Genomic DNA, 102,116 nt, shown 5'->3' with positions numbered 1-102,116 from the left:
TTTACATTTAATTACATATCCCCCTTCCATAGAAAGCTTAGTGTGAATTAAATAACACTTTGTACTGGCCTTTTTTGGCTGCAGCTGGACATCCATTCATTTGTATATAATCCTATCAAAAGACATCACTTTCCCCATTAAAATCACATGCCATACAGCTCCATCTTTATATGATGTACTCTTACATTATCTCTAATTTGATACACAATATATAGTACATAAATATATCATACAAAGTTGGTTAAGGCTTTTCAGGATTTGATGTTATTCTCGGGTCTATATGGCAGTGCTGTAGTGTATAATAAAAATAATCAAGCGGCAGTTGTATCATACCACTTCACACATCGTAACCGTGATATCCAAACCCTTTTAATTCAAGCCGTTTCCATTTTTAAACTGAGCCCCAGATCAAAACCCCCGCACTCTAGGAAAATACCAGACACTGAATCAAAATCAAAGTAGATACAATACATACTAGTTAATTGATTAGAAACGTTTTGGTTTGATTCTTAACTGGCTAGATCTTAAGCTTTGCAGTGTTTTTATATTTGACAAACCTTGAACAATAGATGGCACATGAAATTCCGACGGCAGTACATAATCTTAACCAATTACAGAATACTAAACTATCCGACGTTCGTAAATCGCGATATTCTGCGGACCTTAATACGGTATTTCACTGACTTGATATACTTTAAACTAACTCATAGACAATATATTTACCTCATTCTTTTGTTCCTGCTTTTCTACCTTTCCACAAAATTACTTATTTTCTTCTCTTAACTTCTCAACTAACTCTTATAATTTCTACTTCAAGACAAAGGAAAGAGCACATGGTTCCTTCCAAGGTTTAAATCCTTTCTTAACATTAAAACATTAAAGAAAAAAACAACTAAACATCCACGCAGCCACTTTGTTTAAACACACACAGACACACATGGAAGCTTCCAACAGTCATTCCACAGCACATCCTTTTTCATTCAAACTGGGATGTAAGTAAAACATTTAAAGAGAAAACAGAACGTTGATTAAGACAGTCGCTTTTATTCTTCTTTCTTCCAAACTGTAATTAAGCTCAAAACAGAAGTAACTTCAAGAAATCTTATCACTTTAATCTTTAACAGTTTTGACACTCCCCCAGCCCCCCTGAGGCTAAACCAAGGTGCAACGCACTGCACCCACTGCCTGCAACAAACACTCCACAGGAACAGTCTTCAGCTCCTGCTCTCAATCTAATACAACAACAACCACCTACATTCAACAAGCTTCCAGATCACACAAACACACTGAAATACAAAAACTAAGATCTCTCCTATCCACCTCCAGATATGCCACTAGCCCATTCTACCAATTCATTATAATCTTGGGACATAATCACTCCCATTTTTAGGATGACCTGGTGAGCGCTGGAGAGTCCATCCTTAAAAGCCTGGATGAACGCTCAATCCCCTCGACCTGGGTTCCCTTGTCCTGAGCACTCTTGATATACCTGGAACAACCGTTCCCTGTATTCAGAAGCTCCTTCCCCTTTTAACTGTTTTGTTGTGGTAATTCTGCCCCAGTTAGTGGGAGCATTCCCTAATACCCTCTGAATCTCTGCTTTAAACTGGGTGAAGGGTGCCTGTTGGGCATCTATCTCTGATGTTAGGGTGACTGCATGTGTCCACTGTCCCCCACTATAATCCTGTGCTGGAGGAGCGGCGGGTCCACCTGCTACCTGCCTCTACTTACCCGCTGGACAGGCTGCCCTGACCAGCTGGTGTACGTCTCTCAGGTGTAATTGGTGTCCTACCCAGATTGTGTCTAATTCTTCCCAGAATTTAGTGTTTGCACTTCAAGGTTGTAATTTACCCAGGGAAGCCATTATCTGCTGTCTCTCACCTGGGGTGAAGGGTTGATAAGTTGCCTTTGGTCGCGCATTTGTTCCCCCTCGGGTTACTGGTGCTAAGTTGTGTTCTAGCGCTTCCCACTCCTCTGAAGGAGCTGTTGGTCCCTGCTGTGTGGACTCATAAGGAGGTAGAGGAACAGTTTCCCCTCTCCATTGCTTTTCTTCTAAAACCTGGTTTTGCTTCTCCAGTTCCCTCACTCAGGATTCTAATTCTCTAATCCTTTCTTTATCTTCACTCCACTTCTTAGTAGAGGTGACTACTTGCTCAATTAGACCAGCTAACTGATGTATTAACAATACTTCTATCTTCTTTGTCTTGTTTCTCTTTTCCTTATCTATCCACTTTCTCTGCTGCTCTACGGTCTGAGAAGTTTCCCAGCCATCCTTTTGCATTCTCTTTATTAACTCTTTCCTGTCTGTCATGTAAATTTCAATGAGGGATCCTGCAGGTCCCCTTTTAACTTCATTATCTGCCATTTCGCAGACTTCACTAACCCCGGCCACGATTACTCCCTAGTAAAGTGTGCTCTCTACCGTAGGGACGTCACTACCCCCGGCCACTATTACTACTCTAGCACCATGTTTCAGTACCATTACAGGGTTTCAAGTTATACTCACGGCTTCCACTATTACCACCTCGGCAATGTGCTTCTCCATCGGAGTCCAGTTTAGGTCAGAGTTGATCAAGCTCCTTTTCCGCCCCGCTTTTCACAACATTGACAGTACAGTTCCCAACTTTTCAAACTTTCATGCAATCAGATGGCGACTCTGCGTTTGTTCACCGCTACAGAGTTTGATGTTAACCGACCTCTGCCACTTGTGCTTCACAATCCTAAGTGCCCTTGGTGTCTCTTTACCCACTTCAATCTCCTGGCCTTCGCGTGGGAGGTTTCTCCTCTTAACAGCCGGTCTAAGGCAGGGTTTTGAGACAGGCAGTACCTTGTCCTCTTGTCAGTCAGCACAAGCAACAGTTACTTATCACTATCAGCAGTTGGTATTCATCACTATATCACAAACAACAATACTTATTACTACAAATACCCCTTCGGTTTAACCCCTTGCAAAGTGTATCCTTGACCTTGTCTGACTCTCACAGATTCAGTGATCTCTACCCCGGCTCCGATCGTGGCCAATCGATCTCACCAGTAATAGGATCCGTGCCGACTACGCCAATTGTTGTGGGAAATGTACCACTGAGTCAGGCTTGAAGGTTTCAAGAATACAGTTTTATTTTAACGAATCTTCATGGAGACAAGGCACTAACAAGCAGCAAACCTTCTCTCAATGAGACAATAGGAGCGGTCCATCTTTATACCCTTTACACAATAGATGGACCGGACATCTAGCCATTATCACATCTTTGTAATCAAGTCGGTGATCGATCGTTAACACATCGTTATAGACAAATATAGACAGATACAGACATAAGCATGTTAACATCGCATTGTTTCATAGGATGGGTACATTTTCCCTTTGGAAGAAGGTGTAACTGGTGTTATCAGCAAGTTTGCGGATGACACAAAGATGGCTGGACTTGCGGATAGTGATGAGCATTGTCGGGCAATACAGCAGGATATGGATAGGCTGGAAAATTGGGCGGAGAGGTGGCAGATGGAATTTAATCCAGATGAATGCGAAGTGATGCATTTTGGAAGAAATAATGTAGGGAGGAGTTATACAATAAATGGCAGAGCCATCAAGAGTATAGAAACACAGAGGGACCTAGGTGTGCAAGTCCACAAATCCTTGAAGGTGGCAACACAGGTAGAGAAGGTGGTGAAGAAGGCATATGGTATGCTTGCCTTTATAGGACAGGGTATAGAGTATAAAAGCTGGAGTCTGATGTTGCAGCTGTATAGAATGCTGGTTAGGCCACATTTGGAGTACTGTGTCCAGTTCTGGTCACCACACTATCAGAAGGACGTGGAGGCGTTGGAGAGAGTGCAGAGAAGGTTTACCAGGATGTTGCCTGGTATGGAGGGTCTTAGCTATGAGGAGAGATTGGGTAAACTGGGGTTGTTCTCCCTGAAAAGACGGAGAATGAGGGGAGATCTAATAGAGGTGTACAAGATTATGAAGGGGATAGATAGGGTGAACAGTGGGAAGCTTTTTCCCAGATCAGAAGTGACGATCACACGGGGTCATGGGCTCAAGGTGAGAGGGGGCGAAGTATAACTCAGATATTAGAGGGATGTTTTTTACACAGAGGGTGGTGGTGGCCTGGAATGCGCTGCCAAGTAGGGTGGTGAAGGCAGACACGCTGACATTGTTTAAGACTTACCTGGATAGTCACATGAGCAGCCTGGGAATGGAGAGATACAAACGATTGGTCTAGTTTCACCAAGGAGCGGCACAGGCTTGGAGGGCCGAAGGGCCTGTTTCCTGTGCTGTACTGTTCTTTGTTCTCTTTGTTCTTTGTAATGACTTCAGTTTCGGTTCATTCATATAATAATTGGCTTTCCTGCATTTATGTATTCCCGACCCCATCTGTAGCTAATCTCTTTACCCAACCCTATTGTCCCTTTCCTCAAGAGTGCCTCAAGCCCTGGCTGGCTTCCTGCAGGATCTGATTTCTTCATGTTTAACTTTAAATAGCTGTCTGTCCTTTATGTTTTAATCTCAGGTGGCTGTCTGTACTAAAAGTCAGTGCCTGTTTAATGTCTCTTTCCCAGGTGACTGTTTATGTGCCAGGCAGTCATTTTTTAAAGTGTACTCATCTGTATATTTTTCCCACTTCACAAGTTTTGACATAGGGTTATGTTGAATTGTGTTTGAACACTTGTCTCCACATGGGCCAGTTGACTGAACTGATTTACCAAAAGCCTGGAATACAGAATTTTGTAAGGCTCTTTTTTAAGACGTCAGTTTATCATTCTTACTGACCATCTTGATGAGATTTCCCCTGAGGTAGTTCCCTGTAGAAGATCAGCTTAGGGTTTTTGTGGTAATCATCCATGTGGTGACGCCTGCCCAGTTAAGTTGAATTTTCTGGAGGGTGGTTTGATATGATTTGATTTATTATTGTCACATGTATTAGTATACAGTGAAAAGTATTGTTTCTTATGCGCAATACAGCCAAAACATACCGTACAAAGGGGAGGAAAGAAAAGAGTGCAGAATGTAGTGTTGCAGTCATAGCTAGGGTATAGAGAAAGATTAAAATGCTAGGTAGGTCCATTTAAAAGTCTGATGGCAGCAGGCAAGAAGCTGTTTTTGAGTTGGTTGGTACATGATCTCAGTCTTCCTGCTGTTGAACCCCATATGATGAAGGACCTGATTATTTGTGATTTTACCCTGCCATCAAATCCATAGAATCGCTACAGTACAGAAAGAAGCCATTCAGCCCATCAAGTTTGCATTGACTCTGAAAGAGCATCTCACCCACACCCACCCCTTCCCTATCCTCATAACTCCGCGCATTTATTATGGCTAATTCACCAACCCTCACATCTTTGGACACTTAAGGGGCAATTTAGCATGGCCAATCCACCTAACCCGCACATCTTTGGACTGTGGGAGGAAACCAGACCACCCAGAGGACCCCACGCAGACACGGGGAGAATGTGAAAACTCCACAGTCACCCAATGCCAGAATTGAACCAGGTCCCTGTTGCTGTGAAGCAGCAGTGCTAACCACTGTGACACCATGCCGCCTGATGATGTATCTCAGTGTTTGATGGAAATAATCTGGAACTTTGATGTGGCATCTATAGCAGATCCAGGATTGTGCACAATGCAGCAGGGTAGTAAGGACCGGCAAAGTTTGATTTTAGTTTTGAGCTTAATACCTTGCTATTTCCAAACATGGTCATGGAGTAGGAGAACTTGCGTTCTTGCACGGATATCTTTGTTAATAATCTCACAACACCAGGTTAAAGTCCAACAGGTTTATTTGGTAGCACGAGCTTTCGGAGTGCCGCTCCTTCATCAGGTGAGGCATGGTGTCACAGCGGTTAGGCACTCTCCTGATGAAAGAGCAGCGCTCTGAAAGCTCGTGCTATCAAATAAACCTGTTGGACTTTAACATGGTGTTGTGAGACTACTTACTGTGCTTACCACAGACCAACGTCAGCAACTCCACATCTTTGTTAATAATGGCAATTGTAGAGAGCAATCTACCAAGGTATGAGAATGTTTCTGTACAATCTTGAGAGACTGGTAGCATCAATGGTTATGTTAGGTGATTCATAGCATGTGCCTAGTGCTTATATTTAACCTCAGTCTCGGAGGCATTGATTTACAGACCAAAGTTTTTGGAAACTCAAAAGTTTGTTTACTATAGTCTTGTACATTTTCAAGGTTTGAAAACCACAGACAGTCAAGAATTTGTAAGTCATTTTAAGGTAGTTTATCAAGAAACCACAGTTGACATATGATGCATTAGCTAAATAGATAGGGAAGGCTTATGGCCTGTGACAGATGAAAGCAGCTCACTGATGCCAGAGGATGAATGGATGGTTGGCACAGAGTGCATTGATCTCAAAGGCTTGTGGTAGCATTCTGCTCTCTTAGAAACTCTTGCCAGCCTTAAGCCCCTGGATGGACTTAAAATATTCTCCAGCTCTCTCTTGTATCCATCTTTTGGATAATTGTTATTAAGTAATATTTCTCCCTAGCCTTCCATTGTACCAACCCAAAATCCCTGCCTTCACAATGATTTGATGGTGTATGAATATATGGTATTCTTTCAGCTGGGTAAGGGATTTCTGCTTTATGGGGCTGGGGTAAGGTTCGTGGATGATAGTGGTGGAGTCAATATTAATGGTTGAGGGCTTCCATTATCAACAGTGCAGTCTGCCAGTCTCCCACCTCCATTGTATCAAAGAGGAGAAACCACTTCTCTGCGGGAGGTGTGGTAGAGTCACTTGTCTGGATATCAGCTACCCAGGCAAAGTCAAACTTAGTTACTAATTCGCATAGTCTGAGTTTGAGTTCCACCAGGGTCACTCAGCTCCTGACCTCATTACTTTTCATCTCAGCTCCAGGACATGGAGAGTAGTGACCTAGGCACAACCGTTCTTCAACTGCTTCATCAGTGACCTTCTTTCCATAAGCTCAAAAGTGGGGAAGTTTGCTGAAGACTGCACAATGTTCAGAACCATTCTCGACTCCTCAGATACTGAAGCAGTCCATGCAAGGTCTGTACAATATCCAGGCTTAAGCTGACAAGTGCTAAATAACATTTGTGCCACACAAGTACCAAGCAATGTCCAGCTTCAACAAGAGAGAATCTAACCATTGTCCCTTAGCATTCAACGGTATTACCATCACTGCAGTCCCCACTATCAACATCCTGGGATTATCTCTGAACAGGCTAGCCTTATAGGTACTGTGGCTACCAGAGCAGGTCAAAGGCTAGGAATCCTATAGCGAGTAATTTGCCTCCTGACTCCCCCAAAGCCAATCCACCATCTATAAGGCACAAGTCAGAAGTGTGATGGAATACTCTCCACTTTCCTGGATGAGTGCAGCTCCAACAACACTCAAGAAGCTTGGCATACTCCACAACAAAGCATCCTTGCGTAATTGTTATCCTCCTCACAAACATTCAATCCTTTCACCACCGATGAACAGTGGCAGCAGTGTATATCACCTACAAAATGTATTGTAGAAAGGCTCCTTAGGCAGCACCTGCCAAACCCATCGCTGCGACCAGTTAGATGGACAAGGGCAGCAGACACCTGGGAACCATCACCTGGAGTCACTCACCATCCTGAGTTGGAAATATATGGCCATTCCTCACTGTTGCTGGATCATTATCCTGGAATTCCATCCTTAACACTGTGGGTGTACCTATACCTCAGGGACTGCAGCAGTTCAAGGCTTCACCACTACCTTCTCAAGGGCAACCAGGGATGGGCCATTGATGCTGGTCAAGGCAGCAATGCTCACATCCCCTAAATGATTTAAAAAACACACAAGATCCCACATTAGGCATCAAATCTCGAACTCAAACTGTCCAACAAGAGATGGTAAATCAATATTTTGTTCCGTTTGGTTTAGATTTTCGTCCTTCTATAACGTGTTCTATCATGTAACTTCTGTTCCCAGCATAATTGATTGTGCAAAACAGCATTGCCAACTATTACTTTCCTTTTGCAACATATATACCCATTCCCGTAACTCCTTGTATTTTGAGTCAGCTTTAAGGCACACCCATGCATCATAAGCCAACTTGTTCCAAATCTTGTTTTAACTTAATCTTACCCTTCTGAACCTCTGTAGAAAATCTATCAAGAATATACTTGTAATCTCTGTCATACTCTTCTACAGGATCTCCCAGGATATCTTCCACACCAGACACACTTCTCAATTAGACTCTATGGCCGGAATTCTACCACTTCGCCCGCCATGGAATTGGAGTTGGGGAGGGCAAACAACGAAAATCTCCATCGACCTCGGGTGGGAATTTCCAGTCTCGCCTGAGCAAGGCCATAAAATCCCACCCAAATGTCATATGCCAATGAGACTTCTGGCTTCACTTATGAACTACTCCACGTGTGTTTAACTACAGCCAAAGGCTATTGCTTCTCAAATTTCAAGCCAATGATACTTCAACCTGCGAATCCCACTGCTGATTCGTTTGTAAATTTTTAAAGTTTGGGGATGGGATTTTCCAGCTGACCCACTCAACCCAAAACCAGAAAATCCTGCACAAGGTCAATGAACCTTTGGATGGGAGTCTGTGTCCTGCCTGCTACAATTCCCGTGGTGGGCGGGAGTTGCAGATTACCAGTCTAGAATTCTTAAGGTATTTTAAGGTAGTTTATCAAGAAGCAACAGTTTAGATACGAATCATTAACTAGACAGGAAAGGTATATCATTCATGACACTTGTGTGTGGTTCACTGATCCCAGAAGATAAATGTTGACACAAAGTATGTTAATCTCAGTAGTTTGTGGCAGCAGCATTCTGCTCTCTAGACAAAGTGTTAGAAAACTCTTCCTCTATCATTCCTCCATATTCACTGATTCATCTTCCATCTGAGGTCACTGTTTAGTTTACCTCTTGTTGAGGGCCATTTGTTAGCCTATGCCAGACATTTCAATAGATAAGAGGTACTAGAAGTGATCCTACTGACTTAAAGAAGCCCGAATCAGGACACATTTACACTTTTGGGAATGTTTGTGTTTTTCCAAAGAAGAGTTTCTCTGCCAAGGTGGCCTTAGATTATGTCCATCAATTCCTTATGAATTCTATCCTTATTCTGAAAAGTATCATTTATTAAGTCCCAATTCTTACAATCTCATTGTCTTCTTTATGAGCAACTGGGGCACAATCATCTGGATACAGAAGCTTTTTGTTAGTGCCTCTGTGACGTTGGTGGAGACATGCAGTCTGGAGATATTGAAGAGCATGTGTGCACACAATCAAATGTTGCAAACATGTTTCTGGTGACTTTCTTGAGCATTGCTGCAAAGAAGTGATTGAAAGGGTGGGGAGTCACGATGCCTCCTTGCTTTACTGGCTAGTTACTGCAAAGACATTGAATATCTTACTACAGGCTCAAACATATAATGCAGTAGCTGCAGGATTTTGACTTGTTTGGACATCATAGCTTTGGAGAGCAAGTGCCATTGATTAGACTGACTTATTGTCAAAACTTTTAAAGATAGCAGATAGGCTTCCAACAAGTCTGAACAGGGACCAACAGATTTTTGGGACAGTATTCCCAAGCTCAGTTGTTTCCATTATGAATTTCAGGCAGTCGCTCTTAAAAACAAATTTAATGCTCCTGATCTGATTTCAGCTGTGGGCTGGTGTGCAGTTTTCTGATTTGGAGTGGCAGAAGGAGGTCATAACCAAGCTTTGAGGGAAGATTGAGGGTCTGGATTTGGAATGCAAGGATGATTAAGGGCTGGCACTGTGGGAAGACCAGAAAAGTCAAGGGGAATAGGAAGGGATGGTCAGGGTTGTGAAATCCCAGGGTGGGTGGGGTTGGTGGAGGGGGGGAATGTATAAAACGAAGGCGGTCTATTCATCAGGTAAGTGGAAAGATTTGTGCCTTCTTGATCTGGGAATCATAATCTCCCTTTGAAGCTTCCAGACTTCCCCAAACCCAGCTGACCATTTAAAATAATTTTAAAGTCACACCGCAGTGTTATATTTAAATAACCAACTTTGTGCCTCCATTAAAATTGTAAGTGGGAGAGTTGGAGATGAGTGCCAGATTTTTAACATATTTTCATCCACCCAACCCAAATCCACTCATTTTTGGAAATTAAAGATTTCTCATGCCCCTCGTACACCTCAAAATAGGTAGCATTTAATTCAGAGGAAAATCAAGCCCACGATCTCTCAATATTTTAATTTTAAGTGTAGGCACTCAGTGACTATGTCAATGATTTAGTTGATAGTTATGGACATAAGATTAGTTTTGAAGAATGGGATTAACTGAGAAATATGGAATAAACACGAGGACATGAAAGTAATTGGTGGAGTTGAAAAGGTACTTAACAATTATGATGCCCAATTTCTATCACCATTTTATCGTAAAGAACACATTAATTTAAGTGAGTAATGGTTTTACATACATTGGTTAGTTTATTACAGCACTGATTACTGCTTTAAATGAATATGTCTTTGATCAAATAAATGCATTAATTCCTCCGCAGAGCCAGAATCTGGTTCTATTCAGCTTTTTATTGGAGTGGAGCTTCCTTTCACTGTTTTCTTCAGATGATGATAATTAGGCAAGATCTTCATCAGAAAGTCTAGCTGCAGAGTTTGTGGCTGCAAATAAAAAGATTAGGTACTAACTGAATAAGGTATTTAAACACAGAATAATAGTTTTCTAAGTTTCAGACCATTGCATCTCATTATATGGATAAACAGTTGTGACGATACTGTGCCTTTAAGAAATATATTGATATCATGTTTCTTTTAAGGGGTATGTTTAAAATTCAGCTGTTTTACAAGGTGTCAATTTGTCTCGACCACAGACGGCTCAAATGTTGAAAATGTAGGAGAATGATTTTAAGCTAATGCAAATGTCTAAACAGAGTTAATGCTTTTGTGTTTACTTAGGTTTCCCTTGGGGTCAGAGTAGAGTTTTGATTAGGTTCATTGACAGAGACAGAGTCATATGCTAATGGGAGGAGCTACATTTGCAGGGAAACATACGTTAGGAACAAGAGGGTTGTTAGGGAAAGAATTGGACCTCTCAGGGACACAAAAGGGGAATTATGCTTAGAACCAAAGGAAGTAGGTGAGATCCTAAATGAATACTTTGCATCAGTATTCACAAAGGAGAGGGACATGTTGACTGGTATTGTCTCAGAGAGATGTGTTGACCCGTTAGAAAAAATCTCAATTACAAGTGAGGAAGTGTTAGGTTTTTTAGGAAACATTAAGACAGACAAATCCCAGGGCTGGATGGCATCTATCCTAGACTCCTCAGGGAGGCAAGAGATGAAATTGCTGGGCCTCTAACAGAAATATTTGCCTCTTCACTGGACACAGGTGAGGTCCCAGAGGATTGGAGGATAGCAAATTAAGAAGGGTAGCAAGGAAAACCCGGGTAATTATAGGCGGTGAGCTTGTAGGGAAATTGTTGGAGAAGATTCTTAGAGATAGGATATATGCGCATTTAGAACTGAATAATCTCATTCGCGATAGACAGCATGGTTTTGTACGAGAGGGGTCATGCCTCACAAATTTGGTTGAGTTTTTTGAGGTGATGGCAAAAACGATTGACGAGGGGAGGGCCGTGGATGTCATCTATATGGATTTTAGTAAAGCGTTTGACAAGGTCCCTCATGGCAGGCTGGTGCAAAAGGTTAAATCTTGCGGGATAAAAGGTGAGCTAGCTAGATGGGTGGAGAACTGGCTTAGCCATAGAAGACAGTGGATAGCAGTGGAGGGGTCTTTTTCCGGATGGAGGTCTGTGACTAGTGGAGTTCCGCAGGGCTCTGTACTGGGACCTCTGCTGTTTGTGATATATATATATAAATGTTTTGGAGGAAGATGTAGCTGGTGTGATCAGTAAGTTTGCGGACGACACGAAGATTGCTGGAGTTGCGGATAGTGATGAACATTGTCAGAGAATACAGCAGGAAATAGATAGGCTGGAACATTGGGCGGAGAAATGGCAGATGGAATTTAATCCAGATAAATGCAAAGTGATGCATTTCGGTAGATCTAATGTAAGGGGGAGCTATACAATAAATGGCAGAACCATCAGGAGTATAGACACACAGAGGGACCTGGGTGTACAAGTCCACAGATCCTTAAAGGTGGCAGCACAGGTGGAGAGGGTGGTGAAGAAGGCATATGGCATGCTTGCCTTTATTGGACGGGGCATAGAATATAAAAGTTGGCATATGATGTTGCGGCTGTATAGAACGTTGGTTAGGCCACATTTGGAATACTGCATCCAGTTCTGGTCGCCACACTACCAGAAGGACATGGAGGCTTTGGAGAGAGTACAGAAAAGGTTTACCAGGATGTTGCCTGGTATGGAGGGTCTTAGCTATGAGGAGAGATTGGGTAAACTGGGGTTGTTCTCCCTGGAAAGACGGAGGATGAGGGGCGACTTAATAGAGGTGTATAAAATTATGAAGGGCATAGATAGGGTGAACAGTGGGAAGCTTTTTCCCAGGTCGGAGGTGACGAACACAAGGGTCACAGGTTCAAGGTGAGGGGGGCAAGGTTCAACACAGATGTCAGGGGGACGTATTTTACACAGAGGGTGGTGGGGGCCTGGAATGCACTCCCAAGCAAGGTGATTGAGGTGGACACGCTGGGATCGTTTAAGACTTATCTAGATAGCCACATGAGCAGACTGGGAATAGAGGGATACAAATGAATGGTCTAGTTGGGCACATGATTTCTATGATTTCTATGATGAGCGGCGCAGGCTTGGAGGGCCGAAGGGCCTGTTCTTTGCTGTATTGTTCTTTGGAAGATACAGTTTTTTTAAAGTCAGTTTCTGCCTGATTCTAAAAGAAGCAAGACATATCTCTCTCTTTCTCTCTCTCTGAGAACTCTAGGACTGGCAATCTAATTAAAAGCATACAAGCCTGTGTTTGCTAACTGATTTTGAAGAGGGGTTTAAGTCTGTAAGGGGAATATTACTGGAATTGGAACTTATATGGATAACTTAGGAGTTCAGAATTGTACCTTGTTCAAATGTTAAACATTAAGCTAATTCATTTGTTATAGTTAAACTGTGTTGTTAAATAAAGTTTGTTTTGATAAATGCTTCCCAATTTGTCAGTACAATCGTGTCTACTGTGAAACATCATATCCACACATTAGTGCCGAAAATAGTTAGGGTCTAGTCTAACTTCATAATATACCTTGGGGTTTCTGATCCATAGCCTATCACAGCTAAATTAAATTTCAACAAGAACAAAATTCATTAAGTTGTCACTGGATGTGAATACACATTTCTTTTTGGTGCTGTGGAATTGAGTAATGGAACACTGTTCCACATTTCACCCAGAGTCAATATTAACCTGTTATACAATATGAGTCAAATGTAAAATAAGTTAATTTAAACTGCCTTAACATTGGTGTAGATTCACAAGTGGATTTTGCTCTTGTATAATTTCAGCTTCCATTTTAACTACTTAACACAACACCAAGCAGTGTGGAAACCATCTACACTTATATCAAACTTTTCATCAGTGTCAAAGTTTTAATTTGAGCAAGTGTTTCATAAGAATGAAAGCAGGAAGCCATATGGCTTTGTGAACCCGCTATAACTAAGATCATGGCTAATCTTCAACATCAATTCCACTTTCCTGCTCTATCCACATATGCTTTCTGCACTGGAGCTGATGCTGAATTTCACTGCTCGACTGACAGCAAATTTCACTGTCTGACTGACACTTCTGGTTTTAGAATTTGCACTGTTCATTATCAGTTGTTTGACTTGTTTGCACAGCTCCTGGATGCTGTGCATATTTTATGGATCTTTGTTTAACAGGAATTTGCTATGTAAAAGCCAAAAACTTTCTTTCACTAAATTTATTTATTCAAGGGACATAAGGCGTCACTGGCTGGCCAGCATTTATTGCCTTTCCCTAATTGTCCTTGGAGGGCAGTTGAGAGTCAACCACATTACTGAGGCTCTGTAGTCACATGTAGGCCAGACCAGGTAAGGACAGCAGATTTCCTTCTCTAAACGACATTAGTGAACCAGATGGGTTTTTCTGACAATCTACAATGGTTTCATGGTCATCAGTAGATTCTTAATTCCAGATATTTTTTACTGAATTAATTTCCACCATCTGCTGTGGCGGGATTCGAACCTGGGTCCCTTGAACATGAGCTGTGTTTCTGGATTAATAGTCTCGCGATAATACCACATGGCCATCGCTTTCCCTTCAAATAAATATCCTTTTATCTGAGAATAAGTTAGGCCTTTAAAAGTAAAGACTGCATGATTTTTTCTTTATATAAGACATCTTCAATTATTAAGTGAAATATTCTGTACAATGTAGAAAACTTTAAGGATTCAGAAGCAAAAAAATCATATGAACTGAAAAGGACTTTTACATTCACAGAGGACTTAAGGAGAGCACTGATCTTTCAAAGGTTACAAAAGTACAGATTAAGATTTAAGTTAGAGATAGATTAAGATAAAATGGATGCCACAGATGTTAGGGGATAAAAGTCTTTATGATGGTGATATGAAATTGAAGACTGAACTAGGGGATGAATTGGATTCTGAGATAAATAACAGTCTGGTTCAACCTGAGACCATGACTGGGGAAAGAGTTACTGGCAGGGATTCTCCAAATTGTAGTTCATCCAAGCCTGGATGTTGGACTAGCAGTTTAAGGTAGAAAGCTGGTGCAGATAATTTATGGGTACGATAGTAAAAGGCAGAGGACAAAGTAAAAAGATTATTGAAAGTTGACAAGTCATCTGGTTGAGAAATAATGCTTCTTCAAGGAACCTGGGATGCAAAGGTAGAAAAACAGAGGCATTTGTTACAATCTTCCAGTTCGAATTGGATACAGTAGTGCTGGAAGACTGCAGGTTTGCTAATGTTACATCACTGTTTACAAAAGGGGAGGGGGAGAAACCAGGAAACAACAGGTAGTCTTGATGATGGGGAAGTTATTAGGAAAAAATATTGGAGAAAATAAATTTTCATTTGGAAAGGCATGAGTTAACCAAAGAGCCAGCATGGATTTGCTAAAGGTAAGTCGTGTCTAACTTGATTGAATATTTTGATGAGTAACAGACAAGACTGATCAAAATACTGCAGCAGGTGTTGTATTTATCAGCTTTTGACAAAGTGCAACACAGTCGGCTTGCTAAGCAGGTGGCAGTCTGTGGAACTGAGGAGAAAACAGTGATAAGGATACAAAATTGACCTAGTGACAGGAAATGAAGGGTGATGGCTGACATATTTTTCAGACCAAGAGGTGGTTTGCACTGGTGGTCTCCAAGGGTTAGTTTTGGATACATTACCTTTTTCAATTTCTATAAATGACTTACACTCAGGGGTAGGGAGTAGCATTATAAAATTTGCAGTTGACACAAAACTTGGCAAAGTTTGTGAAAGTGATTAGGTTACATAATCCAAGATGATAGTCAAAGCGGTGAAATGGGCAGAAACTTGGTAGATGGAGTCAATATGGAGAAGTGTGAAGGAGGGTTAATATGGAAAGGTAGTATGGTGTGAATGACATAATTCTGCCAAGTGTAGATGAACCAAGAAATCTTGGTGTCCATTTGCACAAATTCGTAATAGTGGCAGGGCAAGCTGATTTGGTAGTTAAAAAGAATACAGATTTACAAATAGAGGGACTGATTATAAAAGCAAAGCAATCATGCTTGAACTTTATAAGCCAGTAGTTTGGCCTCAGCCTGATTATTTTTGACAATTCAGGGCACAGCCCTTCAGGAACGATGTGAAGGTACGTACATACATACCAGGATGTTACCAGGGACGAGGAACTTCAATTATAGGGAGAGGTTATAAAAGTTAGGACTGTTCTTAGAGCAGCCAAGGAACACATGTAGCCTAATAATAGTTTTCAAGATGATGAGAGGCTTTCACAGAGTAAAGAAAAACTATTTCCTCAGGTGAGTGGGTCAATAACCAGAGCTTATAGTTTCAAAATCATGAGCAAAATATTAAGAGGGAAGACGAGGAGAAATTTCTTCACTCAGTTGTTGAGATCTGGAATGTTCTATCTGAAGAAGTGGTGGACATTGATTTGTTAAATAATTTTAAACAGGGAATTGAACAGCCACTTGAGGATGAAGAGGTTTTAGGCTACGAACAAAACAGGGATGTGGCACTAAGAACGACTGCCTGTCAAAGAGCCAACATAGACACAGCAGGCTGAATGTCCACCTTCTGAACCACAGCTCTCTATGATTTCACTTCCCTAGCACCATCGTAAGGTAAACAGTATACATGCAATGCAAAAGACACATTTTCCATTGTTCAGTAGAAGTACCTTATATATTATTCACCTAATTACTTTGTCTCTAGCAAACCCATGGTATCTGAACAAGTACTTAGACCAAGTAGCATGGGTACGATGGACTAATGGCTCTAGTACTGGCATAGAAACTCAAGAGGCCAAGTCTACCTTGGCAAATTGTGAAACTGAATTCTACACGGTAATTGGTGAGTATGCAACAAAAGATTACAACAAAAGCTGTTAAATTGTTATAATAATCCAATTTAATTTACATGTCCTTCTGGGAAGAGAACTTGCTATCCTTACTCTGTCTGATCTAGAGATTACTCCAATCTCAGATCATGGTCAATTTAATGCCCTCAGGATAGTTCAGGTGAGTAATAAGTACAGCCCTGCCAGTGCTGCTGACATTCCAACAAAACAAAAAAAAAGTGCACTGTTTGTCTATATCCCCTCATGATTTTGTCCACTCCTTATTTCTTTAAATTCCCCTGGGATCTCTGCACTCTTGGCCCTCTTATGCCTCTCCATTTCCAGCACTCCATCTTTGGCTGCTATTCTTTCAATTGCCTAGGCCTCAAGCTGTGGAATTTTCTCCCTGAACAATTCTATATCTCTTCTGCTCTCTCTCTTCCTTTAAGATGCTCCGTAGGCCATCTGTCCTAATATTGCTTTGTGTTTGGTGCCAAAATTTGTTTATGTTCCTGAAGTGTCTTGGCAAGTTCGACTATGTTCGACATTGCTGTTGTAAACTATTAAAACATCTCTCATTGGACTGCCATTCCTCAGCCCGCAGATGTTACCTGTGGCCGTTCCGACTGCACTCTTCGCATACAGTCTATCCCATAGATAACAGTGTTCTCAGGAACAACTTCACAGGAGTTTACTTGACAACAGGCTCCAATAATGCAGCCACTGGTTAGGATCACATTTCTACCTATAAATGCTGAGACAAAAAAAATTACAGAAGTTAAACAAATAATAAATGGCGATTCAAACTAAAGCGTTCAAAATAAATCTCAAAATATGCAATGTAATTCATGTCAATTTACTCAGGAAAAATATAATTGAGACAACAACATCCATCTATGATGGATGAAACACTGTTAAAAATTAAAAAGAAGTTGTTGCTTAAAGTTATTACCTTCAGTGAGAAATTAGGATTGTTTGAGCCTGTTTTTCAGGCTCAGTGAGTGCCCTTAGAGCTCTCTAGTGGCACCTACAATGTATTGCAAGTAGCACATGAGGTACGAGGAGGAGGGAGTAAGGAAAACTCAAAGCTAAAATTCAAACCCATTTTTATTGGTCTGCACTGCACAAAGATGTAGTTTAATTTTGTCAGTCATGTCACATATGTCAAGTGATCGGGAAAACTCAAGCAGTGATAAAACCAGCACCCTTAATACCCATTCCAACATTTGAGGAACCTTTTACACGGGTCTTAATTGATTGCGAAGGACCCCCTTCCTAAAACATGGGAATCAATATCCATTGACCATAATGGATGTGTCTACTTGGTTTCCAGAGGCCATTCCATTATGCAATGTTACAGCCAGAAAGATTGTAGAGAAGTTACTTCAATTTTTTTACTAAATATGGACTACCCACAGAAATACAATCAGATCAAGGATCAAATTTTAGCTCAAAGTTGTTCAAGGAGGTTACGGATAGCTTAGGAATAAAACAATTTAAATCCACTGCGTACCATCCAGAATCACAGGGAGCGTTAGAGCAGTGGCATCAAACTTTAAAGACAATGTTGAGGGCTTATTGTCAAGATTATCCAGAGGATTGGGATAAAAGGAATTCCATTTGTACTCTTTGCAATTAGGGATGCGCCTAATGAATCAACCAAATTCAGTCCATTTGAATTGATTTTTGGTCATGAAGTCAGAGGAACGTTTAAATTGATTAAGGCGAAATTCGTGAGAGAGTGTTCTGAGACTACATTATTAGACTATGTCAAATTTTTGGGAAAGGTTGAATAGAGGTCAATTGGCGAGACTACATTTAAAAGTGGCACAGCATGTGATGAAACAGGAAGCAGATAAGAAATCAAAAATTTGTAGTTTTTCTAGTGGGGACAAAGTCTTAGTATTGCTACCAATGGTAGGTGAACCTTTAAAAACAATGTTTAGAGGGCCTTATCAAATTGAAAGGAAATTGAGTGAGGTCAATTATTTGATAAGAACACCAGATAGAACGAAAACTCACAATGTGTGTCACGTGAATATGCTTAAAAGGTATTTTGATAGGGAAGGAGAGCAGGAGGAGGTTTTAATGGGGGTTATAACTCGGAGGGAAGAACTGAATCCAGATGACTCTGAATGACATTCCTCAAATTAAATTGGATAACGAGGATGTTATTACAAATTGGGATAGATTACTGAGTTGCCTTCTGGAGGAAAATCAAACTGACCTGAAAGAGTTACTAATATCACATGGACAGGTATGTGGGAATACACTGGGAAGTACTAAGATAATTGGGAATGATATAGTTGTAGTAAGTGCTGTTCTGATTAAACACCTTTCTTGCAAACATGACCTTTTCTAGTTGGCACAGGTTAGGTGGAAAAGCTGATGTTTACTCAGTCTGAGATGCAGCAGCCTAGTCTCAATCAATCACACAAAACTGGTGGAGGTAGAGAAGGAGAACCAGTAAACGGACAATGATGCGAACAAAGAAAGTGAGCAGGTGTGACAAGCGATACCTGCCAAATTGACTGTTTTGGAACATGTTCCTGAGTTCAAATTGCCTGAACATAAATTGCAGAACTGTCAAAGACAGCACATCACCAATGCAAAGTGTGGATACATCAACAGTTGTGTGATCTCAAAAAGGAGATAGAGGAACTGAAGTATTGTACTGTGGATGAAAGGAAAGGACAATAACGTGAGATCAGACTGTTCGCTAAAATTGTATCATCATCTAAAATGAATCACTGGCTTAATGATTCTGTACAGTGTGCAGAGATGTGGATGCCCAATGACACAACTGGTGTTCGAATACCTTATGGTAGTTTTCGTAGCAGCATAACTGCCAAAGTGATCTTTGGAACCATGGTTGAAATGGGTCCTGACACCAAAAAAAACAACCTGCCATGTGTCTTTGCCAAAGAGTGTGCAGAATGTGATGGCGCAGATCCAGAGCAAACAAAGTCGTCGAATTACTTGGCAGAGGAGGAGCTAAGGCCAATGAACAAGGAAGGGTACAGAGATCAAAAGATCTTTCGGAATGGCCCAGACTACACACGTGTAATATGTTATCCTGCCGAGTTCTGTGAGGACATTACCAGAACTAATTTATCATTGCAACAACAAACTGAGGCTTGGATTTGGAATCAAAGCAAAATTAAGGACTGAAGGAGAATTTTGAAGATGAAGCAGTTTGTCACTGAAGGCGATTATTTTAGATTTCTCTTATTTTAGAAGGAATACAGACACCGACAGAGCTAACAGTAGGGAGGGGAATGATAACTTACCCACACATTAATGCAGTAAGAGATTTAAAACAAGTAACTATGATTTTAAGACATATAAGTTGATATTTTAAATGCATTTTAAATTATTTTGACAGTAATATTTCGGTCAATGCAAGGTGTCAAAAGGCATAATGGGAAAGTTCAATAGTTTAAAGCCAAAGGTATGTGAGGCCTTAGTTAGCAGATTCATATCTGGGAGATAATTATGAGGGAACACATTTTGCAATTTTATGAATAGTTGGTTCGCAGCCCAGACTTAGATTAGGCATGACCCTGGACGCAGGAACACATGCCTACTCAACTTGATGGTGAGCCGGTGGGAACCTCAACTTCAAGCTTTACAATGGTGTTTACAGTATCCAGGTAATGGGGAAGTATCTTTAGTCAAGGGGTGTAACGTCCGGTTAGTAATGGACAAATGAGAAACCATTATGCTGGGAAGTACTAGGCAATTGACTGAAATAACTGAAAGATTTATTCTGACGTATGGACATTAAATGAAATTACTTTTAAACTAATGAAAGGCGGAGAATCAGATTAAGAAAATGTATAACTGCCCTGTTTTTTTACTGATAACATTAGAACTTATTCGAGTGGCCCAGGTATTCTGTATCTGAGACCATCGATATAACTTCTCCCAAGGAGGAGTGTACGATGGTGGAAGACAAGGACTGAAATGAACTATATTACTGTTATGTTTGCATGTTTTGATTTTGTAAAAATGCATGTTTATTTATCATAGAGTACTAGTACTGTGAAACTGAAAGGGTTTGAAAAATGAAACCATGTTTGAAGGTTGATGGTTCAATTTTTTTCTTAAGAGGGGAGGTTTGATGTTAGTGTACCTTTAAGAAGTTTTTAAAAAATCATGATCTTTGCAGCTCTCAGTCAGTGTCTCACGTGCTCACAACCTTAGGTGATGTCATTGTTGGGAGGAGGTCAGGTGACAGGAGTTCTTTTTCAGTTTTAGAAGTGACAGCAAGCTAAAAAGAAGTGTTTTCCCTCTCTCCCTGTTGTTTATATATATTCATTAAGGGTTATACATTATTGTGGTTGTTTTATTTTTGTTTGTAATTGTTAGAAGTCATTGTTAATTTTCTTTCCATACATTAACTATATTCTTAAATAAACTTTGTTTGATAAAAGCTCCCTAGTGGGTCTTTTCAATCACACCTGAAGTGAAACATCTCATGCTTATCCTAGCTAAATTCAAGATGCAAAACTTATGATTCAGACGGGCTTCATAAAACAGTTTGGAGTTTCTAACCTGAATCAAAACAAATGTATAATCACACTTGAGGCAAATCACGTTGAATGCCATATTCAACATGGTTACAGCAGTGAAAGACCACTGGACATGCAGAACAAGCAGACCAGGGTGACAATCACCATGCAACGTTTTACTCTCCATAGATGCTGCTAGACGCAGTATTTCTAGCATTTTCTGTTTTTATTTCAAATTTCCAGCATCCACAATATTTTGCTTTTGTGTCATGACAACAATCTGTGCAATGCTAATTAGACGCCAACAGTGGCATTTTGGTCCTCACTTTCCAACTAATACCTCTTCTTCTGAATACACGTTCAGCAGTAGGTAATAGAAACATAGAAAATAAGAGCAAGAGGAGGCCATTTGATCCTTTGAGCCTGCTCTGCCATCCATCATGCAACCAACAGCCTGACCCCACCTCCGCCCCCCCCCCAACCATCCGTTGATCCCCTTACCCCAAGTACTATATCTAACTGTTTCTTGAAAACTTACAATTTTTTGGCATCAACTACTTTCGGTGGTAGTGAATTCCATAGGCTGACCACTGTCTGCATGAAGAAATTGCTCATCTCTGTCCTAAATGATCTAGCCTATATCCTGGTTCTGGACACCTCCACCATCAGGAACATCCTTCTTGCATCTACCCTGTCTAGTCTTGTTAGAATTTTATGGATTTCAATGAGATTCCCCTCATTCTTCAGAACTCCAAGGAATACAATTTTAAATGACTCAATCTCTCCCCATACATCAGTCCTGCCATCCAAGGAATCAGGGGAGGGCCAGAGGACATCAGAGATGGAGACCCTGTCTACACAGAACCCACATGTCTTTTGATGGGCCGCCGCAGGCTCCTCAGTAAGGAGACAGTACAGCACCTATGCCAGGTCCTCACGAACCTTGCATCTCTTGGAGCAGGAGGACACCTGCTTCCGGTGGCAGTGAAGATCACAGCAGCCTTCAACTTCTACACCAGAGTCCTTCCAGGCCTCCACCAGTGGCCTCTCTAGCATCTCCTAGTCCGCTGTGCACAAGTACATCCATGAGGTGACAGCGGTCCGAGTAGGCAATTACATCAATCTCGTCGTGGGCCAGGCCCAAAAGGAATCCTGGTCTGTGACTTCACCACCATTGCCAAGATGTCCCATGTGCAGGAGCCTATAGTTAACACATACATCGCCCTGCGGGCCCTACACGATCAAGGGGTTCCCTTTATAAACAGGAAGAGGTTCAACTGCTTGAACATGCAGATAGTCTGTGACCACCTGCTGAACATCATGCAGATGTGTGCATGCACCCACGGAACGTGTACGTTAGCTACATTTTGCAGGGCTCTTCAAGGACCAGACCAGGCTGCCAGGATGGCTTGTGGGGGACAAGGATTGCCCGCTGTGGTCATGGTTGACGGCAGTGCGGAGGCCCGAGACCCATTACGAGGCCCACACTGCCACCCGGCCTATCGTCAAGCAATGCATCAGGCTACTGAAGATTGGTTCCATTGCAAAAACTGCTCTGGTGGTGGCCTCCAGTACAGCCCCCTGAGGGAGTTCCCGCATCAGTGAGCTGCTGTGTGCTCCACAACCAGGCATAGCTGTAGGGAGACATCCTGGAGGAGGATCTGGCGGACGACACTGCGGAGGAGGATGATGATGATGTGGAGGACAAGGCCAAGAAAGAGCTGGAGGACGGAGGACAGGTGGCGGCAAGGGTCCAGCTGGACAAAGCGGCGAGGGAGGCCATTATCAGCACAAGCTTCTCCCAGTAGAAGGCGTGGGGTCAACCAGCTCCAAACCCCACCGGCCAAACACCCCCTTCCCCACACCACCAGCCATGGGTCCCATTGACATCACACAAAGTGAGGGGCCTGGGTTAGTGAGTTACTGATCCAGGCAGCAGGGTGATGACATGCGGCACACTGTAATGCTGCCCTGGTGCCACACAAGTCTGACTCCTACCCGTCCTCTGGCTGCACACTGGTGCCTGGAACCACGTCTTGAATGAGGGTTGGGGGCACCATCATCTGGTCCAATGCATTGGGGACGGGGCGGTGGCATTGGGGATGGGGGGGTGGCATTGGGGATGGGGGACAGTCCTACTGTCTGGTGAACGGTGGTGGTGCCATGCCAGTCTGTCACTGTGTGCCTACAGGGCCCCGACTACTGGGACTGCTTGGGCTGAGTGCTTGGAGTACCACTGCAGCCAGGGATCTGGCACAGGTGCTGGGGACTGGGGAATCGCATAGTCAGTGGGCCGAAGGGCCTCTCTTGCGCAGAATGACGCTCTGAGCCTCAATGCGGATGGTTGGGTGCCATAATCCCTGTGGGAGTGGATCACAGACAGATTAGTCACAGCTTTGAGATGCAATTACATTTAATTGTGATTTTCTAAGTAACAATTAACAGAAACCTAACTTGCGCGTGCCTTCACTCGTGCCCTCTTGGTGACCCTGCTTAACCTTATATGTCCTACTGCTACATCTAGGTGCCCCCGGAATGCACATAGAAGATCGGCTGGCTACAGGGTCTTTTACTGCTTGGTAGGATGCAACTAATGATGTGCCACAGGGATCTGTGCTGGGGCCTCAACCTTTTACAATATATATAATGACTTGGATGAAGGGACCAAAGGCATGATTGTTAAATTTTCTAGAGATACCAAGAAAGGTAGGAATGCAAATTGTGAAGAGAACATAAAGAGGTTACGAAGAGACATGGATAGGTTAAGCGAGTGGGCAAAGATCTGGTAAATGATGTATAATGTTGACAAATGTGAAATTGTCCATTTTGACAGGAAGTAAAAAAAATGAAGTATGTTATCTAAATGGTGAGAGATTGTAGAATGGAGATTCAGAGGGATCTGGATGTCCTAGTGCATGAATCACAAAAGGCTAATATGCAGGTACAGCAAGTAATTAGGAAAGCTAATAGAATGTTACTCTGTATTGTGAGGGAAATTGAATACAAAAGGAGGTTATGCTTCAGTTGTAGAGGCCACTGGTTATACCACATTTGGAGTGCTGTGTACAGTATTGGTCTCCCTATTCAAGGAAGAATGTAAATGTGTTAGCAGTTCAGAGAATGTTTAATGGGCTAATACCAGAAACGGGTGGGTTGTATTATGAGAAAAAGTTGAACCAGCTAGGCTCATATCCACTGAACTTTAGAAGGGTAAGAGGCAACTTGACTGAAACTTTTAAGATCCTGCGGGCTCTTGACAGGAAGGACATGGAGAGGATATTTCCTCCTAAGTTTATTTATTAGTCACAAATAGGCTTATATTAACACTGCAATGAATTTACTGTGAAAATCCCTTAGCCGCCACACTTTGGTGAAGAATCTAAAACTAGAGGCTACTGTTTTTTAAAAAAAGGAGTTGCTCATTTAAGACAGAAATGAGTAGAATGTTTTTATCTTGGGGTCTTTAGAACTCTCTTCCTCAAAAGGCAATGGAAGTTGAGTCTCTGAATATTTTTAAGGCAAAGCTTGATGGATTCTTGATAAGCAAGAGTGTGAAAGGTTATCGGAGGGTAAACGGAATCAGATCAGCCATTAATGGCATTGTAGACTTGAGGGATTGAGTGGCCCACTCCTGCCCCTCAATTTTCCCTCAATACCCACCTGGAATGAAACCATACACAGGGAACCATGCAGTTCAATTCCTGTTATCTTGGGATATCTTGCTCTTCCTCCTTTTTCTTCTCCACACTTAAGCCACCAACTGGGCAAAAAGAGCTATCTGCTAAATTCATGGTTCATGACCCATTGCTTAACCCATGCCCGCATGAACAGCATGCATAAATGGAAAGCAATGCTGCAACATGAAATGACAGCAGAGCACTGGCATGCTGAAGCATCAATTCTGCTGCCTGGAATATATTTGAGGTGCCTTGTAGAGTGGGTATCAAGATTATAGTGGTTGCTGCATGCTGCACAACTACTCCATCAACTGACTGCTCGTCATCGGCAAGCTATACTGCAAGCAACTGTGGAGAAGAAGAAGTGAGGAGAAGAAAAATGAAGAAGAGTAAGAGATGAGGCAATCTTTCTCGTTGGGTTGTTCATAAATAACTCATCCAACCGCGATACCAGTAATAGCAACTCCAATTCTTCTTTCACCAAAAGTCCACCTCTTACCTATGATGTCACTGGCCATAGCCACCACAAAATAAACATGCCAAAATAATTGTACTGTGGGAGAGAGGGAAGCGTGTCAGTGAATGTCATACAATCTGTTTCGTGAGGGGCTATCATGATGGGCTGTGATCTTATGAACTGAAGGATTAGAATAAGAGTGAAAAAGTCTTAATGCAATTGTTTAGAGTATTGGTGTGATCACAATTGCTGCATTGTGTACAATTTTCATCTCCCTACCTAAGGAAGGATGTACTAGCCTTGGAGAAAGTTCAGTGAAGGTTCACTAGACTGGTCCTGGGATGAGGGGATTGTCTTGGGAAGAAAGACAAGTGTTATATTCCTTGGAACTTAGGTGATTTTACTGAAACATATATAATTCTTAAAGGGATTAATGGGGTAGAAGCAGGAAGGATGTTTTCCCTGGCTGGGGAATCTAGTAAGAGTTTTAACACCACCAGGTTAAAGTCCAACAGGTTTATTTGGTAGCAAATGCCATTAGCTTTCGGAGCGCTGCTCCTTCGTCAGATGGAGCAGCGCTCCAAAGGCTAATGGCATTTGCCACCAAATAAACCTGTTGGACTTTAACCTGGTGCTGTTAAAACTCTTACTGTGTTTACCCCAGTCTAACGCCGGCATCTCCACATCATGGGGAATCTAGAACTGGGGGGGTCACAATCTCAGAATCACAGATCAGCTATTTAGGACTGAGATGAGTAATTTCTTCACTTAAAGGGCTATAGACCTATGAAATTCTCTACCTCAAAGGAGTGTGCATGTTCAAGTATCTGGGGATCGTGCAGGAGGTGAAACTGAGGTGGAAAATCAATCACAATTGTATTCAATGATGCAGCAAGCTTGAGGGGCTGAATGGCCAGCTCCTATTTCTTATGTTCTTACTTTTCTTCTATATTTCAGCCCCGTTGAGGTAAAGTCCACAAAATATTAGTCTTTTACATTACCTTTTCTACCCATTCACAACCTTTTAATGATTTGTATAAATCACTTTGCTCCTCCATAGTTCCTAGCCTCTTGTCATGAAGAAAATATTTAAATTTGTCTTCCTTGGATCCAAAGTAATGACCTCCTACTTTAAAATGCATCATTTTTGCTACACTAAGTCTCCTTACAAATTCCTTATGTATCCACATAACTTACTGTATATAGCAACTTATCTGTACATGACTTGCATCTTGAATCTGTACATTACTTCCATGCAAGTATGTGTGTTTCTTAAAAAAAAACTGACACCAAGTATTAGATTTTGGAAAATATCACATTTTATGTCCCGCCAGAGTACATTTCCTTTATCCTTACTGCGACTCCCAGCTCTAACTGGGAGCTTATGCCATAAGTTTATCTTCAATTTGGTGTGGTTTTTAATGAATTACAGAATCATAATGGTGGCTCTTTGAATGAGTCCCACTCCTCTGGTTTTTTCCATATAGCCTTACAATGTTTTTCTTTGGCAATTATTTTGGAAATTACTATTTTAACTTCCTTTCACCACTTTTAACCAATATGTTCATGATCATAACAATCCATCAAATAAAGATGTTTCTTCTCATCTCTCTTCAGATTTATTTGCCAAATATCTGAGATTAGTGTCCTCTAGTCACCAACTCACCTGCCAATGGAAACAGTTCCTGTTATTTACTGTATCAAAAGTCCTCATCATTTGAGTATCTCTACAGTATTAAATTTCTGTTTAGCCTCCTCTTCTCCAAGGAGAACAATCACAACTTCTGTAGGCTCTCCACATTACTTAAACTCTATCACTGACATCCTTCCTAAAGTATAATACTCTAATTGAGTATTGAAATATAAAGAATTACCACGATTTCCTTGTTTTCCTAAGATATGCCTTTATGTAAAAATGATGTGGAGAGACCACTCCATCTGACGAAGGAGCAGCAAGCTCCGAAAGCTTATGGTATTTGCTACCAAATAAACCTGTTGGACTTTAACCTGGTGTTGTGAGACTTCTTACTTTATGTAAAAAGCCAATGATGGAATGCATTTTTTCAATCAAGGCACACAACTCCCGTATCAAGAGTTCTTTGAAAAATGACGACTAACATACCTACAATTTATGAAAGCATTTATTTTTAATATCCTGGAGTGGCAAACCATCAGGTCTTATGTCCCATTATCTTCTCCAACATTTTTTTTGTTAAAAAAGACTAGAATAAAGTCAAATATATTATCCATTCTTTGACTTGTTGTGGTTTACTTCATGCTACAGATCACCACTTCTACCTTTTCCTCTAATGTGAAATACATGCAAGTATTCAAAGTCAGCATTTATCTTATTATCCATAATAGTCTCACCTGTCCAGCTTAATGGGCACACATTTACCCATACCACTTTTCTTTTTATATATTTATGTAAACTTTCATTGTTAGCTCTTCAAGGTTTCCAAGTTGTTTGACATTTCTTTTTGGAATTAATACTTCCTTTATATCCCTTTGTTGTTTTTTTGTAGCTGTCCCAGTCCTTAACTTCCATGTTTCTTCATAATTTTTCTGTCCTTCCTAAAGATATATAGTTCCCATTAACACCCAGCTTATAGCCAGGTTCTCACGATAATTGTTACATCATATTCTTTAAGCTAAATTTATGCTTCCTTTTTGTTTGTTCATGAGATATTAGAATTGCTGGCTAAGTCAGCATTTATTACCCACCCCTAATTGCCCTTGAAAATGTGGTGAAGAGCCACATTCCTGAACTGCTGCAATCCATGTGGTATAGGTACATCCACAGTGCTGTTATGTGGCACACATACATGAGTTCTTATTTGGATCACTGTCCCTGCCCTACCGTTACGTCCTGATGGTGTTGTGGTGATATAAACAGGGCCTAGTTTTAAGGCTGATAAAATTGGATATCCTAAATTAAAGAATTAGGCACATTGAAATCAAACACAGTCACACCTCAGGCAGGCCAATTGTACAATACACAAATGTGTCTGGGCCTGACCCATCAACCACCCATCAAAGGTTGTTACACTCTACTTGAGACTTAGCAGGAGATCATGGCACCTCATTGAAATGCATCGGTCTATTGTTAGAAGCCCAGATCGGGCCAGACTTTCTGTCACCAAGAGATCCTGTAGAAACCTTACCTGATAACAAGTTTAACAACATGGAGATGGACACCTGGGGGGCGGACCCTGGTGTCCTGTCAGGCAGACATCAAGAAACCCACTGGGTATTGGAACCCCCTCCTGGGACCTCATTGGCCAGAAGCCAGAGAAGTTTCTGGAAAGGCAAGCAGGCTGGGGATAAAGGGACACACTCAGAGGCACAAGGAGCGAAGACTCGACAGGGGAGACAGCCGTGACCATTCGGAAGACTGACCAGACAAGGAAGGAAGGAAGAAGCGGCCATCGAGACTCACCTTCGTGACAACAGACCAGAGGGACTCAGAGAATCGGGCCTGCAGTTTAACCAAGCCATCTTTACGGGTAGTATACTTGAATCTGCTGGGGTATCCTCTTGTTTTATGTGGGTAATTTAAGGGTTAATAGTGTTATTTAATAAACTTGTTGAATCTTTACTTGTGTTTGTCCTTTGTCCACCTTGCAAATAAGGGCACCGGGGTAACACCTTGGAGTAAGTAAACTGGTTGAAAGTATCTGAGAATTAACAGGTACAACAGTGTTTTTTTCAGACTTCTAGATTTGTCACACTTTTATAAATGACAAGTCCATTCCAGTTCTCGATTATACTTTTCAGCAAAGACACTTGTCTCATGATTTAATATTTACTTATCTGCACTCCACATTTTCTTCTTATATTTCATAGTTTGTAAGCTCAAAACATTACAATGCTCCCTAAACATTCAATTTTCAAGATTCTGTTTCTGAGAAGATTTTTCTTAATTTAAATTTTTGAGACTCAGACTTCATCTTACATTCAGCTGCTTGATATAAATCAAGAGAATTTCAATGGGATTATGCAAGTTAGGAGCATTTGTACTGAAGGAACATTTTAATTCCCTTGGTCAGGCCTCTAGCACCAGTGTATGTGTATGCAAGCATGTGAGGCGTCTGATGTGGCAAATCAGTGGACTAATCAGTTGCATAGCATCAACCATTCTCAACAGCAGGACAACATTCTTATCAATCCAGATTTCCACTGATTCTTATTTACATGTAAAGATTTTTGTGGAGTGAGAGAGAATTTGAACAACACGAATTCGTGTATTCAAAATGCCGTTGTGATTTATTTTTCTGCCACTTCAAAATGATCAGAAATCACAGTGACAAGGACATTTCTGTAATTACTGAGTTTTAAAAAATTCATTCATGGTACACTTATTGTCCATCCCAAGTTGCCCTTGGAGAGCAGTTGAGAGTCAACCACATTGCTGTGGCTCTGGAGTCACGTGTAGCCCACACCAGGTAACAGTGGCAGATTTCCTTCCCTAAAGGACATTAGTGAACCAGATGAGCTTTTTCGACAATTGACAATCGTTTCATGGTCATCAGTAGATTCTTAATTCCAGATTTTAAAAAAAATTGAATTCAAATTCCACCATCGGCCATGGCGGGATTCAAACCCAGGTCCCCAGAACATTGGCTGAGTTTCTGGATTAATAGTCTAGTGATAATACCACTAGGCTATTGCCTTCCTCAAAGAAATCTTACTACAAACGTTTTGATCAGCCAGTTTCAGGAAAAAAATTATAGATCTTTTTAAAAAAAAACTTACCTTTAGATTCAATTACATTGTTATCTCCAATCTTCAAAGCTTCAAAACCTGACAAGAACAGTTAAAGAAAACCAACTTTTCATTGATTGCATTATTGTGATCTTTTTTTCTTCCTCAGATGACGAATCAAGGAAAAGTCCTCAGCATCTTACAAGTTTTTCCTCACAGTTCACTTTCTCCTTCTCCTACCAGCTCTGAGACATAGGTGAAATTGTAGTACCTACGTGCTGCCCTAGTTGAAACGAACTGACTTGGTATAGACCAAGCATCAAAATTTGAACTCTCCTAGTCTGTACTGTTACCACACTGAGCTACCAGGAAGTCCAAGAACACAACATATCTGAAGCTAAACGGAAATGAAATATTACCTCTACAGCCATTTTTCTCCATGCAGGAATTACTAAATATGAGTACTTCAGACATATGTTTTAAACAAAAAACTAATAAACCTTGTCCCTACTATATAAAAATATCTTAGTTAACGCATGAACAAAATGAAAAAAATCAAGGACTCAAGTACTGAAATTGTTGAAGTCAGAAATCAAAAGAATATTTGGTCAAGAAAACAAGGACTAATTTTTTGGGATTTATGAACCAAATAACTCTGCATAGCACTTTTGCATCCAAAGCGCCTCATTGAAAATATGTGGATTGTACTGGTACGTAATTTTCAACATTTACTTATTTCTTTCTAGTTAGCTCCATTTTAAAAATCAAAGCTTTAAAGCAATACAACCATCTCAATTTTAGTATGAAAGGATTTTTTTCCTGCAAATACTGGATTAGTTAGCATAGAAGGCTAAAGTGTAGAAATTGCAGGGATACACGTTTGAAATGATTTGGTAGCAGGTATAGATTCGTCTGGTGAGAAATTAGAGAAAATAACAACACAGAAGTCAGTATCAACCTGCATTATGAGCTTACCCAGATACAAGCTAACCATCATTTCAATTATGTTGCTAGTATTACGTGAGCTAAGTGCGACACAATGTGTTTTACAGTTTAGGGCAATTTAAGAAGAAATGCTTTGTTAGTCCTCCCAAATTGCATTACCTCACATTTTTCAGGGTTAAATTCCATTTGCCTTTTTATGTCATCTGCGAACTTACTTATCGTACTTCCTATTTACAGGTCCAGATAATTAATGTACACTACAAAAAACAAGGGACCAAGCATCGATCCCTGTTGAACACCACTGGACACAGGCTTCCAGTCATAACAAAAACTTTTGACTATCACTCGTTGCCTCCTGCTACTAAGCAAATTTTGGACAAAGGCAAAATACTGCGGATGCTGGACTCAAACAAAAACAGAAAATGCTGGAAAATCTCAGCAGCTCTGACAGCATCTGTGGAGAGAGAATGGAGTCACATTTTGAATAGAGAGAATCATAGAATAGAATAGAATCATAGAATCCCTACAGCGTAGAAGGAGGGCATTCGGCTCATCGAGTCTGCACCGACTCTCTGACAGAGTATTTTAGTTAGGCCTTCTCTTCCACTCTATCCCCTATCCCAATGGACAAATTTTAGAAAGATACATTTTGGCACAACTGTAAACATGATTTTTTAAAAATACTGAGATATAAAAAGAAGCAACTTAATAAATAAAGCAAAGGGTTGGAGTGTAATAGGATGGCTGTGTGCATTTCTGGCTCACTCCCTGGCTCAAGGTGCTCACTGAGAGTGGATGAAATTGTATGATGGCGTGTGTGTGGATGAGGTGAATAATAATGCTGATACTGGGAGTTAGTCAGACTTATGGACACATTCTGCACCCACACTTCCTCTTCACCCCTCTCACCCCATCTTGCGCGCTAACCTACACACTCTCTTCTCACTTACGTACTGTCTCTCTCGCCTATCACACACTCGCTCTAAGTTTCCAGGCACTCACTTAATCAGAAGCTAGTGGGCCCTGCACCAGACACCCGAGCCTTGCTCCCTAGCACCTCTGTTCCCCATGACCTTTGCACCCTGGTCTCACCTCCCTGGGCGCAACGCCTTTGCTCCCTGACCCCATAATTCTCTGCTCCATGGGCCTCTTGATTCACTGGCCCTTGGCTCCTGGCCCCTGCTCTTCATAAATTCCTACAGTGCAGGAGGAGGCTGTTTGGCCCATTGAGTCTGCACCCACTCTCTGACAATATCTTGTCCAGGCCCTCTTCCCCCTCCCTATCCCCATAATCCCACACATTCACCATGGCTAATCCACCTAACCTACACATCTTTGGACTGTGGGAGGAAACTAGAGCACGCAGAGGAAACCCACACAAACACAGGGAGAACATGCAAACTCCATACACAGTCACCCCAGGCAGGAATCAAACCCGGGTTCTTGGCGTTGTGAGGCAGCAATGTAAACCACTGTGCTGCCCTGGCCCCTGCTCTTCTTCTCCCTGACCTTTGGCTCCTGGCCCCTGCTCTTCTTCACTCCAGCCTTCTGCCCCAGCTTTCTGACTACTGATCCCTTCTTCTCCCTGGCCCTTGGCTCCTGCTCCTCTTCTCCCTTGCCCTTGGCTTCTGGCCCCTGCTCCTCTTCTCCTCAGCTCCTTGGGCCCTGCTCTTCTCCCCGGCTCTCAGTTCCTCAGGCCCTGGACTCCCTCAGGCCCTGGACTCTCCCAGGCCCCGGCACTCGGAACACCGCCGGTGGTCGTTGGTCCTCCAATCACAGATTACCTCTCTCCCACGCAAGTGAGCCTATCAGCAGCAAACATGGAAGAGAAACAGCCTGGGAGCAGGTTCTTCTATTCAAACTTAGCTGTTTGACTGATATTTTGAAAACTGGCTCCAAGGGCTGCATTGAGGGGCTTCAAGGGCCCCATCCAGCCCTCAGACCGTGTGTTGGACAAGTCTGATTTAAGTCCTTGATATATTTGTAAATAGCTGAGGCCCCTGAACTGATTTTTGCATCACTCCCCTAGTCACAACCTGCCAACTTTAAAATGTCCAGTTTATCCCTACTCTTTGCTTCCTGTCTTTAACCATTCCTCCGTCCATGCAAACATATATTGCCCCAAACTCAATGAGCCTTTATCAATTGATACTTGTCGTCTCCAGATTCAACTATTCCAATGCTTTCCTGGCCAGCCTCTGATTTTCCATCCTCTGTAAACTAGCATATCCAAACTTCTGCTGCCAGTATCCTATCTTGCAACAATTACCCCTCCTATCACCTACTTTATCTTGGTGTACATACGTTCCTTTTGATTCACAGAAATAAGTTTGGAATAAGACCCAATTGTTACTAAGCCATAGAAGGAAATACAAGGGGGGGTGAGTAAAAGCTTAATCAAAAAGTTAGTTTGAAGAGGCGTATGGAGGAATGTTTGAAGCTTGAGCCTAGCTGGCTGAAAAGCATAGATACCAATAATGAAGCAAAGTGATTTCCGGATCCGCATTTGGTCAGTAATTGATGAACATGTACAGTTCTTGGAGGGTTGCAGGGTTGCAAAAGATTGCAGAAGAGAAGCAAGTGGAAATGGGATTTGAAAGTGAAGATGAGAACTTTAAATTAGAAGTTTTAGAAAATATGATGAAACAAAAGAAGTGGACGTATGATGCATGCCAGGTGATTTCCTCAAGTGAGGACTGGACCAAAAATAACATGCCGAGAGGAGAAGGGAAAAGGAAGTTAAGATCGGTAAAGAGAGGACATGAGAAGAGAATGAAAGTCAACGTAAAAGGCAATCCAAATATCTTCTAAAGCATGAAATAATAAGCAGGTAGTAAGAGGTAGGGTTGCAAGGAATCCTATTCAGGGAAAAAGAGAGTGATATATTTTTGGAAGCTAGAATACCATAATACTTGGTGAGTATTTCAAATCAATATTTACTAAGGTATATAATTAGAAGCAGAGGTGGGGTGAAAATTGATAGGACGTAATGGAAAAGCTGGCTATGCTTAGAGTATATAAATTGGCATCCAGATGGCTTGGATGACAGGTTGGATGGAGATTGCAGAAGGACTTGCCATAATCTTTTAATCTTCAAGAAAAGGCACAATGCTAATCCACTATCAACATCCTGGGGAGTTACGCTTGACTAAAAACTGAACTGGACTAGCCATGTATACAGCATGGATAGAAGAGCAGGTCAGAGGCAAGGAATCCTGCAGCACGTATCTCATCTCCTGACTGCTCAAAGCCTGTCAGGGGTGTGATGGTATACTCTCCACTTGTCTGGATGAGTGCACTCCAACAACGCTCAAGTAGCTTGACACCATCCAGGACAAAGAACACGCTTGATTGCTACCCGTTCCACAAACATTCACTCCGTCCACCACCAACGCACAGTCGCAGCAGTGTGTATAATCTAGAAAATGCACTGCAGGTACTCACCAAGGCTCCTTGGACAGCACTTTCCAACCCTTCCAAAGCACAAAGACAGCAGACACATGGGAACACCACCACCTGAAAGTTCCTCTCTAAGCCACCTGCCATCCTGACTTGGAAATATATCACTGGTCCTTCACTGCCGTTGGGTTAAAATCTCAGAATTCTTTCCCTAACAGCACTTAGGTGTACCTACACCACATGGATTGCAGCGATTCAAGAAGGCAGATCACCACCACCTTCTCAAGGGCTATTAGGGATGGGCAATAAATGCTGGTCTAGCCAGCGACACCCACATGCCAAGAATGAATTAAAAATAAGTTCCTTATGTTCTAAAGTTCATCCAAGAATCAAGAGTTCTGGCTGCTTAGCAGAATCTACAAAATCTGCTGCTTACAAATATACCCAATTGGAAGTTAATTTTTGTTTAAGATCCCAAAATAGGTGCAGTATGATTTTAATTAACTGTGCATTGCTGAACCTTAACTCATTTTAATCACTGAAATTTTACTAATTCTAATGAAAAGGATGCACTCAGTGGGTTGGGTTTTCAGCCCTGCCTACCACTAGGATCACTTAGCCCCACCGTAAGTCAATGGGCTTTTGCCTGACTCCCTGCATCTCCTGCGCTGGGTCCTGCCATAGCGGGGCTGGAGAATCCTGACCAGTATCTGACTAGTGTATAAAAGCAACATGACAATAACCAAGCTGAAGGCAAAAAGAACTTTGAAAACTTGCTGGAAATAACATGGCTATTAAATAAAGTAGATTATTTTTAACGAGATTACAGAAATCAAATATCTTAAAACTAATACAACTACAGTATATATGGAAACAGATGTCACATCACAAACAATTCCTGATTTTGCTTCTGTTCCAAGATTATGAACACAGAATCGTCTGGGGAAATGTGACTGTACAAGATGTTAATTAAATGTTGGTGGTTGGGATTATCTGGGGATTTATTTGTGGCCCTATAAATTGACACAAACCGAAATTATGGTGGTTGGGTTAGCATGTGTATGATTGTAACATATGACTCTGTTAACAAATTATTATAAAAGCGTGTAAAGATTTGCCTCAGTTCTATCCTTCGCAACTTACTTTCTGGAATATTGACACTAGACATTCCAATAGCAAATTCTGTTGATAATTATTTACAAGAAAGGATACGACATCCAACTTCAAATACATTGTTTGTTCCAATAGTCATAACTTTAGGTTCAATATCTTCCTTTTGAGGCATGAGATTTTCTGGATAGCTGGAAGATACAGTAATATTTTTTTATTAAAACTAGAAAGTATAGGATAATTTACTGCTCAAAAGAAAATTCCAATCTTCATTTCATTCATGCAACATTAACACAGAAACTGTTCTGAGGTATTTTATGGGGGGCGGGGTGAAGAGGAAAGCTAAATGAAAAAATGGAGGCGATGGTGATTTGAGCAACACATGACATGATAGCGGTACCACAATAATTAATTATGTACTGCATAACATTTTATGCTCTATTAAAAGTGTGGCACATAAATCCAAATCATATTTACTTCCTGTCACATTTTGTTGGTAACATTCCACTGTTAAACACTAACCACAAAGTGAGTATATATGCATTTACCATAAAGTCCAAGGGACAGCTAACTAGATTTCAGGTAGAACGGACCATAATGGTATTCTCATAAAAAAGGCATAAATGAGCAAAATTTTGTACTTATTCATTGGAGCACTGAAAGAAGGCACAGTGGTTAGTATGCAACCTCATAGCACCAGGAACCCAGGTTCAATTCCGGCCTCAGGTCACTGTCTGTGGAGTTTGCACATTCTCCCCGTGTCGTTTGGGTCTTCTTCAGGTGCTCCGGTTTCCTCCCACACTCCAAAGATGTGCCGGTTAGGTTGATTGGCCATGCTAAATTGAAGCTTAGTGTCAGGGGGACTAGCAGGGTAAATACGTGGGGTTACGGGGCTAAGGCCGGGGTGGGATTGTTGCTGGTGCAGGCTCAACAGGCCAACAGGCCTCCTTCTGCACTGTAGGGATTTTATAATTCTATGAAGTCATATTAAATTTGTGCAAAACACTCGTTAGGTCAAAGTACTGTGTGAAACTCTGTACACCTTTCTATGAAGTTGATATTATAGTTATGAAAAGGGTACAGCAAGAGGAGAGTTAAAGTCAGAATTGAGAATTTATAAGATTTATTTTGGTATCCACCCTATAGAAAAGATTGGGCCTGAAATTTCTGAGACTAGCAATCAGCATTGGATTGCTACTCTGTGCCCAATTAATTACCTCAATGTTTTTTTTAGTGCTGTCTCATCTTACCTTCTGACTCAGACAGGGCAAGATCCAGATAGTGCAGTGTACCCCCAGAGGCCAGCATTGAAGTGCGGGAGAAGTGACAAAGGCCATGCCCTCTTTTTTTTTTTACGGAAGTCGCTGCCGTAAATCTGGGAGATAACTTGGACTCTCTGTTTCAGATCCTGCGCTGTTCTTTCAACAAAGCTTCAAACTGAATGCTTGAGACACACAGTTGCTTGCCCAATTCATACATGTCCCAGATGAGCTGGAGAGAGCACACTGCTGCATCTAACAATGATGTGGAGATGTCGGCGTTGGATTGGGGTAAGCACAGTAAGAAGTCTCACAACACCAGGTTAAAGTCCAACAGGTTTATTTGGCAGCACAAGCTTTTGGAGCAGTGCCCCTTCATTAGCTGAGTGGGAGTTGTGTGCACAAACAGGGCATATATAGACAGAAACTCAATTTACAAGATAATGGTTGGAATGTGAGTCTTTACAGGTAATCAAGTTTTAAAGGTACACACAATATGAGTGGAGAGAGGGCCAAGCATAAGTTAATCAGGTGTGTATTGTCTCCAGCCAGGGCAGTTGCTGATTTGATTACCTATAAAGATTCACATTCCAAACATTATCTTGTAAATTGAGTTTGTGTAAAGAACTCCCACTCACCTGATGAAGGGGCAGTGCTCCGAAAGCTTGTGCTGCCAAATAAACCCATTGGACTTTAACTTGGTGTTGTGAGACTTCTTATTGCATCTAACAACAGCAACTTGTAGGGAAAAAATTCAAAGGGCGATGCTAACCCACGCCAGCCAGTGTTCATTCACCAGCTACAGTAAATTCTTCATGTAATGTGACTCACTGAGCATCACCATAAAATAATTGCCTGTTCACCAGAATAGCCTCTTTGTCTGCCACTCTATTATTAAGCAATTAAACAATCATCTAAGAAATGCTCCCTCTAAAATTTAGTGGTTTTCTTTCCCAGTACCTGGTCCTTTCAAATATCTTTGCACAGCCATGTACATGGATTATTTATTACAAAGGCCGGCGTGGGTATTGCTGGACCTAAAGCCAATGTAGGTCTGCACTGCCTCACAGCACCAGGGACCTGGGTTCGATTCCCAGCTTGGGTACTGTTTGTGTGGAGTCTGCACGTTTTCCCCACGTCTGCGTGGGTTTCCTAGGGGTGCTCCGGTTTCCTCCCACAGTCCGAAAGATGCTGGTTAGGTTCATTGGCCATGCTAAATTCTTCCTCAATGTACCTGAACAGGCACTGGAGAGTGGCGACTAGGTGATTTTTCACAGTAACTTCATTGCAGTGTTAATGTGTAAGGCTACTTGTGACACTAATAAAATTTTTAAAAATTAAAAAGTAAACAGAGAGGATGAGTGAGTGGGACTTGGTAGAAGTAAGGACAGTGGCAGCAGAGTTTTTGGTTAGCTCAAATGTATTTGGAAGATAGAAGATGAGGGGTTGGCTGAAGAGCATTGGAACAGAAGAGTCTAGAGTCAACAATGGCATGGATGAGTACTTTGGCAGCAGGTGAGCTGAGGCAGGAACGGGAAGGGTGACCTCTCAGAAGGGAATGTGCAGTGGGCAGGAGACACTGGTGACAGCTTAACCTAGCTGTGTCTTCTGGCATCACCTGTCTGTCTGTGTGGAGTCTGCACATTCTCCTCGTGTCTGCGTTGGTTTCCTCCCACAGTCCAAAAGATGCTGGTTAGGTGTATTGCCCATGCGAAATTCTCCCTCAGTGTACCCGAACAGGCGTCAGAGTGTGGCGACTAAGAGATTTTCACAGTAACTTCATTACAGTGTTAATGTAAGCCTGCTTGTGACACTAATAAAATAAACTTTAAACATTACTTTTATTTTGATTAGGGAATCTTGGTTATGACATGAAGATGTGATTGGAAGTTCATCCCAGATGTCAAACAGGAATTCAAGGTTGCCTGTGATCTGCTTCAGGTTTAGACAATTGTAAGGAAGAGGAAAGAAGTCGGCGGTTCGGAAACGGAATTTGTGGCAGGGACCAAAGACAATGGTTTCAATCTTCCCAATGTTTAGTTTGAGGAAATTTCTGCTCTTGGGAACATAGGACTTAGGAGAAGGAGTAGACAATTCAACCCTTCAAGCCTGCCCCATCATTAAATAAGATCATGGCTGATCTGGTTGTGGTCTCCACTCCACTTTGCCGTCTGCCCCCATAACCCTGAACTCTCTTATCAGTCAAAAATCTAACTTTGCCTTGAATAAATTCAATTACCCCAATCCCCACTGCTTTCTGGGGATGAGAAATCCACATACTAATAATTCTTCGAGAGAAAATATTTCTCCTCATTTCCATCTTAAATGATAGACCTCCTAATCTTAAACTATATTCCCTAGATCAGTCTCTCCAACAAATGGACCATATTAAATCCCTTCAGGATCTTGCACGTTTCAATAAGCTAATCTTTCATTCTTCTAAACTCTAATGAATATAGGCCCAACATGTTCAACCTGTCTTCAGAAAATAAGTCCCTCATCCCAGGTATCAGTCCAGTGAACTTTCTCTGAACTGCATCTAATTCAATTATATATATTTTAAATAAGGAGACCAAAATTGTATATAGTATTCCAGATTTCTCACCAAGCCTTTGATCCCCACTGTCCTCATCACTGCTCCCAGATTTTATCTGTACCTCTGCTATTTTAAGTTAACGTTCACTTTTCAGTTCCACTTTCCAAAGTTCAAAAACTCTCTCCCTTTCCCCTTCCTTTCTCTCATTTTCTTTTTGTTCTGCCATTGCTATTCTTTCTTTTCCCTCTGCTGACAAAAACGGTTGATGAAGGAAGGGCCGTGGATGTCGTCTATATGGATTTCAGTAAGGCATTTGACAAAGTCCCACATGGCAGGTTGGTTAAGAAGGTTAAGGCTCATGGGATACAAGGAGAAGTGGCTAGATGGGTGGAGAACTGGCTTGGATGGCAGAGCCATCAAGAGTATAGAAACACAAAGGGACCTAGGTGTGCAAGTCCACAAATCCTTGAAGGTAGCAACACAGGTGGAGAAGGTGGTGAAGAAGGCATATGGTATGCTTGCCTTTATAGGACGGGGTATAGAGTATAAAAGCTGGAGTCTGATGATGCAGCTGTATAGAACGCTGGCCATAGGAGACAGAGGGTAGCGGTCAAAGGGTCTTTTTCCGGCTGGAGGTCTGTGACCAGTGGTGTTCCGCAGGACTCTGTACTGGGATCTCTGCTATTTGTGATATATATATATATAAATGATTTGGAAGAAGGTGTAACTGGTGTAATCAGCAAGTTTGCGGATGACATGAAGATGGCTGGACTTGCGGAAAGCGATGAGCATTGTCGGGCAATACAGCAGGATAGAGATAGGCTGGAAAATTGGGCGGAGAGGTGGCAGATGGAATTTAATCCAGATAAATGCAAAGTGATGCATTTTGGAAGAAATAATGTAGGCAGGAGTTATACAATAAATGGCAGAGCCATCAAGAGTATAGAAACACAAAGGGACCTAGGTGTGCAAGTCCACAAATCCTTGAAGGTGGTAACACAGGTGGAGAAGGTGGTAAAGAAGGCATATGGTATGCTTGCCTTTATAGGACGGGGTATAGAGTATAAAAGCTGGAGTCTGATGATGCAGCTGTATAGAACGCTGGTTAGGCCACATTTGGAGTACTGTGTCCAGTTCTGGTTGCCGCACTACCAGAAGGACATGGAGGCTGTAGAGAGAGTGCAGAGAAGGTTTACCAGGATGTTGCCTGGTATGGAGGGTCTTAGCTATGAGGAGAGATTGGGTAAACTGGGGTTGTTCTCCCTGGAAAGACGGAGAATGAGGGGAGATCTAATAGAGGTGTACAAGATTATGAAGGGGATAGATAGGGTGAACGGTGGGAAGCTTTTTCCCAGATCAAAGGGAAGTGACAATCACGAGGGGTCACAGGCTCAAGGTGAGAGGGGCGAAGTATAACTCAGATATTAGAGGGATGTTTTTTTTACATAGAGGGTGGTGGGGGCCTGGAATGCGCTGCCAAGTAGGGTGGTGGAGGCAGACACGCTGACATCGTTTAAGACTTACCTGGATAGTCACATGAGCAGCCTGGGAATGGAGGGATACAAACGATTGGTCCAGTTGGACCAAGGAGCGGCACAGGCTTGGAGGGCCGAAGGGCCTGTTTCCTGTGCTGTACTGTTCTTTGTGCTCTTAAATCTCAATTCAAATTGTTTAATTTCCTTTTCATGTTTAAGCAATATTAATTCTCTTTTCCTTTGTTCCTCTCTTTCTCTTGCTATTGCCTCTAATTCAAGCTACTTCAATTGTAATTGAATTCTAGTCATTTCCAATGATTCTGACTGTGTTTCTGGCAATTTTAAAGACTGAGCCAACTGCAATTATCTCCACCTTCCTCGGCCCTTCAGGTAATGTCAATTGCAGCTTGTTTGCCAACTGTTAAAGCTTTGCTTTAACCACCAATTGTAAACCACCCCAAGTGACTTCTTCCACACCCAGGAAATGTTTAGCCACTGAAAGAGCCATCATTCCACAAGGTATTCCCCATTTAAACTAACTGAAAAACAACATCTGGAAAGAAAACACAAATACTTAACATTCAATGGCTTTGAGTTCAATAACCCTAGACCAAACAAGGAATTATAGATTTAAATTCCACAAGAGCCCCAAATTTATTAGGGACCAGATCCGAAACTCCAAAGCATATTATGAAGTGAGCCTAGAGGGTTTTGGCATTAGTGCGAGTTTAAGATGTTGTTCCAGGTGTGATTCAGTTGTCCCACTAGGAAGTTTTTATTAAAAAAACTTTATTTAACAACACAGTTAAAATATAACAAAATGAATTAACATATTTTTTACCAATTGAAATACTTAAACATAGCAAGGTATAATTCTTAACTGCTAGCTATCTCTGTAGTTTTTGTTCAAGCAATATCCCCACAGACATAAATCCTTCTTCAGAATCAGTTAGCACAAAACATATAGGCTTGCGTGGGTGCTAGGATTCCAGCCTTTTAACCCCTCTGGACAGAGATCGAGAAGGATAACTGTCTTCTGACTCCCAGACAGCAGCCTCCATAGAAAGATCTATCTTCAAACAGCAACTTCAGAAGAAGAGACCTATTATCTAGCAGGTCCCGGACTCCAATCTACAGAGTCAGATCGCTACTTCTCTCTAAAGATCCCAAGCAGCAATTGTGTTGGTTTCTCTCTATGAGCCTAGCCCTGCCCAGTCGCATAATTGTTCCTGTCATTCAACCTAATCAAACCCCACTCTGAAAAGCCCCAGGGGAAAACACTAAATTAACAACACTGCATTAGCCCAGATTAAAACAAACACTCCAGCAATTAGGATCAATTCTGCTTTTGCTATATCAACATGTAGGCTGCAGGTTATGGACAAAGCGGCACCGGGTAAATAGAACTGACTTCTCAAAAAAATCTTGTACTAGAAACATGACAAATACATTTCTCAAAGGCGCAGTATCACAAGGGGAATTGAAGAAAAATCTTTTCACCCAGAGAAGGGTGGGAATCTGGAATTTACTGCCTGAAAGTGTGGTAAGAGGCAGGAACCCTCACAACATTCAAGAAGCATTTAAATGAGAAGTTGAAACGACATAGCATACAAGGCTACAGATCAAGTGATAGAAAATGGGATTAGAATAGATTGGTGTTTGATGGCCAGCGCAGACACGATGGGTTGATTAACCACTTTTGCATTGGAAAATTCTTATGAATCTAATTCTTTAAGTCCTTGGGAAGCAGACCATCTGGTCCTCAGAGCTTGTCAGTATTACCAGTATTCATCCAGTATTGTATGTCAGACAAGCAGTATTTCAGGCATACTGTTTTCAAGTATTTGTTTATTCCAAGTAATAAAAAGGCACTAAAAGAACAGAACTATCATAATTATTTTCTGTTACATTTCAAATACCTTTATTTGGGAATGTTCATTAAACTTTAGTCATATGCCTACCTGTTCGTAATAAGGGCTTGTTCTTCAATCAAGTTTCCTTCACCAATGATGATTGGTCCTGCCTCTGCAATAATACGAGCCTTGGGGTGTACGACTGTTCTTGGGCCTTTATATAAAAAAAACTGCATTAATACTGTTTTCACCCTGACCTAGCACACCAACATCAACAGTGTACTGATGTCAATGGATTTGCCAAAATCATATAGTGCGTGAGAATTTAGGATTACTAAAAAAAAATCATCCTGCATTACCAATTTAAGTCATTAGCACAGTGGTTAGCACTGCTGCTTCACAGCTCCAGGGACCTGGGTTCGATTCCCGGCTCGGGTCACTGTCTGTGTGGAGTTTGCACATTCTCCTCGTGTCTGCGTGGGTTTCCTCTGGGTGCTCCGGTTTCCTCCCACAGATGTGCGGGTTAGGTTGATTGGCCGTGCTAAAATTGCCCCTTAGTGTCCTGAGATGCGCAGGTTAGAGGGATTAGTGGGTGAATATGGGGTAGGGCCTGGGTGGGATTATGGTCGGTACAGACTCGATGGGCCAAATGGCCTCTTTCTGCACTGTAGGGTTTCTATGATTCTATGATTAAGCCATTCGAAGAAAAAATAAACTGGGTTTACCAATTAATTTATGCTCAAAAGTTAAAAGTATACAGTTAACAGACCATAGCACAAGATTTGAATTATTAGTCTAATTTACTAGGTCTAGTCATCATCTGAAAGCACACATTAATTGTCACAACAACCAGCTCTACCTCATCAACATCTTTCTCAAAACCTCCACAGTTGTCAAATTAGCAGACTGTTTATCCAACATCCAGTACTGGATGAGCAGAAATTTCTTCCTATTAAATATTGGGAAAATTGATGCCTGAGGTTTTTGGTTCTCATTCGGAATTTGGTCCTACCTACTAACTTCATCTTTCTTCCTGGGAACAGCCTGAGATTAGCATGGTCTATACACAATCTTGGTGTCATGTTTGACCCTGAGACGAGCTTCCGCTCACATATTCACACTGTCACTAAGGCCGTCTATTTCTACCACTGGGTATGTCTCAGTTCATTTGTTGTTGAAACCCTCATTTATACTTTTTTACCTTTAGACATGACTATTCCAACACATTTCCCACATTCTACTCTAACTTGAAGACAACCAAAATTCTACTACCTGTGCCTTGGCTCACACCAAATCCCGTTCCCTTTTCACCCCATGTTTGCTGATTTATACTGGTTGCTGGTTAAGAAACATCTTGATTTAAAATTTCCATCCTTGCTTTCAACTCGATCCATGTTCTCACTCTTCCCTCTACAATCTCCTCAGCCCCATAACCGTGAGTTATCTGCCCTCATCCAATTCTTGCCCTTGAGCATCCCAGATTTGAAATACTCCGCCATTGGTGGTTGTACCTTCAGTCACCTTGGCACTAAGCTCTGGAATTTCCTCCCTATATCTCTCCAACACTCTGTCCTGCCTTTTCCCATTGAGGTCCTCCTTAAACCATTTTGACCAAGTTTTCAGTCATCTGACTCAATATTCCCTTTTGTGGCTCAGTGTCATATTTTGTTTTACACTGTTCCTGTGAAGAACCTGGGATGTTTTATTACGCTATGGATGCTACACAAGTTAATTTGGTCATAAATTGTTTGATGGAACCAGTCAGGAGGTCTGTGAACAGAACAGAGGAATTAATGGTTTGGACGCTGCCTGGCATACTATTTCCAGCATTTTTGTTTAATTTCAGATTTTCAGCACTTGCACATTTTTGCTTTCTATTAAAATTGTTTGTTTCCCTGAATTTGCACAAACATTCCTTTGATTTGAAAGATATATTTTTTCTACTGTATAGGTTTTTGAATACAAGACCAAATTGCTTGGGAAATGCTCCATAAAAACACTTGAATTTCAGATGAGCGTGACATCCTTGTAATCATGGAAGACAATAATAATCTTGCAGAATGGGCATGCAATTGGCAAATTATCTTTAATATAGATAGATTTGGTGAAGGAACATAGTGCCATAACATATAATTTGTCTTGCCGGTGACAGAATTCCTGTTTCCCCCATTTCCCATTGGCAGGTCCCACCTATGCACCTCAGTTCACATATTGCATTGACATACAATTAATTTAGCTAGCCTTTTAGTTATATAATGATTGGAAAGCAAGTGTCTGAATGAAATAGAGGGGGAGGAATAGATAGAAATGCATTTCAATTCATTAAAAGCATTAATGAACATTCATAAAGCTGTAAAAAAACACAAACAAAGCACTGGGGTTCATCTTTGGAGGGAAAAGACTGAAAATAATGTTTAGCTTGTCTACAGCCTTGATTTGTCCACATCTGTGAACAATTCTGGTCTTTAGCTTCTTAAAAAGGATGGAGAGATAAGGGGCAAGATACAAAAAAAAATTAGGATGACATCAGAACTGAGAGGTTATACCCATCAAGAAATATTGTATAAGTTGCACATTTAAACTAATTTTTCAGGGCCAGAGAGGTTGCTCACCATTAATAACCATTCCGTCAAAAACTCTGTTATTCCTGATTAGACAAGACCTTGTTGTGATGGGTAATTAGCTTAAATTCACACCACAACAGTGATCTTATTGCCAAGCCAATTTCACTGGCGAAGAAAGTAACATTGGAGACTGTGGGGGAGCAGTGCATCAGCAACAACTTCCAGATTTCTACATTTAGGTGCACAAGTCTGGACACCAGAAGTTGCTGCCAGTTTTACCCAGTGATAACTGAGAACACTGATAGCCTCACCATTTTCAACACAACAATATCTGGTCCAACAGGTTTATAAATTCTTTTAGGGTTCAATTTAAAGCTGCCGACTATTAGGTTTGCATACCTTTCCTTGCTTCTATTAACTTTTCACAATTCCTTCTTATACTTTCCATAATTTTCCTGGTTATTAACTGAATCTTGCTCCTGATATTTGTCAGAAGCTTCTTTTTCTGCTTTATTCTTACTTTTATTTCCTTTGTCACGGAGGACAGATTGGTTTTAAATGTTCTATCTTTCTGTTCAATGTATTATGCCAAGTTTGTATCTGAACTCTCTCTTCTCTGAATGCCCTCAATTATGCCAGTACTGTTTTCTTCATAAAACCTTTTCTGACCTAACTTTGCAAGGTTCCTTCTTAAAACACTGAAATTAGTTCTTCCCAGTTGTGCATTTTTAGCAATATTATTTTCTGGTCGTTTTCCATAATTACTTTAAATTAATGTTGCATTCAGTTAGTAAGAAGTCTCACAACACCAGGTTAAAGTCCAATAGATTTATTTGGTAGCACAAACAGGACAGTTGTATCTTTCAGTCTCGGTACATCTCCTGTTTTTTCAGTTTCTGTTTTAGAAACATATGACTTAGGGGCAGAGTAGGCCATTCAGCCCTGTGCGCCTGTTCCGCCATCCAATAAGATCATAGCTAATTTGGTTGTGGTACCAACTCCACTTTGCCATCTGATCCCCTATGATCCTTGAGTTCCTTGTCTATCAAAGATCTGTCTAACTCTGTCTTGGACAAATTCAATGATCCAGCCTTCACTGCTTTCCGGGAAGAGAATTCCACAGGCTAATGACCTTTGATGAACATACAAGCATACACATCAGGAGTAGGCCACTCGACCTGTCCAGCCTGCTCCGTCATTCAATAAGATCATTGCTGATCTGATTTTAACCTCAACTCCACATTCCTGCCTGCCCTGACAACCTTTCATCACCTCTTTGAGAATCTACATCTGTCTTAAAAATATTCAGATTTTTGCTTCTGCCTGCTTTTAAAGAAGAGCCCCAAAGATTCATGACCCTCTGAGAGAAAACAGTTCTCCTTATCTCTGTCTTAACAGTGACCCCTAGTTCTAGATTCCCCGACAAGAGGAAGCATCCTTTTCACAGCCACTCTGTCAAAACCCCTCAAGATCTTTTATGTTTCAATCAAGTCACCTCTTACTTCCCTTGCAATAAATGATAATATTCTGTTAGTTTTCCTAATTAGTTGCTGTCCCTGCATACTGACCTGAAGTTTTAGATCCATCTACATAACCGTGCAACACCTCCCTAACATTGCCCCATTCTGCCCTGCCTCTGCTGCTGAAAACCTCATCAATGCCTTTGCTATGGCCAGACTTGATTATTCCAATAAATTCTTACAAGCTTTCCCCATCTTACCCTCTGTTAGCAAGGCGTTTGGCAGAGCTAAGAGCAAAGAAAATATTTATACTATGAGGGTGGGGTGGGGTGCTGAAATAAGACAAAGGGAATGTAAATGAGAATGAAGAAGGCTGAGAGAGGTGCTAAGAGTGTCTAATTTCCAACCCTTATCACCGTCACATGGTCCATTTGTGACACTTCTCTTCCCTTCCTTGACCTCTGTCCCCATTTCTGATAACAAACTGTCCACCAGTATCCATTACAAGCCCACCGACTCCCACAACTTCCTTGACTACACCCCACATCCTGTAATTCTCTCAGTTCCTTTGTCTCCGCTGCATTTGTTCTGATGAGGCCACTTTCCAAAGTAGCGCTGCCGATATATCTTCTTTCTTCCTCAATCGTGGTTTTCCACCCACTGTGGTTGAAAGGGCTCTCAACTGCATCTGACCCACTCCCCGGGTCACTGCAATCACCTCCTCCTAGAACCAAGATAGGGTCTCCCTTGTCCTCATGTTTTACCCCACCAGCCTCCGCATTCAAAGGATCATCCTCTGCCATTTCTGCCAACTCCAGCATGATGCCACTACTCAACACATCTTCCCCTCACTCCTCGTCAGCATTCTTCAGGAATTGTTCTCACCGGGACACAATGGTCCACTCCTCCATTACACCCAACACCTCACCTTCCCAAGCAAATGTAGAAGGTTCAACACCTGCTCCTTAACCTCCTCCCTGCTCACCATCCCAGGTCCTAAACACCCCTTTCAGGTGAAGCAGTGCTTCACATGCATCTCCTTTAATCTGGTCTATTGCATTCGCTGCTCCCAATGCACTCTACTTTACTTTGGAGAGACTAAATGCAGACTGGGTGACCACTTTGCTGAACACTTTCCTGTTGCTTTCCACTTCAACACACCACCCTGCTCTTCTGTCCACATGTCCATCCTTGGCCTTTTGCAAAGTTCTAGTATACCCCAACGCAAATTGGAGGAACAGTATGTCATCTCCCGATTGGGCACTTTACAGCCTTCCAGACTTAACATTTGAGCTCAACAACGTCAGAGCATGAACTCTTCTCCCCTCAACCTCCACCCCATTCTTATTTATTTCATTGTTTCTTCTTTTCATCTCATTCATCCTTTTTTAATATCCTTCTTTCTCACTTCCATTTTTCCATTCCCACTCTCCTTGCTGCCTCCTACCCCCCCTCCCCCCAGGCCAACTGCCTTAACCATCTGTACCCCTGTTCTGCCATTCACACATTCTGATCACTTAAATGGACACTTTTAGCACCTATCTCAGCCTTCTTCATCCTCATTTACATTCCCTTTGTCCTATTACAGCCTCCCCCCCATAGTATAAACTTTTCTAATTTTCTTGGCTCTTAGCTCTGAGGAAGGGTCATCCAGACTTGAGACGTTGGCCTTATTCTCTCTCAACAGATGCTGTCAGAGCTGCTGAGATTTTTCAGCATTTTTTGTTTTTGTTTCAGATTCCAGCATTCGCTGTATTTTACTTTTATTACAGATAGCTCATTATGATTTACACATTTACCTGCATGTACAGTCACTGGAAGTTGCTGTCTGTCAATTTTGTGAGAATGTATGGTATTAACCTCAGTTATTTTTATAGTGTATTAATGCGCTTAGGAACAAAGTACTATGCATTCATATTTATGTACCATTACTGATATATTAGTTCAATATGCTGTTAGTTTTATTTCATTCTGGGTTCTTTTTTATCCAATGATCTATGAAAAGGGGTTGGCCTTTTGTGCCAAACCGTCTATTCAGTTAATTTGAGTTGACAGCTTCTAACTATTATTTGTTAAACTCAATTTACCAGAAGCAACCAGTAAATGATCCCTAAAATCAATAATCATATATTAGGGCATTACTTACCAATTGTTACATCACCCTTGATTTCACTTTCAACACAGATAACAGCTCCAGCTGCAATTTTAACACTGGACAAGAAACATTCTATTAGTAAAGAATATATTGTGTGATTGAAAAAGATAAATACAAGTTTCACATCATCTGGATAATTAGGGAACTATACCAACTATGAAACTGCAGAAAAGTATTGGCTGTTAAATATTCGCTAGCAAAGAGCAAATGTTAAATCTTTTTTCACTTATTTTGTCCAGAAGAAAATTCTGCGATTATAGGTTAATATTAATATAGTGTGCGAAAGAGATGAATGGCAGATGTTGCCGCTTCTGCAACACCCATGGAACTGTGCTCGTGGAAGGAGAACAAACCCCAGGAATTATGAAAAAGGGGACCAGGGTGTAACAGAGGGAATGCTGAAGGGAAAATGGTTAATTCTCAGTTTTCATTTCAAGCTACTAAACAATTAAAAACAAAACAGAGATGGAGATTTGGAGACAGTTGTGAGTTACACAAGAACACAGATAACAGTATTAAACAATTTTAAATATCCTGAGAAGATTAGAATAAAGTTACTCCTATGTGGTCAAAGCGAGAAACACTTCCTAGATCAGTATATTTCTAGTCCAACAAGGTAAAAGGCATTGCTTGATTTCATTGTGGAATTAATTGAGGCAAACAAACCAAATAATTTAAAAGTAGAACAGTTGCAAAATAATGATCACAACATAGTTAGGTTCAATGTAAAAGCAGAGAAGCATAATGAAAAGTCATAAATAAGGATACCAGAAAAAAGCAATGCTTAACAAGATAAGATCTGGCCCAAAAAATAGAGATCAGTTAACAAACAGATCAACATGTTAGCAGTGAGAAATCTTAAAATACTGTAATTAGATATAGTACGTAAAAATATATTCCTTGAAGATGAATAAAGTGGCTTTCATCAAAGAATGAAATTTGTGGATGAAGAGATTAAACATAAACTGAAATGCAAAACAGAACTTCTATAAAAGCCATTCCATTATAAAAACGTTAGAGGAAATAAGCATAAATTCATCACCAGTTATGAGAGAGATTTAAGATGATAGAGCTAGTTAGCTTGCAGAAGAGAAGGGCAAGGGAACTTTTTTTTTAATTCTAAAGATTTTGAGTACGAGTAGGGAAAGACAAACTGTTGTAAGAGAATAGGATACTTGTCATGGTGGGTAACCGAGACAGGGACTATTGCATCTTTTAGCGGAAGAACAGATCAATATTTGAAGTAGAGGGACATATAGGAAGAGAGCAAAGCAAAGGAATTAGTTTTAAAAATGGGAAATTCCTGTCTGACAAACCTCATTTTTGACAGCATTACAAATAAATACTTGTGGAAATCTTTTGTCAAAAAGCTTACACGTAAATTAGTGAGGTATTACAAAGATCAGCAGTACTTGGGCCCCAGCTGTTCACATTATTGATTTGGATATGAGGACCAAATGTAATATTTCCAAGTTTGCAGATGATACAAAGCTAGGTGTGAATGTGTGTTGTGAGGAAGATGCAAAGTAGCTACAGGAGGATATAGACAGATGTAGTGAGTGAGCAAGAATATGGCAAATGGAATATAATGTGGAAAAACATGAGGTAATCCATTTTGGTAGAAGGAACATACATGCAGAGTATTTCCTAAATGGTAAATTAGGAAGTGTAGGTGTACAAAAAGACTTGGATGACATTGTCCATAAGTCACTGAAAGCTAGAATGCAGATGTAGCAAGCTATTAGGAAGGCTAATGGAATGTTAGCCTTTATCACAAGAGAATTTGAATACAGATGTAGTGAGGTCTTGCTTCAATTGTATAGGAACTTGGTTAGACTGCACCTGGAGTATTGTGTGCAGTTTTAGTCCCCTTGCCTCAAAAAGGATATTTTGCCATAGTTTTAAGTTTATTTATTGTCACAGGTAGGCTTACATTAACACCACAATGAAGTTACTGTGAAAATTCCCTAGTCGCTACACTCTGGCACCTGTTCAGGTACACTGGGGGAGAATTTAGCATGGCCAATGTACCTAACCAGCACGCCTTTCAAATGTCTCCCTCATTCGGAGGGAGTGCAACAAAGGTTGACCAGACTTGTTCTGGGGATGGTGCGACTGTCTTATGCAGAGAGATTGGGCAAACTGGGCCTGTATTCTCTGGTGTATTGAAGAATGAGGGGTGATCTACAAAGTACTTAAAGGATGGTGGCACAGTGGTTAGCACTGCTGCCTCACAATACCAGGGATCCGGGTTCAATTCCGGCCTCAGGTCACTGTTTGTGTGGAGTTTGCACATTCTCCCCATGTCTGCATGGGTTTCCTCTGGGTGCTTCGGTTTCCCCTCTGTCTGAAAGACGTGGTTAGTTGTATTGGCCATGCTAGATTCTCCCTCACTGTACCCAAACAGTATGCTGGCACGTACCGACTTGGGGATTTTCACAGTAACTTCATTGTAGTGTTAACGTAAGCCTTCTTGTGACAATAAAAAATAAAAAAGTCTTGTTAAAACTGTACAATGCCACACCTGGAATACTGTGAACAGTTTTGGGCCCCTAAGGACATACATACTGGCATTAGAAGTTAGATATTACTGGCCTGTTAAGACTTGCATTCCAACCATTACCTTGTATTTGAGTTTGTGTCTATATATGCCCTGTTTGTGAACTGAACTCTTCACTCACCTGATGAAGGGGCAAAGCTTGTGCTACCAAATAAACACTTTAACTTGGTGTTGTGAGACTACTTACTGGCATTAGAGGCAATCCAGAGAAGGATCATTTGGTTGATCCCAGATATGGAATGTTTTTCATATGAGGAGAGGTTGGGCCTGTACTCATTGGAATTTAGAAGAATGAGAAGCATCTTACTGAGACATATAGGATTCTCGGGGGGCTTCACAGAGTAGATGCTGAGAGGATATTTCCTCTTATGGGAGTCCAGGACCAGAGGGTATAATATCAGAATAAGGGATTGCCAATTTAAAACAGGGATGAGGTGCAATTTCTTCTTTCAGTGGGTAGTGAATTTGTAGTGTTCTTTACCGCAGAGAACTGTGGAAACTGGGTCATTATGATTAAGGCTGTGACTTTTAATTAATAGAGAATCAAGGGTTATAGAGAAAAGGGAGGGAAGCGGATCAGCCATGATCTCATTGAATGACAGAGCAGATTTGATGGGCCAAATGGCCTACTTATGTTCCTACATCTGATGGTCTTAGCCAAGTTTTAAGGAGTGCCTTAAATGAGAGGTTTAGGGAGGGCATTTCAAAGCATAGGGCACTGGTTGCTGAATACCAATAGTGAAGTCAGTTTAGACTCGAATGTTAACTCTGTTTCTCCCTACAAATGCTGCTAATCTACTGAGCTTTCCCAGAACTCTGTTTTCGAAATTGCCCATGAAGCGTTGTTATCCTGGGAACATATTGAGGTGCTATGTAAATGTCTCAGGCGACATTTCGTACTTAAAATAGGGGCTTCTCCCTATTCAGATGAGAAGTGTTGGGACATTCGTACTCCGATAACTTCTGGCTGATAAAACCCTCTTCCACAATTAGAGCTGATCCTCTTCCATCCCTCACCCTTCCTCACATCCCAGCCCCTCTGATGCAAACTATTTATTTACAACAATGACATTAAAACACAGCAATACGAGTCTTCCTAATGTTCCCTGGAAACAGTTTTTCATTCAATTTGCATACTTCTCTCGGGATTTAGGCCTGAGTCCCTTTTGTTTTTACCTTTTCTGGGTTGGTTTTCCCGTCACAATCTCCATCTTGTCACTCGGCAGTGTCAGCGCGCATGCGTACCAACCGGCATCGCAGCCTGCCGGGAAGGGTCTCTGAACTGACGCGCATGCGTACCAACCGGCATCGCAGCCTGCCGGGAGTCCGAACCGACGCGCATGCGTACCAACCGACATCGCAGCCTGCCGGGAAGTGTCCGAACTGACGCGCATGCGTACCAACCGACATCGCAGCCTGCCGGGAAGTGTCCGAACTGACGCGCGTGCGTACCAACCGGCATCGCAACCGGTTGGGGTGTCCGAACTGACGCGCATGCGTACCAACCGGCATCGCAGCTTGCCGGGAAGAATCCGAACTGACGCGCATGCGTACCAACCGACACCACAGTCTGCCGGGAGGAATTGGGACTGATGCGCTTGCGCACTGACCGGCATCACAGTCTGCTGGGAGGATTCAATCCGCATCCTTAATACTGATTCGGTCGAAACATGGAGTTGAAAACCGAGAAAGGTTCTGTGATTATAAGATAATTATAGGAAAGACAATTTGGCTCATGTTTAATATACAAATTCAACAAAAGCCTACATCTCTCTTGTCGCAGGTTTTAATCGTTTCCGAACAAATGTGAGGTGGGCAGGCCGTTAGCAAGGTGTTGAGTAGCGCCGGTTCAGTTAGAAGTCTCACAACACTAGTTAAAGTCCGACAGCTTTATTTGGTAACACAAGCTTTTGGAGTGTCACTCCTTCTTGAGGGGAGTGAAGAATTGTATTCACAAACAGGGCATATGTAGACACAGACTCAATTTGCAAGATAATGATTGGAATGCGAGTCTTTACAGGTAATCAAGTCTTAAAGGTACAGACAATGAGAGTGGAGAGAGGGGTAAGCGCAGGTTAAAGAGATGTGTATTATCTCCAGCCAGGACAGTTGGTGAGATTTTGCAAGTCCAGGCAAGTCATGGGGGTTACAGATAGTGTGACATGAACCCAAGATCCCGGTTGAGGCCGTCCTCATGTGTGCGGAACTTGGCTATCAGTCTCTGCTCAGTGATTCTGCATTGTCGTGTGTCGTGAAGGCCGCCTTGGAGAACGCTTACCCGAAGATCAGAGGCTGAATGCCCGTGACTGCTGAAGTGTTCCCCGACAGGAAGAGAACACTCCTGCCTGGTGATTGTCGAGTGGTGTTCATTCATCCATTGTCGTAGCGTCTGCATGGTCTCGCCAATGTACCATGCCTCGGGACATCCTTTCCTGCAGCGCATCAGTAGACAACGTTGGCCGAGTCGCACGAGTATGTACTGTGTACCTGGTGGATGGTGTTCTCACGTGAGATGATGGCATCCGTGTCATTGATCCGGCACATCTTACAGAGGTTGCTGTGGCAGGGTTGTATGGTGTCGTGCATGTCATGGATCTTCTTGAGCCGCCTTTAACTATGAGGGCTTCTCCTAAGCATACTTTACTTAAAGTCTGCTTTTGTGTAAAGTAGCCAAATTTTGAGATTGAAGATGCTTACTAAGTAAATCCACAGACTCCACAGGTTTTAAACAAACAAAAATAAACTACTACACAAGGTCTGATAGATAAAGCAATCTTATACTCTAACATTCAGGATAAGTATGAGGTCATTGTGAATTAACAAGCCAACTGTGCTTGAACAGACCACATTGCACAGTAAATGACAGATAGGACCAAAATGAATTCCATGGATTTCTCACCAACCCACCCAGATGTTAGTCACACTGTGAGTCAATCAATCTCACTAAAACTTTGTCTCTCACATGGGTTTCCTATCTTCAAAAATCTCACCTTGAAAGTTTCCTCACAAGCCACTCTAATGCAGATGCCTTCAACAATGGCCCACATTGCAGAGTTTCAAACTTGCTTTCTGAGATTCATTTTCCCTGGATTCCTGAGTACACTCAAGCATCAACTTACAAGCACAATCTCAGATCTTCAGCTGTGTCAAGCAGAACACTACTGCTCCAAATGAGTACCTTAAGTCTCAATGCTTACAACATGGAGTCCCTGAGATTTGACTACCTTGGATCTTCACGGCTCCTCTTGAGCCGTCTTTGACTATGTGGACTTCTCAAGCCCACTTCACTTAAGTTTGCTTTCCTTAACTCATAATTGGAGACCGTTTCCCCTTAACTCAACTGGGAGCTATTCCTCTCCCCTGTTTCTTGTCCCTGCTTCTGAGATTTTTATTGAGACCTTCTTTGTGTCCCCTTCCCTCCTTGGGAGCTCCTTGTCCATTTCCCTCATCCCTCTGCTTATACTTGACTATAGTGATCTGTGCCCAGTCACCTAACGACCGTTTTTCTCCAGGCACAGATGCCTGTCCTGGCCTGAAGAATGTGAAATATCCAACCCATTCATGTGTAGCCAGTTCCCGGTTGGTGCATGTGTGGGAGGCCCACACATACACCAATCGGGAATTGTAATTCCAAGGCAAATTTAGGTTTCTTGACTATATAAATAACATTTTTACAAAGTACTTTAAAAAAAATTGAATTTCATATTTATATAATGCATTATTACATGTTTATCTATAATGTGCAAGCTTTAATAATTATATGTTGGAAGTTACTATGTTGCTTTATTGCTGTTTTCCTTTTGCTGGAGTCTGGAGGCATGATTCCTTCATGTGATGTGGGCATTGCTGGCAAGGCCAGCACTTGTTTCCCATCCCAGACTGCGTCTTGAGAAGTTGGTGATGAGTTCACATTGGGTCGCATGGGAAAATAGTTTATGAAGCACTAACATGCTTCATTCGAAGCTTACTTCGAATGTACACAATCCAACAAAGAACAAAGAAAATTACAGCACAGGAACAGGCCCTTCGGCCCTCCAAGCCTGCACCGACCATGCTGCCCGACTGAACTAAAACCCCCTACCCTTCCGGGGACCATATCCCTCTATTCCCATCCTAATCATGTATTTGTCAAGACGCCCCTTAAAAGTCACCACTGTATCCGCTTCCACTACCCCGGCAACGAGTTCCAGCACCCACCACCCTCTGTAAAAAAATCTGTCTCGTACATCTCCTTTAAACCTTGCCCCTCGCACCTTAAAAAACAAGGTCATGTTCTGTTGTTAGTATGGACTTCATCCTGTATTACATGCAGTGACTGCATTGAATGCTGAAGTTGCTTTAATTTGATACAGTCTTGATGGTAATAGAAGGTAAACAGAGGGAAAACTAATATTTCTACCCATATGAAGTCGAATAATTCCATCCATTTTAAATGTTTTGAAGCATTTACATTCACTACATCAAGTGTTAACATGATTCCTAGATAGAAAATCTTTCAAAGCTTTTTGGATTTGACCATCAATTTTTAGACCTTTGTAACTTCAGCCACTCTCATCCCTGATAACTGCAAGTTATTGTTGTTACAGGCATCGGATAGTCTGTTTAAGAAATATTCCACCCAAGAACTTGCAATGAAGAATGAGAAACAGAGGATGTAAAATTCCAGGCAGTTCAAGTATGCTTCATTGAAGCAATGTTGTGTGCACCATGGTCAGCTGTCGGTCCATTTCACTCGGGTGAGACTAATCACTAATAGGTGTTGCAGTTAGGACACTTGTAATAGTGCAGGCTGTGACATAGCTATCACTATGCTTTGATGTAGTAATGGACAGTTAGCTGTGACATGTTACCTATATAATGCACATTGGGGTTCTGTCATGCTGCATATTTACAAGAGGTTAGTAACTACATTGGGATCCAAAATTGCAGCACTGCCATGAAAGTAACATTAGACGATGATGGATTTGATGATTTGTCTACTTTCCAGCACATACAGCACCCTCATGAAGATGGTGTTCTACACTGGCCACACCAGAAGTGGCACGGACACCATTTTGCTTCTAAACTGGTACCCATAATGTTGAAGCTACTGGTGCTATGGAGTTGAATTTCACACCGTTTTAGTGTTGAGCAGAGGATAATCTTAATAGGATCACAGTCAATTTTGCTGTCTTGCCATAAATCTGAGTCTGAAATGCCCTCCCCCAACATTCCAGGGTCTGGCCAAGGATTATAACAAGCTTCAATCTCAAAACCTTAACTTGTGAGAGGAGCACCTGTAAATCTCAACATGATTATTCAGCAGCCATTAATCACGGGAGGAGCAACAAGGAGTCACCATAAATCATGAGAGGAGCTGTGAGGATTAGTCTCTCTGTGATGTAGGGTACAAATTATAAAATTTGTGAAAAAGTATAGTTGAATTATTAATTTATCTTAGAACTTAGTCATGTGTCTAATTTATTGCATAATTAAGCTTATTAATTAAATAATTGGGGATAAATTTAAAATGAACAAAACAGAGAGCATCGCAATGAAAGGATTCTGAGTGTATCAAAAATTCAGATCTGACAGATATCACAATAAGTAAGGATATGTAAAGTGTGAGATAAAAGATCTGATAAATGAGGAATAGGGTAAAATAAAGAACAAAGAAAATTACAGCATAGGAACAGGCCCTTCGGCCCTCCAAGCCTGCACCGACCATGCTGCCCGACTCAACTAAAACCCCCTATCTTTTTGGGGACCGTAGCCCTCTATTCCCATCCTATCCATGTATTTGTCAAGATGCCCCTTAAAACTCACTACCGTATCTGCTTCCACTACCTCCCCCGGCAACGAGTTCCAGGCACCCACCACCGTCTGTGTAAAAAATCTGCCTCATACATCTCCTTTAAACCTTGCCCCTCGCACCTTAAACCTGTGCCCCCTAGTAATTGACTCTTCCACCCTGAGAAAAAGCTTCTGACTATCCACTCTGTCCATGCCTCTCATAATCTTGTAGACTTCTATCAGGTCGCCCCTCATCCTCCGTCGTTCCAGTGAGAACAAACAAAGTTTCTCCAACCTCTCCTCATAGCTGATGCCCTCCATATCAGGCAACATCCTGGTAAATCTTTTCTGTACCCTCTCCAAAGCCTCCACATGCTTCTGGTAGTGTGGCGACCAGAATTCCAAGTGCGGTCTAACTAAGGTTCTATAAAGCTGCAACATGACTTGCCAATTTCTAATCTCAATGCCCCAGCCAATGAAGGCAAGCATGCCGTATGCCTTCTTGACTACCTTCTCCACCTGCATTGCCACTTTCAGTGACCTGTGTACCTGTACACCCAGATCCCTTTGCCTATCAATACTCGTTAAGGGTTCTGCCATTTACTGTATATTTCCTATCTGTATTAGACCTTCCAAAATGCATTACCTCACATTTGTAATTAGACCTTCTAAAATGCATTACCTTACATTTGTAGGAATGCGACCACATTTGAGGTAAAGGAACACAAAACTGGAGAAGTTCATGAAGAATTCCTAACTTTAATTCAATTTTAGTTAAATAAGTAAACAAATTCAAAAAGTGATAGATAGGGATGGCAATGCAGATAGCATGCTGTAACTGCAGCGTTTGTGGAGAGCATCATGATGCAGAGCAAACTCACCTGCAGTACATGCCTCCTTTCATGTTGAGGAACTCAGCTCACACTATTGTCTGACACTACAGGGAATTAGGGATTTACCTACACACTTTGATCCAGGAAGCAGTCACAGAAATCAGGTTAGGCATTTGTACAGGTCTGGTTTGTGATCATGGACATGAAAGTGTGCCTGTAAGCCAGGCATTAAGGGGACATGAGTGCAGTATTGGAAAGCCTTTTCCTTTGTCTACCTGTACAAGATTCTTGCTGTTTTATGGAGCAAAGTCGTATGGGTGGATGAGCAAACATATTGTGGCACCTTTGACGAAGGGTCATCTAGACTCGAAACGTTGGCTCTATTCTCTCCTCACAGATGCTGTCAGACCTGGTGAGATTTTCCAGCATTTTCTGTTTTTGTGGTACCTCATTTGTTGTTGGTGCAGACTCAATAGGCTCAATGCCTCCTTCTTTTTCCCAGGGTGGAAGAGTCAATTACTAGGGGGCATAGGTTTAAGGTGCGAGGGGCAAATTTTAAAAGAGATGTACGAGGCAGATTATTTACACAGAGAGTGGTGGGTGCCTGGAACTCGTTGCCGGGGGAGGTAGTGGAAGCGGATACGGTAGTGACTTTTAAGGGGCGTCTTGACAAGTAAATGAATGAGATGGGAATAGAGGGATATGGTCCCCGGAAGCGTAGGGGGTTTTAGTTAAGTCGGGCAGCATGGTCGGTGCGGGCTTGGAGGGCCGAAGGGCCTGTTCCTGTGCTGTAATTTTCTTTGTTCTTTGTTCTGCACTGTAGGGTTTCTATGGTTTCATGCTGCCTATACCACATTCCTGCAAGAAGCCTTTTTTAAGCTTATTACAGAATCCGTGCCCAATCTGCATTCATTCTATGCAGGGTTCACCATTTTCATTGTGAAGTTAATGCATGAAAATCATAGTTATCTCCATTGCACGAGTGTGCAAAGGCTTCTGGGCTTGTCACTGGAGCAACTTGTCCCTAACAGCCATTGGTGAACTGCAAGACTCCACTTCTAGAGTTAAGTTTGTAACCTGTATTCAAAATACATGGGTAATTACACAGGACACTTCAGTTCCGTCTGTAGGATTTTACTATGTATGCAAAATAGATTCAAAACAAGTGCTTACACATAATCTAAAGTTATGCATCAAAACCCGCAATGAAAACAGTCCACCAATAATATACAAGAGACAAATTTACCAGCAACTAGTAACGAATGATAAGCTGTTGGTTGTAGATCTGAGATGACTAAGTCACTCCTTTCAGCTAAAGCAAAAAGTGCTCTTTTGCAATATCTTTTGCAGCCTTTTTCAGGGTGAATCTGAGCTGTCACGTTGACAGTGCCTTATGTGTGGGTTTCCTCCGGGTGCTCCGGTTTCTACCCACAGTCCAAAGATGTGCGGGTTAGGTTGATTGGCCATGGTAAAATTGCCCCTTAGTGCCCTGAGATGCGTACGTTAGAGGGATTAGCGCGTAAATATGCAGAGATAAAGGGGTAGGGCCTGGGTGGGATTGTGGTCAGTGCAGACTCGATGGGCCAAATGGCCTCTTTCTGCACTGTAGGGATTCTTCTATTAAATCACTTTAGATGTAAGATTCACAAAAGAGGTGGAATGTCTTGTGAAAAGGAAGAGGGAAGCTTATGTAGGGATGAGGAAACAAGGTTCAGATGGCTCGATTGAGGGTTACAAGTTAGCAAGGAATGAGCTGAAAAAGGGGCTTAGGAGAGCTAGGAGGGGACACGAGAAGTCCTTGGCGGGTCGGATCAAGGAAAACCCCAAGGCTTTTTACTCTTATGTGAGGAATAAAAGAATGACCGGGGTGAGGTTAGGGCCGGTCAAGGACAGTAGTGGGAACTTGTGTATGGAGTCAGTAAAGATAGGCGAGGTGATGAATGAATACTTTTCTTCAGTGTTCACCAAGGAGAGGAGCAATGTTTTTGAGGAAGAGAAGATGTTACAGGCTAATAGGCTGGAAGAAATAGATGTTCGGAGGGAGGATGTCCTGGCAGTTTTGAATAAACTGAAGGTCGATAAGTCCCCTGGGCCTGATGAAATGTATCCTAGGATTCTTTGGGAGGCAAGGGATGAGATTGCAGAGCCTTTGGCTTTGATCTTTGGGTCCTCGTTGTCCACGGGGATGGTGCCAGAGGACTGGAGAATGGCGAATGTTGTTCCTCTGTTTAAGAAAGGGAATATAAATGACCCTGGTAATTATAGACCGGTTAGTCTTACTTCGGTGGTTGGTAAATTGATGGAAAAGGTCCTTAGAGATGGGATTTACGACCATTTAGAAAAATGCGGATTAACCCGGATAGTCAGCACGGATTCGTGAAGGGCAAGTCGTGCCTCACAAATTTGATAGAATTTTTTGAGGAGGTAACTAAGTGTGTTGATGAAGGTAGGGCAGTTGATGTCATATACATGGATTTTAGTAAGGCGTTTGATAAGGTCCCCCATGGTCGGCTTATGATGAAAGTGAGGAAGTGTGGGATAGAGGGAAAGTTGGCCGATTGGATAGGTAACTGGCTGTCTGATCGAAGACAGAGGGTGGTGGTCGATGGAAAATTTTCGGATTGGAGGCAGGTTGCTAGCAGAGTGCCGCAGGGATCAGTGCTTGGTCCTCTGCTCTTTGTGATTTTTATTAATGACTTAGAGGAGGGGGCTGAAGGGTGGATCAGTAAATTTGCTGATGACACCGAGATTGGTGGAGTAGTGGATGAGGTGGAGGGCTGTTGTAGGCTGCAAAGAGACATAGATAGGATGCAAAGCTGGGCTGAAAAATGGCAAATGGAGTTTAACCCTGATAAATGTGAGGTGATTCATTTTGGTAGGACTAATTTAAATGTGGATTACAGGGTCAAAGGTAGGGTTCTGAAGACTGTGGAGGAACAGAGAGATCTTGGGGTTCATATCCACAGATCTCTAAAGGTTGCCACTCAAGTGGATAGAGTTGTGAAGAAGGCCTATAGTGTGTTAGCTTTTATTAACAGGGGGTTGGAGTTTAAGAGCCGTGGGGTTATGCTGCAACTGTACAGGACCTTGGTGAGACCACATTTGGAATATTGTGTGCAGTTCTGGTCACCTCACTATAAGAAGGATGTGGAAGCGCTGGAAAGAGTGCAGAGGAGATTTACCAGGATGCTGCCTGGTTTGGAGGGTAGGTCTTATGAGGAAAGGTTGAGGGAGCTAGGGCTGTTCTCTCTGGAGCGGAGGAGGCTGAGGGGAGACTTAATAGAGGTTTATAAAATGATGAAGGGGATAGATAGAGTGAACATTCAAAGACTATTTCCTCGGCTGGATGGAGCTATTACAAGGGGGCATAACTATAGGGTTCGTGGTGGGAGATATAGGAAGGATATCAGAGGTAGGTTCTTTACGCAGAGAGTGGTTGGGGTGTGGAATGGACTGCCTGCAGTGATAGTGGAGTCAGACACTTTAGGAACATTTAAGCGGTTATTGGATAGGCACATGGAGCACACCAGGATGATAGGGAGTGGGATGGCTTGATCTTGGTTTCAGATAAAGCTCGGCACAACATCGTGGGCCGAAGGGCCTGTTCTGTGCTGTACTGTTCTATGTTCTATGTCTGGGGCGATCTTCCCAAAAAGATTCTAAGCGCCAAATGAGCATGAAAATGGGAGAGAATTACACCCATTTTTTGGGCGAGCTTGGGCGAATTTCAGGCAAGGCAGGGAGTGATTGAGTTAGGGCAGCCTCCTTTCTTAATTTATTCCCCAAACACACACGGATTTCAAAAACAACAGGTCCAAAATTTAATGCTTTTCTCTGTCATGTGATTTCCAGTAAGTCACTAGTCTTTGCCAGTTTTTTTCCTCTTTAGAATGATTACCATTCAAAACAAACAGCTCTTCCCTCTCATGTACCATGCTGGTCAGGTGATTTCTTAGAAAAAGGCTGGCTTGCTTCCAATGGGAAGGTGAACTTGTGACCCTTTTTATAAAAAGACTATAGGTCAGCATCGAAGTGTCTATATAATGCCATGTCTTTATATATTTTAAAAGAAAAATATAGGTTTGAAAGATAAGATTTTCGTAACACAATAAATTGGGGGCATGGTAAATTATGAAAAAGGATGCAAGAAATTGCTTTCTTTACAGATCTTTTGGAATGGAAAATGCAGTTTGAACAGAAAAATATGAAGTAATACAATTCAGGAAATAAAAATGAAAGCAGATATATCCCCAATAGTAAGACTTACAACATGAAGGAAAACACAGATTTATGGGTGCAGATATATGGATCTGCAAAGATGGCAAAAGATGATAAAGAATTAAATGTGGTTCTAAACTATAGAAGATCTTTTTGGATTTACTGAGGCTGAATTTGTCGGAAGATTGTTCAAGTCTACAGTTAGAATAAAGTTTGCACCCTTTATAGAAAGCATATTAGATCAAAGGAAGAATAGAATTAATTCAATACAGAAAGGATTTCTGGCCTCCCAGACTGCCAGAATTTACTAGGGCCAGTCCGGTCCACAGGCCAAAGCAAAGAGACTGGGAGGGGGGTGGGGGGGGGGGGCACAATTTGGAGTCTGGAAGTGGGGGACCAAGCAGGGGTAATCATTGTTGAGGGGGCCTCTGAAAATCAAAGTCCATAAACAGGTCCTCTCCCCTCCCTCAGGTCCACAGTCAGCTACTAGGGTTGACTTGGTGACCTTGCCATGTAGCCTCGGCAACGCCTTGGTCAATTAAGGTCCTTAATTGGTCCAATGCTTTACCTGCTGCTGGTAAAATTCCAGCAGAGGAGGTAGGCAATGAGGACGGATTCCTTCATCATTCCACTTGATTATATACAACCGTTGTATGCCAGCAAATTTCCAGAGGGTTTCCAGCCCATGACTGTGTTAACTCGGTGGCATACTTCTGAATGAAAAAAATCCACTGAACCATCTTAACATTGCTAGTACCATATTCTACCAGAGAAAGATCTCGGCCATTCATTAATTATTAAGGCTTGCTAACTTATGGAATAGTCTGAGTATTTTCTGTTGTCATAGTGTAACCTTATTGCCATTTACACAGTATTTATTAAAACAATTTTGAAACTGTCATTTTTAATGCAATTCACAGCAAAAACATCCACTTGCAAGATTTTTGTGGAAATATGCTGTTTCGAGTCTTGTCCAGTATTTTCTTCAGTTTGCTTTGTCCTTTCACTTTCTTAGCTTTCTCACGTGCTTTGTCTAATCCAATCACCTGTTCAACATCTACAACAGTGTTAGGGATGGAGTAATGACTGCCTTCCTTATCACTAGTTTTGGATAAATCTGGAGCAACATTTCTTTTCTCTTTAGAAGTAGACAATAGTTCTTTAAATACTGTGAGAGGGCTATAAATTTGAATTAGCCAAGAAAGTGTTTTGGTCACTAATCATCTATTTGACTTTATAACCAGAAGCTTTTGCTACAACATAGATTTCAGAGTGATCAGATCTGATCAATGTTCTATTCTATATCTATATGATGATCTCATATCAAGAAACATAAATTTATAAAGATTTAGGTGACCAGCATTACTGCATATCATGGTCATTTGAATCAAAAAATTCCAAAATTCAATTTAAATTTAAAGCTCTAATGCAAAGCACATTTTACTTACTGAATGGAACACCAAGTATGAGTTAGGTGGTTTCACTTGCTGCATTCAACAACTTATTAATTATCCTTCAGTAATGAGTCAAACTCTTTAAATAACGAAGCAAAATGTTCCTACATGCAGCATGACCTGCACGTACCTGGGATGATAAGTGGTAAGTAACATTCATGCCACACAAATGCCAGGCAATGACCACCTCTCTTTGACATTCAATGACATTATCATCACAGAATCCACCACCATTAGCAGCTTGGGTCTGACCAGAAACTTAACTGGACCAGCCACATAAACACTGTCACTACAAGAGCAGGTCAGAGGCTAAGTGTTCTGTGGAGAGTGACTCAACTCTACCACCTTAACCAATCATTCCTTCTAACCTTGTTGCAACATTTTTGTAGCACGTATGACCTATAAGATGCACTGCAAAAACTTGACAAGGCTTCTTTGACAACATCTCCCAAAGCTGTATCTTCCACCAACTAGAAGGACAAGGACAGTAGGTGCTTGAGAACACCAGTACCTGCACGTTACCCTCCAAATCGCATATCCTTCTGACTTGGAAATATATTGCCATTGCTTTATTGTCACTGGTTCAAAAACTGAGAGCTCCCGAGCTAATAGCACTGTGAGAGTACCTTCACTGCACAGTTTGCAGCAATCTAGGAAGGTACCACCATCTTTTCCGAGCAATTGGGGATGGGAAATAAATGCCAGTTTTTCCAGTGGCGTACAAATCCTTACAATGTATGAATAAAATAAGCAAAAGGATGTGAATAATGGGCAATTCTGGTGGAGAATTAGTGTGAACTGAATCAACATGGCCTAAGTTTATTTTATGTAGGCTTCTTACATTAAGCAGTCAAGTCTATCAGTCCAATGTGGTTTTAAAACCAAGTGCTAGAAGTGAAGGTGGACTCTGACATATAGAGTAGAAAAGAGGAATACAATACATAAAAGGATGAGAGATGCTGGGTAGAGCTAGAGCAGGAGGTTGTACCATATCAGATAGCAGCTGCCTAAGATCAAGAGGAATCCAGTGATAGGTTTAGAATGCATATATGTAAACGGACAAAGTGTGTTGAATAAGGTAAGTTACAAGTTCAAATAGTTGTATGGGAATATGACATAGCGGCAACAACGGAAACATGGCTTAAAATGATAAGGATTGGATGCTTAATATGCACAAATTAAAAGTATTCAGAAAATACAGAGAAGGAGAAAATGGAGGTGGGGTTGTAGTACTGATTAGGAAATTGTTGCAGTGCTGGAAAGAGGCCAGAATTCATTTTGTTAAAGATGAGAAGTAAAAAGGGTATGATCATACTACTGGGAGTAATCTATAGACATCAAAATATTGAGAGCGATGGAAGGGCAAAGTTGCAGGGAACTCACAGAGCTGTGCAAAAACTGGAGAGTGAATATTTGGGGCTTTTACTTACCCAAATATCTATTGGTTAAAGTAATGTTAAAGTAAAGATGAAGGAGGGAGAGGAATTTCTGTGTGGATTTAGGGGAATATCCTTGGCCATTATCTTCTCAATCCAACTGGGCAGAAGGCCTTGCTGGAGCTGTTCCTGCGGAATGAGGTGAATCAGTTGACCAAGTGCCTTGGGGAACACTTGGGTAAGTGTGATCATTGTATTATTAGGTTAATATTAGTAATGCAAAAGAGCAAGAAACAATCTAAATTTTCAATTTCTAAATTGAAAGAAGGCTAACTTCATTGGGATGAGAATTGATCTGGTGTGTTGCAGTTCACTCAAAGTGCACAAATTATTGTGACAGCATGCACTTTCACATGCGTGCTGTAGTCTGGAACTGTAGATAGTGACAGTAGAGGCTTCAAGTTCCTTTCTATCACATGGCTGACCAGAAATCTCTCCTGTTCTTACCGTCTATCATTGGCATGTGTTGGAAGGATTTGCAAGTTGATACTCAACATGTTTGGCCATGTTGTTAACACACCTTTCTTGACCATCAAGTCTTGGGGTAGAACTTGAACCTGGAGATTCTGTCTCAGAGGTAGGGATGCTACCTGTTGCTCCACAAGACCTTCTCCAGGGGAGATCTAGTCAGGATAAAACAAAACAAAGTTTGACGGAATAAACTTATGGAACAAGGAATGATCTTCAAAGGGGAGATATTTCAGGTACAGGTTAAATACATTCCAACAAGAAGAAAAGGCAAGGGCCTAAAGGCAGAGAGGTGATGAGAGGTAGAGAATAAGATGAAAGAAAAAAAGGACAATGTAAGTTGCATGCAAGAACTAGGCCAGATATAAGTCGAGAGAGGAATTGAAGAGGAAAATAAGATAGGAAAAGAAAGGCTACAAGAAGAGAATGGTAGTTAATATAAATGTTCTACAGTGTTGTAGGGAAATATCCCTTACCAGTGCAGAATAGAAGTTGAGTCGCAAATCAAGGTTCAAAGCGTGTCTTTATTGTACAATTACTGGGATCCCAGGGAGACCCCCGTAGCCAGCTCAGAAACAGTGGCTTGGCCACGTTGATCTCAATTAAATCACATCAGCTCTGGATCTTTATAGGGATCCAAAATTCGCGCGGGAACATTTGATTATGCCTTTTTTTACACAATGTATAAAGTGGTCTGTCAGTTTCAAAAGTCCCTAGGAAGTTTCATGGATTAGCATTTGTATGGTGTGTGTTCGTGTTAATGGGATTACTTGGTCCTGCCCCGGTGTCTAAATGCATTTCCCATTACTATCTCTATGTGTCCTCTTATTTAAATTGGTCCTATTGTTCCGTGTCTGTGTTTCCTGCTTGTGAGATTGAGTGTTAATGTCATCCTGTCCTGTTGGGTGTCTGGGGTATTTCATTCTTAACCTTTTATCCTTATCTCTTAGTTTATCAGATTTTTATGTCTGCCTTGGCCGAATTGGTAATATTTCAGTGATAGCTTGGTTTTGATAACCCACTCTCTGTCTCGTTTCATAGGGATCTTGATCTTCCTTGGCCAGTTTAAAATGCAGCTATGCGCTGTTGCTAGGCAGATTAGGGATCTTCCGTAGTTTCTGAAATTCGTGAGTCTCTCAGCTGTGCAGGGGGAGACCCGATCGAATATCCATCCGGGGGTGCCCCTCTGCATTGTTGGCCCGTTATGAGTGGTGCCAATTAGTCCAATAAAAATATGTTTGATGATACAAATATGGTTTTCTGGAAAATTTCCTCCTTCAGTCCCTCCTCTCGTCCAGGGGGTGCCATTCATGGCTGACCCCCCATGGACGACCTTCAGAGGAACAGTGATTTGTACAGCTGTTGTCCTTGCCGTTGTTCCTCCTCTTCTGGGTCGTTGTTAAGTTCTTGCATCTGGATACTGGCAGTGGGTAGCATTCTTGATGTAATATTTGCACATATCACTTTAATACAGGTTAGGCCAAGGCAGAGTGTGAACAGGATGGCTACTACTAGGATCAATCCCTTCATAATATATGCTCCCCAAACTGTGTTAAACAGCCATCCTAACCACCCATCAGTCCCTGTTAACCCCTGTTTAAAGTTATCCAATTGCTTTTGTATCCCGGACATGGCTGCTGTTATGTTTAGTGTCTCGTCGTGTACGTATGTGATGCATTTTTCCTTGATGATGGTGCATACCCCCCCTTGTCTGGCTAGCTGATAGTCCACCGCATATCTCGTTTGTTGTGTGTATAGTCTGAGTTCTGCGAGTTCTTGGTCAATTGCGCCTAATGCTTGTAGGGTGTTGTTTCCTAAAATGGTCAGTCCACATATGAAGAAGTTCCTATTACTGGCACTGATCACCCCTGCGGCGCCTCCCAGGGATAGTGTCCCCAGAAATCCATATCCTAAAGAAGACCCTAGTGTGACAGGGGCCTGCCAGTCGGAGCAAAATTCTGCGCTGATGGCCCTGGTCACTATGCGTTTCTGGACATGCCCTTCACTTGGGCATGGAACCGTGAGAGGTCTGATTGTCCCTACGGAAAAGAACCTTGGAGGCCTGTCTGTGGCCGTCATATATACATTTTTAAATAAAAACACGTACCCGTCTTTAACCCGATAACATGCATTACCCCGGGGTCGTTTGACCGCATGGCCCCATCTTGTGGAACCTTCCCTCCCCCTGGACTGTCCACTTGATTGTACCTCTTGGTGAGAATCAAATGGATATGTCCCTGAGGCTGAGCTTACGTGGGTGCTGTTGCACTTGCCACACATAAGCTGCCTACCCGCGGTGACTGCAATGCATTTTTGTTGCTTGCAGTCACAAGTGAAGTGTCCTTCCCGGACCCGGCACTCCTGGAGAGCACAATGTGCCTCAGCGCATGAATCATTTTTAGGGACAAAGGCATGCACGCACCCCCATCCCTCTCCCTTAAAACATTGTGGGTAGTTCCCATGTGTCTCCTCCGGTTGGGGTCCCGTCCCCCTTAGAATTCCCGGCTCAGTGAGCTCTACACACCTTCCTTGTATCCCTTGCTTAAAGTACCCAATATGTTCTTTGCAGGGTGCCCCCGATGTGTCAATAGTGAATAACTCTTGTGGGAGCCACCCTGGTGTTGCGATGAATAGGGAGTTTACTGATCGCGCTGAGGGGTAACAAGCGGTCCTATTCCCATAAATCTGGATGTGTGTTTTCAGGAATAGGTTTCCTTCCATGATTGGTGGTTCTGCTCCCCTAACCCCCATATGTTGGAGTGTATTTACAATGGTCAGGGTTATTATCAGATATGTCCCTGTTCCCATATCGCTCTTTTTTTTTTCAACAGTATTTTACAATTACAGTATATACAGAAAATAAACAGGCAATTAAATTAAAAGTAGTTGGTTCCGACGTCTTGATAGTAGATCTGGTCCTGGTTCCTGTGGAAGTTGAATGAGCAAAACGGTATTTTTTAGTTCATTTGTCCTCATATAGTTTTAATTGGGTCCAGTGTTTCCAGACCCCCTGTCCCCTTATATCTATACAGGCACAGGTATCTCCGCTAATAATGACCTCGTAAGGTCCGTGCCATCTTGGGGCAAATCCTGGTTTTGCAGGAAGCACTTTTGTTAATACCCGGCTCCCGGCTTTTGGGACTTCTGGTAATATTTCTGAGTCCCCCTCTGCGTCGACCTGTGCCTGATTAGAAATTACGGACCGGCGCATCCCCTTCAATTGGGTGCTAAGGTCTCGGATGTATTGTCGGATACATCCATTCATTTGTATGTAGTCTTATCAAAAGACATCGCTTTCCCCATTAAAATCACATGCCATACAGTTCCGATCTTTATATGAGTACTCTTACACTATCTCTAATTTGATCATTTGTTTGCGTGCAAGCGCTACACCACAGTACTTCACAAAATAATTATGTCTTTATCAATGCCCAATATAGTATATGAATATATCATACAAAGTTGGTTAAGGCTTTTCAGGATTTGATGTTATTCTTGTGTCTATATGGCAGTGCTATACTGTATAATAAAAATAATCAAGCGGCAGTTGTATCATACCACTTTACACATCGTACCCGTGATATCCAAACCCTTTTAATTTAAGCCGTTTCTTTTTTTTAAACTGAGCTCCAGATCGAAACCCCCGCACTCTAGGAAAAGTAACAGGCGCCGAATCAAAATCAAAGCAGGTACAATACATACCAGTTATTTGATTAGGAACATTTTGGTTTCTTAACTGGCTAGGTTTTAAGCTTTGCAGTGCTTTTATATTTGGCAAACCTTGAACCTTGATGGCTCATGAAATTCCGACGGCAGTACATAATTTTAACTAGTTCAGAATACTAAACTATCTGACGTTCGCAAATCGCGATATTCTGCGATTAATACTGTATTTCACTGACTTGATACACTTTAAACTAATTCATAGACCTCAGTCTTTTGTTCCTGCTTTTCTACCTTTCCACAAAATAACTTATTTTCTTCTCTTAACTCCTCAACTAACTCTTATAATTTCTACTTCAAGACAAAGGAAAGAGCACATGCTTCCTTCCAAGGTTTAAATCCTTTCTTAACATTAAAACAAACAACAACAAAGCATTCACGCAACCACTTTGTTTAAACACACACACACACACATGGAAGCTTCCAAAAGTCATTCCACAGTACATCCTTTTTCATTCAAACTTATCATTTCAGACTGGGATGAGTGTAAAACATTCAAAGAGAATACAGAACATTGATTAAGACAATCGCTTTTATTCTTCTTTCTTCCAAACTGTAATTAACTCAAAGCAGAAGTAAATTCAAGAAATCCTATCACTTTAATCTTTAACAGTTTTAACACTCTCCCAGCCCCCTGAGGCTAAACCAAGGTGCAATGTACTGCACCCACTGCCTGTAGCAAACATTCCACAGGAACAAAGAGCTCCCTGCTCTCAATCTAATTACAACAACAACCACCTACATTCGACAAGCTACCAGATCTCACAAACACACTGAAATACAAAAACTAAGATCTCTCCTATCCATCTGCTGCCTTTCCCCTGGCGTAAAAGGCTTATAGGTTGCCTTTGGTTGTGCTAACGTCCCTCCTCTCGTGACTGGCGCTAGATTATAATTGTCTATGTTTTCTTTTGATGCTGGAGTGGCTGTATGTTTCTGCACTGACTCGTATGGGCGCCGAGGGTCCGTTTCCTCTGATCTCTGCGTTATCTCCGCAGTGTGGTTTCTGTATTCTAATTCCCTCACTCTCTCCTGTAATACTTTAATTTGCTCTGTCTCTTTGTGTCTCTCCTCCATAGAGGCATTTACTTCCTCAATTAGTCCAGCTAACTGGGTCACTAATATTACTCCCATTACTTTTGTTTTGTCCCGTTTAACTCCGTCTACCCACTTTCTTTGATCTTCTAAAGTTTGTGATGCGTTCCACCCATTCCGTTTCATCTTTGCAACAATCGCTTCTCTGGCTAACAGATACTTCAAAATGAGAGCTACTGCAGTTTCTCCCTTAACAACGTGGTCTGCCATTTTTCTGTCTAGCAGTCCTGCAACCCCCGTATGCTGGCTGCTACAGTAAAAGTGCCTCAACTCTCTCCCTTATCTCCTGTCACTGATACTGCCCCAGCACCGTCTGTATTGCTGTAGGTTCTCGTAGTGAGGTTCCAGTGGGTCTCTTTCCCCTGGGCTCCCCCAACTATTCCTGACACCTCACGCTTGGACTATTTTGTGTTGTCTTATTGGGATGTGTGCTGGTTGTTTAGTGGGTTTGTCCGCCCCTGTTCCCAGCCCCTCTAAGTACAACGCCTCCCGCTCGGCCACCACCCCCACTAGCAGGGTTGATCCGTTACCCCAAAACCGGGTATCCTGCTATGGGCTGTGGTGTTCCCTACAGACGAACAAGGTTATCAAACTCCGCCCGGGTCCCTAATGGATCCTCCGTCGTCGTGTCTCTTGGTCAGGATGGATCGGGTCCCCTTTTCCTCAACACTTACACACATGTATTCTGTTATCAAAGCCCCTGTTATAGTTAGTAACTGTATCGACTCTGAGGTTGTTCGTCCCTTCAGAGTCAGTGTTGTTACCCGATTTACACTGTCCGTGCCTTGCACCCTGAGTGCCTGTGCCTCTTAGCGCCCGCTTCAAAACCCAACCTTAGCGTGGGAGATTTCTCCTCTTAACGTCCAGTTTAGGGTAGGGCACCTTGAGTCAAGCACTCCCTTGTCCTATTGCCTTGGCACAGACAGCGGTTTCATTTACAATCCTGGGTTAGTTACACCAATTAGTTCTGCATGCGGTACTTATCTTTATATTAGTCTTAATTCCTGTTATCAAATAGCCCAAAACCTGTTATCTTTACCTCTGGTCCTTTACTCCTATTAAAGTTAAAAGTTACTTACCTTTTTCCACGCGGTCGTTCTGACCTGTACCTCTTTAGTGCGGACTTCTGTTTCAATTTAAAAACTTAGGCAAGATTATACAGTTCTACAAGACAACAATACTTAAAACAGACAAACCCTAACCCTTAAAGGTACCTCACTTTGAACGGAGACCTGCACTCGCCTTTGACTGCTCTGGATTTGTATCAGATTCGTTTAAATTTGATCCCGACTTTCAAACTGTGGCCATCAGTCAGAAGTCAGATATCAAATCCTGCCGTGACTACGCCATTTTGTTGTAGGGAAATATCCCTTACCAGTGCAGAATAGAAGTTGAGTCGCAAATCAAGGTTCAAAGCGTGTCTTTATTGTACAATTACTGGGATCCCAGGGAGACCCCCGTAGCCAGCTCAGAAACAGTGGCTTGGCCACGTTGATCTCAATTAAATCACATCAGCTCTGGATCTTTATAGGGATCCAAAATTCGCGCGGGAACATTTGATTATGCCTTTTTTTACACAATGTATAAAGTGGTCTGTCAGTTTCAAAAGTCCCTAGGAAGTTTCATGGATTAGCATTTGTATGGTGTGTGTTCGTGTTAATGGGATTACTTGGTCCTGCCCCGGTGTCTAAATGCATTTCCCATTACTATCTCTATGTGTCCTCTTATTTAAATTGGTCCTATTGTTCCGTGTCTGTGTTTCCTGCTTGTGAGATTGAGTGTTAATGTCATCCTGTCCTGTTGGGTGTCTGGGGTATTTCATTCTTAACCTTTTATCCTTATCTCTTAGTTTATCAGATTTTTATGTCTGCCTTGGCCGAATTGGTAATATTTCAGTGATAGCTTGGTTTTGATAACCCACTCTCTGTCTCGTTTCATAGGGATCTTGATCTTCCTTGGCCAGTTTAAAATGCAGCTATGCGCTGTTGCTAGGCAGATTAGGGATCTTCCGTAGTTTCTGAAATTCGTGAGTCTCTCAGCTGTGCAGGGGGAGACCCGATCGAATATCCATCCGGGGGTGCCCCTCTGCATTGTTGGCCCGTTATGAGTGGTGCCAATTAGTCCAATAAAAATATGTTTGATGATACAAATATGGTTTTCTGGAAAATTTCCTCCTTCAACAGGCATGTAAATATTAGAGGTGGGATGGGGCATATCAAGGACAGAGGAAGATGATATATGCTTAGGAACACAGAGCAAGACAAATGAGTACTTTCATCAGTGTTCACTAGAACAATACTGATAAGATATCAGTAAAGCCGAAATAATACAAGTAATGGATGGGCTGAAAATTGAAAGACAGAATGTACTCAAAACGCTGGCTATGCTTAGAGTGGATAAACTACATGATCTTGATGGCTTGAAGCCCAGATTGCTAAGAGGAGTAAGGATGTTGACTGTGGAAGGGTTTACCCTAAGCTTCTAATCTTCCCTAGATACGGTGAAGAGAGAGGAAGCCAAAGGATTGGCACATGGCAAATGTGACGCCTTTGTTCAAGGGCGTAATGACATTCCTCATAGCTCCAAGCTAGTTAGTTTATGTTTTAAAAATTGTAATAAGGGGAAAAATTAATAGGCATTTGGAAAAGTTTGAGTTAATTGAGAGTAGCACAGATTTGTCAAAAGAAGACTCTAATTGAAGAATCCCATTACATTTTTTGATGAAGAAACAGAAGGTTGATGAAGGAAATGCAATGGTGTTATCTACTTGAATTTTAGGAAGCATTTGCCAAAGTACCACATAAAAGGCTGATTAACAAAATTGAGGCTCCTAGTTAAGGAGGGTCAGTATCAGCTTGGATAAACAAATTGCCTTAGGACAAAAAATGGTGAATCATCATTTTTCAGACTGGATGCTAGTAGGCAGTGGTGTTCCCCAAGGGTCATTGATAGAACCACTGTTTTTTGATTTATTTAAATGGCTTGGATATTGGAATAGAGAATAGAATTTCAAAATTTGACGATGGGACCTAAATTTGAGGTGCGTTACACAGCGAAGAAGATATAGAATAGAGTCATAGATTGGTTAAAGCACAGAAGGAGGTCATTGAATCTGTGGCTTCAGTGCCAGCTGTCTGCAAGAGCCTTAGTGCCACTTCCCCATCGCCCTGCATTTCTTTTTCCTTCAGATAATGATCCAAATCTTTTTTGAAGGCCATGATGAAGCTGCCTCCACCACGCACAGACAATGAATTCCAGATCCTAACCATTTGCTGTGTAAATTGTTTTTTCTTCATGTCTCTGCTGCTTCTTTTGCCAATCTCCTTACATCCATGTTCTTGATCCTGCCACCATATGAACCGTTTTCCCCTATCTACTCTGCCCAGGCCGTCCCTGATTTTGAACATCTCCATGAAATCTCCTCTTCACCAAGGAGCCCAGCACCAGCTTCTCCAATCTATCCACATGACAGGTTCTTCATTCCTTAAATCATTCTCAATAATCTTTCTGCACCCTTTCTAATGCCTTCACATCTTTCTAATGTGGTATTCATAACTGGATGAAATACTACAGTTGAAGTCACTGCCACCTTATCATAACTTCATTGCTTTTGTACTCTGTGCCTTAACTTATAAAGCCCAGGATCATGCATATTTTGTTAACCATGCTCTCATCCTGCCCTGCAACCTTCAATGATTTGTATTTAAATACCCCTCGGCTCCTGCATCCCTTTAAGAACTTTAGCCTTTATTTTATGTTGTTTCCTTGTTCTTCCTAATAAAATTAATCACTTCACACTTGTTCTGCATTCAATTTCACCTGCCACTTGTCCATCTATTCAAACAACCTATCTGCTTTTGAAGTTTATGTCATGATCACATAAAAGGTATTTCCTTAAAGTGATCTGTGAGCTAAGAATTTGTGTGCATATATATATATCATAGAAATCATAGAAACCCTACAGTGCAGAAGGAGGCCATTCGGCCCATCGAGTCTGCACCGACCACAATCCCACCCAGGCCCTACCCCCACATATTTAGCCGCTAATCCACGCATCTCAGAACTCTAAGGGGCAATTTTTTTTTAACCTGGCCAATCAACCTAACCCGCACATCTTTGGACTGTGGGAGGAAACCGGAGCACCCGGAGAAAACCCACGCAGACACGAGAAGAATGTGCAAACTCCACACAGACAGTGACCCGAGCCGGGAATCGAACCCGGGACCCTGGAGCTGTGAAGCAGCAGTGCTAACCACTGTGCTACCGTGCCGCCCCAAATATATATATATGTGTGTGTGAATGTAACCTCTTTAATTTACAAGTGGTTCTATCTACCAGCAGACAAGCTTTAGTCATGACCATGTATAAAAAGTATTTCCTTAATGGGGTGTGTGAGCTACGAATTTTGTGTGTGTATGTAGCCCTCCCTTTAATTTGAAAGTGCTTCTATCTACCAGCAGACAAGCTTTAGTCTTAAATAAGATAGATTAGTTTGTTACAAAGCTACTGCTAAAAGTTATTTAGATAAAAAGTGATAAAGCCATCAACTAAATAATTTAAAGATTAAAACACAGATAAAGGAAAAAGATACTCAAAGATGAGTTTTCAAATCAGTCTCTAAGACATTGTTGTGGGCCAGTTGCTTGAGTTTCTTTTTTCCTAAATGAAGGGGTTATAACTTGAGGTTCCGTTTAGTAGTTGCAGTGGCTTCTGCAGTCAACCAGTCAGTGCTTGCCTTTTTCAGATGAACTCAGCAGATTTTTGAGAGAGGTTACCTATTCCCCACTAATTCTGCAAGTTACAGTAGATTGCTTAAATTCTTTCAGCAGAACAGAAGGTTATTTCTTAACGCCTACCTTTTTATCCTCCCTTGGCCAAAAACACTCTCTGAAGTTGTTTCTCAGAGTTCTTCCTGGGGTTCCACAGACCAAAGTTATTGCTCTCAGCCAGTCTTTATCACAACCATATCAAAATGGCTGCTGTATTAATTTTGGTGAAGCATGAAATCTTTTGAAGTCTCTTCTCCTGTTCCCTCAGAAGTAAAAGGGTTTTCACAACTTTTAGAATTTTAATGGTTCTTGGTAACCAACTCTGGAGATATGAGTCTGAGAAGGTTTGGATAAATACCAGAAGGTACCATGTTGTCTGTACAGAGTTCCATTTTGGAAAAGGTTTTTAAGCACAATGTAAAGGTTTGAAAACAGAAATCTCCTTTTAAAACAGTTCTCAAAATTTGTAATTTCATAATTACGCATTACTGAGAAGGTAATTTAACACTACCCTCTTCATTCACAATATTTCCTAGTTTTGTGTCATTTGCAAATTATGAAATTTTGCCTTGTATATCAAAGTCTAGCTCCTTAATATATATCAAGAAAAGCAGGGGTCCTAACATTCACCCCTGTCAGACCTCACTATAAACCTTCCCCCAGTCTAAAAGACTACTGTCCCTTTTAAATCTTTAAGTGCTATGATGCTGACAAATCTACGTGTGACACTTTATCAAATTGTCTTTTAAGAAATCCATATACACTACATCAACTACAATATCCTCATCATAAAAACTAAAACACATTAGAGAAATATGTTTGCTCTTAAATTGGTGCTTGCTTTCCTCAATTAATCTATGTTTTCCCAAGGGAATGTTAATGTTGTCCTGAATTTGGACTTATCCTTATACCCTATTTTGTACAAAGGTATAACATTTGCAATTCTCCAGTCTTCTGGCACCAACCCAGTATCTAAGAAGAATTGCAAAATGATGGCCAGTGCTTTTGCAATTTCTACCTTTTCTTCCCTTAATATCATTGGGTGCATCTCATCTGATCCTAATGACTTATCAACTTTAAATCAGCCTATCTAATCCTCCTCTTTATCAATTTTTAGTCTATGAAGTTCTCAGCTACCTTCTCTTTCACTACAACTTGGGCAGCATCTTTTTCCTTAATAAAGACAAATGTGAAATGCTCAATTTGTACCCGAGTCCTGCCTTTACTTGTAAATTCCCTTTAGGTCTCTAATTGGCCCCACTCCTCCTTTTACCATCCTTTTACTATTTATATGCCGATAGAAGACTTTTGACTTCCCGTAGTATTAGCTGCCCGTTTCCTCTTATGCTTTCCCTTTGTTTCCTTTATTTAATTTTTATTTCCCTTTTGAACCTGATTGAGCCTGATTCTCAATTGTATTATCTGCCTAGCAACTGTCACATGCATTCTTTTATTGCTTCATTTTACTCTCTATCTCTTTCATCATCCAAGGATTTTTTCCGTCAGTCAGGGGCAGGACGCGGCTGTCCATTGGCCTGAAGGAGGACATCAGAGACGAAGACCCCACCTCCACAGTACCCGCTTGTCCTTTGATGGGCTGCATGACGCCATATTCTGCCACAGACTGCGTCTTAGTAAGGAGACAGTGTGGCACCTATGCCAGGTCCTCACATACCTCGTGGGGCAGAGGACACCCGCTCCCGGTGGCAATGACGGTTATGGTGGCCCTCAACTTCTATGCCACTGGTTCATTCCAGGGCTCTAGCGGAGATCTCTGTGGCATCTCCCAGTCCTCTGTGCAAAGGGCATCTGTGAAATAACGGATGCCCCGTACACCCTGGCAGGTAATTACATCCACTTTGATGTGGATCAGGCCTAACAGCAAGCCCGGGTTGCTGGCTTCGCCGCCACCTCCGGGATGTCCCATGTGCAGGGGGCTACTGATGGCAAACATGTCACCCTGTGGCCCCATATGATCAAAGGGTGGCCTTCATTAACAGGAAGGGGTTCCACTCCCATAATGTGCAGATAGTGTGTGACCACCAGATGAACATCATGCAGGTGTCTGCACAGCACCCAGGGAGCGTGTATGATAGCTTCATCTTACATAGCTTGGACATCCCCGGGCTCTTCGAGGACCATCTCGGCAGGCTGCCGGGATGACTCATGGAGGACAAGGGCTACCTGTTGAGGTCATGCTGGGAATTGGGGATCGCAGACTCGGTGGCGCAAGGGCTTCTCTTGTGCAGAATGACTGAGCCTCCGTGCGTGCGGTATGAATACCCCTGTCGGAGGCGGATAACAGACAGATTAGTCACAGCTGTGAGATGCAATAACATTTCATTGTGATTTTCTAATTGACAATTAATAGAGTCCTAACTAGTGAATGCTGTCACCTGTGCCCTCTTGGTGACAGCCTAGCCAAGTGTGCTATTAACAGGTCGAGGCAGCAGGTGACCAAGGGAGGTCTTCTGACCCGACTGTCTGCCCCTCAACACAGCTACATCCGTGGCTGGGTGTCCCTGGAGAGGGAGCATGCGGTGTCCAGGAGCACTATTGAGGCCTTCTATGCCGGTTGGGCCCCACAGGGACTGGGGTGTATTATTGATCCCTTTAGTCACATTTTGATTTAATGTTTTAACTTTCCTTTCTAATTTTTTTTTTGTTTCGGATGGTTCCCTTCTTTTTGGGGGCTGCACTTCTTGCCTTGTCTCTGAGTTTGTTTAATTAAGTTTATTTGGTTGGCATAAAAAGAAATGCCCTCCTGGTGACCCTATAACTTCTTAATCTTATATGTCCTACCACTATATCTAGATGCCCCCCCACATGCACATCAGAGGTGGAGGCAGTCAATTGTGTTCTGTGTCCCGTTGCCCCTGATGTCCTTGGCGGGTGTTGCCTGGGGGGCCGGGACCTAGAGAGTCCCGGCCAACATCCGGTTATCACAGATTTAACTGTGCCCCCCCTGTTCAGTCCAAAGATGTGCGGGTTAGGTTGATTGGCCATGCTAAAAATTGCCCCTTAGAGTCCTGTGATGTGTAGGTTAGAGGGATTAGCGGGTAAATATGTAGGGATATGGGGGTAGGGCCTGGGTGGGATTGTGGTTGGTGCAGACTCGATGGGCCGAATGGCCTCCTTCTGCACTGTCGGGTTTCTATGACTTCACCCCATTGCCTGTGAGAAGCACCGATGTCAGGAAGAGGGGATTCAGAAGGGCTGGGGATGGCTGGGGTCTCCTGGGCGGAAAGCCCTGGCATCATCTGCAGCCCCGCCTCCTCTCTCGGAGTACTTGTTGACCCCTGGGACACATCCAGGGGGCGGATGGGCAGCTGGAGTGAGGTGCAGAGACCCCTGCATCACTTGGTTCTGCCAGTCCTGGAGGCCCAACTACATACACACCATGATGTGTAAGCCTTCAGCGATGGCTTTCTGAGTCTGGATCAAACTTTGGATTCCCTCAGTGGGTGCCCTCTGAGATTGGGCCAAGCCCTCGAGGCCCACAGCAATTGCCCGCTGTGTCTCGAGCCTGCTTCCGAGGCCCTCAGCCATGGTCATCAGCGACTCGGACATGCCTTGGACCCTGCCATCCATGGTGACCATTTCCTGCCCCAGGCTTTCCACCGTGGTCGCTATCCTTGCAGTGTTGGCTTGTGTGCCACGCAATGCCAGCACCATCTCCTCTTCCAAACAGCCTTGCAGTTGCTGGAATGTCACTGACAGCCTCTCTACAATTCCCAGCTCTGCTTCTGCATCTCCAGCAGCTTTGTGAGAATTGATTCCCGTGGCCAGCCACCTGGCTGTCATCCGCAACTTGCTGATAACACCAGTTACACCTTCTTCCAAATCATTTATATATATCACAAATAGCAAAGGTCCCAGTACAGAGTCCTGCGGAACACCACTGGTCACAGACCTTCAGCCGGAAAAAGACCCTTCGACTGTTACCCTCTGTCTCCTGTGGCCAAGATGTGGAGATGCCGGCATTGGACTGGGGTAAGCACAGTAAGAAGTCTCACAACACCAGGTTAAAGTCCAACAGGTTTATTTGGTAGCAAATACCATAAGCTTTCGGAGCAATGCTCCTTCGTCAGATGGAGTGGTCTCTGTTCTCAAACAGGGCACAGACACAGAAATCAAATTACAGAATACTGATCAGAATGCAAATCTCTACAGCCAGCCAGGTCTTAAATGTACAGACAATGTGGGTGGAGGGAGCATTCAACACAGGTTAAAGAGATGTGTATTGTCTCCAGACAGTACAGCTTGTGAAATTGTGCAAGTCCAGGAGGCAAGCTGTGGGGGTTACTGATAATGTGACATAAATCCAACATCCCGGTTTAGACCGTCCTCATGTGTGCGGAACTTGGCTATCAGTTTCTGCTCAGTGACTCTGCGCTGTCGTGTGTCGTGAAGGCCGCCTTGGAGAACGCTTACCTGAAGATCCAAGGCTGAATGCCCGTGACTGCTGAAGTGCTCCCCCACAGGAAGAAGTTCTCTTCCAAGGCTTTTGGTTGGAGAATCTCTGAATGTCCTTATGGGTTATGACATTCTCTACACAATTTATGTGGAGTAAAACTGTAGATGCATATTCCTCAATGTCTGTGTGAGAGTCCGGTATGGCTTCCCGAGCAAACATGTTCCAGTCAGTGTGTTCAAAGCAATCCTGACGTTTGCCGACGGCTCCCTTCTGGCCATACTTTGACTGTCCTTAGAGATGATTTAACTCGATAACTGATAACAGCTGTAAATTCCCTAGGCAAATAGAAAGGCCCACACTTCACCAGGAGGAATTCCAGATCAGCAGAACAGTGGTTCACGATAATGGTTGAATTTATGCAGCAAGCATTGTTGATATAAATGCACAATCCTCCTCCGCCTTTGCTCTTACCGGAGTCAACTGTTCTATCGGAACCATGGACTGTAAGTCCAGCTAGTTCGCTAGCAGCATCGGAAGTACTGTAGCAAATGGTAGCAAGAAGGCTACCTACTACCTGGGATTCATGTCTGTGGCTGCACAAATACCCGCCTATGCCCCTAACTGTCAAATCTCTTATCATTATTCCAATCATCAATCTATGCAAATAGATTCCTCTGAGATACTCTCGCTTTCCAGCACTTGTAAATCAATACAGCTAACCTTCCTCCTCTTTCCTTCCCTGTCCTTGCTCAATATTTTGTATCCAGAAATATTTAGTGCCTAATCCTGCTCTTCCATGAATCAGGTTTCCTATTATTACCTGAACATCATAGTCTCCCCACTGCGCATCCCCCTCCCCCCCAACCCCTGCATCACCACCACCACCAAGTTAGTTTTTAAACCCTCTCCAAAGGCATTAGCAAAGTGTCGTGCAAAGAAGTTGGTCTCAGCTCTGTTCACATGCAAGCTATTCAGCCTGTACAAGTCCCATCACCTCAGTACTTGTCCCAGGAATCCAAAGCCTCCCCTCCTGCACCGTCCCTTCAGCCACCCATTCATCTACTCTGTCCTCTTTCTATATTCACTTGGATGTGGTACCTGGAGTAATGTGGAGATTGCGATCTTCGAGGTCATGCTTGCTTGTTTCCTTCCTAGCTCCCTAAACTCAATCCATAGGAGCATGCCCCTCTTTCTACCTATGTTGTTAGTGTCAATATGAACCACAACTGCTGGCTGTTAGTCTTGCCAGAATGCTCAGTGACATCCTTGACCATGGTAGCCAGAATCTGGGATTCATGTCTGTGTCTGCACAAATACCTGTCTATACCTCTAATTGTCAAATCTCATATCACAATTCCAATCACCAATCAATTGCAGCAGGACATAGGTAGGCTCACAGAATGGGCAGACAAGTGACAGAGGAATTTAATACAAGGAAATGTGAGGTGATATATTTTGGTAGAAGTGATACGGAGTGGCAAGATGTACTTAATGGCACAGTTCCACAGAGCGTGCAGGAGCTGAAGCATATGGGAGTTTATGTGCACAGATCTTTGAAAATAGCTAGACCTATTGAGAGGATATTGCCCGGATTGTACCCAAATAGGCACCAGAGTGTGGTGACTCGGGGATTTTCACAGTAACTTCATTGCAGTGTTAATGTAAGCCTACTTGTGAATAATAAATAAACTTTACTTCTGGTCAGTGCACTTTAGGAAAGATGCAGAAGAGATTTACCAGAATGGTTCCTGGGGTGAAGGATTTTTGCTGTTACAAGATTAAGTTGGAGAAGCTGGTGATGTTCTCCTTGGAGCAATGCAGGTTGAGGGGAGATCTAATAAAAATGTGAAAAATTATGACAGGTTTAGATAAGATTGACAAAGAAAATCGGTTCCCATTAGTTGATCATAGAAGAACAAGGCAACATAGATTTATGGTTTTAGGCAAGACATACAAGGGGGATGTGATGAGGAACATTTTAAAGCAGCAAGGAGCACTATGCCCATATCCAAAAATCTGATGAGCTGAGCATATTTTTTTTAATATCACAACATGACTAATAAAATAAGAGGGGAGGCATGATGTATAACTTTAATAAACACTTTAATAAGCTGCTTTATATCTTATTGAATAAGATTAAATTTTAACTTATTTCTATTCAGTATCAATTAAGCAATATTTCTCTCATAAACTTAAAGCACATTTTAAAAATAGTTAACTAATCCAGGCAGACTTGTTTTACCTTTGTTAACAGCTTTGGAGTTTCCAGAGAGATTTTGTAAAGAGAGAGAGAGCTGCTTGTAGGCTGCTATCTTTAAAAACAACTCTCTAGTATCTGAACTCAGAAAGCTGCTTCTCTGAGCTACAAACCTAGCTCCTGCTATTTCTAGTATTACATGACTATGCGATATTGTATACCTAACTCAAGAAAACACCCCAAGGGTCTTCTTATTTGGTAAACAAAAGCTCATTAAGCCTTCTGCTAAATAAACACACATGGCTAAAATGAGTAATTATCGTGTTTTTCAGCATCTGCTGTATTCCTGTACAAACCGACTGTAACAATACTGAATGTTAAAGCAGTCTCCCTTTAAATATAACCTATAATATAATAACACAAGGAATAACTTTACAAATTTGTCACTGCAATAGGGAGCGTCCCACCAACAGTGCATATCAAAAATTTGGGTATGGCCACAATTTCCTCGATGTTAATTTTAATGGATGGAATATTACACACCCAAATGGTTGATGTTGATGGGAGCAGGCCCCAGAACATTAACCCTAAATATGCAGTTACACCACAGTCATTATATTGTGCTAGGTCAGTCGTTCATTTGTTTTGGACTTTATTACTGCTGGGTCCAACCACAAACTTTTCATTCATGCAAATGATTGCTTCATTGGTATTGTAACATTTCAATGCTTCCAGTAAATTGAGAGAGAAATTGTTGTTGGCAGTATTAGCAGCCAAATGCTCAATGGATTCATGCAACATTCCTTTGTCTTTTTAATGCAGGTTTGGAAGATCAGACCAATTGACTATTTAAAAATTATTCTTTCATGAGATTTGGATGTTGCTGGCAAGGCCAACATTTGTTGCCCATCTCTATTTACCCTTGAATTGAATAGCTTGTCAGCCATTTCAGAAGGGAGTTAAGAGTCAACCACATTGCTGTGGGTCTGGAATCACATGTAAGCCGGACTGAATAAGGAAAGCAGATTTCCTTCCTAAAAGGGCATTAATGAAACCAGATGGGATTTTACAACAATTTACAATGGTGTTATGATCACCATTACTGAGACTAGCTTTTAATTCCATATTTAATTAATCTCAATTCCACCAATTACCATGGTAGGATTTGATCTGTTAGGCTGGCCCTCTGGTAAATAGTCCAGTGACATTGCCATTGTGTAACCATCTTCCCCAAAAGCAGTTCCAAGGCTGTGCCAATGAATCGTGCATTCACCTGTAGTACAAGGCTGATAACGCAGTGGTCAAGTGTGTTTTGACGTTTTAAACTCCAAATACAGACATCAAAGCTACAATATTCTGGCTGGTGTGACAAACAAAGTCTTTTTAAGAAAATAAGGTAGAAACATCTCTGAAACAAAAGTTAGTCTTCAATAAATGCGTGTTTTAATAGGGTTGTCAACTATGGCTGGGCATATTCCAGGAGATGTCATTATATGATCACCTACTTTCAACAATCCCATCCCCAGACTCCTGCCATTGGTTACCTGACATGTAAAAAATCATAGAGCCCTGCCTTCCCAAGACTTTTCAATATGTTTTGGTTTAGGCTGTTGAAAATCTGACAACTTTAATTAAGTTAAATGTGTACTTGCTGCAAGACTGGTGCACAACTGATGTAGAGCTCGGAGAGAACAGGAAAAGATGCCTAAAATAAGTACTTTTTTCACAATATCTGCCATAGCCCAGAATATCATTTCACACCACTGCAAATCACCCATTTATTCTTACAATGGAAAAAATGTTAATTGTATTTACAGATTTTTGGAGATGCAGGGGGGATATGCGGAAGAACTTTTTTCAACATTTGATTGTCCAACAACAATTGGAGGCAGGATTTCCCCTTGAAAGGCGTCAGAAGACCCCCTTCAGCTAATTAAAGGCCCAACAGCTTTAAATGGCTGCGAGGTGAGATAGCCAAGCATAGATGAACTCATCCCACATCATCTTCCACACATCCAAGATTGCAAAATGTCCTGATGAGTGCAAGACAAAAAGCTTTGACAATGAAGTCCCTTTTTCAGCAATACTTAAATTCTGTACTTCCAAACGATTCAGAAGTGGTGAGGACATAGAATCAGGACATTTCAGTAAATTAACTTCTTAATTTCGAATGTGAAGAATTGATTGCAATATTTAGTTTAAGAATACTTTTTGATGCAATAAATAAAAAAGTAATTTCACTAAGATATTTAAGAAAAACTTAATTATCCAATGTAGAACATGAAATGATGAAATTGGGCTTAAAAGCCCCACTATCTGTGTAGAAGCTCCCTGCACGATGCCTTAGCACACTCGATTTAACCTGAAGAGTCAGCACTCACTTAAAATTTCATTGTGATTGAGGTTCTATTATGGATTAGTATTTGGGATGAATTGTTGCCAACAAATTATGTTTTTTGACACCAATTCATCCCAGAGCGGATGCGTTTTCGTGATCTCTGGCACTACTTATCTTTTAATCCTTTCTGTTATCCAGATGCACAACCCGTAATTAGTTGGTTCTGATATGTATAACCTGTGCGATGTTTGTGGAACACCCTGGTTAATATTTTGGAATGCGGGGAGCTTAAGTCAAAGAAATCCTTGTTTGTGTGAAGCGGTCGGAGCTGACTTAGAATCATAGAAACCCTACAGTGCAGAAAGAGGCCATTTGACCCATCGAGTCTGCACCGACCACAATCCCACCCAGGCCCTACCCCCATATCCCTACATATTTACCCGCTAATCCCTCTAACCTATGCATCTCAGGACACTAAGGGGCAATTTTAGCATGGCCAATCAACCTAACCCGCACATCTTTGGACTGTGGGAGGAAACCTGAGCACCCAGAGGAAACCCACGCAGGCATGAGGAGAATGTGCAAACTCCACACAGACAGTGACCCAAGCCAGGAATCGAACCCAGGTCCCTGGAGCTGTGAAGCAGCAGTGCTAACTACTGTGCTACCATGCCACCCACTTGGTTGGGGCCTGCTTCACAGTAGTGACATCGTTGGTGAGTAGGCCCATGCTCGGGTGGTACTGTTGGTGTCATGAAGACTGCTTTTATGAGTGAAAATGTAGAAGAAATGTTCAATCCCTGGCGTAAGTTACGGGGCACAAGTTATGGGCTTACCATGATGAACTGCAAGATATCCTACAAAGAATGATTGGCCCGGAAATGATAATCCTGTCAGGGAAAGGGAGCTTTCCTTGGTGAAGGCTCACCTTCAATTCTTGGAGGGCCTGCTGCAATGCAAAATGTCAAACATCCAACTGAAGTCAAGGGGACATGGCCTGCATTAAAAAGACAACGGAATGTTGCATGAATCTGTTGAGCACTTGGCTGCTAATACTGCCAACAACAATTTCTCTCTCAATTTACTGGAAGCATTGAGATGTCACAATACCAATGAAGCAACCATTTGCATGAATGAAAAGTTTGTCGTTGGACGCCGGCAGTAATAAAGTCAAGGGGACGTGACCTGATGGGGACTGTCTGTGAGCTAGTCTCCCAAGGAAGAAGAGCTGCAGTGATTTTTGGATGATTTTGAGAACTGGCTGCCATGCTTTCACAATCTCAATTTGAAGTCTGGGCTTCTTGAGTCCTGGATGTCCCTCGGTGAAATGGTCATGGCTTTGGCCTTTTCTAACTCTGTGGATGGTTTATAATCCTGCAGTTCATCATTAATCCTGAACTTTATTCTCTTGTGATTTTACTCCTGATTATGTGATCTTGTTTTTTTATCCTGATAAGGGCATGTATTGAACACAGAGGTTTGGGATATTTTTCTTTTCCCTTGTTGCCTGTTATCCTGGAAATTTGGGATCTCTGTCTAATATATTCTTGTTGATGGCTCTTCCATCAGTGTGCTCCGGCAATGGGAGGGGGAAGGGGCCTTGGTTCTCTAACCAAGGGCTCTCTTCTTTTTCTTGTCAGGGAGGGCTCCGAGTGGATTGTGTATTTTAAAGTTTGTGCGATACATTTTTTTAATGTGCTGTAATCCTTGCATTTTCACAGAAGGAATACAATCTTTTGCAGTGCCCTTCACCTTAGTTATAGAAAAGATGAGTCATGCCACAAAAGGGTGGAGGTGGTGGATGGATAGATGTAGTGATGATTGATATGGCCTTATGTCCTCAGGTTAGGTGAAGAAAGCCCCCCATTAGAACTGTTGGTGTTGTGTTTTTCTTTGTTTTTCATTTGTTATTTTAGGTCTAAGAAATCCGTTGCTTATCCTATGGTGGTGCAGACAGAGTAAACATTCTGGAGTAGATGGGGCTTCTTCTCCTTGCTGTTGGTACTTCTGGTTGGTGGGAGCATAGGAGAGGTGTGCAGTGGTGCACGCCTGAGCATGGTCGATGGGTCCCTGGGTTTTGAGTTTCTATTTTGTTACTCTGAAAGGGGGTACACCATAATGCCATGTTTTCATGGCCTCATCCTGTTGTCCTGAATCCCCACATTCTTTCTGTTATCCTTTCAATACCGTACTGACTATCAGCCGGTGGCTCTGACATCCATCATTATGAAGTGCTTCGAAAGGTTAGTCATGGCACGAATCAATTCCAGCCTCCCGGACTACCTGGATCCACTACAGTTTGTCTACTGCTGCAACAAGTCCACAGCAGATGCCATTTCCCTGGCCCTGCACTCAACCCTGGAACACCTAGATAACAAGGACACCTATGTCAGACTCCTATTTATTGACTACAGCTCAGCCTTCAACACTATTGCTCCCACGAAGCTCATCTCCAAACTCCGTGTCCTGGGCCTCAGCACCTCCTTCTGCGACTGGATCCTGAACTTCCTAACTGACAGACCACAATCAGTAAGAATAGGCAACAACACCTCCTCCACGATCATTCTCAACACTGGTGCCCCACAAGGCTGTGTTCTCAGCCCCCTACTATACTCCTTATACACCTATGACAGTGCGGCCAAATTCCCCTCCAATTCGATTTTCAAGTTTGCTGACGACACCACCGTAGTGGGTCAGATCTCAAACAATGACGAGACAGAGTACAGGAATGAGATAGAGAATCTGGTGAACTGGTGCGGCAACAATAATCTCTCCCTCAATGTCAACAAAACGAAGGAGATTGTCATTGACTTCAGGAAGCGTAAAGGAGAACATGCCCCTGTCTACATCAATGGGGATGAAGTAGAAAGGGTCAAGAGCTTCAAGTTTTTAGGTGTCCAGATCACCAACAACCTGTCCTGGTCCCCCCATGCCGACACTATAGTTAAGAAAGCCCACCAACGCCTCTACTTTCTCAGAACACTAAGGAAATTTGGCATGTCAGCTACGACTCTCACTAACTTTTACAGATGCACCATAGAAAGCATTCTTTCTGGTTGTATCACAGCTTGGTATGGCTCCTGCTCTGCCCAAGACCACAAGGAACTACAAAAGGTCATGAATGTAGCCCAATCCATCACGCAAACCAGCCTTCCATCCATTGACTCTGTCTACACTTCCCACTGCCTTGGCAATGCAGCCAGCATAATTAAGGACCCCACGCACCCCAGACATTCTCTCTTCCACCTTCTTCCTTCGGGAAAAAGATACAAAAGTCTGAGGTCATGTACCAACCGACTCGAGAACAGCTTCTTCCCTGCTGCTGCCAGACTTTTGAATGGACTTACCTTGCATTAAGTTGATCTTTTTCTACACCCTAGCTATGACTGTAATACTACGTTCTGCACTCTCTCATTTCCTTCTCTATAAATGGTATGTTTTGTCTGTATAGTATGAAAGAAACAACACTTTTCACTGTACATTAAAACATGTGACAATAATAAATCAAATCAAAGAAGGATGCACTGACCACAACGGAAGGATTATGATGTCTGATTTTTTGAATTATTTGTATTGGTCTTTTCTGGTCTTCTTTATGTATATATGTGAAATGATGATCGTTCTGTACTGAATCCTGGGAATTTATTGCGTATCGTAGTGAATATTAAAAGAATTGGAATTTCTATAGGAAATGCTAACACTGCAGATTCCAATCAGTATGAAACTGCATAGCTGACAGCTTCAAACTTTGTACAGGTGTCAGGAGCATGCACCAGTGCTGCACACTGCAATTCAGTTTACTTTCAAACACTTTGGTATTGCTTGATTTTACACTTAGTTTTGGTCCCTGTTTTAGTTTCAGAAATGTAATATCTAATGCAACAATGTCACTATGCTGCAGGTCATAAGACCCATAACTGCAAAGAACAATTTTTAAAACATTCCTGCAGTTTTACAAGTTGAGAAGAAACAACAAAAACAAAAGGAGTGAAAAAAAAGTTTCTTCCATCTGGATTGGTGCAGTAATTTGAGGTGACTCAAGTAACAAACTAAAAAGATTTATGGACCGAGAAGAACCAGGTTCAAATAAACATTTAACAACACAACTATATAGGTCTGCTCCCAACAACGCACTGATTCCAACTGAAGCTATTCAGCGCGGAATGCATGCCCTCACTCCAGACTGGCCCTGGTTCATGCATTCACGCTCCATTGATTGTGACCCGGTCACATGGCCCATGAAGGATCACCCATTAAAGGGGCCATGCTACCACATTCCTTTTCCCCCAAACATATTGGACTACCTATGATAAAGCAAAAAGAGAAACTGTTAACACATAGGCAGACAAACAACAATATTTCAGAAGGGACACGAGGCAAAGAAGGTTCATAACATCAGTCTGTCCAGACCCTTGTGGAACATTGCAACTCTTTCAGGGGTTCTTCAGCAGCCGACAATACAGGATCCATGTGGTGGAGCAGATGTGTGTGGTGAACCATAGATGGTTACCACTATGGGTACTGAACCATAGATGGTTAGCACTATGGGTACTTGTACATATGTTACTGTTGTCACTGTTGGGGTTAGGGTTGGGGTGTTCTACCTGTTGGTATTGTTCTGTGGTACACTCCGGTTGGCTCCGCCTACCTGTAGGAGTATAAAGGTCACTGCACTGCCTGGTGACCCTTTAGTCTGGGATTGTATTGTTATATAGTATGCTCCATTCTTGTTACTAATAAAAGCCTTTATTTCCCGGGTACGATCCAGCCTCCCGAGTGATTTAATCGCGCATCAATTTTATTAGTAACAAATTTTGGTAAGAAAAAACCATGGAGCAAATGTTAAAACCCGATCGGCTTACCTTAGATCCACGTGCAGCTGGAGCGTCGAACACTTTCGACCATTGGTTGAAGTGTTTTCAAGACTATATCGATGCCTCAACAGCCATTCAAAACGACGCCGATAGACTGCGGGTCCTCCACGCAAGGGTAAGCGACACTGTATACTCATCAATCCGCGATGCCCAAGACTACAAAGGGGCTATCGAACTACTTAAGAAACTGTACAACAAACCGCCAAACGAGATTCATGCTCGACACCTTCTAGCCACTCGACGGCGGCAGCCCGGTGAAACGACGGGACAGTACCTGCGCGAACTTCAGCAGCTAGCCAGAGCCTGCAATTGCAAGCCAGTGTCGGCGACCCAGTATACTAACGACTTGATCCGAGATGCGTTCGTGGCGGGAATCGGCTCATCCTATATTCGCCTGCGGCTGCTAGAGCAAGGTAACCTAGACCTAGCTAAGACGGTGGAATTGGCTGACACAATGGAAACGGCCTCCAGAAGTCTAGAAACTTACCCCACCGACCACGTGGGAACATCGTGGCAAGTACAGCCACCGACTCAACTCTACCCAGTGGCTCCGAAAAACTGCGCGATTGTGCTTTCAACCTCGGACCTGACGACGGCGGCAGCTCCAGGAGGCCCGCGGTGCTATTTCTGTGGATTGGCAAAACACCCTCGGCAGCGATGTCCGGCCAGAACGGTATTTTGCTCCGCGTGTGGGAAGAAAGGGCACTATGCCAAAGTATGCAGGACCAAACCACCGTCCAAACATAGCAGTGCGGCGTGTGATTCTCCAGAGCCTGTCTCCTTGTCTCCGGCTTCATCGAGGTCTTCCACCACGTGCGATTCACGAGCGCCGCCATTCCTGACGACGAAGACACAAGACACGTGCGACCTGCAGGGGCCGCCAGTTTTAGCGCCACCGACCACGTGCGATCCATGGGCGCAGCCATTTTGGTCGGCACCGACCGCAGATGACCAGCAGGGGTCATCATCATCAACCATCTCAGCTGCCTGCAGTTGCACTCAAGACTCAACGGTGGCGTCAATCATCCTGGACCAGGCCAAGCCTCACAGACTCGACAAGTCCATGATGGGCATAGAGGTAAATGGACGCCTAATACATTGTCTGTTTGACAGCGGGAGCACGGAGAGTTTCATTCATCCCGACACTGTGAAACGGTGCGGTCTCCGAGTACAGACTGTCAGACAGACAATTTCTATGGCATCGAGGTCCCGATCTGTTACCGTTCTTGGGAGCTGCGTGGTCAACCTAACGGTGCGGGGCACAGTTTATGAGAACTTCAGGCTCCTCGTGTTACCGCACCTTTGTGCTCCGATACTCCTGGGACTAGACTTTATGGTCCACCTGAGGAGTGTGATCCTGCAGTACGATGGGCCACTCCCTCCACTTTCAGTGGGAGTACAGCAGCCTCCAAATTGCCCAGCGCGCTCCACGTGCAGTCTCTCGACACTCAGAATCACCCCGCCATCTTTATTCGAGAATCTCGTGCCAGGCTGCAAGCCCATCGCAACTAAGAGCAGGCGTTACAGCGCTGAGGATCGGATCTTTATTCAATCTGAAGTTCAGCGGCTCCTCAGGGAAGGGATAATTCAACCTAGCACTTGTCCATGGAGAGCGCAAGTCGTGGTGGTTAAAACTGGAGACAAACCCCGGATGGTCATAGACTATAGTCAGACCATTAATAGATACACGCAGCTGGACGCGTATCCTCTCCCACGCATATCTGACATGGTCAACCAGATTGCGCAGTACCGGGTGTTCTCCACCATTGACTTGAAGTCAGCTTACCACCAGCTCCCCATTCGCCCAGAGGACCGAAAATATACGGCCTTTGAGGCGGATGGTCGTCTCTACCACTTCTTAAGGGTCCCCTTTGGCGTCACGAATGGGGTCTCGGTCTTCCAGTGTGCAATGGACCGAATGGTGGACCAAAACGGGCTACGGGCTACCTTCCTGTACCTGGACAACGTCACTCTCTGCGGCCATGACCAGCAGGACCACGATGCCAATCTCCTAAAATTTTTACGCACTGCGTCTCGCCTGAATCTGACCTATAACAGGGAGAAGTGTGTATTTAGCAAGCGCCGCCGAGCAATTCTCAGATATGTGGTGGAAAACGGGGTCCTTGGCCCTGATCCAGACTGTATGCGTCCCCTCCTTGAACTTCCCCTACCCACTAGCGTCAAAGCACTGAGAAGATGCTTAGGCTTCTTTTCGTATTACGCACAGTGGGTTCCCAATTATGCGGACAAAGCCCGTCCGCTCATAAAGTCTACCTCTTTTCCCCTGGCAGCAGAGGCTCGCTTAGCCTTTGAAGGGATAAAAGCTGACATCGCGAAAGCCACGATGCACACTGTCGATGAGTCCATCCCCTTTCAAGTGGAGAGTGATGCATCTGATTTTGCCCTGGCCGCCACACTTAACCAGGCGGGCAGGCCCGTCGCCTTTTTCTCTCGCACCCTCCAAGGCCCTGAAATTCGGCACTCCGCGGTGGAAAAAGAGGCTCAGGCCATTGTAGAGGCCGTCCGGCATTGGCGCCATTACTTGGCTGGAAAACGATTCTCCCTGCTCACGGACCAGCGATCCGTGGCGTTCATGTTCAACAACACGTTACGGGCTAAGATCAAAAATGATAAAATCTTGAGGTGGAGAATCGAACTCTCCACCTACAACTATGATATCGTATACCGTCCGGGGAAGCTCAATGAGCCCTCAGATGCCCTGTCGCATGGAACATGTGCCAGTGTGCAGGAGGATCGTTTACAGGCCCTCCACAATGATCTCTGCCATCCAGGGATCACTCGGCTCTTCCATTTTGTAAAGGCCCGGAATCTACCCTACTCTGAAGAGGATGTCAGGTCAATAACCCGAAGCTGCCAGGTATGTGCTGAATGCAAGCCGCACTTCTATCGACCTGACAGGGCACACCTCATTAAGGCCACTCGCCCTTTTGAAAGACTGAGTGTGGATTTCAAGGGCCCCCTTCCTTCGACAGATCGGAATGTGTACTTCCTCAACGTGATTGACGAGTACTCCCGATTCCCTTTTGCCATTCCCTGTTCAGACATGACCGCTGCCACGGTTATCAAAGCATTGCGGGATCTTTTCACCCTGTTTGGTTACCCCAACTATATCCATAGTGATAGGGGCTCGTCGTTTATGAGTGACGACTTGAGGCAATACCTGCTCTCAAAAGGGATTGCCTCAAGTAGAACTACGAGTTACAACCCCAGGGGTAACGGGCAGGTTGAAAGAGAAAATGCTACAGTCTGGAAGGCTGTCTTACTGGCGTTGAGGTCTAAGGGTCTTCCAGTCTCCCGTTGGCAAGAGGTACTTTCTGATGCGCTCCATTCAATCCGGTCCCTCCTGTGTACGACAACCAACGCTACCCCACATGAGCGGTTGTTTACCTTCCCTAGGAAGTCTTCCTCTGGGACCTCACTGCCGTCTTGGTTGATGTACTCAGGACCTGTCCTCCTGCGGCGGCATGTTAGGACCCGCAAGTCCGACCCTTTGGTTGAACAGGTCCATCTCCTCCACGCCAACCCTCAATATGCCTATGTGGCATATCCTGACGGGCGAGAGGACACGGTCTCTATTCGAGATCTGGCGCCTGCAGTGGACTTGGAAACCCCTGTCGCTCCCGCACCCCTGGTTAGGGACCCCTTGACCTTTATCTTCCCTCCTGACACGGCGCGGGCAGTATCGGGACCACCACTTAATCCTCTTACTCCCGTGTACAGCTTGCCTGAGTCCAGGAGATTGTCGCCACCTCGTGGTCCACCTGTTCGTGAGGAACTGGAGGAGTCACTGGACACCGCCTTGGAGAGAGGGTCATCACGGTCACCAGAACCGGCGCTACCGCCAGTGTTGAGGAGGTCGCAGAGACGGTGCGGCCCTCCAATACGACTGAACTTGTGAATATATGGACAGTTCGTTCTGTTTTTTTTGCCCCACCGGCCTTTGTTTTAAAGGAGGGGTGAATGTGGTGAACCATAGATGGTTACCACTATGGGTACTGAACGATAGATGGTTATCACTATGGGTACTTGTACATATGTTACTGTTGTTACTGTTGGGGTTAGGGTTGGGGTGTTCTACCTGTTGGTATTGTTCTGTGGTACACTCCGGTTGGCTCCGCCTACCTGTAGGAGTATAAAGGTCACTGCACTGCCTGGTGACCCTTTAGTCTGGGATTGTATTGTTATATAGTATGCTCCATTCTTGTTACTAAAAAAAGCCTTTATTTCCCGGGTACGATCTAGCCCCCCGAGTGATTTAATCGCGCATCAATGTGCTAACCTCTGGGGCTAGGCTCTTGTCGGCCCTTTTTTCTGCCTCAGCCACCAAAGCCAGAAGCTGCCTTGGCCTCACTGTAGGTGTCAAAATCTCTAGTCCAGAGGCTGGTACATTTGAACTTGACGCAGGGCACATGTTATACTCTGCGTAAGTACTCGACATGCTTTTTTACAGCCCTGTGCTCCACCACATATGAAACTTACCCTGTCTTCTCCACAGTTCTCCCTTTCTGACACTGGTGCATCTCAAAGGCAACGGGATGAACAGGGTGGCATGGATATGTCCGTGACACTAGATAGTCAGCCGAGGTCTTCCAGGTCCCGGCCCCCAGGGACATCACAGGCAACGGGGCACAGGACGCAGCTGACTCCTCCAACTCTGATCTGCTTCCTGGGGGAACACCTAGATGTCGCAGTAGACAACGTAAGATTAAGTTGTCGGGTCACCAAGAGGCCACGGGTGAAGGACTGCATGAGTTAAGTTGAGGGAATTAGGCACTGTCAATGATCACCTCCACCTGTTTTATTGCACTCTTAAATATCAGCACTTCAAGTTCTTGCACTGTTAGTTTCACCAGTAAATGTTATTGCACCCACAGCTCTGACTAATATGTCTGTGATTAACCTCCCACGGGGATGACTGCATCCTGACCTGACCCAGAGGGGCTTCGGATGCCGTTCTATGTGGTGAGGTGGTCCTTTGGCGTACCGATAACGTGATCCCCATATCCAAGTGTCTGTAGTATATTGTGACTGTCATGGCAATCCAAGCACTCAAGATAAACAGTGGCAGCTACAGTGTTCTGCTGGCCCACTGGATCTCACAAACTGGCGTGGCATCCCCAGAGTCCTCTTGACCCTGGAACCACCGCACCCCCCCACCCCAAGGGAACTGCAGCAGATGGTGGTGACCCGACCCACGCCCAGGAGCCCTTGTGCAGAGATCAGGTAGGAGTCAGACTTGTTTTGCAATGAGGCACCATCACATTGTGCCACATTGCGAGTCATCATCACCCTCCTGCTTGGACCAATAAGTCGTAACTCACTAACATGGCCAACCAGGCCCATCACCCTGGTGTTACTGTGATACGGGAGAGTTGAAAAGGTTTGTGCAGGGGTTGGAAACTACTGGAGTAAGGGTTGTGGTTTGGAGCTGTAACACGGCACGTCCCCTAGTCCGAGACCCTTGTGGCGATGTGGGCCTCCCTCAATGTCCTGCTCTGCCGTACCTTGCCACCTCCATCCGCCGGTTCTTCCTCGTCCTCCTCCTCCTCCTCCACATCCTCCTGGGCGCCCTCCTCCCCAGGGCCGTCTGGCTGGTTGCCCTCCTCCTCCAAGACGTGGGCAAGTGGGCTGACGAATGGCAGATGGAGTTTAATTTAGAGAAATGCGACGTGATGTATTTTGGTAGATTGAACCAGGGCAGGACTTACTCAGTTAATGGTAGGGCATTGGGGAGAGTTACAGAACAAAGAGATCGAGGGGTACATGTTCATAGCTCCTTGAAAGTGGAGTCACAGGTGGACAGAGTAGTGAAGAAGGCATTCGGCATGCTTGGTTTCATCGGTCAGAACATTGAATACAGGAGTTGGGATGTCTTGTTGAATTTGTACAAGACACTGGTAAGGCCACACTTGGAATACTGTGTGCAGTTCTGGTCACCCTATTATAGAAGGGATATTATTAAACTAGAAAGAGTGCAGAAAAGATTTACTAGGATGCTACCACGACTTGATGGTTTGAGTTATAAGGAGAGGCTGGATAGACTGGGACGTTTTTCTCTGGAGCTTAGGAGACTGAGGGGGTGATGTTACAGAGTTCTATAAAATAATGAGGGGCACAGATCAGCTAGATAATCAATATCTTTTCCCAAAGGTAGGGGAGTCTAAAACTAGAGGGCATAGGTTTAAGGTGAGAGGGGAGAGATACAAAAGTGTCCAGAAGGGCAATTTATTCACACACACGGTGGTGAGTGTCTGGAACAAGTTGCCAGAGGTAGTAGTAGAGGCAGGTACAATTTTGTCTTTTAAAAAACATTTAGATAGTTACATGGATAAGATGGGTATAGAGGGATATGGGCCAAATGTGGGCAATTGGGATTAGCTTAGGGGTTTAAAAGAAAGGGCGGCATGGACAAGTAGGGCTGAAGGGCCTGTTTCCATGTTGTAAACCTCAATGACTCTATGATTCTAAGTCTCCCTGCTGCTGCACCCAGATTGTGGAGCGCACAGCGTACCACCATGATGCAGTAGACTGTCAGGGGCTGTACTGGAGGGCCCCGCCATAGTGGTCCAGGCAATACAACCGCATCTTTAGGAGCCCAATGCATCGCTCGACGATGGGCCAGCATGGGCCACATTGTATCGGTTCTCCGCCTTGGCCTCTGGTCTCCACACTGGCATCATCAGCCAAATCCGTAGCTGGTAGCCCTTGGCCCCCAGGAGCCATCTCTGCAGCCTGGGCTGGTCCTCGAAGACTTCGGGAATTTCAGAGCATTGCAGGGTGAAGCTGTCATGCATGCAGCCTGGGTGGCCTGCACACACGTGCGTGATGTTCATTCAGTGGTGGTAGGCCAACTGAACATTCAGGCAATGAAACCCCTTTATGTTGACAAACCTCAGTGCTTGGCATTGTGGGGATCATAGGGCAATATGTGTCCAATGATTGTCCCCTGTCTGTTTGGAATCCCAGCAATAGTGGCAAATCTTGTGGCCCAGGCTTCCTGTTGGGCCCAGCCCAAGATGAAGTTGATGTACTAGCTTCCCCGGGTGAACTGGACATTCGTCACCTCGCAGACACTTGTGCACCGAGGACTGGGAGATCCCACAGAGGTCCCCACTGGCGGTCTGTAAGGACCTAGTGATGTTAAAGTTGACGGCCACTGTGACTTTCACCGCCATTGGGAGTGAATGTCTTCCTATCCCTCGAGGTGCCAATTCCGTGAGCATGTGGCACAAGTGCCACACTATTCCCTTGCAGAGCTGGATCCTGCGGTAGCAGATGCAGTTCAAGCACATGTACGTTCGGGACTGCTAGGGTCCCCATCCCCTCTGTGCCCTGATCTCCCCTTTGGGCCAATAGGCATCGGGGAATCACGAACGTAGGTGGGAAGAGTCCAGACAAGGGGAGAGAGAATGGAGTCATGATCAGAAGAAATGAATCCCATGAGGTAGCAACAGACTACAACAATGGGTTTACCATCAGTACTGTATGTGGATTTTGGGAAGTATGTAGAAGCGGGCTGTATCTTAATTATTGCTGTTCTTACTTCGTCTTTCATGATCTTTGGTCCCATGGCCTGGAAGTTTGGTTGCAAACGATACAAAATGCTAGTGCCAGTGGGCTGGTGAGGGCCTGGGCTTGTTGTTTTAAGCTTAGTTCTCAGGTTATCCAGCCACAGCTTCACACCTTGAAGTTGCATGTCTGTTGGATTGTCAACATTTAAAATGTATTGTAGTGAGAAGCAGCAATCAGTTGTCTTCAGACTTGCTGCTCAAGACAACATGTACAATTGTGAAACATTGACCTATAACTTCTGGTTAGTGACGGGAAGCCTTGGGCTGCCAAAAATAGAATAAATTTTTACGCACTTACTTGGGTTCAAAAATTGTGACCGAATTCCCGATGAGAGCAGCCTTTGGCCTTTAGTAATAAAATCTCCACAGGCCCCAGCGCGGAGCAGGAGGACTCTAGCCATGCCTGCTTATGATGTGACCAATCTGGCAATGCCCATTGAGATCTTGCTTGGAAATACTAGTGTTGTATTGGAAATAAAATAGAAGGATTTCCCTGCTGTTATAAAAGGTATGTTTTTTGCTATTTCTTTTAAGTAGTTAGTCCTACTGTTTTTGGCTCATTAAAAATGTACTTCTTAATTTTATTTTTATGACTGAAGATGAATATTATTTAGTATGTACTAATGAGCATAGGTTTTGTAATTTGTTTTAAATCTGGGAAACTCCAATTTAAGGCTGCATTATATTATTATATAATTTTACATGTGGCATACTTTTATGTATGCGCATGCTTTAATTCATGTTTGCAGATTATGTTCTTGGTTTCCACTTCAGAATAGAAACGAACCACAGCCCAGAGTGACACTCTTAAATTTTAAGAAGTTAGCAAAAATTTCTCAACATGCGCATGACTCAAACTGAGAATGATGAGGTTTGATGGAAAGATTGAGAATGTGTGGAGTTTACACATTCTCCCTGTGTCTGCATTGGTTTCCTTTGGGTGCTCCAGTTTCCTCCCACAGTCCAAAGATGTTGATTGGCCATGCTAAATTGCCGCTTTGTGTCAATGGGATTAGCAGGATAAATACGTGTGGTTATGAGGATAGGGCCTGGGTGGGATTGTTGTTGGTGCAGGCTCGATGGGCCAAATGGCCTCTTTCTGCACTGGAGTGATTCTATGAAGCCTCTATGAAGAGTTAAAGTAGCGGTTTGTTTGATCTTGTTTGCAATACAGAAATGGAAGTCAGAGTCTCTCTGGCAGGGCATCTTTCCCAAGCCCACCCCGCTGCCCTACCCCCATACCCCATGCATTTACCCTGCTACTTTCCCTAACCTACACATCTTGGGACTATGGGAGGAAACTGGAGCACTGGGAGAAACCCACGCAGACACGGTGAACGTGCAAACTCCACACAGTCACCTAAGGCTGGAATCGAATTGAGTCCTTGGTGCTGTGTGGCAGCAGTACTAACTACTGCCACCCTGTATTTGCCTTAATATCTCCTCAAAATGCACTGCAGAAACTCACCAAACCTCCTTCGAAAGTACCTTCCAAACCCGTGACCTCTACCATCAAGAAGAACAAGGACTTGAATGGAGGGCTGTGACAAGTGATGTTCCTCAGGGATCAGTGCTGGGGCCTTTGCTGTTTGTAATATACATAAATGATTTGGAGGAAAATGTAACTGGATTGATTCGTAAGTTTGCGGATGATACAAAGGTTGGTGGATTTGCGGATAGCGATGAGGACCATCAGAGGATACAGCAGGATATAGATCAGTTGGAGACTTGGGCGGAGAGATGGCAGATGGAGTTTAATCCGGACAAATGTGAGGTAATGCATTTTGGAAGGTCTAATACAGATAGGAAATATACAGTAAATGGCAGAACCCTTAGGAGTATTGATAGGCAGAGGGATCTGGGTGTACAGGTACACAGGTCACTGAAAGTGGCAATGCAGGTGGAGAAAGTAGTCAAGAAGGCATACGGCATGCTTGCCTTCATCGGCAGGGTATTGAGTTTAAAAATTGGCAAGTCATGTTGACGCTTTATAGAACCTTAGTGAGACTGCACTTGGAATATAGTGTTCAATTTTGGTCACCACACTACCAGAAGGATGTGGAGGCTTTGGAGAGGGTACAGAAAAGATTTACCAGGATGTTGCCTGGTATGGAGGGCATCAGCTACGGGGAGAGGTTGGAGAAACATGGTTTGTTCTCATTGGGGCGACGGAGGTTGAGGGGAGACCTGATAGAAGTCTACAAGATTATGAGGGGCATGGACAGAGTGGATAGTCAGAAGTTTTTTCCCAGGGTGAAAGAGTCAATTACTAGGGGGCATAGGTTTAAGGTGCGAGGGGCAAGTTTTAAAAGAGATGTACGAGGCAAATATTTTACACAGAGAGTGGTGGGTGCCTGGAACTCGTTGCTGGGGGAGGTAGTGGAAGCGGATACGGTAGTGACTTTTAAGGGGCGTCTTGACAAGTACATGAATGAGATGCGAATAGAGGGATATGGTCCCCGGAAGCGTAGGGGGTTTTAGTTAAGTCAGGCAGCATGGTCAGTGCAGGCTTGCAGGGCCGAAGGGCCTGTTCCTGTGCTGTAGTTTTCTTTGTTCTTTGTTCTTTGTTCTTTGACAGCAGATATTTGGGAACAGCACTAGCTGCAGGTTCCCCTCCAAGTTATACACCATCTTGACTTGGAACAATAGCCGTCACTGGGTCAAAATTCTGGAACTCCCTCCTGAACACCAGGTGGATTACAACAGTTCAATTCACTTCAGTGTGCATTGTCCTAAGACAGGATTGTTGTTGTTTCTCTTCCGACATCGTGGTGCACAAGACAGACTTTCATCTATTTCCATAGTGGAGATTTTTCTTGGAACAGGTCGTTTGGTTGTTGCTAGAGAGCTAAAGCTTGACGGGCATCATTCTGCATCAAATACGACTGACCAGGAGTTTCTCCCCTTTTTACCACCTGCCATTGCCACATTTGGAGGATTTTTCAGATTGATATTCAGCCTGTTGGCTATGTTATGAACCCACCTCCCTTGGCCATCAAGTCCTGGGGTGGGACTCCAAACTAGAGTTTCTGGCTCAGAGGAAGAGACACTAGCTACTGCACCACAAGACCTCCTTTTTTGTTAAAGAGCAACTCTTTCTGCTAGTTAAAAACTCTTGGAAACTGGTTTGGAACTCTCTTCTGCAAGCAACAATGTACTTATTCCTTCGTAGGTTGCAGGAATTGCTGGCAAAGTCAACGTTTTGCTTATTTCCCTTCAATTGAGTAGCTTGTTATTTCAGAAAGGAGTTTATATGCAAGCACATTGCTGTGGGTCTGGAGTTGCATTACTGAACCAGATAGGTTTTTATGACAATCAACATCATTGGACTTTTATTAGTCTTTACTGGATTCAAATTTCACCATTTGTTATGTTGGGATTGGAATCCAAGTCCCCAGAGCATAAACCTAGTCTCTGGATTATGAGTCCAGCGACAATACCAGGATGCCATTGCCTCCCCTGCAATGATTCAGGAACAGTAAGAAGTCTCACAACACCAGGTTAAAGTCCAACAGGTTTATTTGGTAGCAAATACCATAAGCTTTCGGAGCACAGCTCCTTCATCAGATGGAGTGGATATCTGTTCTCAAACAGTGCAAACAGACACAGAAATCAAATTACAGAATACTGATTAGAATGCAAATCTCTACAGCCAGCCAGGTCTTAAATGTACAGACAATGTGGGTGGAGGGAGCATTCAACACAGGTTAAAGAGATGTGTATTGTCTCCAGACAGAACAGCTAGTGAAATTCTGCAAGTCCAGGAGGCAAGCTGTGGGGGTTACTGATAATGTGACATAAATCCAACGTCCCGGTTTAGGCCGTCCTCATGTGTGCGGAACTTGGCTATCAGTTTCTGCTCAGCGACTCTGCGCTGTCGTGTGTCGTGAAGGCCGCCTTGGAGAACGCTTACCTGAAGATCCAAGGCTGAATGCCCGTGACTGCTGAAGTGCTCCCCCACAGGAAGAGAACAGTCTTGCCTGGTGATTGTCGAGCGGTGTGCATTCATCCGTTGTCGTAGCGTCTGCATGGTTTCCCCAATGTACCATGCCTCGGGACATCCTTTGTTGCAGCGTATCAGGTAGACAACGTTGGCCGAGTTGCAAGAGTAGGTACCGTGTACCTGGTAAATGGTGTTCTCACGTGAGATGATGGCATCCGTGTCGATGATCCGGCATGTCTTGCAGAGGTTGCTGTGGCAGGGTTGTGTGGTGTCGTGGTCACTGTTCTCCTGAAGGCTGGGTAGTTTGCTGCGGACAATGGTCTGTTTGAGGTTGCATGGTTGTTTGAAGACAAGAAGTGGGGGTGTGGGGATGGCCTTGGTGAGATGTTCGGCTTCATCAATGACATGTTGAAGGCTCCGGAGGAGATGCCGTAGCTTCTCCGCTCCGGGGAAGTACTGGACGACGAAGGGTACTCTGTCCACCGTGTCCCGTGTTTGTCTTCTGAGGAGGTCGGTGCGGTTTTTCGCTGTGGCGCGTCGGAACTGTTGATCGATGAGTCGAGCGCCATATCCTGTTCTTATGAGGGCATCTTTCAGCGTCTGGAGGTGTCTGTTGCGATCCTCCTCATCCGAGCAGATCCTGTGTATTCGGAGGGCTTGTCCGTAGGGGATGGCTTCTTTAACGTGTTTAGGGTGGAAGCTGGAGAAGTGGAGCATCATGAGGTTATCCGTGGGCTTGCCGAACAGTGAGGTGCTGGGGTGACCGTCCTTAATGGAGATGCGTGTGTCCAAGAATGCAACCGATTCCGGAGAGTAGTCCATGGTGAGTCTGATGGTGGGATGGAACTTGTTGATGTCATCATATAGTTGTTTCAGTGATTGCTCACCATGACTCCAAAGGAAGAAAATGTCATTGATGTATCTAGTGTATAGCATCGGTTGAAGGTCCTGTGTGGTGAAGAAGTCTTGTTCGAACCTGTGCATGAAGATGTTGGCATATTGAGGTGCGAATTTGGTCCCCATGGCTGTTCCGTGTGTCTGGATGAAGAACTGGTTGTTGAAGGTGAAGATATTGTGGTCCAGGATGAGTTGTAAAATTGCATCTGGAAACTGGCAGTTGACGGCATTGAGTACTGAGGCCGTTGCAGCAATGCCATCATCGTGGGGGATGCTGGTGTAGAGTGCCGAGACATCCATTGTGACGAGGAGTGCTCCTGGTTCAACTACTCCATGTGTGTTGAGTTTCTGTAGGAAGTCCGTAGTGTCGCGACAAAAGCTGGGGGTTCTTTGTACAATGGGTTTCAAGATGCCCTCGACATAGCCGGAGAGGTTCTCACACAGGGTTCCGTTTCCTGAAACGATGGGACGGCCGGGTGTATTTGCCTTGTGTATTTTTGGGAGGAAGTAGAGATCTCCAACGCGTGGAGTACGTGGGATGAGAGCACGGAGGGTGCTCTGAAGGTCCGGATCAAAGGTCTTGACCAGAGTGTTGAGTTGACGGGTGTGTTCTTTGGTCGGATCTGTGGGTAACTGTCTGTAGTGTTCCTCATTGTTCAGTTGTCGGTATACTTCTTTGCAGTAATCCGTTCTGTTCAGTATGACGATGGCCCCTCCTTTGTCTGCTGGTTTGATGACAATGTTGCGGTTGGTCTTGAGAGCGTGGATGGCGTTGCCTTGTGCTTGGGTGATGTTCGGTGCTGTCTTGTGAGTGCGGCTGATGAATTTGGTGTTGACGCACCTCCTGATGGCTTGGGCATACATGTCAAGTCGAGGGCAGCGGCCTTCCGGAGGAGTCCAATTCGACTCTTTCCTCTTCGGTTGCACTGCGGGTCTCTCTGTCAGCTGT

At 43.0% G+C, this 102,116-nt stretch overlaps 1 protein-coding gene across 1 annotated transcript; it reads right to left on the bottom strand.

Moving 5' to 3' along the window:
• Positions 1-10,359: 10,359 nt before the first annotated feature.
• dctn6 (dynactin subunit 6) lies at positions 10,360-52,501 on the bottom strand. Its single transcript, XM_078211825.1, has 7 exons — positions 52,318-52,501; positions 48,573-48,637; positions 42,511-42,616; positions 35,382-35,470; positions 29,877-29,924; positions 17,085-17,227; positions 10,360-10,621 (listed from the first exon to the last, which is right to left on the bottom strand). Exons 1-7 carry the CDS (start codon positions 52,497-52,499, stop codon positions 10,523-10,525), a joined length of 732 nt encoding a protein of 243 aa, XP_078067951.1. The 5' UTR covers positions 52,500-52,501; the 3' UTR covers positions 10,360-10,522.
• Positions 52,502-102,116: the final 49,615 nt, after the last annotated feature.

The sequence above is a fragment of the Mustelus asterias genome, chromosome 1, assembly GCF_964213995.1.
Source record: "Mustelus asterias chromosome 1, sMusAst1.hap1.1, whole genome shotgun sequence".
NCBI lineage: Eukaryota > Metazoa > Chordata > Chondrichthyes > Carcharhiniformes > Triakidae > Mustelus > Mustelus asterias.
Note: the sequence above shows the minus strand (reverse complement) of the source record. Positions and strands in the feature narration are given on the sequence as shown.

What these genes read in the sequence shown, in the direction of transcription:
- dctn6 (XM_078211825.1), bottom strand. Translation starts at nt 52,499, where the DNA reads ATGTCGGTTGGTACGCATGCGCGTCGGTTCGGACTCCCGGCAGGCTGC. An exon ending in CAAGGGTGATGTAACAATTG is followed by an intron (nt 42,617 to 48,572) that starts GTAAGTAATGCC and finishes TTTTATATAAAG; the next exon opens with GCCCAAGAACAGTCGTACAC. An exon ending in CAAGCCCTTATTACGAACAG is followed by an intron (nt 35,471 to 42,510) that starts GTAGGCATATGA and finishes TGTATCTTCCAG; the next exon opens with CTATCCAGAAAATCTCATGC.